We start from the raw sequence: 120,073 nt of genomic DNA on the forward strand, positions 1-120,073 counted from the left end.
GGCTAAGTCCATTTACGAGCCCACCTTCATCCGCCTGGGCTGGGAGCAGGGCAGGGGTCTGAGCAGAATCTGTTCTTAGGGGAGGCAGGAGGGAGCTGCATTGTTTATCCAGAAGGAGAAAGGCCACTGAACTCCAACACAGCATTGAGGGAGACTTGGCCCGGGTGACTCGAGCCCAGAATCGAGATGTGTGCGGTTGAAGCCACAAGGAGGCCCACGGCTCAATATCAGGAAGAACTTTTTAACCTTGAGAACCACTCTGTCTGAAAAGGGCACCAGCTCCCTCCTTGGGCAGTGAGCCCCCTGGCCCGGGAGGCAGTGGGGAGAAAGCCAGAGAGATCTGAACTGGAAGATCTCTGCGGGCCCTTTGAAGTCTGAGATTGCACATTCCCGCAGCCCCAGGCGGCCGATACTCTGGCAGCTTTCTGTTTATTTAGGGAGGTGATCGGCTGCAGAAGCTGCAACAGACTGTCAGCAAGCGGTTTACCTTCCCGGGCAGACAGAAAAGCGGGCGGCCTAGCAGGCGGGCGAGGCTGTGCTATCACCACAGGTGTCACCAGGGCCCCTGAGAGGCTGAGTCCCGGGCCCGCGTGAGCTGCGGGTGTGCCAGGCCGGTGGCCCTGGGGCGCGGGGTGCCCAGGGGTGCGGGGTGCGGGGAGGAGAAGAGGAGGGTCAGCCCAGGCGCTGTCAAGTCAGAGCACCAAGAGAACACCAAGTCTTTATTACACCAATTCCTATGAAACAGCTCCAGGAAAAAACCCACACGGAGGAGAAGAAACAGAACTAACAAAGTCACACACATGGACTGGGGCTCCCCTCTACTGCACGGGGGTCTGTGGGGGATCGGCAGGGGGCCAAAGGGCAACCGCACTTCCGCGGGATGGGGAGGTGGCCAGGGTCCCCCCCGGGCACTGTGGGGGGCACGCCAGGCCCTCTTTATGTCAGGGTGACTCGTGGCCATCCAGCCCCAGCGGGCCTGGCGTCTCTTCTCAACATCTCAACACTGTGCGGCCGGCAGGCTCCCCGCTCCAGCTGGAGCCTCTGACCCACCCAGGCTTCCCCCAGGTCAGCGCACCCCCATCTCCAGGCGGGGGGTGGCCGCAGAGGCGGGGCTGACTGCCCCCCAGCCCTCCCGCTGGCAGTGGTTGGTGCTGGCTCAGGTCCGTAGGTCCCTTGTTCTCCTCCTGGCCATTCACCTTCTCGCTCTTGGCAAGGGGCACCCAGCACGCCCTTCTGGCCCGGGGCTGCAGGCCGGCTGGCAGCCTCTTCTTCACGCCCCCCAGCCCCACACCTTCCCGGGGTTACCGAAGAACTGACCGCTGCCCACCTGGCGGCAGCAGAACTTCTAGTCCAGATGAGAGGTCAGTGCCGCTGGAGAGGGGCTGCAGGATCCCATCCAGAACCGGCTTTTTGTCTTCTGCCAGACTGAAGACCGCCCGCCCCCCTCCCCCGCTAGAATCCTCCAGCTCCAGGGTGGCCTGTTTCCCCACCCCTCTGAGGACCCTTGCCAGCCCCCAACGGAGGCAGCAAGGAGCCCATGCAGAGCGGGCGGCAGACACGGCTCTGCAGGGCCCATCACCCCTCAGACGGGGCTCCAGAGACCGCCCAGGGCTCTCTGGAGGGGTGGAGTGGAGGGGTGCGGGCCAGCGCCCCTGGGGGAAGCTGAAAGGCAGGAGGCCACGGGAAGGAAGGGCCCAAGGTGCCCAGAGGGAGCTGGAATGAGGGCGGGGGTCAGGCCATGTCTGTGGTTCCTCCTGCAGGACAGGAGGGAGGCAGGAGCTCCACCTCAGGCCAAGAAGACTCTGGTAGGATCATCCTCCCCTTTTGGGTATCCCCACCTTGCCTGCTTTCTGTTCGGTGTTTTTTTTTTTTTTTTTTCCTTTTTTTTTAACAGAAGAGGGGTTAGAGCCTGCATTTCCATCCATTCCCCTTAGAACAGCCCGCTCACACAAGGCGCTGTGGTTGGCTCTTGCCTCCACCCTCCTCCCTTCCTGCAATCACAGCGGGCAACTTGGAAGTTCTGAGTCCCTTGGAAAGTGGCAGTGGCTGGGCTGGACTGTGGCCAGAGGATCACCGGGCCTCAGAACTCAAGCACCATCTGTCCGACGGCAGCTGGGATGCCTCCGCCGGTCCGATCGTCCCCAGCAAGGAGGAACTGCTGGTATCTGGTGGGAAAGAGGGATGGGAGAGGTCTTTTTCAATGGAGGCCCGTGGTCTTCCCTCATCACTAGTTCCTGGAGAGAGTGTCTGGGGCAGAAGCTTCTAAACACAGGGGCCCTCTCCTTCCCCCAAGGGACTCTGTATCAGCCTTGGAACTCGGCCTGGGGTCACAGGTGCCAATCCAAGGTCCTAGAAGCATCCCAACGTGCAAACCAGGGGGGCCTCCTGCTGCTAGAGGTGGAGTGGGGGTCTGGAACGCTTGGTGGATGTGAAGCTTCTGTCTGTGGAGGGCTGAGGACCGAGCCGGTACCTGACCTCTTTTGTGACCAGACGCAGCGGAACTCACTCAGTAGAACTACACGGAACTACACCCAGGGCGCTTGGAGGGGCAGAAAAGCAAAATGGGGCCGGAACTTGGTAGAACCCCACACCAAGCCGAGGAGCCTTCACGCAGAAGACCCTTTCAGAGGGCGAGCAAGAGACGGGGGACTCAAGAGGCATCCTGGTGATGGCTGAGAGAGCAGGGGCAGGGAAGAGCCCACAGCCCTGAGCCAGGTGATGAGAGTCTGCAGGGCAGTGATGAGAAGGATAGAGAAGAGAAGTGAAGGGGGGCGTCAGGAGGAGGGGACTGTCTGGCTTCAGTGAGCGGACACCCAGGGCCAGGAAGACCGTGGTGGGCACAGCGGGGGCTGAGGGACAGATCTGGAGAACCAACATGGAGAGCCAGGCTTTGGAGCCAACCGCACACAAGTGTGGTCGTCAAAGAGGCTGGTGGCGCAGCTGGGGGGAGTGGGGGGTAGGGCGACTTTGAGGAGGGTCAAGGGCAGAGCTGCCAGGAAAGCCGGGGGCCCAAAGGCGCACAGAGAAGCAACAGCAGAGAGAACGGGGGCCCAGGATTGCTGGGGCCGCAGGAAGCCGCGGGGAGACAATGGGCGCAGCGTGCAGAAGACAGCGCCAGGGCCGGACCGTCAGAGGCCCTCGAGCAGGCAGGTGACGGCGAGCCAATCTGGGGGGGGCAGCCAACCCAGCATGGGCAAAGGAGAGTGCGGTTTCTCTCAGGTTGGGTGGCTCACAGCATATTGAGGACTCCTGGCTTTTAAGATGGGAAGCAGGGGGATGTAGGCTTGAGCATGGAGCTAGAAAGGGAAAAGGTGGACCATTCAGGAGAGAAATAAGTGATGAGCAAGCTCCTGTCAGGGGGTGGCTTTGGGCCAACGGGAAGGATGGACGTGGCAGTAACATTGTGTGGGAGGGGGGTCCTTCCCCTGGCTGGGTTTGTTTATTTTTCCAGCATTCCAGATGACAGGGACATGCGGCTGCAGTAACATGGGTGAGGAAAGCCTCAGAGCACAGCAGGGGTGTGAAGGTGCCTGATGGGAGGGTGTAGTGGCAAGTCAACTGGACGTGAAGGCCAGAGGCCCAGGCCAAGGACAGAGGGCTCCGTACTGTCCCTGGCTGCATCCCCCACACTCTGGGACCAGCACAGCAACCGGGGCAGGGTGGACAGGCAGCCTCATGGTGGGGGAGGTGCTGGAGGAGGCACCGGGTCCACGAACCCTAGGGGAGGTGTCGGCATCTCCTGGTCCCTCCCCGGGGACGGTCCTGGGGGAGGCGTTGGACGGTCCTGGGGGAGGCGTTGGCATCCCCTGGTCCTCCCCCAGGGATGGCCCTGGGGGAGGCGTCCACATCCCCTGGTCCTTCCCCATCCTGGGGGAGGTGTCGGCATTCCCTGGTCCTCCCCTGGGACTGGTCCTGCGGGAGGCGTTGGCATCCCCTGGTCCTTCCCAGGGATGGAGCTGGGGGAGGTGCCGGCATCCCCTGGTCCCGCCCCAGGGATGGCCCTGGGGGAGGCATCCCCTGGTCCTTCCCCTCCTGGGGGAGGTGTCAGCATCCCCTGGTCCTGGGATGCACAGGAAAAGAGGAGGAAAACCAGACTGCAGGCCCAGGGCTCCAGCCAGAGACAGGGCTGCCTTGAGAGGGGCCATGTCCTCATCGCCTCCACCACTGAAGCCCAAGCCGGCAGAGGAGAGGCGGTGTGGACCCAGCCGGGGTGAAGCCGTCTCCGCTTTTCCCACACTGTTCTTAGCATGCTCTGTGTGTCCTGGACTTTCTTCTCAACTATTCAAGGTCAAAGCTGGTTTTTCTTTTCCTGTTCCTAGCATCTGGCACAGGCAGGTGTGCTTATCTTTTGTCAAATGAATAAATAATGGAGAAAACGCAAACCACGAGCTCCCCAGTCACAACACCACGGGGAAGAACTGGGCCTGCAGCATCTAGTTGCCTGAGCCCGCCACCCCCACCCCGGGGAGATGGCAGGCAGTCCCGGGCAGGGCGGCCCCGGGCCTTACCTCCTACTGCCCTTCCTTAAGGGCTTCCTCCACCGTGGGCACCTCCTGTCGCCTCCCCCGGAAGTCTTCATCTGAAACGCAGAGGAAAGGACCTCAGCCTCCCCACTGCACAGCCTCGCTCAGGCGCAGCCCCCAGGCTGGGGAAGACGGCTGACCCTGCTCTCTCCACCGCGGTGGCTGAAGCACACGCTGCCCCCTCGGGGCCTGGGCAGAGGCCACGGGTGTGGGGTCAGGACCCCTGGCTGCTGCTCTGCCTCCATCTCTGAGCTCTGAGAACTTGGGCGAGTTTTTCCCTCAGTTTCTTCATCTAGAAAATGTCCAGATGACCTGCAAGGCCCTTCTGGCCCTTGTTTCTGGATGTCTCCTGACCACCGAAGGGCCCTTCTGCTCTGGTTCACCAGAACCAGGGCTCAGCTGTGGGTCCAGGGAGGTCTGAGGCAGCATCTTCTGGCCCACATGCCATTGGGAGGGACTGAGCGGAGGTTGAAAGGCCTCTGGGCCCCAACACCGAAACTGCCCAGAGCACGGTTCTCAAGGCGAGGTCCCTCCATGTAGTTGGGCTTGTCTGTCCCCTCACACCCCAGAGAATATTCCCCAGAAGCATCACCCAGCTTTTTGTGCTCCAGGTAAAGATCTAGGTGATGTGGCTGGGCCCCCTTTCAGAAGTGAAAGGAAAGGAGAGGCAATGGGGACCAAGTTCAGTGCAGTCGCTCAGTCATGTCCGACTCTTTGCGACCCCATGGACTGCAGCACGCCAGGCCTCCCTGTCCATCACCAATTGCCGGAGTTTACTCAAACTCATGCCCATCGAGTCAGTGATGCCATCCAACCATCTCATCCTCTGTCGTCCACTTCTCCTCCCGCCTTCAATCTTTCCCAGCATCAGGGTCTTTTCCAATAAGTCAGTTCTTCACATCAGGTGGCCAAAGTGTTGGAGTTTCAGCTTCAGTATCAGTCCTTCCAATGAACACCCAGGACTAATTTCCTTTAGGATGGACTGATTGGATCGCCTTACAGTCCAAGGGACTCTCAAGAGTCTTCTCCAACACCACAGTTCAAAAGCATCAATTCTTTGGCGCTCAGCTTTCTTCACAGTCCAACTCTCACATCCATACATGACCACTGGAAAAACCATAGCCTTGACCAGACGGACCTTTGTTGGCAAAGTAATGTCTCTGCTTTTTAATATGCTATCTAGGTTGGTCATAACTTTCCTTCCAAGGAGTAAGCGTCTTTTAATTTCATGGCTGCAGTCATCATCTGCAGTGATTTTGGAGCCCAAAAAAATAAAGTCTGACACTGTTTCCACTGTTTCCCCATCTATTTCCCATGAAGTGATGGGACCAGATGCCATGATATTAGTTTTCTGAATGTTGAGCTTTAAGCCAATTTTTTCACTCTCCTCTTTCACTTTCACCAAGAGGGTCTTTAGTTCTTCTTTACTTTCTGCCATAGGGTGGTGTCATCTGCATATCTGAGGTTATTGATATTTCTCCCGGCAATCTTGATTCCAGCTTATGCTTCCTCCACCCCAGCGTTTCTCATGATGTACTCTGCATATAAGTTAAATACGCAGGGTGACAATACACAGTTCCCGATTTGGAACCAGTCTGTTGTTCCATGTCCAGTTCTAACTGTTGCTTCTTGACCTGCATACAAGTTTCTCAGGAGGCAGGCCAGATGGTCTGGTATTCCCATCTCTTTCAGAATTTTCCAGTTTGTTGTGATCCACACAGTCAAAGGCTTTGGTATAGTCAATAAAGTGGGACCAAGTTGGGGGGACCGATTTCTTTGGGTCACCTGCCCACCAACCCTGATATGTGTCCCATAGTTGGGAGTGCCTGCTCTAACAGGCTGGGTTCACCTGTGAAACAGCCAGGCCCTACTCTTGGAGGACTACCCATCATGGCAACTCAAAGCTCCAGCCTCCCTGCCCTCTCCACCTTACCACAAGCATGGCCCTCCATGTCATCCAGGAGATTGGCTGTTGATGCCGCAGCCCCCAGCCTGCCGGGCCGTTCAGGAAAACTGTCCCAGGGATCGGTGGGCACTGCCTCGGGGCTCCCAGGCCTCCCCACTCCCTGGCCCTGGCCTTCTACCTCCCAGCCAGAGCTCAGGAGGCCTCCCTCACACCAGCCTTATCCCCTGCCAACGCCCCAGTACCTCCACAGGCTCCTTTTCTGGGGGTCAGCTGAGTAGCCAGGCTCTGACTCTCTCACCCGGCTCCCAATTCTGGGGACAACTTTCTTTCTGTTCTCCTTTGGCTGCTCTGGTGGCTCAGAGGGTAAGGAGTCTGCCTGCAATGCGGGAGACCTGGGTTTGATCCCTGGGTTGGGAAGATCCCTGGAGAAGGGAATGACCGCCCACTCCAGTATTCTGGCCTGGGAAATCCCATGGACGGAGGAGCCTGGTGGGCTACAGTCCATGGGGTCGGAAAGAGTCAGACACGACTGAGTGACTTCACTGCTTCGCTTCATTGGTTGCTCAGCATCTAACATCCTGGACCCTGTCTGATAAGCATGGGTGGGAACCTGGGTAAAATTGTGGAAGGCCATATTTTTACTGGAGGAACCAAGACTGAGAAGGCAGGGCCAACACCTGTGAAATGAGGAGGTGGGAAGGTCCATGGAGCAATTCAACTTAAGAAATCAGGGAAAGGTTTGCTGATTTCGATGGAAGAACCAAGTTTTCTCCCAAAATGACCCCAGAAAAAAAGTTAAAAAGTGGTAGGACAACTTCTGAACCCACAGTGGGTTGATACTGGCCTGCTCCCCATGCCAGGGGGTGGGGGTGAAATGGCGCCCAGAGATGAGGCTGCCCATGGAGACGGCAGGGGGGCGAGGGAGGGCCCAGCCCCACTCCCGGGGAGGGCGCAGCCCGAGGGAGCACAGCTCGGGGCTTCAGTGCCCTTCGCGTCCACCGCCGCCGCCACCCAGCACCAGGCTGCAAAAGGATACGACTGATGCTTCAGCAAGTGTTTCCTCTTTGACTTCCTCATCTTGGTCTTCTCCGAGAAGGCCCTGGCCAGCTCAAACAGCTTCCTCCGGGTGGCTGGGGACAAAGAGACCTGTGAGCCGGCAGCCCTGGCAGGCTGGTGGGGGAGTTACTGCAGGTCAGGGCCCGCCGCCCACAGCGGAGATCCGGGTGTGCCTCCTGGCCCCGCTGGGACAGCCAGCCACGCATCTGGGCTTTCTCTCCGGCCACCTCCCCGTCTCCCGCCTCCACCTCCAGAGCTGGCTCTGGGATTTCCATGACTAATCCGAGACCCTCTCTGAAATGGGGCCTGAGGGCCTGGCAGCCTCATTCACGCGTGGCTGTGTGTCTGTCGGACAGAGGGGGACAGGAAGGTGTGCCCGGGCTGGCAGAACTCCGTGGGACGAGGCCACTGGCCCAGCGGGCCTCCCACCCACGGAAAGTGGACTGAGCTTGGCCTCCCCACTCGGTTGGCCCTGGCCAAGCAGTCACCTCAAAGCACAGAGAATGTGAACTCTAAAGTGGGGTGGGGTGGGTGGGGGGGTGGTCCCAGTAAAATCTTATTTTTCTGCAGACAGCTGGCTCAAGAGGATTTAAAACTTAATTTGTATCCAGACTCAGCTGCACAGGGAAGTGAGGCAGGGAAGCGGAGGGAGCCAGTCAGTGATTAAAATGTCACTTTGGTTCACCAAGAATCAGTGGGCATTAAAAATGCCAGGTGGCTCCCCCCCCTCCCAGGAAGCCACAGGCCTGTTTGGGAACAGCTGGGGCGTGGGCCAGACTCACATTTTCCCATGTGTTTCAACTTGTCCCTGAATAAGGCATCTTCAGACACAGCAGGGTTGGCGTCACTGTTTCCTGGAAGGGGGAAGACATCTCTGAGGGCCAGCTGGAGAGGGACAGTGCCCTGGTCGAGGCCCGAGGCAGTGGGTCAGGACTGTCTCCCCAGCACAGGGGCTCGGCCCCACCCTTCCAGGTGAGGAGGGGCGCACAGGCTTCCTCCCTAACCCGGAGGGAGCTGCAGGCAGGGAGTCCCACTAGGCTTCAACGAGCACTTGCTTCCTTCCTCATCCAAGTCTCACTTTCCCCTTTCCTGTAAAAACTATGTGCGGAGGGCTGGCTCTCAACCATCTGCTCCTCTGACCACTTTGTGTCCCGTGAAGGCTCTTTGGGAGCTTGAAATCAGCTGTGACTGGAGTGTTCACACCATGGAAGCTACCAGATGCCAGGCACTGGGGCTTCCCCCGCACCCCTATAGGCTGTTGAAAGTTCACCCGCATACGGCTGGCTGGCCTGTGTCCTGACGCGGTGTGAGAATTAACACAGCAACAGAAGCAGGCTCGGGGCACACAGCAGGCACCCGCATGGGTATGCCCTTCTCCCCCAGCCAGGGTCCACTCTCCATAACTCCCCCAGACACAGAGTTTCTGACTCATTAGACCATAAGCAGGAACGAGAATAGGGCGAGTCCCTAAGTCAGAACCCAGCCTGCCAGTCGGAGACTCCCAAATCACTCAGCACCCACCTGGGCCCCTCACTGCCCTCCTAAGGCCCCCACGCTAATCCCGAGTCACCTTGTCCACTAAGTCCCTGTGAGTCATTCTGATCCATCTCAGCCATCCTGGTGTCTATGGTTAATTCGGGATCAAGGACACGTGGCTGCCGTTAAACTCCCCGCTGCACATCTGGTGGGGTCTAAGCTCCCAGCCTGTTGCTTATGAATCAGTTCCATGGGATTTTCTCTCTCCAGGCTGGGATCAACTGAGTTCCCCCTCCTTCTGCCCCCCTCCTCTCCTCCCCTACTCAATGAAAGATCTGTTTGGAGCAAAAGTTATACATTCTTCCTCTGAGGCGGGAGGCTTGTGTGTGTGTGGCGGGCACCAGCTGACCAGGGGCCAGTGTACATACACACACAGAATCCAGATGTTGAGAGTGGAACCAGGGCCCTCGAGGGGTCCCCAGTTCCAGCTCCACCCCCATCTGTGCAGCCCAGTAGCCTGCCGTCCACCCCGGGCCCTCCTTCAGCTGCTTGGGCAATTCTTGCTTCTCACCATCTTGTATATGAAACTTTCAAAATTCTCTTTCTGCAATACTAAGGCAGGGCCTGGCCTGGGAGGGTTGATATTCCCCAGCTACTGAATGAATGAATGAACCTTCCCCAGATGGATCCTCCCTGTCCCCCAGCGTGTGTTTGCTATAATTAACAAGTGTGTCCTCAGCTTTGCTGGTTCGGGCTCCCTGTTTCTTGGAGGCATCTCCTGCACTCCCCATAAGACCATAAGCTCCCCCGGGGCAGTGCCCTGGTCTCTGAGTCCCCTGCCACCCCCAGCACCCCATGGGACATTATGTGGTATGCTGTGTCCCCTTCTTGCCCAGGCTCCAAGCGCCTCTAAGGAGCAGAGCCAGTCTGCGGGCCGGCCCCAGGTGAGGGCTCCAGCAGCCGCTGGGTTGGCGGGAACCAGGGCTGCCAAGCGGAGGGCCCGTCTCACCGCTCGGGGTGTATGATGATGGGGCAGAACCATCCTCTGCAGCCTGTTCCCCACCCTCTCTCCAAACTCCAAATATGCAGACACCTGGCGGCGTGAGCCCCCTACACCCTCCAGGCCTCTCTCTCGGGAAGGCAAGGTTACCTGGGACAGGAGAGGGAAAGTCAAAGTCATTTCCCACGGCCACGCTGCTGGATGTAGACTTCTGGGACTCGTATTTCAGTCGATCTGGAAAAGGCCCACAGTCTGGTCAGGGGAGCTAGCTCCCACCCAGGGGCCACATGAGCTGAGAGGTGGTTGGAGGCCAAACCCTGAGAATCTCACACACACACACACACACACACACACACACACACACACACACACACACACGTGCACACGCGACACCTATGGGCTCTCAAAGACCCAGAACTCTCAAAGACACAGAAAGCACTGCCCTGACAACTGCCTGGAATGTCAGAATGTCAAAATTAAAAGGCCCCTGAGAAATTGGATCGTCCAGCCCTTCATCTAAAAGGAAAGGCCTGGAGACTCCCAGCATCTTTACTGCAGAGCTGGGACCAGCCTTGGGCTCCTCTGTCTCAGGCCAGACTTTCCCTGCACGCCATGCTCCTGACCGAAACACACTGCCAGTCACACACACATGTACACACGAACCCCTCTCTCACAGGCCCCTCACTGTACCCCACCCCAAACCTTCCCACTCTAAAGGGGGAAGGCAGCCAGGCTCGGGGGAGTAGGATCCTTGGCCCAGAGATAAACCCTCCAGAAAAGTGAAAAAGTGAAAGTGAAGTCGCTCAGTCCTGTTTAACTCTTTACGACCCTGTGGACTGTAGCCCGCCAGGCTCCTCTGTCCATGGGATTCTCCAGGCAAGAGTACTGGAGTGGGTTGCCATTTCCTTCTCCAAAACCCTCCAGAGGCCCTGTCTAATGTCCTCTGCTCAGGGAGGCATGCACCCTGGCACCCACATACCCAGACCCTCTACTTCTGAAGCTCCAGTCACACAGGGCAGACACCAGCGCCTGGCACAGGGCAGAAGTCAGGGGGGGCAAGCAGGGGCAGAGCTCAGAGGGCGCCCCTCTCTCCCACTAAGCCCCAGAGTGGGGGAGGGCTGGCTGGTGACTCAGGTCCCTGTGAGCAGACCTCTGCTTCCCAGGTGGCGCTAGAGGTAAAGAACCTGCCCGCCAGTGCAGGAGACATAAGAGATGCAGGTTCCATCACTGGGTCGGGAAGATGCCCTGGAGACGGGCAATGGCAACCCACTCCAGAATTCTTGCCTGGAGAATCCCATGGACAGAGGAGCCTGGTGGGCTACAGTCTCTGAGGTCGCAAAGGGTCAGACATGACTGAGTGACTAACACTTTCACACTTTCACCAGGACAACTCAGACCTCCAGCTCAGAGCCCCAGGCTAAAGCCGACATCACCCCGCCTTGGCCCAGAGCACCCGCCCCAGGGCACCACCTCTCTCCAGGGCGAGCAGGAAGTCACGGTTGCGCTGCAGCTCCTTCATGAACTCCTCGTTCTGCAAGAAGAGCGCAATCCTCTCGTCCTCCAGGTACTGCTTCCAGCGGCTCTCCTGGTCCCTGGGCTCAGGCCCCACCGCGGGGGGCAGGCTGCCTTCTGTGCTCGCGAGCTTGGAGCCCCTGGAGGTGGCCTGAGGAGGGGAGCAAGCATGTGGATCACCTACTCATAAGGGCGTGCACTGCGCCAACACCCATGCGCACCGGGGGTACATGTCCTTCTCTTCCAGGATGCTGCGGCCACACCCTGAGGCCAGGACCTCCTCTACCCAGAGCGAGTTGTCAGCCAAGACCCAGCTTAGACCAGAGCCCTCTGTGCTGAGGAAGCATCAGGGGCTTAAGAACTACTCCCCCCTCCCCAGCTTGGCACCTTGGACCTTCCCACCAATGTTCCCTTTGTCAAAACCTGAATAGTCCTAAAGAGTGATCTTCAAATGGCTCAGGGTCCCCATACTCATACTTTCCTTGTCCTGTCTCAGAGGAGATCGCTTGCAAGGGCCAGCCTCTGGGGAGAAGCACCCTGGCCCTTTCCCAGGGGAAGGAACGAAGGAAGGTGCTCTGCCTTTCTGCCACTGAATGACCTCCCCCCCGCCCCCGCCTCCCTCCTGCCAGCCAAGGGTGATGCGGGCTGCCAGAGCATCCTGAGTGGAAGGGAACACCATACAGGCCCCGACAGGGAAGCAGGCTTTTGGTTCAGTCTTCCTTCCCTACCATCCCAGGGCAGCTCCACCTGGGCTGAAACGTCAGGGGGTGTCAGGGACTGGTGCGCACACAGACACTGCACAGGCTGGGGGCAGGGGGCCCCGTTACCTGTATGCTGTCCAGCTGCTGGGGCAGGATTCGGAGAAAGTCTTCAGGGAGGTTGCCCAACAGTGGGGGGTTCCAGTTCCGGTAGCGGCTCTGGCTGGAAGGGGACACGGAGCCCAGCACGTCGATGCTGCAGGGCGACAGGTGAGGATGAGGAGGGAACAGTCAGGCCCACACATGGGGGTCCAGGCCCATCACACCAGGATCCTGCTCAGAATGGCACCCGTGTGCCCAAGCTTCCCACCGCCTCCAGCACTGGCTGACCCCTCGCCTCTGGGCCTGGACGCCTACTGTGCCAGTCACTGCTTCCAGCCACCCAATGTCTGCAAGGTCTCTGGGCCTAGGGGCTTCCCCAGAGGTCCAGGGGCTAAGACTTCACCTTCCAATGCAAGGGGTGCAGGTTCGATCCCTCGTCAGGGAGGTAAGATGCCACATGTGTCTTGGCCTAACAAACGAAAGGTCTCTGGGCCTAGAGAGGTCTGCGTTTGCGGAGCTCACGTTGGGTGTTGTGGATGTAGACACGGATGCAGGGGTCACAGCCCTTCAGCATTCTGTCTCTAGCATCCAGCATGACACGAGCTCCTGGGTGCTGAGTGATAGGTGTGCTCCCGGTGAACAGACACCCAGCGCGGCCAACAGCCCGGCCCTCCCCAGCGTCGGTTTGCTGAGATCAGGGGACACAGGGACACCAGGGTCCCTAGAGGGCAAGCAGACCCAGGCTCCAGACCTGGTGGGTGGTCCCGGGGGAATCCGTGTCCCCTGTGGGGCTGTCCCCTCATCTGCAAACCGCTGCCCCCCTGCCCAGGTTCATGGGAGCCCCTCGTGAGGCTGCCTTGAACAGCAAGCTGGAAAGGCGCGCGGAGGGTGGGACCAGCAGGGGCTGCTCTCCTGGCCGCGGGCAGAGTCCACAGCGGGAGGGGGGATAGGAAGGGGGCCGTGGGCACGTGCGCGCCCTGACCCCCGGCCTCCCGCCCCGCCGTCCGCCCTCCGGGCCTGAGGGCAGCCTGGGGCCGGGCCAGGAGCTCCCCACAGCTCCCCGGCGGCCTGCAGCGTGGCAACCGCAGAACACGTGTTCTGCTGAATCAGGGAAATGACACACGGGGAAGGCAGGCGAGCGCCGGGGGCGGTGGGGGCCGCTCTCGCGGGGCCGGCTTTGATTTGGTCTCCAGCTCCAGGAATCCCGCCCGCCCACTCACTGGAGGGGAGCTTTTCCGGGCTGCCACTGACGATGGAAATAACTTCCTTTCCTTTTCTATTTTGGGCGGGTGGCCTGGCGGCCCAGGGGGAAGGGCGGGGGTGGCAGCAGACAGGATAACAAGCTGCTAAGTGCGTGGTGGGAGCGCAGCTCCAGACGGCAGCCAGGGAACCCCGGGCCCCTCTGCTGTACAGACACAGGAATGTTCCAGAGGGGCGGGGCGGGGGGGCTGCATCACAGCCGGAGACTCCGAATCTGGGCGCGTTTCCTGCTTCATCACTTCTGCGCCTCCCGACAGAGTTGGCAACTTCATTTTGCTCCAAGGGCCAGACCACCCCTCAGCCCACCCCACCCCACCCCCCTACTCCTCGGCACCCTAGAGAAATCGCCTCCAGCCTCACCACCCTTCCTGTGGTCTCAGAGTCTTCACTGGGACATGGGTGCCCACCCCAACTCAACCACACCCACAGTCACCCAGGTAAGCCCTGGAGAGCACCCCAGAGTTTCCGCTGGCCCCCTGTAGCCATTTGTTACTGAGCACCCAAGTGGGGAGGGGGACAAGGAGCTGGAGGCTGAGGGTCCCTCGATGCTGGGCCCACAGCCCTGGAGGAGGGGGCTGGCTGAGCCCCCTGCCCTGGCTCAGGCTGAGATGAGGTCAGCTCACAGCTGCAAGAGCCCGGGCCGGGGGAGGGGGGCGGGGGGCCGGAGCACAGGCGGCCCAGGCACCTCCATTGTGGTCGGAAAGGAATGTCAGAAATGAGCTGAGAGGCAAATAAAAACTTCCAAGGCTGTAATTTCAACAGAAGAACAGCAGGTGGCCTGTGAGGAGGGGTGTTGGGGCTTCAGAGCCAGTCTTTCATTCAGGAGAAAGAGGCAAGGACAGGCTGGGGGAAGAAAAGGAGAGGGAAGGCTGGGAAGGCTCTTCTGGCCCAGAGTTTCTGCCTCTGTACCCAGAACTAGAACTCCAAGTGCCAACAGACTCAGACCCCCAGGCTTACCCAAAGAATATCAGAGCCCAGGATTTCAGTGACAAGCCTTCCAAGCAAGACTTTTGGTAAAGGCAAGGAGGCCCAGGTGGGGCCAGGCCTGTCCCCGGGCACACAGATCCTCCTGGTGAAACCTGGGCCCCGGGGTCCCAGCACTCCAGGCATGCTCCCTGCCTCTCTGCACCCCAGCAGCTCCCAAACCCTGCTCCACCTTTGGTCTCAAAGACAGTCCAGGTAGCAGAAAGGAGCCAGGCCATTCCTGCCCCGCCCCCTCAACTCAACTCTGATGGTCCCCAGCAGCCAGAAGGAGATGCTTAAAACACTAACATGATCCCGCCACCCTCCTTCTTGAACCCCTGGGTGCAGGATAAGGTCAGAGCTCCTTGGAGGACCCAGGCGGGCTTCCACTGTCTGCCGGCCTCAGTCTCACCAGGCCTTTTCACACTTCCTGGAGTTCTCTCGGATGGTGCCCCGTCTCCTGCCTCCAGGCCTTTCTTTGTGTGTGCTGTTGCCTTTGCCTGGAATGCCCTCCTGTTCCGCTTTGGCAGATTGCAGCTTGGACCTCAGCTCCTCTGCTGCCTTCCCTGGGCTGCCCTGTCTGCTCCCACCCCCAGACTGCGATCTCCCTGGGAGGTCAGGGTAGCAGGGTCCTCGCCTCTATATCACACACAGCTCAGCACCTGTCCACTTCAGATGGCTCCTAAAAGCTAGAAATGCATGTCCTGGGTGGAGAGACTGCATGAGGCCCTGGGGGCGGGGGTGGGGGTGGGAATCTGGGCCATCTGGGCCTAGCAGGGCCAGCAGAGCAACGCGGCAGGTGTTCAGAGGTGGGGCCTGCCTCTTCTGAACACCAGCCTCTGGGGGCAGCCTTAACCCTGGTCTCAGTGTTCACCGGCAGAGCTGACCTCAGAGGGCCACTGTGCAGCCAGGTGGGGCGTCGGCTGACACGTCTGGTTCATACCTGGGCCCGTGCTAAGTGTCTCACACACAGCATCTCATTCAACCCTCACCAGAGTGCTGAGACAGGGATGAGTGTTCCCATTTCACAGATGAGGCAAATGGAGCCCAGAGAGGGCAAGCAGCGAGCCAAAGGCACCTCAAGAATCAGGAGTTAGACGGCTGAGGGAGGGGGAGGTGGGGAGAACATGGTCTCGTCTGACTCCACAGCTCACAGGCTCTCTTCCCTGGATCCACCCCCAGCCCAGCAAAGCCTTCCTGTCCAGGTCAGGCCCCTGAACTTCAGGCAAGGGCAGTAGCTCATCCAAAGTCACAGGGTGTGAGTGAGGCTTCCAGAGCCTTGGTCTAGTGCGGAGGTCACTTTGTCCCCCACTGGGGCTCCTATCACCAGGCTGCATGACCTCTGCCCTCCTCCACCGATGATACCCGGGGAGGGAGAGAAGGATGCTGCTAGGATATCCATGCCAGTTTACAGTGGGATGCTGTCTCTGATGGGCTAAGTTTTCCCTTCTGAAAAACAGGTAGAACTATTCTGCCTAATAGAAACTGAACTATTTTTTTTTTTTTTTTTGCAAAAGCATCTTGGAATATTAAAAAAAATGTCAAAGGAAAATCATTTAGCCCTGGGCATCGTGACCCATCCTGGGCTGCAAGTCCTACCAAGATTTTACCCAGACTATCCACTTATGCCTCCCTCATTACAGCCTCAGCTCTGCTTCTGTCCCTGACTTCAAACAATGCTCCCCACTCCCAACAACTTCACAGGCCACTATCCGCTCCCTGAGCTACAATCACAGAGGTTTTTCTCATTAGGGGATGACAGGACACAGCAGGGGATGGCGTTTATTGGCTCTGGAGTCAGAATGACCTGGGTTCAGGTTCCAGCTCTGTGGTCTTAGGGAAGTTCTGAAACCTCTCTGGGGCTCAGTTTCCTCATCTATAAAATAGGGATGACACCAGTGCCTACCTCACAAGTTGTTAGATGGTTTGAAAGCTGTGGTATAGGTAAAGAACCTTGCCATTTTCTGGCATTTGAAGGGGGCTTAATAATGGGAGTTGTTATTGTTAGCTATGCCTGTATGACCACAGAGTTTTCCACTACTACTGCCTGGGACTCCCAGGATCCCCAGAAGGCAAGATCCATCGGAGCAAGTCTCCTGTCCTATCATGTCCCCCCTCCCCTCCCCATCCCAGGCCTCAGTCATTCTCAGGATGAGCAGCTCCAGGACAAAGAGAGGCCTGGGCTCCAACAGCCACCTCAAACGCCTGCTATTGTTGTGTAGTCGCTAAGTCATATCCAACTCTACAACCCCATGGGCTGCAGCCCGCCAGGCTCCTCTGTCCATGGGATTCTCCAGGCAAGAATACTGGAGTGTGTTGCCATTTCCTTCTTCAGGGGATCTTCCCGACCCAGGGATCGAACCCGAGTCTTCTGCATTGGCAGGCGAATTCTTTACCATCTGAGCCACCAGGGAAAGTGTGTTAGTCGGTCAGTCATGTCCGACTCTTTGTGACCCCGTGGTCTGCAGGCTGCCAGGCTCCTCTGTCCATGGGATTTCCCAGGCAAGGATACCAGAAGCCCCACCTCAAGCGCAGAGTCCAGAAATACAAGCACTTCAGAGACCAGCTTCATTTTAAACTTCTAAATTAGAGAGTCCCTGACTTGGAAAAAGTCTCCAGGCACCTAGCAGTCTACTGTCTGCTTCCAATTATCAAATTACCCTAGAAAAAGAGACTTACTTGTTCCTACTGCTTAAAAATCCCCACAATCTCCCTAGAACCTCAAATATCCACTTCATTGATTACTGATGACTGGGAGTGAGCACTGTGTTGCAGAGGATTCTGAGGTTCCGTGTTACCTGAGCCAGCAAGAGCATGGTGATCAATTAGTGATGTCTGCCATGGGCACAGGAGGGGAAGCGTCAGTACACCTTCTAGGTGTCTGTCATCCCCACTCTGCATCTCCCTCAACTATAAACTCCCAGAAAGTGAAGGCTGAGCCTTGTTTAACTCTGTGTCCTGCCCGGTGTTCAGCATAGCACCTAGCCCAGAGTACGAATTCAGTGGATGTCTGTTCTTGGAATCCTTAGAGCTTGAAAATTCTCCTTGAGTTCTAGCTAAAATGTGTTTTGCTGCAGTAGAAGCCTGTTCCGGGTGGAATACGGAGGGACCCGGCCAAGCTGCCCTCTGGGCTTGTAGTACTCAATCCCAACCCCGGTCCTCCTGCCCCTTGCCTTGCACTCTGGGAGGAGATTCTTACCGGGGAGGTGGAGTGGGGGGAGCCAGTGGGTAAGGCCTGTCCAACACGTGCATGTGGTAGGCAGGTGGGGAATACACAGGCGGGGGCTCCTCGTCAGAGCTATCGGGTTCCAAGGTCCTCTCCAAAATCTGCATCAGAGACAAGAAAGAAAGAAATATTAACAACCCTTCCTTGAACTGAAATAACATGTAGACAAAACATCAAGCGTGGGCAAGGATGTGTAGTCAGGGAATTCCGCTACTGCTGGTGGGAGTGGAAAGTGATACAACCACCGCTCTGCAGAACTGTCTGGCTTCCTGCACTGGCACTCAGCACATAGGCTACCTCTGAGCCCACGATTCCAACACACACAGCAGACGTGAACGCACATGTCCCCAGAGGAATGCTCAGAGCCATCCAAGTAAGGTTCAAAACCAGGCAAAACAACTTCACAGGGATTGCAGCTGGAGCAGTGTGACCTCTGGGGATGGGGAGGCTGAGAAGGGGCATTCCAGGCTCTGCTGATGCTTCCTGATCCTGGTGCTGATGAAACTTCACTGAGCTGCCTGCTTGGGCCTTGTGAACTCTTCTGTTCATGTGTTACTTTTGGTAAATAGCTTTAACATCATTCCTATCCTCTCTCAAAGAATTTCCCCAGCGATTAACTCACCTTGAGCCCAAACAACTTGGCAGAGTAGGATATGGATCATCACCCCCGTTTTACAGATGAGGAAACTGAGGCACAGGCTGACTGATGAACACGGCAAAAGCCACACACTGTTTCTAGAACTGAGTCTCTAACTTGGATGTGGTGTCTACAGCAGGAGTCTCTCCTTTGGACACAATGCCGGCACACCCAGGTTGGATTCTCAGGGCAGAGAGCTGCAAAGTGAGGGCCCAGGCCCTTCATCACGGATTCCTCTCCTCATCCAGGAACCAGAGAAAGGGGGCAAGCGAGGCCAAAGGCTGGGCAAAGGCCAGGCTCCTGCTGTACGGGCTGATCTGAACCCTTCTCCAGAGGAGCCTGGAGCCAGAGGAAGGCCTAGATGTCCCCGCCCCAACCCCTCCCCAGCTCTGCGCCTATCTCACCTCCAAGACCAAAGGACACACGAAGGGCTCGGAGCCTGTCAACTGGCCCCAAATCGGAATCCCAAGTGAGTCTGCAGAAGTCACCACTAAGACGCCTCTGCACGCCCCTGGCCTCTCCCAGCCACTCTCGGGCACCCGGTCTCAACAGGGATACCACGGCGGGCGGGAGGCTGGGTGAGCGAGCATGCATGCACACATACACACACTGCCTCATGTTTTGGGCGGCGTCTGTGCTCACCACCATACCACCATCGCACACACACTGCCACGCTTCGTACACACCCAGCCAGCCTGACCCAAGGAGGCCTCCTACTCTGGAATGCACTAACGTTCTTTCCTTTGAGGCGGAAAGTATTTAAACAGATGCTTTTGCAGGAAAAAAAAAAAGACGGTAGCTGCCTTTCAGGCCACTGCTCTCCTTACCCCGAATTTCCACAAGAAAAGGAGAGCGAGCGAGAGCACCATAAGATCCAGTCCTGGTCCCTGGCAGACCACGGCTCTAAGGGACGGGGCTCCAAGCTGGGGCCGCCAGCCAACCCCACCGCCGCCCCTCGGTGGCCAGCCTGGCCTGGCCCCACTGAAGCCGGTCTGAGTCAGACGGGTGAGGAGGGGCGAGTTCCGTAAGACTGTTCCCAGAGGGAAGCTGCTGGGGGTCCCTCTGACTGAGGCCTGCCGCAGTTGCCCCTTGGGCCGCCGCACAGGAGGGGGCGGTGAGGTCTCTCTCCTCAGCCGCTCCTGCCCCTGAGCGCGGCCTCCGGGGGCTCCAAGAACCAGATGCCCATTAGAGGCTCCCGGAGCAGGATGAAGCCAGAAGGCAGAAAGCAGGCCAGGCACACTCCGGAAAGGCTGACCCCCAGTCTTCGGGGAGAAGTAACCCCAGTCGTGCTTCTGGCCTCCCCCTTCCCCTGCAATGCCACGAGAGCCACAGTGAGGTTGTCCTTCTGGCTCTAAAGGTGCTGAAGTTTCTGGTTCCCTGGCCTCCCGGCTTAGCCCCGTGTGGGTGATGGATGCCTGCCAGGTGCTCTGGGGGCCAAGGTCCAGGCCATTTATCTGACGGGAGACATTTCTCTGTGGCGAGGATACCCCTCAGGCCAGCCCACCATTCATCAGCCCCCAGAGAGGGGGCTTTTTCCAGTCAGCAGTTATTGTCAGCCCAGCTGCTGCTCATAAATTTTCTGCAGCACTTTCCGCTGGCTCAGGAACCGCCTGCCGACGGGCCCACGCAGAGCTCCAAAGATGAGGGCTGGGGAAACAGCCAAGGGGGCTGCTGAGAAGGGGCTCCATCTGGAAAGCCAGATACTTAGAAAAACAGAAGCACACATAGCGCAGGCCTATCGAGGGCATCAGGGGACTTTTACAGAGGGTCACGGGGCTGTGGGTGCTGTGAACAAGGGGGGGAAACACTATCCTACCTGCCAGACTGTCAGGACAAATGAGACTGTGGAAGGGGTCAGTGTTTGCAGAGAACTTTCCTTCCAGCTCAGAATTAAAAGGCGGTATCTGCAAACACACACACACACACACACATACCCCTCCTCTTCGCAAACAGGATCCACTGGCTGATCCAGGCAGAGCCAAGGTGTGGTCTCCCAGGAAAAGAGACTAAAGAAAGCTGTGCAAAGACAGCAGCCACATTTACTCATTCGACAAACACTCCCCAGCGCCTGCTTTGTACAATGACTGTCCTGGGTGCTGCAGGTGACACAGGGATGAGCCAGATGTCACTGCCCCCAGAGCTGCTCCTCCACCCAGAGAGAGAACACCCAGGCAGCACCCCGATAGGAGGAAGAGCGAGGGGGCTTTGCCCAGCAGGATGACTCTGATTAATGGAGAACGGCCACATGCAGGTCTGTGTTCAGAAGAACTCTGAGGCCACATCAGGGTCTAGGTTTCTCACTGTAAACGGGATAATAATAATGCCACCTCATGAAGTGTGTGAAGGTTTGAAGTGATGATACATCTAAAGCATATAGGATGATGCCTGGCCCAGGCTGGGACTCAGTGAAGAGCAGAGCTGAATCTATTCTGCTGGGTCGTCCTGTCTTATCCATGGCTACACATGCCAGGTTCCCCTGCAGGCAGTGACCCTCTTCTCAAAGACTCCGGGTGCCCCTTCTGGGCCCAGGACTGCAGGTCCTACCAAGGATGGGAGGCCAGATGTGAACTCTTGGAGGGGTCACGGAGGCCTGGCCACACCCAGCAGGTGGGCCGAGGCGGTGGGTGGGTCCCTTCTCCCCCAGCCACCTCCCTGGAGAAAGGAAACAACTGCTTGAGTATCCCTCATGCCTCCGGCAAAGGAACTGAGCTCGCAGGTCTGATGTGTCACCCATCTCCCGTGGTTCCTGCTGCTCTAGAACATCCTCCCTTCTTTGTCAGCTGCAAGGCCTCCTGCTCTCTGCTCACTCGAGGAGACTGACAGAGGCCCTGCCGCCAGCTCCTAAGGGTTCCTGCTCTGTTCCGCCTCTGCACAAGCTGTTCGCTCTGTCTGCACACCGTTGCCTCTTCTTCACCCCTCCTCTGGGCAGCCATCTCTTCCTCTCTGCTTCCTCCATTCTCCCCATCTTAGCACTCACTCCTGTGGACTGCCCCTGCTGGACACCTGCCTCTAGTCCTCCCGGGACCGTGAACTCTGATGAGGGCGGAGACTCTGCGCTGGCCTAAGTGGATACCCCAAGACTCCAATGGCAACCCACTCCAGTGTTCTTGCCTGGAGAATCCTGTGGACAGAGGAGCCTGGAGGGTTGCTGTCCATAGGGTCGAACGGAGTCGGACATAACTGAAGCGACTTAGTGTGCACGCGTGCACTGGAGGAGGAAATGGCAACCCACTCCAGTGTTCTTGCCTGGAGAATCCCAGGGACCAAAGAGCCTGGGGGCTGCCGTCTATCGGGTCACACAGAGTCGGACATGACTGACGCGACTTAGCAGCAGCAAGACTCCAAACATACAGACCAGATAGCACCAGCCTGGAGAGGGGATTTGGTATTTTGGGGTGGGACCCACGTGTCTACATTTTGAACAATCTCCTTGACTCTGATGACCCCTGACCCAGGGGCTAGCAAGTGCCTGGCACAGCTCTGAGAAGGTGCTGCCTGATTTTTGCCCGGAAACCAAGGCCACTGGGCTGGCTTGGGTACCAGTTTCCAGAGGTGGAACCCAGACAGGAGTATAACTCAAGTCCTCTAAGAGGTTCAAACTAGTTGCTGGAGCTCCTGCTGAAGGATCGATGGGGGCCGTGCCCCTACCTCGGGGGGTATGCTGTCCTCCGAGTCGGAGCTGTCCTCGTAGACGCCGCCCCCGCCCGCCTCCAGGTTCATCTGCAGCAGCTGGTCGATGGTGGCGTCCACGGCGCCGCTGTTGGCGCGCAGCACGCACTCGATGATGTCGTAGTCCATGTTGGGGAACATGGTGGTGAAGTCGTCCATGGCCTGGTTAAACTCGAGGCGGCGCACCTGGCGGGCCGGCCGGCTGTTGTTGAGCTCCTGCGAGGCGGCCGCGCCAGCCCCGGCCCCGCGAGCGCCCGCCGCGCTCCCGCCGCCCCCGCCGCCGCTGCTCCGGCGGAACAGGCTGGTCATCTTGCCGAGTCGCTGGGGGAGAATGTTTCCCGCCGGCGCCGACCCCCTTCCCCCGGGTCCCTGCGCCGTGGCTGCTCGGAAGCTCAGGCCCGCGCCGGGCGGGGTCCCCGGGTCAGAAGACTGGGGCGCGGCATCCGTAGGGGGCTGGCGGCTCGGTCATCCACACCCGGGGAGCATCCTGGGGCCGGCTCCACGGACCATCCCACCTGAAACCGAGAGAGACAGAGTCAGGGGGAACGCGACCCACTCCAGCTCGGGGTGGTAAACAAGGGGGTTAGGGCGATTCCCCACCCCAGGGCCACGCCCTCGGGAGAACTGCTTCTTTCTGCTTTCTACCTGTGGTAGTTACACAGCTGTAGCTCTTTCCCAATTAACAAGGGCTTAGGTGGCTCAGACGGTAAAGCGTCTGCCCACAATGTGGGAGACCTGGGTTCAATCCCTGGGTCGGGAAGACCTCCTGGAGAAGGAAATGGTAACCCACTCCAGTACTCTTGCCTGGAAAATCCCATGGATGGAGGAACCTGGTAGGCTACATTCCATGGGGTCACAAAGAGTCGGACACAACTGAGCGACTTCACTTCACTCACATCCTACATATTTTCCTGCCGGTTAACTCATGACACCACTATGAGGTGGGTGCTTAGATCCCCCTTATGCAGATGGGAAAACTGAGGCACAGACCTGAGAAAGTGGAGACGGTGGGGATTTGAACCCAGGACTGTGGCCCCTGAGGGGCTTCCCTGGTGGTAAAGAATCTGCCTGCAATGCCAGAGACGGGGGTTCAATCCCTGGGTTGGAAAGATCCCCTAGAGAAGGGAATGGCAACCCACTCCAGAATTCTTGCCTGGAGAATCCCATGGACAGAGCTACAGTCCGTGGGGTCGCAAAGGGTCGGACGTGACTGAGTGACTCACACTTTTACTTCTTCCTGCGGCCCCTCAGCCACTGGTCTCCACTGTTACGCACACTCCCCAGCCCTTGCGGGGATGTGACTGGGGCACGTGGCGGTGCCCCGCTCTGGTCTCCAGCCCCATCCAGTCTCTACTTGCCTCACCTCCCACCCTCAGGGCCCGACCATCGCACCTCCCGTTTTGCACAGACCTCCTTGAAACTTGCGGCAGAACACTGTGCAGCCCACTCAGAACCAGGGTGTCAATCACTACCAAGGTCACATTTCTGTTAGTGCCGTCAACTAAGTGTTGAATGTGTCTAAAACCATCAAGTTCTGACTTTTCTTAGGCTTATCCCAGGATGTACGGTAATTTTGCTAATTGTAGAAAAGTGCCAGCTTTATTTTAAGGGACTGTTACATCAAAGGATATTCCTAAGACTTCTCTAATGTTAGGTCATCATCCTAACAGCTGATAGATAAATGCCAGTGTGAGCAAAACAGTGCGAGGCTCTTCCTTGCCATGATCTCGACAGTTAATTGATGATGGAAAGAAAATTAGAACAGAGGGTGTGAAAGGGGCAGTGGAAGTGCCCTCCCTCACCCCAAGGTCAGAAGACCCATCCCTGCCACTGGCACCTTCTTTAGGTCAGTCCTCTCACAGGTAAAATGAGATCATACGGTCCCCTTAGCCCTTCCAGTGCCCCCGTGCTGAGATTTTTATGTCCTTCAGATCTCCACCTCCTCCGAGGGATGTGGAAATTGTCTGGGTCTCCTGTTCTGGGACTTGCTGGGTGGGTGTCTGCCTAGTCCCAGGGAAGCGGGCTGTGTTCAAATCTAGAAGCACATGGGCCCCAGGCAGCCTCCGGACACTGATGTTACAGAACTATCATCGCCTCCCACCCACAGAGAAAACCAGTTAACACTCTATATCTGGGCTTCCCCGGTGGCTCAGCGGTAAAGAATGTGGGTTCAATCCCTGGGTTGGGAAGATCCCCTGGAGGAGGGCATGGCAACCCACTCCAGTGTTTTTGCCTGGAAAATTCCATGGACAGAGGATCCTGGTGGGCTACAGTCCACGGCCCGCAAAGAGTCGGACACGACTGAGGCCACTGAGAACAGCACAGCACACACCTACATCTAGATCCTTTTCTCCACGCGTGTCCTACCATATGCATGAACTCACTTTACTCAAATGTGATCAAACCGTAAATTCTACTATGCAACTTATGTTTTTTTCCACTTAATAATTGATTGTAGCCATCTCCTTATGTCAGAACACAGAGATCTACTTCATGATTTTTAATGCCTGAGTAGGAGTCTGATGACTGAGTTAAGTATGATTTATTATCCAGCCTCCTCCACCCCACTTCTTGCCTAGATGAGCGAGTCACAGATCAGAGAGGCCAAAGCCATCTCACGAGGAAGTGCAGAGGCATGACCTCAAATGGCCAGTCCAAGAAATCTGTTATGAGAACGAACACAGGAAGGCAGCCAAGTATGACGTGGCCTCCCACGGCCAGCTTCGGACACTCCGGTGCCCCACAGCCACGCCTCCCATCACCCCGACACACTGGAAGGTCAGGGGACGCTGCCAAAACGTCCTCCAAAGTGGGGCTCCACCCTGGTGGCTGTCTGTCCTGGGTTCTGGAAACGTGCCCTGAGGCTTTCAACGAGGGCCCGAGGGCCAGGAGGCCCCAGAAGCCAGTGCCCCGGGGGCCAGGGTGGCAGACCAGGACTGCCAGTCTGCTGTCTGGTGTCATCACACATAGGGTCAGTGCCTGGTGCTAATGCCTCTGGAGCAAAGCCACCTTCAGCCTCCCCCTCGAGTAATTTGCAAGAGAGATTGAGGGACCCAGTTCTCACGCTGCCAAAAGGCAGTACCTTGGAGAAAGAGGCCAGGACCTGATCCACCCCGACAGAGGAAGAAGGGAGATGACGGGGACCACGTTTTCCCCATCAGCAGCCCTCCTGACAGGTTGCTCAGCCTCTGGGCTGCAGTGTTGGGAAGCCCCCATGAGGCATTCTCACCCTCCTACTATTTAAGTGCCCCGATTCAGCCCCAGGCTGCACCTCTCCTCTCTGCCACTCCAGCGGCGGGACCTCGTCCATGCACCCTGTCCTCTCTATGCCCAGGACCTCACCTATACGAGTGGGGCTTCAGTGAGAATTAACAGGATGATCCCGAGCACGCTGCCTGGAAAGTGGTTAGCTGCGTGACTCGTTGCTACTGCCCCAGAAGGCTGGCACAGAGCCAGGAGTGGTTGGCATCCCAGCCAAGTGATCCCGGAGCCGATGGGCTAGGGGCTTCGAGGGGAGCCTTCCCCTGCATCTGGGTATCAACCCCCAGAATTCTGTCAGCCCTCAGGAAGGCGATCCCGATCCTCACAGCCCTGGGGGAGGCTGGGCTTCCCTGAGCAGCTGTAGACCCCACAGTCCCAGCAGCCACTTCCATTTACCCCCGGTGTAAAGCCTTGAAAAAGAGCATTTTTGTGTGTCTGCCCTGACATGTAAACAAGCCGACAACTCTAAGCCAGCCCCATAGGCTGCTCCACATTACAGATGAAGAGAGGAGACCCAAGACCAGAGGAGATGCCCAAGACATAGTGCGAGAAGTGGCAAAGCCTCAGCTTTTCCATCAAGGGGTGTTTCTGTGGATGAGGAGAAGGTGGCTCCGAAACAGTAATGGAAAACACAGGGAAACAGGATGAGATGTGCAGAAATGCCATTTTCACAGGATTCTGCAAGGACCCATCGACTTCCCAAACCAGGATGCCTTTAATTAACACAGGCGAGGATGTGAGAGCTCCCGCTTCTCAGGGCACCACCACCCGCCCCCCGCCCCTCACTGAGCTCAAATGCAGAAGCTGAGGTCAGGACTGGGGCTTGGCCAGCATGGCTGGGAGCAAGGAGAAGGGCTGTCCTCGGGTCAGAGTCATCCATGCCAGGCTGCCGTCCGCAACCAGCACAGCTGAAATGAAAAGCCACTTAAAACACATGGAAAAATTAAGGCAGGAGACAGGGTCACAAGCTCAGGCCAGTGCTTTCAGGTGTAATCTTTTACAACTCCAGAGACAGATGTTATCATCCCCGTTTCACAGCTATGGAAACCAATTCAGAGAAGTCAGGTATATTGCACAAAACCACACAGCCAGCATGTAAAGAGGCCAAAATTAGGCACTCATGTCCCAAGAGCCCAAAACGCCAAGTCAGGCTTGCAAGTCTAAGAGCCCCAGAGCCTCAGAAAGGCTCAGGAGACTAGGCCCAGCCAGACTACCGTTCCACACAGGAAAGGGGACCCAGACAGCTCTGGGGGTGGGTGCAGGGAGGGGGTCTGCTGGCTCCACCCCAGAACCAGCTCCGTGACCTTGAGGAAATCACTCCTCCACCTCTCTGAATCTTGGCTACAGGGAAACAGAGGGCGATAACTCCTGACTGCTGAAAAAGGAAGTGAATCAAACCTGCCGAGCCCGTTAGACACCTTGGAGGCATGCTCAAAAGATCACCTGAACTCACAGCTTGTGAGCAACCTGGGGACTCGGAGGCAGAACCCCACACCTGTCCTCCCCCAGGCCCTGGGGAGCCAGGCCGTCCAACCTCCCCAGAGAGGAACCCAGGCCTGGCAGGGGCGGCAGGCAGCCAAGCTTCCCTCCAAGCGTGTGCAGACAGCCAAGGCCTGAGTCACTCCAGGCCTGGCCCAGGGAGGTGGGCCAGCCGCCCGAGAGTCATTCTCCCGACTTCCCCCAAGGTCATCCCAGCGAGTCTCCTGCAGGGCCAGGTAGGGCCCACGTGGGGAAGGGGAGAGTCCAGGAGCCAGAATCCCAGTCCCAGTTCTGCCTGGTCCTGGAAAAGCTGTGTGAGTTTGAGAAATCACTTCACTTCTCTAAACCTCGGCTTCCTCCTGTCAAAGTTGAGATAACACCTATGTGGAAGGGGTGCTTGTGATAGAGCTTACACAGGTAACTGAACATAGGGAGCACCTGACAAGACAGGATGATGTGACCTCCGGCCCAGGTCATGGCCCTTTTCCAGAGCTACAATTACACCTTGAGTGATCTTATCTAGTCCCACATCATTAAATACCATCTACATGCCAAATTGGAAAGTCCCTGATGCTGGGAAAGATTGAGGGCAGAAGGAGAAGAGGGCGTCAGAGGATGAGATGGCATCACCAATGCAATGGACGTGAACTTGGGCAAACTCCGAGAGACGGTGGGGGACAGGGAGGCCTGGCCTGCTGCGGTGCACAGGGTCGCAAAGAGTCGGACACGGCTGAGCGATTAAACATCGACAACACGCTGAATGCTGCCTCCCAGATTTCTCTTGCCGTGACGTCTCCCAGGAACACACCCTTCACCCCCACACCTGCATGGCCGACCTGCTGCCTCCACACGGATGTCCAACAGCAGCTCCAACATAACTTATCAGGCGGCCAGTAAAGACGGGACGGAAAGAGGTTGGGAGTGCAGCACCTGTGGGTTCTCGTCCCGCCTTCCTCCCCCAGCTCATCGCAATGGTGGGGACGGGGTGCTTTCTTCATTTCCAAAGCCCGTTCTCCACGTTTTCATTTAGCGCTCACAGCAAACCTGTCACTTACACAGGGTGTGCAGTACTGCCCCACCTCACAGACGAAGCGACCAAGGCCAGGACATCCCCAAGATGCAGTTCAGGTACCTGCGCCCCCACCACTTGGCCTGAGGGCCTCCTCCCTGGCACACCAGGCTGATGGCAGGCTGGTCTTTCCAAGCCAACGACAGCTCCAGAGGGCAGGAGGTCGACCCCCCTCCAAGACCTGAATCGAAATTCTACTGCCTTCTGGGAGGGCCAGGACTCAACCCCAAAAGGTGGCGCTTAGCACAGGAGGCCTCGGGAGGAGGTGCAGAGCTGGGAGGCCGGAGGCCCCGGGGCCAGTGCTGTTCTGCATCACCCCCCACTCCCACGCCCCCCACTGATTCTTCTGTCGTTCTGGAGCGACTACCCGAGGCCGGCAGTGTCCCTGCACGCCCCCAGCTCTCCTCTCTGAAAACCCCCAGGGCCGAGGGACAGGCCAGATCTTGTGATCTGTCTGAGCTGCTGTGATCGCAGCCGTCAGAGGGACGCGCTGTCCCTTCTTGCCTAACAAGCTCTGGGCCCAGCCCAGCGGCACAGCCGTGCCAGGCCACTAGGTGGGGTCCGAGGGCTCAGGCCAGAGCTGCTCGCAAGAAAGGGAACGCAGAGTGGCTTCTCCCCAGGGACCAGGCCACCCGCCCACTCCCTCATGATTAAAGGGGATGGGAGCCCCCCGCCGCCCCAGGGGTCTCAGAATACAAGACAGGGAGGGTTTCAGGCTAATTTATTCTCAAGGTGGGAAACAGAAGGCACACATGCCACTCACTCCTACCCGGCATCCGTGGCAGACATCACTAATCCATTGAGGCATTGTCCTCTGCAACCCGCACGGCCTCAGAAGCCTGTTCAACCCGGCGCTCTGGACAAGCCACCACCGAGTGATTAGAACTGGCACGCAAGGTACACCCTGCTTGCCAGCTGTTCCATTTCCCGTATGAGAAGACCAGGCCCAGGCTTATTTTGTCTCATTAGGAATCCAGGCTGCAAAGGCCAGCAGGGCCAGAATGAGGTCATATGACCCCTGGGATGCTGGTCCTGGGGGAACCTCAAGTGGGTGACGGCTGCGTTCAGGGAGAGACCGCCGGGCCTGGGGTATCTGTCTCCCTGTGCAATTGTCACCTCGGACGTGGCGGGGGCAGGGTGCAGGGAAGTCTGCCCGAGCTTCTTGGCTTCTGAGCTGGAGAGGCCCCAAAGGGGGAGAAAGGAAGGGGGGGAACAAGAGACAGAGAGAGGCTGTCAGGGGCTGTGTGTGTGAGTATCCGAGTATGTGTGAGTGTCCGAGAGTGTGTGTGTGTGTGTGTGCGTGTGAGTGCCCGGCGCAGGGCGGGGGGTGGCGGCCCCGACAGAGGCGCCTTGTCCTCCGCCCCGTACAGTCTTGTTTTCTTCCCAAGCTATTAATGTCACTGCAGCTTCAAAAGCCGGGTGACCTTTAAATGCCGAGCCTCCTGCTCCCGCCCAAGGCGCGGAAACAGCTTAATGGAAACTCAAACGGCCCCAGCTGCTGGGCCCGCAACAAAGCCAGCCTCTTTCCCGAGCCGAGCCGCGCGGAGTTGCTGGGGAGCCACACCTGTGCCCGCTCCCGGGGGAGGGGGTGTCAGGAAGGGGCAGGGGGGACCCTCGGGCACAGTCATCGGGAAACAGCGGCCTGGCTGGACCTGAGCGGAAGAGGTGCGGGAAGACAGGGAGAGACAGTTCTGCCACGCCTGGCTGTGTGGCCTCGGGTTAGCCACTCACCTGTCTGGGCCATCCCCACCATTCAGTCCAATCTAAGGCTGGGGCAGGAAAAAAATAATCTGCCTCCCCCCAAAATATCTTTTAAAAATCTATAGGAGGGGCTTCCCTGGTGGTCCAGTGGTTAAGAGTCTGCCTTGAAATGCAGGGGACACCAGTTCCATTCCTGGTCTGGGAAGATCCTACATGCCAAGGGGCCACTAAGCCGGTGGGCCACAACTACTTAAACGTGCGCACCCAGAGCCTGTGCTCCGAAACCAAGGGAATTCAGGAGAAGCCTGGGTACCACCGTGAGCAGCGGCCAGGCGGCTGCAAGTAGAGAAAGCCCGTGCACGGCAGCGAAGACCCGAAACAGCCAAAAATAACTAACCAAATAAATAAAATTTTAAAAAATCTATGGAAGAAAAAAAAATGAGGGTGAGACGTTTCGAAGACTTTAATAAAGTCCCTCCCCTATGAAAGGATTGGCCCCAGAGCCTCAGTTCTAAGGACACCGTTGTTCATGTTTGTTTCTGAGGCCCAAACATTGGGCTTGGCCACTGTCAAAGGGCCAAGAAGTCAACTCTGCCTTCCAGATGAAAAGATTCAAGACGAAGCCCACCCACCCCGGGCATGAGTGACCTGTCGTTTGCATGGCTCATCTTGGTAGAATGATGGTGGTAATAGCAACGATGATAACACAGCACTTACCCCCTGCTTCTTTATGCACCAACCACTATTCCAAGTGCCTTATGCAAGCTAATGCCTTTTCATCCCCGCTATAGCCCTGAAAGGTACATGCTACCAATGCTACTTCTACTTTATAGAGAGAAAAGTGAGGCACAGAGGAGTTGAGGAACTTGCTTAAGGTCACACAGCCGAGTGGCCAAAATGGCCTGTGAACCCAGGAGATCTGACTCCAGATCTGACAGTCTCACACAGTCAGGCCTGACCGCCCTCTGTATCTGCAGAGCCGCGCACAAGGCCAGGCCCCCCGGCAAGAACTCAGCAACTGTGAGCGGAGTGGAGTCCTCACGGGGTAGAGCTGCCCCTGGCACTGTCCCAGTGTCCAGGGAAGAAGGGAGGAAGGACTCTGCAGGCAAAGCTTACCAGAGGAGAGGGAACCACAGCAATTTCCTTACATAAACCTTTTTTCCACTCTGCCAAGGTTGTCCGTTGCCTGGGCAACCAAATGCTTTCCATCTCCACCTGAACTGGTTGGGACTATTTCCATAACAGTCCCTCTCTCCATCAACAAACACCATCAGCTCAGCCAAGACACTCAACCCAGGTGCCGAGGAGGAGAGGAGATCCGCCCTCAGTGGACAGAGGGGAGGCTGCTCCCCGGGGCCCCACCTAGGGGTTGCAGCCTTGGGGAGCCCCTCTGGGCTGGCAGGAACGTGTCTGTGCCTGGGACCAAGTGCAGCGGCCCAAGCTCGGAGTAAGGGGAGCTGGCAGCCAGCTCAGGTGCAAGGCAGTGAGGCTGGGCTGGCTCCAGGCGTGAGCTCATGCTGGCCCGGGGCCAGCTCTTCGGGAAAGAGGGGCCAGCTGCCCCTCCCCGGGCCTCCCCTTCAGGCAGGAGGAGGCCCCTCTACAGGCTGGGCCTGCAAGGGCTGGGGCTGAGCCCCGAGGTCTGGGCAGGAACGAGAGATGCCTCTGGGCCCCTGGGATAGGTGATCGGTCAGTGATGCCACACAATTCAGGATCTGCACGTGCCAAGGAGCCAAGAGTAGGGAGAGGTGTTCAGAGCAGCGGAGGGCCCTCCTCCCCACACTCCCACACACTTCACACCCCTCCCCCACTGATCCATGAATTCCATTTCTATGGGATCCGCGTAACATATTTAATGGCTTCCCTCGTAGCTCAGTCGGTAAAGAACCTGCCTGCAATGCAGGAGACCCGGGTTTGATTCCTGGGTCAGGAAGATCCCCTGAAGAAGGAAATGGCAACCCACTCCAGTATTCTTGCCTGGAGAATTCCCCTGGACAGAGGAGCCCAGCAGGCTACAGTCCATGGAGTCACAAGAGTCGGACACAGTTTATTGACTAAACCACCACCACCACCATACAATGGTAAACAAAAGTGAGGTATCTCTGTGCCCAAGACCTACTGCTTAGGGGAACAATGCAAGGCTCAGAACAGGAAGTGTATCCTCTGTCCTCTACTGCCTTATGGTATGTGTACGTCTATACACGGGCTTCCCAGGCGGCACTAGTGGTAAAGAAAGTGTTAGTCGCTCAGTCACATCTGACTCTTTGTGACCCCAAGGACTGTAGCCCACCAGGCTCCTCTGTCCATGGGATTCTCCGGGCAAGAATACTGCAGTGGGTTCCCATTTCCTTCTCCAGGGGATCTTCCTAACTTAGGGATAGAACTTGGGTCTCCTGCATTGCAGGCAGACCCTTAACCATCTAAGCCACCCTGCCTGCAATGCAGGAGACCCAGGTTTCATCCCGGGGTCAGGAAGATCCCCTGGAGGAGGGCATGGCTACCCACTTCAGTATTCTTGCCCAGAGAATCCCATGGACAGAGGAGCCTGGCGGGCTACAGTGTCGCAAAGAGTCCGACACGACTCAAGTGACTTAGCACACAAGCATGTCTGTACATATGGAGAGGGTGAGGGAGTGGGCTCCAAAAGAAATTCTTAAGAAATCGCTAACATGGGTTTTCACTGGGGAGAATTAGGTCACAAGAGACAGATCAAGGAAACTTTTGCTGTAAACCCTTTGGTATGTTTTAAATTTTTATTCATGCTCATTGATTTAAAAATAAAATAGGCAGAGGGTTTCCCTGGTGGCTCCGTGTTGAAGAGTCCGCCTGCCGACACGGGGGACACGAGTTTGATCCCTGGTCTGTCCAGGAGGATCCCACATCCGTGGGACAACTAGGCGCATGCTTCGTAACTGCTGAGCCAGCACTCTAGAGCCCCAGAGCCGCAACTGCTGAGCGCAGGCACCACAATTACTAAGGCCCGTGCGCCCAGAGCCCACGCTCTGCAACAAGAGAAGCCACTGCAAGGAGAAGCCAACGCACTGCAACCAGAGTCGCCCCCACTAGCCGCAACTAGAGAAGGCCTGCACGCAGAAATGAAGACCCAGCACAGCCATAAATAATAGATAAGTAAAATAAGCAAATAAAGAATATCAAAGTGATGGCACTGCAGTGATTTTCTCTGTTCCTTTTTCACATACATGTTGTCTACAATGGATATGACTTACTTTTTAATAACAGTTATAGTAAATATCTGTGCATGCTTACTATTGCCATTTTCTAAGCACGTGGCATGCACGATCTTATCAAAGTCCCACAGTAAAGCAATTATTATACTCATCTTACAGATAAGCTGAGACTGTATGTGCTGTGTCCGACTCTTTGCAACCCCATGGACTGTGGCCCACCAGGCTCCTCTGTCCATGGGATTCTCCAGGCAAGAATCCTGGAGTGGGTTGCCATGCCCTCCTCCAGGGGATCTTCCCAACCCAGGGATCGAATTGCCATCTTCTACATCTCCTGTACTGGCAGGCAAGGTCTTTACCACTAGCGCTACCTGGGAAGCCCAAATGAAGACTGCTGAAGACTAGGCGAGTTTAAATAACTTATGTGGGGTCAGAGTCAGTGACAGAGCCAAAATGTGAATCCAAACAATCCGTCCCCAGAGTCCACGCTCTTCTGAACCCCTGCCTTACACTGTTCTCTGATTTTAAAAAACTAAACCAAACAAACAGTGAATGATGATAGGAAAAAGTCTTAAGAAAAAAGCAAACCGCAGAGCCTCCAGGGATTTAAAACTTTTGTAATCCTTCACATCCCAACCCAGTCCTTCCTGCCCGGACTTTCTGGGCAAGCCCCCCCAGTCCTGCCTCAGTGGGAACCAGGCTGCTCCCACATGCTCCCCTGAACCCCGCTTCCAGGTAAGGGTGCCGCCCACCTCCTGGTGGAGCTGCGGGGAGCCCAACGGTTCCCTCCGGGGCAAGGTCATGGCTGATGCCGCAGTCGTTTCAGAGGTCAGACCGCAGTGTGGGCCCCCTTCCCCGGGGGCAGCACAGGGCAGGGTCTAGCCAGGAAGCTCCTGGTGGAGGGAAAACCACACACTGGCTTTTACCGGCGTTGAGTCTGGGGTAAGAGTGCAGCGGTTCAGGGTGAGCCTCACCTCGGGCCGAGCCCAGCTTCCACCCCGGTCCCCACTGCCTGGGTGGGCGGGACTGCTCTGAGCGCATGTCCTCGCGTGTGTACCCCCTGACCCTGTGGGACATCACGTGCGCTCATTCTCGGGGCACATAAGAGGGTCTGTTTCCAGAGCCTGGCCTTGGAGTCAGACCCCGGGTCGCGATCCTGAACCCGGTCCTGATTGTGGGGGCAGGGGAGCGTGCAGCAGAAGGCGCTGCTCAGGGCTGGGGTGCTCCGGGAGCCCTGTGTGGGGCCTCCCACTGCTGCTGGGGCGGGCGGGTCCTATGCCCCCTGCAGAGGGCCTGGGCTGGACAGCGGGAGCGCAGGCCCCCCAAACCAGGCCCTTCTCAGAAGTGCGCCTCCGGCAGCCAAGGAATGCAGGCCCAGGGCAGGGGAGCAGAGGCCTGGGGAGGGCCCGGCTTCAAAAGAGCAGGCGGCAGCTGCAGGGGGAGGGCCATGGCCCCCTCGGCGGGCGGCAGACACCATCAGAAATTCCAGCGGCCCAGGCAGCAGATGGGATTGTTTAGAGCCATTACCGGACCAGCTCCTCTCCCAGCCGCAGGCGACCCCCTCCCCTCGCTCCCACCCGCCTCGGCGGGGCACCCAGAGGCCAGCTGCCGGCCGTCCCTGACCCACGCTGCTCCATGCCACGTACCCGCAGGCCCACACATGCCCTCCGGAGACGCCAGGGTTAGGAAGGCAGGAGGAAAGGCCATGTTCTCCCTGCCAGATGGCATGTGTGTGTGCTGCCCAAGGTCCAAGCTCAGTGGCCACAGAGCTGGGATCTGAACCCAGATCGTGGCCTCCTGGGTCAGCACTCTCCCCCTGTGTGTGTGTGCACCCAGCACACAAACACACAGCTCACACGCCTGAGTGTGCTGCACACACCAGCTCCCGCAAAGCATTCACTGGTGGGAGGGTGCCACAACCGTGGGGCCACACTCCTTTAGGTTTCCCCGAACTCTCCCCGCAGCCCAGCACACCATCCGCTCCTCTCTTCGCCCAACTCGGAAGCTGTGTTTTTCCAGCTACGCTGTCCTAGACACACGTACACGGTAAGGTGCCCTGAGCGCACGCACCCTCAGCCTTCCCACGGCCCCACCCTGCAAGCCCCTCCCTCCCCCAGGCTGACAGCGGGGCCAGATGAGGCCCTCCTCTCTTCCCCAACAATGCCCAGCACGGCTTGCACGGCATCAGGTGCACCGATGGTGAGGGGGAGGTCGGGCTGACCTGCTCGGCAGCAAATCTGCCCAGAACAAGACAGGGAAGTGGCACGCCCCGGCCGAGGCAGCGGCTTCCTGGTTCCCTGCAGGACCAGCTCCTGGAAGGGAGTCCAGGCGTGGACCTCAGCCCGCTGGGGCTGGGAGCTCTGGCCCTCGCACAAGCAGGGGCAGGGGTCACAGAACCAGCCTTCTTTGCCTCAGAGGGCCTCAGTCTCCATTTTCAGAAAATGGAGAGAAGCAAGACCCTATTCAGTCTGACCTCACCCATCACTGAAACCTCCCAGAGATGCAAGGACATGAGTGGGAGTGGGGGGCGGGAGAGGGGTGCCAGAGAAAGGCACCCCCATGCTAGGTACCACTATGACGGCTGCTCTGCAGAAGGGGGTGGCTGCATCCTGGGGACCCTGGGGCTGGAAGGACCTGTCCCCTTTCTGAAGCTGCAGAATTAGAATGCCTGTCCTCAGAGGAAATCCCCAGCAGAAGCCCATTCTATGAAGACATTAGGCAGAGGCCTGCCCTGCCTCCCTCCCCCAGCAGTTAGTAAAGAGGGAGCCTGACATTGGCCGGGTGCTGGGCTGGGCTTCCGTGCCTCACGCTAATCCTCACAGTAATCCAGTCCTGCAGATCATTACCTTCTACCACGATCAGAGCCAGTGTGCAGACAGGGACAAGGAGGTGCGTGTGACCGAAAGGCTGCCCAGGACCGCACCACATCCAGATGGCATGCCCTTACAGGAGAGAGAGCGTGAGCCTGTCACGTCTTTTGACACACCAGTTACTTGCTACCAGCTTTCAAGCCTGGGTTTACCCAGAGCTGTGTGCATCTCCACCTGTTCCCTGCACTGCTGCTGACCTGCTCACACGGCTCTGGGAAACGCAAAGGTACTTCTCTATCAGTCTAAGAAGCAAATGCTCTTTGCTTTAGAGCAATGTATCTCAGAGGATGGCGGAGACCACCTTCACCAGAGCCTTCTGAGCGGTTTGCGAAGAACACATATTCTCCACCTCACTATTAAATCAGAATTTCTGGGGGGACAGCCTGGGAATCTGCATATTCATAGGATCCCCAGATCATTCTAATGACCAGGAGAGTGTGAGGACCACTCCCTTACAGTTTGGAGCCCTGGAGTCTGATCTCAGTTCCATCACAAACCAACCAAGTGACCTTGCTTTCAGATTCCCGTCTGAAAAATGGGCATGGATCTCCAAGATCCCTTTCATTCTTGGCATCCTCCGTGTCTGCCCTGAGTCTCCAGATGGTCCACAGCTGTTTGAGCTGAGTTTCATGGACTGTTCAGTCCCTGGAGCCACCAATGTACACTGCAAGCACACATTAAAAAGAATTCCTGTCTGGCTGATTTAGGGAGATCTGCAAAAGCACCTTACTTATCTCTGGCTCCAAGCCCTAAACAAATGGCTTTTGGATTATCCAGTGCCACCTCCCTACTCTCCTGAATATCTATTTTCTTCATTCCAGCCTGAGTCAAGCAGGATTCTGTAAACATTAGGTCCGCACACCTGGGCTTGATCAACAGTCGTCAAACAACGGCTCTGCCAAATTGCCCCACAAGCCCAAACTCGCAGCCGCTCTGTCCCTCCCGAGGAGCTGACAGCCAGGGATGTGTGGACCCCTTCTCCCAGCAGAGGATGGGCGTGAGGGCTGGGTGGGAGAGAGGCCGTAGCCAGAATGGCCCCAGCCTACAAGTGGGTTGCGTGTCAGCCAGACTTTAACGGGTGCGAGGCAACAGTGGGGCAGCAAGTCCAGCCGTCGCTGGGACCTTTCAAAAGCAGCTGGACATCCCCTAGTCCTGTGGCGCCTCGATGCGCACTGTGGAAACACCACGCAGTATTCAGCCAGTGCTCAAGCACTGCTGGCTGCTGGCAAACATAACTGACTCATCCTTCGAGGTTTATCAATCCTTGACAGAGGCGCCACAGGGGTTATCAGACCAGCAGCCCACAGACACGGGATGATTTCAGATTCAAGCAACCTCTGTGGAGGGGGAGCCCGTGTGCGTGTGCAAACCAGAGAGGAAAGATTGACAGGAAAGGCAAGAGTGAAAAGCCGGCTTGCCCAGTGGGAAACATCTGTGAACTGTAGCCCACGACTGCTGATCCCAGCCCTTAAAAATAGATCATTCTCTCACTCTGAATGTGCTGACTGCCCCCAAACGATGGTGTTTTCCGTGTGCATGGCACTTGACGGTTTCCAGGGCTGGGAGAGCCCTCTCCATTCGGCTAGGCTCTAGGCTGGACCTGTGCTCGAGAGCAGGGGTTTACCTGGCACTGTGCTGGGCACTCCACCTCCACCACATCCTCGCCGCAGCCTGACGAGGTAGGCTATCCTGCGGATAACCTGCCCGAGCCCCACAGCCGGGAAGTGGCGGGCTCCGGATGCTACCCCAGAGCCCAGATCCCCAAGCACTCACTACACTGTCACCCCACTTGTAACGGGGAGCCTCTGATCTCTGCACGGGGCAAAGGGGGAAACTGGGGCTCCAGAAGGAATGTGGCGTCACCCTGCAGCAAGAGAGAATCGCTACGTGCACTGGCCGCGAGCGGGAAGACAGGAAACAAGGGGGTGGCCCGCAGCTCGGAGCGGAGCGGGCATGGCCTGCCTGCCACAGGCGTCCCCTCCCGCAGGGGTTGAGGGCCGGCTCCCACACCCAGCAGGGCCCCCCTGTGTGGCTCTGGGCTCTTCAAATTGGGTTTCCATCCCAACCACCCTGGGCAGCAGTGAGTGAGTCAGGCCCCGGCAGGAGGAAGTGGCCACGCTTGAAAATCATTAACATGCAGGGCTGAGCTCTGGGCCTTTGTTCTTGAGCAAGGACTGTAGCATTTCACTTTCAGGAAGGAGCGGGGAGGGTGGGGCAGGCTCAGAATTGCACAACCAGAAGCACAGGCTCAGACGCACAGAGGTCCCACGTGGAAAGTTGGCTGAGATGGCCCGGCCCCTGTGGAAAAGTACAAGTCGACCCACGGCCCTCAGACACGGTGGGTCCACACAGAGAGCACAGGCTCACTCATTCCCTCGGCTTTTTCAATCAGAGAGGACTTCCAGCAGGGGTGAAAGTGCTAGCTGCCCAGTCGTGTCTGACTCTTTGTGGCCCCATGGACTGCAGCCCGCCAGGCTCCTCTGTCCATGGGATTCTCCAGGCAAGAATACTGGAGTGGGTTGCCATGCCCTCCTCCAGGGGATCTTCCCGACCCAGGGATCGAATCCTGGTCTCCTGCACTGCCCGCAGGTTCTTTACCATCTGAGCCACCAGGGAAGCCGTCCATCCAGCAGGGGTACATCGGGGCTTCTAAGGCCGGGAGGACGCAGACAGGCAGCAGAGGGGAAGGTGCGGATCTCGGGCCTCTGACCCCAGCACAGCAGGAACCCCAGGTCAGAAGGGGACAACTCTCCCCACATCCGGCTTGGAGGGGCAGCCCCAGCTCGGGGAGACCACCAACCTATACATCCCTCTTCCAAAACACAGCATCCCTCCTCCAACCACGTGAGCGTCTCCCAGAATCCAGGAAAGCACAGCAAACAGCCCTCCAGGGCGCCCCCCACCATGAATATCCAGGTAAATGTTTCGAGGTGGCAGCTCTTCCCTGCAAGAGTCACATCTCCGCCACCAGCAGAGTGGGAAAGGCAGAGAAGCGAATTAGTTAACTCTGGGACAGGGAGGATGAAGGCTGGGGAGGAGAGAGGAAGAGAGGAAAGTCCGTCGACAGGGAGAAATCTGTCTTTAAAAAGTTAACACAACACAGGGAACTCCCCAGTGGTCCAGTGGTTAGGATGCTGTGCTTTCACTGCTGGGGGCGCAGGTTCAATCCCTGGCTGGGGAACTAAGATCCTTCAAGCTGAGCGCGCGCGCCCCACCCCACCCCACCCCACCCCCCCCCGCAAAAATGTAATACAAGTAAGAATAAAACGGCTTTCAGTGAGCCTCAGCGTCCTTGGAAAAGGAAAACGGCTTTCAGTGAGCCCTGGGGTCCTTGGAAAAGAACCATTCATCCCTAGATCCTGAGGAACAGACCCCTGCTCCCCTCCCTACCTTGCAGGGGTCAGTCAGAGGCTAAGGATTTACCCTGCTCCCCTCCTGCACCTCATTAGAACTTAACCTCCAGGCCCTCAAGGAAATTGGTAGAAATGAGACCCTTGTCCTTTGTCAATTAGAAAGAAAACAGCCCTCTGGGGAGATGGCCCTCCTCTGGGGGGCCCTCTCGTGCTCTTAGACAACCCCTGTTCCCTTGGGGGTGGCAGAGAGAATTGGAAAGGAGCCGGCTTGTTTAGGGAAGCCGCCTGCTCCCTGAAGTCTGGCAGGGGCAGGCCACCCACCAGGTCCAGCTCACCCCCCTCAAAGCCCGCCTGTTTGGAAAGGGCTTTCGGGGACAGGAAGCAATAAACAGAGTCAAGCGGCCAAGATGCAGGGGCTGATGATGCAGTTTATGGATTTTCCAGGCCTCTTTGTACTCTCCCACCAGCTGCCTGGGGCTCTGCAGGAAAAGGTGCTGGCAAAAGGCAAGCTGGTCGTTGGCTTGAATGGTGGCCTCTTGTCGGGCCTCGGCTGGGCCCTGCCAAGTGTGGGAGGGGACTGCATGCCTTGATGGCCCCGCAGGCTCCTCCTCGGGGCCCCAAAGAGAAACCCCGCCCACCCCATGTTACTAGAGCCCGGACAAACATGCACAAGTCACTTTCATGCAGCTCACTTCTCTGCCCAGTTCTAAGTTACTTCCTCACTTCAGAGGAGGCTGACTCCCGGAATTCCCAGAGGGGAGGACGTGCCTGGCCAAGCTGCAGCTCGAGAAGGGCAGGTGGGTGGCCCTCCTTCACCAAGCAGCTTGCAGCTCAGCTCTTTTAGCTGCCTCCAGTGTAGAGCAACTGAGGGAAAGCCAAGACTGATGGGGAAGGTGATTTGGGGTGGCACAGCCTTCCCAGTGCCAAGGTCAGCGTGCATCTCCCATCTGGTAAGGCAGTTGCCCATGTGTGCAAAGCTGTGAGTGCAGAGGGTTTGTGGGATACCCAGGAACCGAACACGACACAGGTGCCTCTGAAGAACGGAGAGGCGGGCAGCAGAGACCTTCAGGGCCAGAGGACACGAAAAAACCAAGCGGCAGGGCCAGGTGTCCCCTGTAGTAATTTTGTCGAAATGTCAGAGTGTATGCTTGTATATTTGAAATGCACAGGGAGGCCACCGAGTGAATACATGCCCAGCACTAAGGAGCAGTTGTCTAAGAGGTAGGGTTGCACGAGGGGTTTGCTGATTACTTCATGCATCTCTGCATCCTTTGAAGTTTTTTTTTTTTTAACAAACATGCATTGTTTTTATAGTTAAAAATTAAGAATTTTTTTTGTTTCATTTTTTAAAAACACTTCATTTATTTTCGGCGGTGCTGGGTCTTCACTGCTGCACACGGGCCTTCTCCAGCTGCAGCGAACAGGGGCCACGCTCTAGATGCAGCGCCTGTGTTTCTCACAGCAGTGGCATCTCTTACCACAGAGAACGGACTCTAGGGGCATGGCCTCAGTGGCTGTGGCTCATGGGCATGTGGGATCTTCCTGGGCCAGGGATCGAACCCATGTCCCCTGCACTGGCACATAGACTCTCAAGCACTGGACCACCAGGGAAGTCCCCCAAATTAAGAATTTTTTTTAAAGATACGTTGCAACATAGAATGTACAGCTGCTGCAGAAAACAGTTTGGTAGCTCCTCGAGAAGTTAAACCCAGAATTATCATACGATCTAGCAGTTCTATTCCCAGGTATACTCCCCAAAGAACTGAAAGCAGAGATTCAGGTATCTGAACACCAGTGTTGATAGCAACATTATTCACAACACCCCAAAGGCAGAAACAACCCAGGTGTCCATCACCAGATGAATGGATGAACGAAATATAGACTATACTTACAGAACCATGGAACTCAGCCACAAAAAGGCATGAAATTCTGATAGATGCTATAACATGGGTGAACCCTGAAAACATGCTAATATAAGCCAGACACAAAAGGACAAACGCTGTATGATTCCACTTTATGAGGTACCTAGAATAGGCAAATTCCTGGAGACAGAAACCAGAAGAGTTTCCCAGGAGCTGAGGAAGCAGGGGAATGGAGAGATACCATTTAATGGGCACAGAGTTTCTGTTTGGGATGATGATCAAGTTCTAGAAATGGACAATGGTGAGGACTACACAATACTGTCCAGATACTGAGTGCTACCGAACTGCCACTTGAAGATAGTTAAAATGGTTAATTTTATGTCATGTGCATTTTACTGCAATGACAATAAGTAAAGATGCAAATCAGGCAGGACGAGGCACAGGGTTGCAGAAGAGACTGTGAGTCACCAGGCAGAAGGGGGCACTCTTCGGGCTGTGCAGAGAGGGCCGCCAGCCCAGGAAATCCTGCCTGCACAGAGGGGCTCTGTCCCCATCTGCATGGCGTGGGTCAGGGAACAATGACAGCCCTGTTGATGGGGACTGTTCACTGGTCTCCAGAGTCACACATGCCACAGGGCTGGGGGTGGCGGAGAGGTGGCCACGCAGGGATGCTCCGGGGGACATTTGGGACAGTCGAGTTATGACACTAGGAAACAGCTATTAGCAAAGGCCAGTGTGCCAGCATATGCCTTGGGTAGAAGGAGCGGGGTAGGGGGCTGGGGAGGGTGGAGAGAGCTGACTGACCTGCACTGCAGGGCAGAGGGTGAGAGGACGAGCAGAAGTCTGTCCTGAGGGCGCTCTGGCAGGCAGAAACCACTCCATTCATTCACTCCACAGACATCACAGGGCACGCTAGGAGGTGGGAAACTGGGGGCAAAGCGGGGATAAGGGGACCAGCTCAGCTGGTTAAGACCCCGATGCAGCTTCACTCCTTGCTCAGAAAATATACCCATATATAAAACTCCAGAGAGACAGTAAAAGACAGGGAAGCCTGGCACGCAGGGGGTCGCAGAGTCGGCCACAACTTAGCAACTGAACAGCAACTAAACAAGAAATTAAAAGCTGTTCCTCATCCCTACCTTCTGAACAAAGACAAAAGATCCCTCTTACTTGAGCTGTTCGGAACAGGAAATAAGATCAAAACTGCCCGCGTGGGCTGCCACCTCCACCCTGCCCCCTGCCACCGGTGGCTCACAGGAGAGCGTCTGCCAGCTGCCAGGCGTCCACCCACACCGAGTTCTTTCTTCCCAAAAGGGAGGGGCAGAGGGGAGCACGGGCAGCCGGGGTGGGAGACCAGGGTCCGCAGCCTCTGACCACTGAATCCAGACTCAGGTGCATGGTTCCTGAGGTCTCACCCCACTTACTTCCAGGTGTACGAGGACATAGAGAAGTCGCATGTGGGGACATTTATGGTCAATGGCAGCTCTGCCTCACTTCAGATAAGACTATTTAACCCGCAGACTTTGCTATAAAAAGATACTGCCTCCAGGGCCTTCCTGAAATGTGTCACGTGTGCATACATGCGCAGAGACGAAAGGGGAGCCAGAGGTTCTGAGACACCTTGGCCTGGCCACTTAGAGCCTTCTCAGACACCCCCTCCTTCCAGAACTGTACTGCCTAAGAAGGGAGCCACTAGTCACCGTGTGGCAAGATAAATTTACATTATTTAATATTAAATAAATAAGGGACTTCCCTGGTGGTCCAGTGACTAAGACTCCACATTCCCAATGCAGGAGGCCCCAGTTTGATCCCTGATCAGGGAACTGGAGCCCACAATGCTGCAAGTAAGAGTTCATGTGATGCAACTAACTCAGGATTTGCATGGCGCAAGTGAAAAGATCCCACGTGCTACAACTAAGACCCAATGCGGGCACATAAATAAGTAAATAAGAAGTAAGTTAATTACTTAAAATTCAGTTCCTCAATCACACTACCACGTTTCAAGTGTTGAACGGCCATCATGTGGAACAGCACACACATTAGAACATTTCCAACATCACAGAAGTTCTATCAGACAGTGCTGTTCCAAAGCCTAAGAGGAGCATGAAGCCCTGGTGTCCTGTAACTGGGGGACTTCGTTAACAATCATCTAGGGAGAACAAGGACTGTGAACAATTGATTTCCCAATGGAAAAGCCCTTCCACCTCCTTCTGGGAAGGGCAGGTAAGTGCAAAGACCCCCTTTTCCTGGGCAGGCAGAGCTAGGGTGAGCACTAGTCCCTCTCCCCACTGGTGGCCATGGCCTCATCCAAGATCAAAGCTTTGGCCCGGTTCCCATGGTAAGATCTGACGCCAAGGCAGGGAGAAGCAGGAGTCCAGCAAGGAGACCAAGTCTGGAGTCAGCACCTTCAGGATCCTGGGCTCTCCAGGACAGAGGGGGGCACTTAGCATTGGCAGGGCTTATCCACTGGCCCCTCTTCTGTGTGTGCCCCGTGGAGGCCCTGGCACTGCCTCTTTGGGCTTCTTCAGAGCAATGAGAAGGAATCAGAGGCAGGGGGTATGGATGTGCGAGTGGGACTATAAAAAAAGCTGAGTGCCGAAGAATTGATGCTTTTGAACTGTCGTGTTGGAGAAGACTCTTGAGAGTCCCTTGGACTGCAAGGAGATCCAACCAGTCCATCCCAAAGGAGATCGGTCCTGGGTGTTCATTGGAAGGACTGATGCTGAAGCTGAAACTCCAATACTTTGAACCACCTGACGTGAAGAACTGACTCACTGAAAAAGACCCTGATGCTGGGAAAGATTGAAGGCAGGAGAAGAAGGGGGTGACAGAGGATGAAATGGTTGGATGGCATTACCGAATCAACGGAGCTGAGTTTGAGCAAGCTCAGGGAGTTCGTGATGGACAGGGAGGTCTAGCATGCTGCAGTCCATGGGGTCGCAAAGAGTCAGACAGGACTAAGTGACTGAACTGAACTGAGGCAGGGGGTATGTATGTGGTAAGGGGAGAGGGAGGGATGGTGCTTATTAAAAGGAAAAAACATCCTTTCCAGGAACCCAAAAGGCGAGGCCAAGGAAATGAACAGAAAGGGATTCTGAAAACAGAGTCTGGGGGCTAGAGCCTGTCTCTCTGCACTAACCAGACAGAGAGAAAGGGGTCCAGGCACCCCCCACCACTGCACATGATGATGGAAAATGGTTGAGATATCTTCACTTCTGACTAACCAATCTCCTCAAAAATGTCCCCATTTGAGTCAAAGGGGCATCACCGTTATCTCCCCAGGCTATTTCAGCTTTGGCCCCGAAAGTAAAACAAAATGAGCTGTCGATCTGCAGGTTTTCCTGCAAGCTGCAGACTGGGGGCTGGGGCTGGGAGGCGGGTAAGAAGGCAACCCCTGCAGAGTGGGAACAGGCAGACAGGAAGCCCAAGGGAGGACCTGTGAACAGGGTTCTGGAACAAGCTCTGCCACGCAGATTCTTGAGCGAGTTCCTTTTTCCTTTCAACCTTTAAAAAAATAAAACAGAGGACTTTCCTGGTGGTCCGGTGGTTAGGAGTCTGTCCGCCCATGCAGGGGGACACGGGCTCAACCCCTGGTCTGGCAGGATCCCACACGATGCAGGGCAGCTTAAGGCCTGCGCCACAACTACTGAAGCTTGCGTGGCCTCAAGCCCCTGCTCTGCAACAAGCCAAGCCACCGTGATGAAAAGTCGCACACTACGGCCAACAGCAGCCCCTGCTCACCGCAGCTAGAGAAAGCCCGTGCAGCGCTGGAGACCCAGCACAGCCAAAAATAAACAAAGAATCAAACAGATACAGAGAACTGCACAGAATGCATATAAGTCTGATGAAGTCACATGGCAAACACCTTACAACCATTCATGTCAAGAAACGAAACTCTGCCAGCCGCTCCAACGCCCTCTCTGCGGCCTACAAGCGGCCTGTGTGGTAATCACCTTCTTGCATTTCTTGACCCTCAAAAGTACATGCCTGGACACTATACTTAAGTCCTGCACATTGTCTTTAAAGTCTATTTTAATCTACAGGTTTCCCCTTCATCCCTTCTTTCCCTGTAATTTATGAGTTGACGAACCCAGGCTGCGTAACTGCAGACGTCCCCACTATCTGAAGTTCATGGAGCAAGCTTCCTTTCCTCCCTGAGCCACAGTTACTGCTTCCTTACCAGCACCGCCCTGCTCATCTTCTGGCCCTCCTCTCACAATAGAGAGAGACGGCCTCAGAGAACATCAGGAAATGCTGATGATATTTTGTTAAAGGATGCAGGATGCAAACTGATATATAGGGTATGTCTTCAGCTACGTAAAGGCAAGATGTGTAGGAAAAAGGAGCAGAGGGAAATATGCCCATATATCAATAGTCATCCTGGTTGGTAGTGAAATTCTGTGCCCCCCGTTTCTTTCTTCAGTTCAATTCAGTTCAGTCACTCAGTCGTGTCTGACTCTGTGACCCTGTGGACTGCAGCATGCCAGCCCTCCCTGTCCATCACCAACTCCCGGAGTTTACTCAAACTCATGTCCATTGAGTCGGTGATGCCATCCAACCATGTCATCCTCTGTCGTCCCCTTCTCCTCCTGCCCTCAATCTTTCCCAGCATCAGGGTCTTTTCCAATGAGTCAGCTCTTCACATCAGGTAGCCAAAGTATTGGAGTTTCAGCTTCAGCATCAGTCCTATAAATGGATATTCAGGACTAATCTCCTTTGGGATGGACTGGTTAGATCTCTTTGCTTTCCAAGGGACTCTCAAGAGTCTTCTCCAGCACCACAGTTCAAAAGCATCAATTCTTCGGCACTCAACCTTCTATATGGTCCAACTCTCACATCCATACATGACCAATGGAAAAACCATAGCTTTGACTAGATGGACCACTGTTGGCAAAGTAATGTCTCTGTTTCTTTCTTACATTTCCATAATTAGCATATAACAAGGGTGATAGGAGACAGATCACTTTGAAACATTTTAAAGAAAAGAGTGCTTTGAAAGTGTGGCATGAGATCAGATGTGTCACCGGGCTTGCCCACTTTCCCTTCATGGGACCACCTGGCTCTGCTCTCTGCTCCCAGAGCCACCACCAACCCAGCTGGGACCCTGAGCATCCCAAGCCTGCCTCCCTTGATGCCTCCTGCCTTCTCTGCCCATCTCCTTCCTGTCTTCTCTCTGCGCCACTAACAGAAGAACTCATCTAAAACACGCCAGGTCACTTCCCAGCTCCTCAGTCTCTCTCTCTCTTTCTTTGTTCCTGCATCAGCTGTCACCACAGTCGGTGAGCATCGGGGTCACCTCCAGGGCTTGTCAGCACACACTGGGTTCTACCCGCCATGCAACAGCCTCAGGGACCGCAGAGCAGCCGTCTGCGCCTCTCCTCTGTCCTCACAAACAAGGCCTGTCCAGCTTTCAAGACCCGGCTCAGGGTCCTCTTTGCCAGGAGGTGGTCTCTGGAAACTTCAGCCAATGTTGATTGATCCCTCTGGGCTCTTCCAGGTCAGCCCTAGCACTCAAAGTCGTCTGGAAGAGGGGAGAGAGCCCTGAGTGGCTGTAATGATGGGCAAGGTGGCCCTTCATCATTTGCTGTCTCCCTCCATCAGCCCAGCTCCTCAGGGCAGACTTGGGGAGGGACTTCCCAGGATCCGGTGCCACCCAGGGGGTGTTCTGCATGTGCCAGGAGAACTAGGTCTGCTTCATTCACAGGCACCCCAGTGACCTTCATGCACAGGCAGCTAATTATTCCCTCATTCATTCACTGTCAGGCAAAACACACTGAGTGAGGACCTACTGTACGCCAGGATACACACGATTAAAAAAAAAAATCGCTTTTCGTCAAAAAGGCTAAGAATGACAACAGTGTGAGTCATAACAGAAAGAGCTCTGTGAGGAGCGCTTCCAACTGCAGCCCCGGAGACGGCGGCGCAGACCACCTCAGCCTGAGAGGCAGGCGTCGGTGCTGCCGGGAAACACGCAGGTGTGGATGCGCCCTTGTGCAGCCGTGGGGAAGGCTTGGCTGCCTGTCACAGGCTCCACTGTCCCCCAGCTAAGCCGCCCTGGAGTCAGGGCGAGGATTTATGGCAGATATTGTTAGGAGAACAGATGTCCAGGCAGGCGGGCAGAGCAACTGGGAACAATGGTCGTGACTGTGCCAGCCTGAACCCCGCTGGAGGGAGGCAAGAAGACCCTGCGGTGTCTGAGGCACTACGTGCCTGAGGAGCAGGCGCCCAGCCTGTTTCTCCAAACACTTGGGGCTCTGGGCCCTTAGGCCCTCTGCCCAGGGGGACACGCTGCAGGCTGAAGACACTGTGGACTGTAGGGCAGGTTCTGGCTTCTCTATAACCTTGGACAACGTTTCCTTCTTTGTGTCCCAGTTTCACTATCTAATAACACCTTTTTAAACAGTGGTAAAGCTAAGACTCCACGCTCCCAATGCAGAGGGGCCGGATGTGACCCCTAGTCAGGGAACTAGATCTTACATGCTGCCACAACTAAGAGAAAGCACAGCCAAGTAACTAAGTAAATTAGTAAATTTTACTTAACTAATTTTAATTAACTAATTTAATTAAATAACCTTAAGAATTTTTTTTTCCTTTTGCGTCTTCCCTGTAGCTCAAACAGTAAAGAATCTGCCTGCAAGGCAGGAGACCCAGGTTCAATCCCTGGATCAGGAAGATCCTCTGGAGAAGGGAATGGCAACCCAACCCAGCCTTCTTGCCTGGAGAATTCCTATGGACAGAGGAGCCTGGAAGGCTACAGTCCATGGGGTCACAAAGAGTCAGACATGACTGAGCAACTAACACCACTACTACTAAGAAAAATTTTTTTAAAGTAGCAAAGCCAAAAAACAAGATGATAGAGATCCCTGTTGGAAAAATAAAAGGAGAGATTAAAAACAAACAATAACAATGCCACTCTGTAAAAGTAAGAGGATGTGCACGGAGATAGGGCAGGGACGATCCATCATGGATGCCTGGGGGCGGAACCCTGGATGTACTCCGGCGGGCATCCCTGGCGACTGGATTCTCAGGTGGGGGAGGGCAGCAGAATGTCGGGGAGCTTCTGAAAGGCAGAGGTCCCGGGCCCTCTACTGACTAGTGGCACACAGTCCTTGTCCACCAAACCTCCAGCAAGTCAGAGAGGCTTGAGGTATTCTGAACCACTCACAGTTAGGAGACACAAGCCCAGAGGTGGGGACAAATCATTCTCTGAAAGAGGAGGAGGGGAGGGAACTCGGCCCTAGAGCAAACCCCAAGGGAGCCAAGAAGGACTGTCAAAAGTGAAGTACCCTTCCTTTCTGCCCCCCACTCTCGAGGTCTGGTTCTGGAGAGGAGATAACCCCCTCCTTCCACAGGCTGACTGGTCCTTCGGCACCTGCTGTTTCAGCCACGCGGGCCCGAGTGCTGGGCCGCTCCTTCGTCTGGCCACCACACTGTCCCAGCACACTTCCTTAGTCCCGCGCACTTAACGCCTCGGCCCTAACAGACTCATCCTGCTCAACTGCAATTTTAGGATTCAGAACACAGGCCTCCTTCTCCAGGAAGCCTTCCCAGATGCACTCCGTGGCTCACTCCCACGTGGCCTGGGCCTGTTAGGTTCTCGCTGCACCATTAAGATGGCAGCACTAGTTACATGATATCACAGTTACCAATGTGCCCCCTAGAGCCTTGGTGGCTCAGATGGTAAAGAATCTGCTGGCAATGCAGGAGACCTGTGTTTGATCCCTGGGTCGGGAAGATCCCCTGGAGAAAGGAATGGCAGGCCACTCCAGTACTCTTGCCTGGAGAATCCCATGGACAGAGGAACCTGGGGGGGGGGGGGGTACAGTCCATAGGGTCACAAAGAGTCGGACACGACTGAGTGACTAAGCTTTCACTTTCACTGTGCCCACTGGTGGCCCTAACAGAGCAGGCTTCTCTTGGTTTCACTCAGCTCTCTGCCCCCAATACCTAGTTCAGTGCCCAGCATAACGCAGGCAGCAATACGTACAGGCAAACCTCATTTCACTGCCCTTCACTTTATTTCACTTCACAGATACTGAGGTTTGTTTCTTTTTTACAAATTGAAGGTTGTGTCAACCCTACAATGAGCAGGTCTATTGGCACCATTTCTCCAACAGCATTTGTTCATTTGTGTCTCTGTCACATTTTGGTAATTCTCACCATATTTCAAGCTTTTCCATTATTATTATGTTCGTGACAGTGATTAGTGATCTTTGATGTTACTACTCTGGCTGAATGCTCAGATGATGGTCAGCATTTTTTTCTGCACTAAAATACTTTTTAATTAAGGCATGTACATTGTTTTTTTTTTAAAGACATAATGCTATCATGCACTTAATAGACCACAGTATAATGTAAACATAATTTTTATATGTACTGGGAAACCAAAACACGTGTGAGTCACTTTGCCGCAATATTCGCTTTACCATGGCGGTCTGGAAGTGAACCTACAACATCTCTGAGGTCTGCCTGTATATTTATGCAGGTCGGGAGAAAGGGAGGGGAGGAAATTTAAAGTCAAACAATGGAAATTTTTTCAAAACGCTCGGGAAATTAGAGCAAATATTTTCTTAAGCACTGCCTATGTGCCACAGAGAAACCTAAGGCCCAAGGAGGAAGGGGTGTCCACAGGGGCAGAGTTGGGTCAGAACCCAGGCAGCACGGCTCCTCCTCTCAACCCTCTGCTACGATACCGATGCTTCAAAGCAAAGACAGAGTAAAATCTGGGGGGAAAAAGAGCTCCCTCTGCAGTCCTTGCTCCTGGGTGTAGGGGTTCACAGCAACCCCACACGTCACCCTTTGGACAAAGCACAGTTCGAGGCTGCTGTCCACAGAAGCAGGGGCAGTTTATGCTGAAGGTCTCTCAGTGAGGTGCCAGGGACCCTTGTGCAGCCTCTGGGAGAGCCTGGGAGTCAGCGGTCCCAGCTGGGAACTCTAGGAGGTTTAGTATCGGCAACAAGGCCAGTGCCACCCAGGGCCTCTATGTACCTGCCCCCGTGGCCCCTCTGGGCCCAGAGACAGGCTAGTCCAGAATATGGCTCAGCGGCCCAGGGGGCTTCACTCAGGGGAAGCTGTGGAGAAAAGCAAGAACTCTGGGTGGCTTCCAAGTGGGCAGGAACGGACTTCCCTGGCGGTCCAGTAGTTAGGACTCTGTGCTTCAACTGCCGGGGGCTCAGGTTCAATCCCTGGTCAAGAAACTGCCGGGGGCTCAGGTTCAATCCCTGGTCAAGAAACTAAGATCCACCCACATGCTTCAGGCACAGCCAAAAAAAAAAAAAAAAGGTAGGCAGGAAAGAAAATGTATTAGAATCAACTAGAGTGACTGAAAACAAACCGTTCGCCAGGCATTGCGGAGGTGCGTGCCCGCAGGATTTAATTTTCACACCCACCCAGTGAGGCGGCTGCTAGTCTCCTTGTCTTACCAACAGGACACCTGGCCCTTGTTCTGCCGGAATGCACGTGAGTGAGGCGGTAACCCTGCCAGATTGGGGGTGTTTGGCTGAGGCTGAGTGGGAACGTAAGGGTCTCTGGGTAAAGCGGCAAGGATACTTGCTCTTTGTTCTCTTTCTTCAAGACAGAACAAATAAAATGGGACTTAGACTCCAGAAGAAACTTTTTTGACTGTAAAGAGGGGTTAGAAAGACCACTTCCTGGGAGAGGCCCCTGAATGGTGCTTCGTTCCAGCAAGCGCCTTTCTGCCGGCAGGAGACCGGACCGGCTGGCCTCCGTCACCACGAGGCCACTGGCGTACTCGGAGGTCTCCTCAGACAACTTGGCTCTAGCTCCAGTCTCAAGGGAGGCTCTTGGACAACGTAAATCTGAGAATAAACTCATCCTTTGTGGGACTTCCCTGGTGGCCCAGTGGCTAAGACTCCGAACTCCCAATGCAGGGGGCCCAGGGTTCGATCCCTGGTCAGAGAACTAGACCCCACATGCCACAACTAAGACTCGGCACAGTCAAATAAATAAATATTTTTTTCAAAAAACCCTTTGCCAAATTTAACAAACAGATTGGGTAGAGAGTTCTGATACTGAAATGCAGTGTGGAGCTGGCGGTTTTAGTCAGTGAGTATAAAGTTGGCGTGAGCGTGGTACTGATTGATAGAAGCCTCCTGTTTCGCCTGCTGGATAACACAGTTCATCAAGCCAGCAGTGACCGAGATGACCATGGGAGTGTGGTAGGCAACTGGCTCAGGAAGCCCCATCCTGTGTGGGCACGCCCACTGGGAGGTCTCCGAGGACACAGAGCTGATCTCTTGTTCCCAGGTTGCTCAGGCCAACGCTTTTGCCTCGGCCTGGAACAGAAGTCTCCCCTGGTAGGTCATGATTAGTCTGGAATGCAGGACACCCTGGGCGGGGCTGGGGGTGCTGGATCACACAGAGGATGTTCCGTCTAGTCTAGAGAGAGGTTCCTGATTCTGAAGTTTCATGTCAAACTACACAACTTACTGGTTCGACTCAAACACAGAATTTACTATTCACCATCGAACAATCATATGACAGTGATTTTGCAGTTTACCCAGATGTGGGGCTTCCTTAAGGGGTCCCAGGACCAAAGGGGCTCAAAACCTCTCCACCCTCTCGAGAGAAACCACGGCCTGGAAAGGTTGAAGGCCTCACCCCAAGTTCCTGCCAGCAGGAGCGGCTCTCCCACCAGCCTCCTGTTCCCAGTGGCCAGCAGCCATCTCTGTGAGTCGGGGGGAGCCGAGATGGGGGTGCTGAGTGTCCATAAACCACAGCGCACATGCTCCACCCGGGACCTCGTGACTCTCATGGCGCCACCACACAGGTCAGACCAGGTAGGGGTCTGACCCCATCGTCCCTGGGGGAGGAGCCCCAACTCCAGGAGCTCCAGGCTGCTGGAAGTCCTCTTGCCTCGCCCCCACCTTTCCCTTTGATCCCAAAGAAGGTGGAGAGCAAAGAAAAATCCCCAGTTGGCATCGATTTGCCCAAAGCAAGGGGAACACAAAGGCTGTGCCTGTTTCCATGGAGACGCGATCAGTGAAGCAAAGGAACAAAACAGCAAGAAACACAAACCGTCACCACCTTCCGCGCCCGCGTGATCGATGTCGGTGGGCCAGAGCCCTGACAGGAAGACACTGGAAGAAAGAAGGGTAATCAGAAGATCAGCAGCCAAACCCAGAGCCCTTTCAGCTGCTGCGAGGGACGCGCAGCACCCCACCCCGCCCGCCCCCGAGCCTACAAATTAGCCTGGCCCACACTCTTGAGAAAGACCCTCAACAAAAAAAAAAATCCCAACCAAAGTCCAAAGTGAGTCATTATTCACTTTACAAAAGGATTCTTTGCTTGACAAAGAGACTCCTTGAAAGGGCCAGATCCCAAGGTGCCCAGGAGCTTTGCTTTGTTTCAGTATTTACTCCTCTGGGGCGGAGGAGAGGCTAACTTCCAGCTGAAAGTCAGTTTAGACAAGATGACAAAATTCCTGCGGGGAAGGCACAGAGGGGTGGAGTCGACTCTGCTTCTAAAACATTTGCCGGGAGAGGCCCTCGGGAAATCCAACCAGGGCAGCTTTCAAACAGAAGGCTTGAGAGCCTGCGGCCCGTCCCCCAGAGAGGGCCCAGCGGAGGCGGCCGGGCAGCAAGGTTTCCAACGGGTGCCCACAGGGTGGACGCCAGGGCCCTCAGGCTGCAGGGAAAGCGGGGAGCAATCTGGGGCGGCCTTTTCCCCTGGGGGAGCAAGAAGGCAGGAGGCCAGCAGGGAGTTCAGCAGGTGGCAGGGCCCGCTCTGCCCTTTATCGGCTGACACCTGCCAAGCGCCTCCGTGCGTGTGGTGCCATCCCAGGGAGGGGCGCCCTGCCCTCGGAGAGTCTCAACCAGGCCTTCACGCCACCCCGTCTTTTGCTCAATTCCTCCGAGGAACAAGTGTAACCACGGCAAGACTATCTCCTGAGCGTGCTCACTAGCCATTGTCTCCTGTATCCCCTCAACCAGCCCACGAGAGAGACACTGTCGTTGCCCATTCAGCCATGTGGAGATAGGCACAGAGAGGTATGTAACTTGGTCACACAGCTAGTAAGTGACTAAGCCAAGATTTAAACAGAGGTCTGCCCATCTTCAAGGTCTCTGAAGGCTAAATGCCTGCCGCATCAGCCCATCTCACAGACAAAGATGCCGAGGAGGCGAGAAGGCAAGTGAGTTGCCCTAAGGCAGGGGACGAGCTCAGAGGACCAGCCCTCCTGACGCACCCAAGGCTGGTTTGCTTTGTGATGGCTCCCCTGGGATGGCAGCCAGCTTTTCTGGTGGGGTATGTGGACTGCTCTGGGGCCATGAAATCACTCAGCAGGACCAGGCTTCAGTGTACCTCTCTGCCACTCATCACTGTAGCGTCAGTGCCCCCGCTAGCTAACTGCAAGGAACTGGGAAGAAACACGGGCCAAGGGCCAGGGTTGTCACCAGGGAGACCCTGGGAGGTTCGGGCTCAGTCCCCGCTCCACCAAAGATTCCCAAAGAGCCACAGGCTTTGAAGTGAGCAATGTAATGTTCACAGAGCCACGACCCAGGGCAGCCTCTCCAGGAGAGGCATCTGGTCAACGGTCTGCCCACCAAGGTACATCTGGGAAGTTTAACTTCCTGATGTGGTAAGGCCTTCAGGGAATCAATTTCCAGAACCTCCACGTCCCCGTGGTGTCTGTCCGTATCAATGTGCTGGGAACCATCTGAGCCCACAAGTTCTCTCGAGGTGGCCCTCCTCAAGACTTCCCCAAAGAAAGGCCCATCCCCACAGCCATGCCAGCTTTGCCCTGGCACTTTGACCTGACAGGAGCCATCAAACAAAGGGACAACTCAAGAATGCGGCAATCCTGGAAGGAGTCTCCTGAGGATGGACACTGAGAAGGGTGCTGGCCTTATCTTACCAAGATCGACTCTACCATGCATACCCATCCGGTTATTCCAGGATTAGAATTAGGAAGCAAGGAAGCCGACACAGGGATGCCTGCTTAACACATTTATTTGAATCAAACAATGGAGTCAGACGTTTTCTAACACAAAGCACGATTTGGCACATCGTCTAACAGCAAGATCTGGCCTTGCGAATTAAGAGCTACAGCAGACATTTTCCACAACCTTGTGAACTGAATTTGCCATTCTAGGCTTTCATGAACTTATATTTGAAGAATATGACATACAATAAGCCTGGAAATACACTCTATTTAAAAAGTTATGAGAAAAAAATGCTTATGTGAATTTTTAAGTGTACAGGGCTTCCCAGGGGGTACAGAGGTAAAAGAATCCGCCTCCCAATGAAGGAAACGTAAGAGACTCGGGTTCAATCCCTGGGTCTGGAAGATCCCCTAAAGTAGGAAATGGCAACCCACTCCAGGACTCCTACCTGGAAAATTCCAAGGGCAGAGGGGCGTGGCGGGCTACAGCCCATGGAGTCACAAAGAGTCGGACACGACTGAGCTACTGAACACACACACACAAGGGGATACAGTTTTTTTGTTTTTATTTTTTTGACAGCTGTGAGAGCAAAAACAGTTTTAAGCCTGTGTCTTTCCTTCCCTGGAGCCATACTCAGAGGCTATAACTTCCACACCACCCACTGGGCCATGAGTGTAATAGATTCTCAAGAGAAGGTAGCTGCAAGGGACATGGCAAGCATTAGACCTAAAACCTGGGTGTAAGTTTATTTCTGCTACTTCTTAGCTCTGTGGATCTGGTTAAGTTAACACACACTCCCTGAGATAAAGTCACCCATAAGCTCATGGGAATAATACCATAAGAGACATATTAAAAATCCTGATATGGTGATAATGATAATATTAAATGAATAACCAGACATGCACTACACAAATAGCCCTAAATAGTAGCCAACCAGCAAGTGTTCTCTGTTTGGCTTGGACAATTTTAGGGTCTTTGTCTCCAGATGATACTAATAACTGATATTTACTGAGCATTCACTGTGTGCCAGGCACTGGACTAGGTGTTTCACAGGTCCTGGTTCATTTCGTTTTCATACCAGTCTTATGGGTAGAGCGTCCTTCTCATCCCCCCCGTTTACAAGCACAGAAAGCTTACATACTTGCCAAGCTCAGCTACCATTTAGGGTCCAATGTGTGTGCATGCTCAGTCGCTTCAGTTGTGTCTGACTCCTTGTGAACCTGTGGACTGTAGCCTGCCAGGCTCCTCTGTCCATTGGATTCTTAAGGCAAGAATACTGCAGGGGGTTGCCACGTCTCTCTCCTGTGACTCCTGCATTGCAAGTGGATTCTTTACCCCTGAACTACCAGGAAAGCCCTTAAGGTCCAACGATAGTGAAAGAAGAAGCGAAAGTGTTAGTCACTCAGTTGTGTCTGACCCTTTGCGACTCCATAGACTATAGCCTGCCAGGCTTGTCTGTCCAGAGAATTCTTTAGGCAATATTGGAGTGGGTACACACTCCCTTCTCCAGGGGATATTCCCAACCCAGAGATCAAACCTGAATCTCCTGCACTGCAGGCAGACTCGATCATCTGAGCTACCAGGGAAGCCCACAAGGATCAGTGGGTCTGTTCAATTCTACAGCATGTGCTGTAAACTCACCGTTCTCAAAGGGTGGTCTCCAACTGGCAGTGTCTGCACCAACCGAGACCTTCCGAGAAACGCAGGATCCCAGCCCCTACTCCACAACCTACTAAATCAGAATCTGCGTTCTAGCAAAATCTATGCATGATTCCTACCCCATGCACATCCAAGCTAGAGACACACTGCTCTAAACCACCAGCCCAGCTGACTTACATCCTGGTTTTATCTTGCTGAAGGTAATGTTAGAATATTTGCTTTCTCCACATGCACACACACACAGCTGGCAATTAAAGCCGGCAAGATAGTTAGGGATTACAATAATCCATCAGTATCACATGCCAAAGAATTGATGCTTTTGAACTGTGGTGTTGAAGAAGACTCTTGAGAGTCACTTGGACAGCAAGGAGATCCAACCAGTCCATCCTAAAGGAAATCAGTCCTGAATATTCATTGGAAGGACTGATGCTGAAGCTGAAACTCCAATACTGTGGCCACCTGATGCGAAGGGCTGACTCACTGGAAAAGACACTGATGCTGGGAAAGATTGAAGGCAGGAGGAGAAGGAGACAACAGAGGATGAGATGGTTGGATGGCATCACCGACTCAACAGACATGAATTTAAGCAAGCTCCAGGACTTGGTGATAGACAGGGAGGCCCGGCATGCTGCAGTCCATGGGGTCACAAAGAGTCGGACACAACTGAGTGACTGAACTGGACTGAACATATGCAAAATGCATGTTTTAAAAAGGGTTAGGAGGACTCATATCAAAGTATCATCAGCAGTTACCTCTGAGAAGTGGTGTGAGATGGGGAGAAGAGGTGGTCAAAGCGGGACCATTTGAATTATTTGAAATTTTTAATGAAAGGAATGGAGTTGTATATTGGTTACATAATTTTTTTAAAAGCATGTTTTAAAACACCCTCCAGGGGACTTCCCTGGCAGCCCAGTGGTTAAGGCTTCACCTTCCAATAGGTTCAAACTCTGGTTGGGGAGCTGGGCTCCCACATGCCTCATAGCCAAAAAAATAAAGAAATATAACAAAAAACACACTCCAGATCACTGGAAATTGATAGTATTTCATGAGCTATGTCTACAGGAGGCAACTGATGGTCCTCTGGAAGGCCAGGAAGGGGGACCCGAGGGAAGTGTGATGGAGGAAAAGGAGTGCTAGACTTGGAATCAAAAGACCTGGATTCAAGGCCAGGCTGTGCCCTGAATTTACCTTAGAACCTCAGGGGCCTCACTTGGCATCTCTGGGCCCGTGATTTCCCTGCATAAATGGGGGTCCCGCTCACACCCTTCTAGGCTCACAGAGTGGCTGCAGGGACCAATCATGCATCAAAATGCACCAGAGGCCCATGTGAAGGGCAGGGTGCTGTGTTTCTTGAAAGGAAAAGCCAGGAAAGAAAGCAGTGAAACCGTCCCCCTCACTCATTCCATTCCCCAAACACAGACAGTCCATGACTTTATAAGGAAGACATACACAGTAACCTGGATTTAGAGTCCATGGGAGCCCCAGGCTGATTTTCAAATCCTTATTCGAACTTAAAAGTTAGGTTTGGATGAGGTTCAAAACACAAAAAGAAAGGGCTGTTTCTCATTCTCTCTGCTCCGCGCCAGGTTTCTCTGCAGACTCGGGACTGGGGAGGCGGTGTCAGGGTTCCTCCTGGGTCACGGACGCTCCACTCTGCCAGGCAATCCATGCCTTTCCAGCATGGCCCCAGCAAGGCCCCCCAGCCGCTCGAGAGCCCAGAGTTTGGCTCTCTCTGGTCGATGCCTTGGTTTCCCCACTTTTGTCTTAGAACTCAGCTTTGCAGAACTGGAAAGAGCAGCGAGTCCCCCCTGGGGGAGGAGGGGTGGAGTTTGGGTCCACAGGGATGAAGAGACTTGCTCCGACCCGCACAGCTAGCTTAAAATAAATAAGGGGGGTCAGGTTCTCTATGACCTTTGGCAATATGTCCTTTTCCTTAAGATTTTCCCATCATTCCTTTGCAACATGTCTGTCACTGACCTCACCCCCAATCCCTCACTCTAAGAGGTTCACAAATATGAAGACTAAAAGCTGGTGTGCTTTTCCTCAAACTGAACAATCCTAAAACCACACAGTCTGAAGGTCCCATTGAAACTGAGAAAGAAAAGAATCCTCGGCCAGATTTTCCAAGAACCAGGCCCTTCAAAACCATTATGAGCTTCAGTTACCGTGAAGTCACAGCAAAAGAAGCCTCCAGGCAGACAGTTCCAGCCACAATACTTACATGACCTAAGGCACCTAACTTTACCTCTCTGACCCTCAGTTTTCTCAAAGCCTCAGGTTTGGGAAGAAGATTCCAGATAAGAATAAAGCCTTTCATGTGGAGTAGGAGCTCAATACATAGCAACTCTTAGTATTACTGTCATGATCCTCTCATTCAGAACCACCCATCCCAAAGACAAGGTTCTGTCTACATTAGTTCTCCACTCTAGCTGCATATCAGAATCACCTAGGAAGTTTTGAGGTTTGTCTGTTTTTTTTCTTTTTTAAAAATGCCAATGCCTAGATCTTATCCTCAGTGATTCTGACTCAGTGGTCTGGACTAGAACCTAGGGAATCAGTTCCTTTTTTACAGATTTCCAGGTGATTCCAGTATGCACCTGTGCTTCTCAACCTTTAACGTGCACACGAATCTCCTAAGGATCTTGCTAAAATGCAAGTTCCAACTCAGTAGAGGTTTGGTCTGAGGCCTGAAGATTCTGCATTCCCATCTAGCCCCCCTGGTGATGCGGGTGCTACTGGGTCATGGCCTCAGGAGGAATGGCGCTCAAAACTCAAGGTCTTGGGCAGATGGCTGGAAAGTTGATAAGATTCTTCTCGGGAAGTCTCAAAGGCAAGCTCTGTCTAGCCAGGCTAGAGCTCACGGCCTCCTGAAAGCAGACAGCCACCTAAATGGCCTCAGACTGGGGCACAAGGACTCAGAACCAGAGGCTGTCCCCAGATGACTCTCTCTTTGGCCTCATGCTGTTGTTTTTCTTGGCGGTGGGAGGTGGGGCAAGGAGGGGGGATGATCGAGCAAGAGCCTGCAGACAAGTGTGGCCGCAAAGACACTCAATTGTGACACCACACCCTGCATTCACTTGGAGTTGCCTTCTCAACACCGTTCCAGGGGAAAAGCAAAAGGAAAGGGTCCTAGTTACCTTCACTCAGATTAGTGGGGTGAAGGAGAGCAGGGCCTGACTTGGCAGGACGTCCCATCCAGAAGCAGCTGAAAACAATCGCAGCTCTGCTGGGCCAGCCTCCTCTGATCAGCCAAACAGGAAAGCTTCCTGCCTGGAGCTGGCGAGGTAAGTGCACAGTTGAAGGGACTCCAGGGAAACATGAACAGGGTAGGGACTGGGCAGACAAGTCCCTCTGGCTTTGAGGTTGGCATAGTTTGTGACCCTGAACAACATCGTCAAAATGACACTGACTAGTCGCCAACTACATGCCAGAGAATTTTACAGAAATACTCCAATTTGATCCTCCCATCAACTTGGCAAGTCAGGCATCACTGCTGTCATTGTACAGATGAGGAAACTGAGGCTCAGTGGATACGTGACAATGGAACTTACAGAGGCCAGAGCCAGGACTGGAAGCCAAGCTCAAAACTCTTAAATCTCTTGATGCCTCAACTTAACCTCTTCACAAGAAAGGGGAAAGGGTATAAATCAACAGAACTGAAAGGCTGATGTTTATTAGCATTATAATTATTATTCGTCATTATCCTCATCAGAAGTCTAGTTAAGAGATACTGGGAGAAAAGGCTGGTGACTGTCCGACGTTCAGGTGGCTAAGACCGGGCCCCTGCAGTCTCCAGGCCCTCCGGGGCAGGGTGCACAGCACCTGATGACACCAGGGTGAGCACAGACCTTCAGAAGGCCCTGGCTACGGCACAGAGCAAGTGTCCAAAAAGCCAACGGCTCAAGGAAGGAGCCTGAGCTGGGCCCCAGCTGCCTGCTCCTAGCTCCTGGGCCACCACGCCAGGCCCAAGGCTGGAAATGAAACTCAACTGATGGGCCTTGAGAGCCAGCCTGAACCTGTACCCCAGCCTCACCTCTGCATAAACCACAGAAGGTTCCTGAGACAGACACAGCCTGTTCGAACGAGTGCCCCATTTCAAGGGCTCTGGCACCGCGGGCTAAAGGGGCCATGCTGGGAGCCTCCATCCCACGGGGCCCCAGGCCCCTCCCGCCAGCACCCTGGCAACTCTGGATTAATGTTACGCCCATACAACCCCAACAATGGCTCCTGATCGTCATGCTCCACAAAGTTCTGAGGCTTCAAGAGGAGCTAGGAGTCGGGGTGGTCAACAATAGGGAATACACAAGGAAGCAACGGTATAGTCACTGAAAATAATTTAAAACCACACCATGTCATTAAAAATGCTCATTCTACAGTATCACATGAAAAAGCTACATACAAAGCTTTTCAAGTATGTAATCAGTAAGATTACAATTAATTTCAAGAAGCCATACATGTTTAAAAAAAAAAAAGAGCAGAGGGAAATATAATCAAATGTTATCGGTGTGTGCATGCCAAGTCGCTTCAGTCGTGGCTGACTCTTTGTGACCCAATGGGCTGTCGCCCGCCAGGCTCCTCTGTCCATGGGGATTCTCTAGGCAAAAATACTGGAGTAGGTTGCCATGACCTCCTCTTCCCCACCCAGGGATTGAACATGCATCTCTTATGTCTCCTGCATTGGCAGGCACGTTCTCTGCCACTGGCGCCACTGGGAAGCCCAAATTGGTGGCAATATTTAAATTATCAGAACGATCTCTGTTGGAAATTAAGCATCCCCCCCCCCTTTTATTTTTGAATGAGAATACAAACTACACAGGGGTAAGCAGAACACTTTTTTTTTTTAAGTTGAAGCACAGTTGATTTATGAGAGGAGCAGATTCTGACTGAAGTCCATGTGTCTGAGGGGTCAGGATGAAGCCGTTCTGGGATGGCACAGCCCCAGGTGAGCAGCCCACAGCAATGAGACAGCACGGGTGTGGCTGCAGCCCGAGGCCCCGGGGCATCGGTGCTCATGTGTGGCCCCCAGGCCAGTGGGGCACCCTTCCCAGGGCGCTTAATTCTCCAGTGTGTATATGTGTGTGTTAGTCACTCAGTCGTGCCCGACTGCTCATGACCCCATAGACAGCAGCCCACCAGGCTCCTCTGTCCATGGGATTCTCCAGGCAAGAATACTGGAGTGGGTTGCCATTTCCTTCTCCAGGGGATCTTCCCCAGACAGGGACTGAACCTGGGTCTCCTGCATTGCGGGCAGATTCTTTACCATCTGAGCCATCAGGAAAGCCAGAGAATGTAACAAAAAGCCCATTCGCCCTCAAAGTGCTCTAAAGGATTCTGGTGAAAGATGCCTACTGAAACCATCCAGGCAGGTGCCCTGCCCCAGGCGAGGGGGCAGAAGACGGTTGCCACCGAGGCCTCCAGGGTCCCTTGGAGACTGCTGGCAGATGAGGATTCCTGACTGTGCCACAAAGCCCGTCAGCCTAAGTGTGTAAGAGGGACGAGCTTTACCATGAGGCTCAGAAGCCTCCTGGGAAGGCTGGCGGGAGGCAGAACAGCAGGTCCTTGAGCCCTGCGAAAATGTGAAGGAGGAAAGGGGTTTAAAGCGAAGGAAGGCACCAGCTGTCGTCAAAACAACACTAATTACAGGGGCTGCGCCGCCTGCAGCAGGCTGGGCTCTGCGAGCAAGGTTCCTCCCCAGGGGGCCAGGCGGTCACCCAGCTGCCCAGGCTCCAGGCCCGGCCTGAGGCTGGGGCTGCAGGCCGGTCACCAGCTGGGCAGGGAGGCCCGGGTCGAGAAAGCAGCCCACACAGGTCCTGCTGACCGAGAAGTCTCCAGGGTCACAGGGTCGGGTGCTTGTGCTGGGGGCCAGGACTGGGAGACACCAGAAAGGGGACAGGACTAGGGAAGCGCCTTCTCTGGAGAGTTTAAAGAATTAAGCACCTGGAATAATTGCGACAGTGAAATAGGAGAAAAGTGACGTCCTTGTCCCTTGAAGCTGAGGAGGAGACAGAGGAAGAGGAGAGATCAGAAATGCTGCTTCTCTGGGGCCCCTTACTCACAGCTCATGGCATGGAGCTCAAGTTCACCATCACTGACGGGGCCCCCTGGATGTCCTCTGCTGCCGGCATTTGAGACTGGAGACCCTGGGCTGGAGTGAGAAAGGCCCACCCTCAGGAAGCCAAGGAGGTAGGAAGGGCCTGAGTGTCAGACCAGGGTTTTGTCCCTGTTCTGTGACTTCCTAGCTGTCGGGCTGGTAACAAGCCCCTTCCTTCCCCTAAATTAGGTGTAAGCGGTACCCAGCCTTGCTGCTGCATCAACATGTGTGTTGATTCATGAAAAACGTTTCTGTGATGATATTCCTAAAACTATCATATTCTAAACCAACGGAAGGTATCTTATGACTAGTGGAGCATCATTATAAAGTGGGGACATTATGGAGACTTCCCTGGTGGTCCAGGGGCTCAGACTATGTGCTCCCAACGCAGGGGGCACGAATTCAACCCCTGGTCAGGGAACTGGATCCCATACACCACAACTACAGGATCGCGTGTGCTGCAACTAAAACCCAGCACAGCTAAATAAATAAATAAATAAAATATTATAAAAAATAAATCAATAAAGTGGGGGCATTATGGGGACTTCCCTGGTGGTCCAGTGGCTAAGACTCTGTGCTCCCAATGCAGGGGGCACGAATTCAACCCCTGGTCAGGGAACTGCATCCCATACACCACAACTACAGGATCTCGTGTGTTGCAACTAAGACCCAGCATAGCTAAACAAACAAATATTATAAAAAATAAATCAATAAAGTGGGGGCATTTTGCTCCCCTCTCATGACAACAAGCAAATGAGAAGCAAAAACAGACAGATTAATCTTTTTTTTTTCAAACCCTTCACCCACACAGTCTAAAATCAGGACTGGATAGGAACATAGGATGGGGCTTCTGAACCAGAGGGGAGAGAGAGGGATACACAAAACCAGTGAGACCAGGGAAAAAGGAAGAAGGTTAGAAAGCACATGCCGGTCTCCTGGGAATGAGCCCCGCGTCCCTGGGAAAGAGGCCGAGATGAAAGGGAGGAGCAGCTGGGGAAAAACAGGCCATGAGAACAGGACGCGATTGTTCTCGGGGGACAGGCAGGGCAGCCATCCCTGCTTTGTGCGTTAATGCAATTAAGGCCCAGTGGGCGGGGGCCCGTGGTTTGGAATCCCTTAGCTCCAGCCGATCTCGATCTCGGGGGCAGCCTGAGTGTGGGGCTGGAGCTAGAGGCGGCTCGGCTCAAAGGGGGCAGCGGCCCGGGCAGCCAGGAGTGAAGCCCTCCTTCCAGGAGACGGGCACGTCCCTCCTCCCTCAGCACTGTCCCGGGAGTTCCCTGAAGCCCAGCCACAGCCCTGACCCCAGTTAACACTCCCAATAATTGCTGGGGCTGCAGACAGCCTGAAAGCCCAGGGAGCAAGAGAGTCAGAGTTAATTAAGGAAGGAGAAAAAGTCTGCGTCTTCATTCTCCCTTCCCTCCTCCCTGCTCCTCTGGGTCTGGCATCTAGTTTCAAGGAAGCTCGTGAGGCAGGGCCCTTGAGCCCGGAGCCAAAACCAACAACGGCACATGGAAATTATTGAATGGGAGCAGCTGGGCCAACAGGGCTTCTAGGAGCCTCACTCCAAAGCTGTCCAGCTCTCCAAATTTCCCAGAGGTGTGTTGAGGAGCCACTCCCCACCCATCCCAAGGAAAACCTCATGGTCTCAGTCCAAATACTGTTTGCTCTCAAACAAGGATGGCACAAGTTCTTGCCACCAAGGGGGGATTCCTCCAGGGAGCAGTGGGCCACTCTGTAGGCCAAACACTAATTACACAACAGAGACATCTGCCAAACACTCCCTCATCTAGTTTCACAACTACCCAGTGAGGTAAGTGCTATTCTTGTCCTGACTTCACAGATGGGGAAACTGAGGCTTAGAGGAGATAATGAACTTACCCAAGCTCAGCAAGGCAGCAAGCAGCAGAGGCATGTTTCAGACTCCGGCACTCTGACTCCAAAACCTGCCTCTTGAATATTCTAGTACATGAGAAACGAGCCTTGTGGGGCTTCTTAGCCAAGGGTCCTTGAGGTTTCCACGAGGTCCATGAACCTCCCTCCAAGGACATCAAATGCACAATTAAATGTGTTTGGGTGTGAGTGCACTTTTCAGGGTAAAGGTGGGTGTCAAACTTCTCTTTAGATTATAAAAGGGGTCTGGAACCCAAAAAGAGGCTAACAAATGTGGGCCAATGAGGTGATACCCCAATCAATGATTTGCTAAGTTGACTCCAAGACACAGATCTTTTAAGGTGAGTCCTCTGCTTTTTCACTTCACTTCCTTACATGCTAATGAAACAGCCAAGAGGGAAGCTGCATTTCTCCAGAAACAGAGGATGCACTGGCAGTTTAGAATTAGGCAACTTAGCACTGAAAATCCCCTTGGCCTGCTTGGGAGACAGTATCCAAGAGACACACTGTGGGGAGGAGAGGGAAAGGTGAGCAGATGGCCCTGCGGATGAAAGGGATTTCCTACCTAGCATTTTTTTTACTTCTTTCAGTCACTGAAAAACAAGTTTCAGCATTGTCCCAATTCTTGCTTGAATTCACATAGCAGAAAATACATTACCAGCAGTCCCAGACTATCAGAAATTCACAGGGGGAAGAAAGTTTCTGTTCCAAACGAACTTGCTACACATGTAAAGACCATTGTCTGTCTAGTCATAAAAACAATGGTACCCAAGGGCTTTCCTGGTGGTCCCGTGGCTAAGACTCCACACTCCCAATGCAGGGGCCCCAGGTTCCATTCTTGGTCTGGGAACTAGATCCCACATGCCACAACTAAAAAAGATTCTGCATACCACAACTAATGGCCCAGCACAGCCAAATAAAATAAATATTTTAAAAACCAATGTTACCCCTTAACTGGGGCCACTGTCTTCATTTTCAGATGCTCCAAGACAGCAATCACTAACAATGGTGCTGTTGCCCACATTTGATAGCCAATATTATCAAGCATAAGCTCCCCTGATAGCTCAGCTGGTAAAGAAACCACCTGCAATGCAGGAGACCCCGGTTCAATTCCTGGGTGGAAAGATCCCCTGGAGAAAGGATAGGCTACCCACTCCAGTATTCTCGGGCTTCCCTGGTGGCTCAGTCGGTAAAGAATCTGCCTGCAATGCAGGAGTCCTGGGTTCAATCTCTGGTTTGGGAACACTCCCTTGAGGAAGAGATGGCAACCCACTCCAGTATTCTTTACTTCCCTAGTGGCTCAGACGGAAAGAATCCACCTGCAGGGCGGGAGACCTGGGTTTGATCCCTGGGTTGAGAAGATTCCCTGGAGGAGGGCATGGCAACCCACTCCAGTATTCTTGCCTGGAGAATCCCCATGAACAGAGGAGCCTGGCGGGCTACAGTCCATGGGATCAAAGAGTCAGACACGACTGAGCGACTAAGCACAGCACAGCACATTATCAAGTATGCCTTCCATGCTTCACCCACGCTTTCTTATTTAATCCTAACTCCAACCCTATGAGGCACGGGCATTATTATCTCTCACTTACAGATGACAAAATTAAGACTCAGAGGGGTTAAACAGCTGCCCAAGAACACACAGCGAGGAAGTGACAGAACCAGGATTCAAGTCTGTCTGACCCTGAAGATGGGACCCTAGACCAAGATCACTGAAAGCAGATCTGCAGACCAAACTGTTAGTTGTAGGTCCTTGGGGAGGTAAGTACAGGGAGAGTAAAGAAGGCTTTAGAGAAGTTCCAGCAATTTGATATTGTTACACACTCAAGCATGTGACGGCAGACTTGTCTCTCTGAATACAGACCAGCCCTGACTTGTGATGGCCGTGCTCATTGGGCCACATATCCGTCCCCAGATGAACAAAATAAACCACCGGTCCTTCACCTCAGAGTTTGAGAAACACTGTCCTAAAGCCCTCTGCAAACACAGCACCTATGCTGCTCAAAAGAGGCCACTTCCCCAGATGCCCCCTCAGCAGAACAGTCTTCTCGCAGGGCACTCCTCAGGCTTTTACATTCCCACAAATCACCCGGGCATCTTGTTAAAATGCAGACTGACGTGGGCAGTTCAAGTGGGGCCCAAGACTCTCCATTTCTAACCAGGCAGCATGGGTACTGCTGGTCTGGGGACCTGACATCAAGGAACAAGATTCTAACCGCACATCACTCAGGAGCAGATAAGACGGTACTGGGAGCTCCGCTGGACAAAGCCAGCCGGAACCCAGCAACGGGCCCAAGAACAGGCCCACTTCCTGGGGCTGGCTGTGAGAGGGCAGGACACCCTGCATGGGACTGGGCTTCTATCACAGGCAACACTTTCCCCACCCTAGCCTGAGCCTGGACACCAGGGACCCTTTTCTCCTGAGCTGCAGAAACAAGGCCTCAAAGGCAGAGAAAAGCAGCTCTGAAGCATTTGCTACCTATAACCAGAGCAGAGAAGAGGAGGTATTCTGATTAAACTGTGCTTCCTGGGGCTTCCCTGGTGACTCAGTGGTAAAGAATCCTCATGCCGACGTAGGAGGCATGCATTAGATCCCTAGACCAGGATGATCCCACATTCCAAGGAGCAACGAAGGCCACACCTACTGAGCCTGTGCTCTAGGGCCTGGAGACGGCAACTACTGAGCCTGCGTGCAAGTACTGAAGTCTGTATTCTGCCAGGGCTGGTGCTCCACAGCAAGTGGAGCCACCACAGTGAGAAGCTTCCCTGTACAGGAATGTACGGGAACAGCAATGTATGGCAACCAGAGCAGAGCCCACACAGCAACTGAGACCTAGCACAGCCCGGAAATAAACACACAAATTCACAGATTCTGGAAAAGAACATTTCAGGCTTTTTCAGAGAAGTCTATCTCTCTTTGAGGTGCTCTTCCTGTCTTTAAAAAAAAAAGAAATTGTGGATTATCAATTCAATGAAAGACAACAGGTCAGCAATACAAGAGAACACACACACACTTTATACATATAGCAATGTGGGTGAATTTCAAGGATATCACGTTAAGCAAAAGAAGCTCACACACACACACACACACACACACAGAGACAGAGACAACTGTGCTTCCTGCTTTGGCTCTGCTCGTTCCACCCTGTGGCTGGATCTCAGACAGTGAGGCCCTGGGAGGATCACCACACATGCACTTTTGGGTCACCCTCAGAGGGCAGAAATGCTTTAGTGGCCACTCCAAAGGGAAATGGTTCCCACTTGCTTCAGGTTACCTGTCCTATTCCCTGGAAATTCCTGACTGTAGAGACTGTCCTCCTTATTACCACTCTGTCTCTCCTAATTCAACTATGGCCCAAGGCGTACTTATTAAGGAGGCAATTCACAATAAAAGGTTCAGAGCTCCCACTCTTTAGGGATTCACTCTTTCATTCAAAAATACATTTGGACCAACTGCCACGAGCCTTGTCCCATGATGGGCTCGACCGACAAGGGCCACTTCCTCACCCTTTTCTAAGAGGTATGGAATAAATGACCAACGAGGCCACGAAGCCATTAACTCAGGCAAAGGGCACTGCCTGTTCCTGGAGCCAGAAGGAAGGTGAGCTCCTGCGCAGTAGCTTTCCCTCATGCAGTCCCAGGGTGGGGCTGGGTCCTTGAGGCTGAATGTACCTGACAACAGCTCCTTCACCTCCCTCACAACAGGGCCTGAGGGTTACTGACACACACAGTAAACACAGCTAGAGGGGCTCGATGTCTGAACCAAAAGTGTCTGGACAAGACACAACCCACACTGGGGAGAATCAGGCTGAAAAACCAACTCCGGATCTCAGCTGACTCTCTGAAACCACGAACCGCTTTCTTCTTTGCAAACCCAAACCACACTCTCCTACCTCCAAACCCTGCTGTGTGCTACTTCCCTACAAGGTGCTCTCACTCCTGTCAGTACTTGGGACAGCCAAAAACATCTCTAGACACTGCCAATGTCTCCCAGGGGGACAAAACCATCCCCGATTGTGAACACTGCACTGGGGGAATGGCCTGAAACCCTGGCTGTGCATAACACCTAGGGAGCTTCTGACTCACCAGTGCCTGGGCCCACCTCACACACATTCTAATTCTGGTCTAAGATTCTACAAGTAAACAAGAATGTCTGTCACTTTACAGGCCCTCCTTTAATGTGCTGGTTGGTTCATCCATAGACTTGAATTTCTCCAGAAACATGAACTACATTTTTTTTTCCCTCTCTCCACCAAGCTTCAGACAATGCTCCGTGCAGCACCTATTTCATGCTAATCAGAAGAGTTTGGAAAGTTCTTGAGCCCTCTCCACCCCCACTAGATGAAGAAGCCACTGCAGGTAACACCATCTCCCCCAGATTCAATTGTATATGACAAGAATAATCTATTAACACAATCTTCCAGGTTTCACAAGGAGAAGGGGACGGAGGCAGGGGCCCATGAGAGTCCAGCCACCTGACTTTGGTCTCGGTGCCCAACCTCTGAAGGAGCCCCCCTGCATGCTGTCGCTCGGGTATGAGGACCCTTTGCTAAACAGCCAGGATGCCCGCCTATGTGTACTCAAGTTTATTGGCCCCTCTCCACCTTTCTTGGCCAGAATGGAAGGCATGAGGCCAAGGCACAGCCGCAACAGTAGAAGATCCAGTCTACCTGACAACGCTGTTTCCCTCGGGCTGATCATGACTTGGAATTAAACTCAGGCCCAGAATTAGCTTTTTTCTGAGACCCAAAGGCAAGAATCTTTCCCCACACCTTGCTTCAAGGGTTTCCCAGGAGGATCTGGAGAACTGATTGACAGTGGCCTGACCAGTGTTGACGGGATGCAGTCAAGTTCATGTCCTGCCTCCCAAACTCCCCACACCCGAGGCTACCCCTGCAGGCCACCTCTTCAGAGAAAGCCGAAGAGGGATAAGGTGTCAAGGAAGATCTGGTTCTTAACCCCTAGCAGCCCGAAGTGGAAATGCATTCGTCACTCACAAGGTGCTTAGAGAGCAGACATGCCATCCTTCCCAATTTTTATACTTGGGTTTCCCTGGTAGCTCAGTTGGTAAAGAATCTGCCGGCAATGCAGGAAACTGGGATTAGATCCCTGGGTGGGGAAGATCCCCTGGAGAAGGGAATAGCAAGCCATCCAGTATTCTTGCCTGCGGAATTCCATGGACAGAGGAGCCTTTCGGGCTACAGTCCAGGGGGTCACAAAGAGTCCTATACAGCTAAGGGACTAACACTTTCACTTTCAACACTAAAGACTAAACAAAGGGTGGGAAATCCCAGGGGCCAAGCTTCCCCCCTAAACAGCAAAGGCTATTCAAGCTCTCAAGATCAGATTTGTCACTAAAATTCACTAGCTAATACATAAGCATGTAAATTGCCATGTGGTTAGGTTACATCTAATGAGTGACTTAGTATTTTCTCTGATATTTTCTCCTTTGATATTCACTGCCAAAAGGATGAGAGAGTCTTAAAGAGCTGCTTCAGGTGGCACTGGCTAGCTTGCTAAAATCTGTCTAGGGCACCAGACTCTTCCATTGTAGGAGGCCAGCAAGATAGTGATTCCCATCCCCCCGCCAAGCTTCCTTACCTCCTCTCAGTTACACACAGAAACACAGACACAAACACACAGACACACACACTGTCGCCTGGAGACCGAACACATCCTCCTGCTGAGGTTTCTCTTCATTCTCCAGAAGGAGCTGTGGAAACCGGGGCCTCCAGGAAACCAGCGGGGGAGGGAGAGGGCCGCAGAACGGCACTTCCTCCGCCGCAGGCCGCCCCCTCCGCGCGGCCCCTCCCTGCCCGGGCCTGGAGAGCCCGCCGCGGGCGCTGAAGGGCCCCCACCCCCCACCGAGAACAAGGCGGCCTTTGAAAGCCCGCGCTGCCGCGGCCTGCCGGGTTGCCATGGCCACGGCCCTCCCGGCGGCGGAGGCGGCACGGTGCCCGGACACCCGCCCCGACCCTCCCCGCGGCCCCGCCCGTCTCCTGCGCCCCTCAGCCGCCGGAAGCGCGACGCTCCTCCAGTCAGAAGACGCGGTCCTGAGGGGGCGAAAGCGGCGACACCTCCCCTGCCTCCCTGCGGCCCTGCCTCCTCGCTCAGCCGTGCGCTCTCGGGCCGCGGGCCGCGCTGCGTGCCCCTCACAGTCGCCGCGCCGGGACCCGCGGCCGCGGCCGGGCGGCGTAGGGACGCAGCCTGAGGGCGCAGGCTGGGCCCTCGTTTCCCGGCCCCCGCGTCCCGAGGAGCCAGCCGGGCGTCTGAATAATTCAGCCCTCAAACTGTCCTGTGGTCTGGGGGGGTTTCTTCATTTATTTTTTTGAAGAGACCTTCAAAATTTTTTTAAGAGGTGAAACTGCCGTTTCACCACGGGAAGCAGTTTAATCCTCAACCTGGCTCTGGTTTGAGACCCAAGACCTCCCAAGACTGCAGGGAAGAGGCCGCTGAACTTTCGGAACCCAGCCGACCGCCTGTCCAGAAGCGGCTCCGAGGGGCGGGAGCCGGCACAGGTCTCCAGGGAGGAACTGGATTATCCGAAAGCCCCGAGCGCCAGCCCCGTAGACTGCCTCTAGTGGTGGGTCCCCAGGCCCCTCCAGCGTGCCACCCTCCCTCCCCGCGCCCCACCCACCCCCTGAAAGCCTCGTGCTCACTCTAAGAGTATTGAGCACACAGTGTTACCACACTGGCCACGGGTCCCTGGCATCCGGCAGCTTTGACTTCCCTTAACCATACTAGCTGATATTTTACCGAGCTTTCATTTCATATAACTGGCACAATAACCTTATGAGGTAGGTACTATGAGGTAGGTACCTGTCACAAGTAAGGACACAGACTGGAGGAGGTTAGGAAATGTCCCCGGGTCATACAGCTAGCAAGTGAATGGTGAGGATCCAGACCCAACCGTCTCATTCCAAACTTCGTGCCTTAATCCCCATGTTTCATGGATACAGCATCTTCAAAGAGCAGAACTAACTCAGCCCAGGGAAGGTGACATGACTTGCTCATAGTCAGCCCACTGGGATCGTGTCAGACAAGGACTAAGCCATAATCTGGACTAACATCATTTCCACAATCGCAGTTTCAACTACAGAGGTGAAAACACACTCAAAGTACTCCTTCTTTTACAATGTTATGGTCTAATGGCCTATAAATGTAGCTTGACCCAGGCAATGTACCATGCTAGTCCTGTCCATTTCCTTCAGTCTCTGCTCCATGACTTTCCAACAAACAGCTCCCCTGCCTCCAACAAAACTTAAATTCTCTCTCACAGCAATATAATCTCTCCCACCCCTCTTCAGGGCAGTGCAATCTCCAAGATTTCTAACCCATCACCCTGCCAGCTCATATTTATGCAGCACTTTATATTAATAGTTCTCAAAGCTCTCTTACAGACATCCAGTCAGCTCAACAACCCTTGAACCAGGTAAGCATCAGCACCTTTTTTGAGGACTGCCTCCACCCACATTCACAGGGGAAAGGGCCCAAGCCAGGTGGTACTATATGACCATGTGCTCCTGGCCATCACTGATTGGACCAGCAGGAGACAACTGACAGTAAGGGACCAATCAGATTCTTCTCTCAGGAATCTGAATCAAAGGTCTAAAATACAATCCAGTCTGATGTTTCTAGAAGGAAAATGGATATATCAGGGGGCTGAGAACCCGTGATATCTAGCATACATCCACAGAAGCAGCGGCATCCTGCAGTTCCAGGCACTTCGGAGGCCAGCAGTATTTCCTGCCCTTGATTCTTACATTCTCCTTGGCTTCAAATAGCTCAAGTTGGTTTCTGTTACTTGGAATCAGTAGAGTCTGAACTAACAGATGGGTTGGATAATTATCCTCCTTTTGCAGATGAGGAAAGAGGCTCACAAAGGTGGAGTGACTAAATGATTATCACAAGATTAAATGTAATAAAGGAGAGGTTAAAATTCCTGCCATGTGACTCCCCTTCGGCCATCTCTTGCCTCCTTCCCTGGATTAAAGAAAGTGGCAGGTGTTCCCTTCTTGTTAGTGTTTTTTAAAAAATATGACAACTGATGATAAGTGATGAGGCTGTAGGCACTCTAATGGATTAAAACCAGAGATAAGAAATACAGGCAGCACTCGCTCTCTGTGATGGCCCACACTCTGTCTGTGGAGTGCTCGTCTCTCTGAACAAATTCCCTTCTTGCTGCTGCTGCCGCTGCTGCGTCACTTCAATCGTGTCCGATTCTGTGTGACCCCATAGACGTCAGCCCACCAGGCTCCCCCGTCCCTGGGATTCTCCAGGCAAGACCACTGGAGTGGGTTGCCATTTCCTTCTCCAATGAGTGAAAGTGAAAGTGAAGTCGCTCAGTCCTGTCCGACTCTTAGTGACCCCATGGACTGCAGCCCACCAGGCTCCTCCGTCCATGGGATTTTCCAGGCAAGAGTACTGGAGTGGGATGCCATTGCCTTCTCCAAATTCCCTTCTTACCTATCAAAACAAAAATCAAAAACAAAATCCTCTCCTTTGAAACCATGAAGACAACCCTTTACCCCTCTACACTTCCCACCCTCCTTTACAGTTAGGTTGGAGCCATGTGAGAAGTTCTGACCAATTAAATGTGCATAGAAGTAATAGGTGTCAGTTCCTTGGTCAGTGAGTCAGTTCAGCCGCTCAGTCGTGTCCGACTCTTTGTGACCCCATGAATCGCAGCTCACCAGGCCTCCCTGTCCATCACCAACTCCCAGAGTTTACTCAAACTCATGTCCATCGAGTCAGTGATGCCATCCTGCCATCTCATCCTCTGTCATCCCCTTCTGCCCCCAATCACTCCCAGCATCAGGGTCTTTTCCAATGAGTCAGCTCTTTGCATGAAGTGGCCAAAGTACTGGAGTTTCAGCTTCAGCATCAGTCCTTCCAATGAACACCCAGGACTGATCTCCTTTAGGATGGACTGGTTGGATCTCCTTGCAGTCCAGGGGACTCTCAAGAGTCTTCTCCAACACCACAGTTCAAAAGCATCCATTCTTTGGCGCTCAGCCTTCTTCACAGTTCAACTCTCACATCCATACATGACCACTGGGAAAACCATAGCCTTGACTAGACGGACCTTTGTTGGTAAGGCAGTTAAAAGTCGGGCTGGGGAACTGTGATGGTCCCATATTTCAGATGATGTGACTACCAGATGAGGGGAGGACTGTCTAACCGACGTCAGACTTCCCATGAGTGCAAATGAAACACAGTTTGTGTCAAGCCACCACAATGTCAGAGTCTGACTAGTACTGCAGCATAGTCCAGCTACTCTCCCAAATGAAACACATAGAACATTCAACTGGGACTCTTCAGCACCTTTCTCTGGTCTGCAGGATGCTATAATTGTCTAACATTCATTTGTTCAACAAATGTTCCTAGAGCCCCAAGACTAGACGCTGTACAGCCAAAAGCACAGCAGTAAAAAAAAAGACCCAATTTCTCTCTTCGAGATGGCCCCTACCTGGTGACCCACAGACCAGACTTTGTGACTAAAAGGAGCAGTTCTGCAGGCATGAAGGCAGGACCTCCCCCTGGGCCACTGGCTAAACTGCGCCCCAAGAAAAGGTGAACAGCCAGAAGGCAAAGACAGTTTGTCCCAGCGACTCCATGAGGGTGGCAGCCAAGACTGATTCCACACCAGGTTTTCACACCCTGGGCTCTACCAGCTGCCCCCCTGCCAGCCACATGGACACATACAACTGCCTCCCTTGCCCTGGGCACAGAAGAGACAGGAGAAGGCATCGGGGAGGAGCCATCAACGGAGCAGGTGGCTGGTAGAAAAACAGGAGCAATAAAAGACACAGCTCATTTGCCCTCACCCTCCTCTGCAGCCGGAATATCTCCTCTGGAATTACCCCCCTGCGTAATTTATTCTAGCCCCAGAAGTCCCCAACACCTGAGCTTTCTTCCCCCCGTCCCTTGTAATTGAGGGCCAACCAGAGAAATGACTCTGACTCTTTGTGTCAAAAGCTAGATGAGAAGAGCAGTGAGGCAGAGAGAGCCATCACATACAGTTTTGTGGGCTGTTCACTACACAGAGGGGCCACCCGTAGGGGCAGATGGGGCTGGATCCAGCCTGTGCTTGGCTTACTACGTTGTGAACCCTAGAGAAAGAGTCCTTTCTTCTAATTCACACAAAGGTATCTGCTGTATGCTGCGACCCCAGAAGCACTGCAGCAGGGGCTTCTCCACAAGGAGTGAAGAAGTTTGGTGATGGGTCCATGGGAATGTATTGTACTAGCTTCTCTAAGTTTGGGTATATTTGAAAATTTTTATAATAAACTGTAAAACAAACAAAAAAACACATCCCACACAGTAAGTGGCTATTACTTGGACAGGTTAGTTAGCCCTCAGCTTCAGTTCCCCCATCTAAAAAGACAATAACCCCTGGCGTATAGGTTTGCTACAGGACTAAATTAAATAACTGAAGTGAATTGCTTGACATGAGTAAATCCTCTTACACATGGGAGCAGTGTAAGAACAGTAGGTACTGGGACTTCTGCCTTGCAATGCAGGGGACGTGGGTTGGATCCCTGGTCCAAGAAGATTCCACATGTCTTGGAGGAACTAAGGCCATGCCCCATAACTAGAGAGTCAGTGCACTGCAAGAAAAGATCCTGCAAGCCACAGCTAGGACCCAACACAGCCAAATACCTGTTTTCTTTTCTTTTTTTTTTTAAGTATCTTCTGCTGATGGCTGGGGCAGGAAGGAAAATGAGGCAAAACCGGGGCAGTGAGGTCTTGTGGAGAAACACAACCACTCTGGGTAAAGTGTGCCATGAGGTCAAAGGAAGTCTGAAAACACAACCACCCTGTCACGGATCATCCCTAAACTGGGTGGCTGGTCTGAGGGAGTCTTCCAGCAATCCCTCCCTCCCAAGGGGACTTCGCCTTCCTCTGGGGACCCCAGACTCAGCTCACAATCCAAAGGAGAGTCCACAGAAAGGTCACGGAGAGGAGGTCTGAGAAGGCTGTGCCCCCCAGCTCCTTCACAAACTCAGAGACAAACAGGGTGACTCCAGGACCTGGAAGGTTCCTTTCTTAGTTCTAGAAGAAAACAAGAGGTCCCCCAAAATGTACCAGGGAACCAGGTACTAACACGGGGAGGGCCCCGCCCCACCCCCTTCATCAGGTGGAGTCGGAGTAGCCATTCATATCCCTACAGATCTAAACTTACGTTTGCATTGTCCAGTTGTATGGGATGAATTTTTACATTAACATCCTCAAAATTATCACTGCTATGTATGAATTTCACCAGTGGTTTGCCATTTAAAAATGCGTGAGTGTACACTCAGTCACTGACTCTTTGCAACCCCATGGACTGTAGCCCGCCAGGCTCCTCTGTCCACGGGAATTCTCCAGGCAAGAATATTGGCGTGGGTTGCCGTTTCCTCCTCCGGGGATTTTCCTGACCCAGGGATCGAAACCAAGTCTCCCGCATTGGCAGGTGGATTCTTTATTACTAAGCCACCTGGGAAGCCCCACTGAAAACTGACGCACACCCAGCCCCCAGTCCACTTCTCTCTTAAGGCCTAGTCCTTCCCCAGAGCCTCTCAGGGCTGGAGAGGGCTGGAGGTGGCAGTGGCACAAAGCCGGCAGCCCTTCCCAAAGCCCCTGGGGGCCCCCACCCTTGGCTCGAGCCACCAAGACCCTTGTGTCGGCCCAGCTCTGCCCTGGGAGACCCACACAGAAGGCCTCTGGTTTCCGTCAGATAACATCGCACTCACTCGCACCCTCTCTCTTTTCCAAGATGAAAGCTAATAGGATGATTCTTATTAAGAAAACTCATGAGAAGAAAGTCACCCAAGCTCTCAATTCTCTCTCCTTTGAGCACAAGCCACTCCATGGGTCACCCCCATAGACGTTTCACAGAAATACAATAACAAAGAAGAATTTCCACTAACAAGTCCATCCTTCACCTTGCCTTTCATGACTCAAAGAGTTTGCTATCTGTATCCACAGCAGTTTTCTAAGTTTCTGAAGCTGTCACAGCTGAGGGCTGGAAGGGAGAGACAGGCTTCCAAATAAAATGTGATAGGAGAGCAAAGACACACATGGCCCTTAAATCCACAGCACAGCCCTTCACGGCAGAGAGCAAAAAGCCACTGAGAAATGTCCTTCTCTATCTCTGCCGGCGCTCTCCGGCTCTGTCCCAAACTTAGAAACAGCTGTTTCCCTATAACTCCAAAAAAAGCTCTCATATGCTCTGTCTCCTCATTCTTTCCAACACTGTGATCTGTACACTTAATCTACCTCCAGGCTCAGCTTATCCCTCCCTCGGCTCGTCAAATAACAAGAGGAACAGTGGAAGAGTAAGAAGTACTACACGACAACAAAGTCATTTTAGAAACACTGTCTACAGAGTCAGCAGCCTGGCTTTCAGGGTTGAGATCCCAGTTCCTCAGTTTCCTGACTGTGTGCCCTTGGGCATGTTGACTTGGCCCTCTGAGTCTCCAGCCCCTCATCTGGAAAGTGGTAAATACTACTATACACATAGCGGGCTGAGTAAATAAATGTATCCTCTTAAAATGTACAGAGAGGTGACTGGCATGCTATAAGTAGGTAACCAAAATGTAATTATTGTTAGACCATCACAGCCAACTAATGCAATGCATGCATGCATGCTCAGTTGCTTTAGTCATTCCAACTCTATGCGACCCTATGGACTGTAGCCCACCAGGCCCCTCTGTCCTTGGGGATTCGCCAGGCAAGAATACTGGTGTGGGTTGCCATGCCCTTCTCCAGGGGATCTTCCCAACCCAGGGATCGAACCTGTGTCTCTTATGTCTCCTGTCATTGGCAAGCAGGTTCTTTACCACTAGTGCCACCTGGGAAGCCCCATCCAGTGCAATCTAGTGCAACAGGTACTATTATTACCAGCTCTAGTTAACAGATGTGTTCAAAAGCCATTTGTTGTTGTGAGTACAATAACAGATTAAACTGAAGAAAAGTACAAACTAAGAAATTAAGTGATCTGCTCAGAATGACAGTCCATACACAGCAGAGCTCAGACTGGATTTCTCATCTTGGACCCTGAATGACACTCATAGACTTCACGCTCTAACAAGGCTCTCTCCCTCAGGCATGGAAATTTGAGAAGTCCCATGGATCAGCATCAAAAACAGATTTCAATTCTGTAAGCCCCAGAGAGTGGCAATATCTCAAGGGAATGTTGCAGGATTTGCCAAACAAAATTAATTTCCATTTGTTTTCATATTCCAATAAAATATACCAAAGCGGCCTTATACCACCCCATCAAAAGTGTCAAAAGACCCCTCAAGGCCAAGGATGACACCCTCCTCAACAATATTTCAGGCTCCCTTGGGAGGCTCCCAGGCTGTCAACAATTTGCAAAAAAAAGGTCAGTGCAAATCATTTGGGAAGGCATTGTGCTGGCCTGGCCTAAGACATGTGGACTTCTGCCAAGCCCATAGTTTTTAAAAACACGCACTGTCTTCACCCTTGATAAACAGCAGCCAGGCTACAGAAATATTTCCATTACACCCAGAAGCCTGCTTGCCATCACAACTCATTGAAATGGATGTTTCCAATTTGAGGAGAGTTCAACAAAAACATCGAAGAACCCACCCTGACCTTTCCAGCAGAGGTAACCATTCTGGCATTTAGGAAACCTCTAAACACTATAAAGGGTGTTTATGGACACAGATTATTTGGTAAACACATGCCCTCATGCCCACAGTCTAATATATCTAACACATGGATTGAGCCCATTTCTTCCAGCTCTTTTATGAATGTTTGTGCATTAGATTTCTACACAAGTACTTTCACTAATGCTGTTTGTGTGTTTCAAGACTGTGATGAAATCATTGTATGGCCATGCTGGAGAAAACTAGTATTGTAAAGAGTTTAGCACTGTAGCCCGGGCTCTAACCAACCAGCCACTGATGATGATATGATTTCATGAAATGAGGATAATAACAAATGTTAGCAGTAGCTAACATTTATTGAGAACTTACGATTTGCCAAGCACTGTGCTAAGGCTTAATGAGTATTTGATCCTCACTAGCAACAATTAGGGGGTATTATTACTCCCATCATATGGTTCAGGAAACTAAGACTCAGAGAGATTGAGTTAACTTGCCCCAAGAACAGAGCAGCAACTAGCAAAGGTGGATTCAAACACAGGCAGTCTGACTCAAGAGTTTTTAACCACATACTATAGTTCTTTTTTAAGGTGGTTAATGACCCAGGACTACAAATTCCTCTAGGAGCAGTCTGGATGATCTTCAAAATCCTTCCTGGCTGTAAAATTCAATGCTTCTCTCTTTTAGAAATAAAATGAATTTATGACTTGGAGGAATAAAATGCAATGGTGCTGTAACACTGCTCGGGTGAGATGAAACATCTGTGTCTGCCGCACCCAGAGCCAGTCAGGGGAGGGAAAGCGCTGATTTTCTGAGATAATGATGCCCTGTGAAACCGCCAGACTGGCCGCAAACCGTCTCAAGGAGAAACGACAGCTTGAAGACAGAATCTTAGAGGATGCGCCAACTCGCAAAAGTCTGCAAGTTCTCAACTATCATCTCTCAAACCTTCATTTGTCTTTTTTTTTTTTTTAAAGGAAACTCAAATGCAAGAGGACGCAAGTTGTAAGGATACGGTATAAGATGTGGGGGGGGGGGTGGGGTGGCGGAGGTTGTGGCATCCTGACTCCTGGCTTTCCTCCTAGCTTGGCACCTGCTCATGCAAAACCCACTCCATCCTGGTAATCTGTGTTTTACAGCTTCCCTACGACCTCGCAGCCCTGGCTCAGAAGTCCTGTAACTGCGGGGTTTTGCCCTACACACACCTGCTGATACCGTCCTAGGCTGCTGCCCAGTCCATAGACACAGAGATGCTCAATGGCTGCCTCCCCTGACTGTATCTCTGATTCATCTTCCTCCGCTCCCTGCTCTGCGCAGGAGTTCCCTGCCCGCCCACCTTGCCACTCGGGACAGCCAATGGTGAGGCTCTCCCAGCAGCCTCCTCCTCCTCTCGCTGGCTCTAGCTCACGCTCTCTCTCTCAGCTCCTGGTACAGCCTGAAACCGAAACTAATCTCAGACCTGAACAAAGTGAAATCATTTCCTAAGCCTGATCACCCTACATGACCGCAGAGGATCTTCTCCTCATCAGAGCTCCAGATTTAGCGCGCTGGTTGCGGGAAAATAAAGAGCTGGGCAGGTGCCTCCTAGAACTCAATGCTTCCTTAATGAACAGATAAGAAGAAGCAAGAGACCCGCCATAGTGTTTTCTTCTGCTGCTTTTCTTTAATTTGCACAAGTCCATTGAAATTCACCCCATGAAGTAAACTTCACCACTCAGTATTCTAAACTCATTGCCCAGCACTGGCTCCTGTTTGGCTCCTCCTCAATCAGATTCTCTTCTGAGAGCAAGCCTTGTTCCTTTGGCGATCTCTGTAGCCATCTTGCTGAATGCAGCTTAGAGAACTAGACCACATGCTTTTCCTAAATTTGAAATATGCAGCCTTTACTTTCAGCCTGGGAACAACAACAAACTACAACACACAAAAAAGGCAAGTCAACATCAATGAACATAATGTCCGCCCTTTCAAAAGAATTATGCACATTGAGAAAAATCCCAAACTGTTTTGTTTGTCACGCTTGCCCCCAGCACACTTTTGGGCGCCTCTCTCTGTTGCTGGGGACATCGTGTAATGATTCAGTTGCTGGCTTAAGCAAAACAGAACTGAAAAGGTAAATGCACTGGCCAACAAGTGTTTGGTAAAAGAGGAATAACTTTTGGATTGTCTGCTGTTTACTCTTCATTCAACGAAGTTTACTGAAGGCCCTATAGGTATGCCCAGGTCTCTTCTAGGTGCTGGGCCAGGAGGGTGAATAGTTAGAGTGACAGTCACTCAGTCGTGTCTGACTCTGTGCGAATCCATAGTCTGCAGCCCACCAGGCTCCTCTATCCATGGGATTCTCCAGGCAAGAATACTGAAGTGAATAAGATGACCACTAGCTCCCACTGGGCCATTTTCAGAACATTTTTTGAGTAGGAGCTGAAGCTTTTCTCTAGTGCCAACAGCCAGACAGTCAACTACTTGCGGGTTTCCTGCAGCCCTCTTCACAAGGCATGGACTCCATCCGGCAGGGCTGTGGGGTGCCCCCAGAGTGCACACCCCCCCCCCCCCGACAGGGATCAACACAGGGCAGCACCCAGCTGTGGGCAGATGTGGTTTGTGTCTTGGCTCATTAATGAATGAATGACCCACTTAAGGAGACAGACATTCTTCAGTCACTTTAACAGGAAAATGAGGGGTTAGGCCAGATCTGAGCAACATTCTAGCTCAAAAATTCCAGCTCGTTTTCCCCTCCCTTTGCTGAGCTGACACAGATCTCGAGGGGCCTCTACTTCATCTTCCTGTCTCCAGATGAAACCTCTTAAACCACAAAGACAAATGGAACTTGCTCCCATTTCTAAAGACCTTCGGGGATGGCCATTCCCCTCCGCTCCTGTGAGTCACTTGTCCTCATATCCTATCTGGAGTGCTGTCCTCAGATCTTACTTAAGTCCTTCCTCTGCAGTTTACATTCATTCGCCGCTGGTCCTGCTTCTAAGTATGGAGAGACAAGAGTGAATCACTGTGTTCTGAGCAATAGCGCTGACAAGATTTTTATTTTTTCTTCAGCATGTTCGCTCAGGCAATAGAGGAGGTGACTATTAAAAACCACAAAGGTACCAAGGGAGCCAACTAAAGCAAGGGTGCTGCAGGATCCAGAAAATTCGATTCTACTGAGGAGTTCACAGAATGGGAGAGCGATATATACCCTGGCCAGATCAAAAGGCTAGGGGCAGCAGCCCCTTTAACCCTCACTCAGCTCAAGTGCCCCCTCCCGCAGGAAGCCCTCCCTGCCCAGTTCCTCCTCTGGCTGCCAAAGCATCTGCCTCTTCAGCACTCACTTCAGTGCAGCGTTCGCCATGGCAACTGAAGTTCTAGGCTGACATATTTGTTCTCCCAGCTAGACTATAGGCATCTCTCAGGCAGGGGCATGTCTCAGTGAACTTTGTATTCGGGCTCCGGTTCCAGGAGGGTGTCTGGCACTCAGCCAGTGGTTCTCAGTAGCCGGTGCTAGGCTGAACCCTCAGCACATCCCAGCGATGCTTGAATGTTGCACCGTCAGCCCTTCACTCGGAGCACGTCACCCCTCCAATCCCACCACCCCACCATCCCCACCTCTCAGCCCTCAGCTCAGTAGGTGTCTCTCTCAGACTTTCTCTAAAGATGTAAGCTCTGTAACCAAGCCTCTTAGGTTCAAATCCTGGCTCTGCCACTCTCCAACCATGCAATCTTGGACATGGTATTTAACCTCCTTATGTCTCCATTTCTTTACTGAAATACAGATTTAACCTTTCACAGGATCTTGTGAGGATTAAATGTTGCATGAGAAGCACTTGGAAAAGGGTCTGACCCACAGTGAGTGTTCAGTGAAGCTGGAATTATTATGTCCCAAGCCTATGGCTTCATAGAAATCCCGACCTGCTTCTACTCTTGACTGTCATCGAGCCTACCCACCCCCCACTAGACCCCCTTCCTCCAGAAGCAATGTTAACAGTAATCTAAAAAGCCAGTCAACCCTCTTTACTGATTATGGTCCTCCCCCCCACCCCACCTTCACCAGTTTAGAAGGCAAATTTTCCAAAGAAAAGGGAGGAGAGTTAGTTCCACAGCAGGGCTACGAATGCTGAGTCATTCTGCCCCCAATGATACTTCTCTGTCATCACCCTTGACGCTTCAGGCTCATCTCCCCACCGTGTGTTCCCCTCTGCTCAAAATTTAAACCTCACCCCACTCCATCCCACATCTCCAAAAGCCAGCCTCAGCCTCTACAGTTTTTACCAAAGATCTTCCTTAATAATAAGAAGCCTCGGAATGTTAGCAAGTGCAGAAATAAGAAGAATGATAATAATAGTTTCCACTCTAAAAGAGAACTTGCTCTTTGTCTGGCAGAGTATCTCCTTTCATTTTTTTCTAAAGCTGAGAAACTGAAGCACCTACAAAGTCATAGAGTAAGATGGAGAGCTGGGAGTGCAACGGGAAAAATGTACTTAACTTCAGATCCTACACGCTAAACCATGAAGCCATGCTAGAAATGGACACAGAGTGGCCAGATTGTCTTTGGGAGTGGAAGTTAGAGAGATTTGGAGCCTTTTAATCCCACCAATCATTCCTTAGTGCATTTCACAATTTATGAAAAGGGAGTTTATGTTGACAGGCATTGTTACCGTATTTGTCATTTATGACCTGTTTTAAAGATAAGAGCGATAGCTGGATTATTCGGAATCTATTATATTGTTCAGACACATCAGAGAGGCCTACTGGGAGGCTGAAAGCAGAGGACATCAGAGAACGGAGTGAGCCAACATAACCAGCATCCTCACCAATCCATGGATGCCGTGATGGAGAAGGCAGACAAGTCCTGGCCCCTGAGGAACAGGCACCTCTAGTCACCACCTCGGGACCCTTACACCCCGCCTACAAGACAACTGTCAAGTCCCAAATTAGGGACCGCCCGCTGGACCAGAGCAACCCAGGTCCTTTGCGGTTCTCACTTCCTGAAAGCAGAACAGAGACTTCACCTCCTTCCAGGGCACCTTGCATAGTCAAAGCATAGCACCTTGCTCCCAAGGCTCTAAAACACTCCAGCCTATCCGGCTTATTGCCAGGACCGGGGGAAATCTATCAAGGCAAAGTATAGACAGGAAACCCTGAAGGAAGAAACAAATCTGAGCGCTACTATCTGCTCAACACTGTGTCTGTTAGTCAAAGAAAAATCTCCATGAACTATCATTGTCTGGGGCCACTGGGACCTGAGAAGGGCTTCTCAATACCAAGCAGAGAAGTCACAGATGGCAGACCCTGCTAAAGGCTCTTCCAGATCCCCAACAAGGGTGATGCCACCAACACTTGGGCAGCAGCCCAGGGCCCAGTGAGCTTTGGTTAAGAAAGAAAAGGCAAGTCTGGTCCCCTTGTGGACACACTGGCGATGGTGACAGCCATTCCTTCTGGCTTGCTCCCTCTTCTTTAGTCCATAAGGATCTAAGGAACCCAGCATGAGTTTGAGCAAACTCTGGGATATAGTGAAGGACAGGGAAGCCTGGCGTACATTTTGTACATGGGGTCACAGAGTTGGACCTGACTTGGTGACTGAACAACAAGGAACCTAAAATACCTCAATTCTAGCCTTAAACAACTCTGCGCAAAGACCTCCTCAAAAGGAGAAATGTCCTGGGACTTCCCTGGAGGTCCAGTGGTTAAGACACCATGGGGCATGGGGTGGATCCCTGGTCAGGGAACTAGGATCCCACATGCTGAGCGGCTCAACCAAAAAGTTGGGGGGCGGGGGAGGAGAAGCGTATTTCACACTCACCCTCTCCACTGAAGCACATTCCACCACCTCAACACCGCTGCCCCAAGAATGAGCTGGGACTCTTAAGAGCACCCGACTCCTGTTTTCTTGTGACACCATCCCTCATCCTAACCCCCTGGTGCTGTGCTTAGTCGGCCAGTCGTGTCTGACTCCTTGTGACCCCAGGGACTGTAGCCTGCCAGGCTTCACTGTCCAAACGATTCTCCAGGCAAGAGTACTGGCGTGGGTTGCCATTTCCTCCTCCAGGGGATCTTCCCAACCCCAGGGATCAAACCCAGATCTCCTGCATTGCAGGCAGACTCCTTACCATCTGAGCCATCAGGGAAGTCAAAGTGAAAATTGCCCAGTCGTGTCCGACTCTGCGACCCCATGGACGATATAGTCCATGGAATTCTCCAAGCCAGAATACTGGAGTGGGTTGCCATTTCCTCCTCCAGGGGATCTTCCTAACCCAGGGATCAAAGGCAGGTCTCCCGCATTGCAGGCAGATTCTTTACCAGTTGAGCCACCAGGGAAGCTCCTAATCCCTATATTTACCTCTAATTCAACAGCTCTGTGGCATTGGACTAGTTAGTGCCCAGAGCCTTCTCACCACAAAGGCAACAAAATCAGCCCCAGGAGAATGGCCACCCCATTGGCCCCCATTCTCTGGCTCACTGTCCGGAGCTGGGATCCGGTTCAGAGTTTCCAGGTCTCCATGGCCACAAGCCCAAAGTTGCATCGGCAGGTCATGAGAAAAGCCCTCTTGAGAGATCTATCTGCTCTTCACACCCTGGGACTATTCACTGACTCAACACAAAAGAGGGAACTGTTCTGAACCACCTAGGCTGAACCACAGATTGGCGATCTTAACAGGGGTCCCAGTTCCAAGGGGCACAGTGATCCTCTGATCCTGCATACAAAATGTGACCCTGAACACTTGCCTGTGTCAGAGGGAGGGAGGGGGGAGTTAGAGCTTTCACCAGATCCTCAAAGGGGCCATGACCCCTACCTCTGGCTAGGGGTCACCCCCCTAGAACTCACCCACCCCACCCCTGCTGCCTGCCATACTATCATCCCTGGGTCATGCTAGTTGCCCAAGGTCTTTCTCCTATCTAAGGATGTGTCCAGGCCTGAGGCCCCACTCCTGGTCCCTGGCCTCCTGCTCCTTCCAGCTGCAGAAGGTGGACTGGGGCAGGGGTGGGGTGAGTTCAAAGCCAACCCTCCCCCACATACCCTGCAGCTTCCCTGAGCCAGGTTTCTCTCTCCATCCCAGCGATACCATCCTCCATGCAAACAGAGGTCCCAAAGACCTCATCTGCCAACAGCAGAGAGGGCCCCATTTCACACTTGATTCCTTGCCGCCAAATCTCATGGTGAGAGGACTCCCTCTCTGAGAACTCCTGGCGGCCCTCACCTCCTTCAGGCACACCTGGCCAGCTCCACCCAGGCTGGCAAGACGAGCATGCGTGGCAAGGAAAAGGAACCAGAGGCTCAGGCACCACTCCGAGTCCTTTCTCCTGGACCTGAGCGCTCAGGGCGCTCAGGATGCCCAGCCAACCGGAGGGCTTACTCCCGGTGCTCAGCAAGCTCCTGCCTGAGCGGTAGGAGAGGAGGGAGGTGGTCCTGTCTGCTAGGTCACCGCTAGGACAACTGAAAAATTCCCAGTCGCTCCCCCTCACCCTCCAATCTCACCGAAAGGAAGAAAATCTAAAAGCTTCCTCCGCTGACATCAGATTCCTCTCCAGGAATTTCCTTTCAGTGTAAATTTCTTGGAACGAAAACTTCTTTCAAGGGGAAAAGAAACGGGCAAGCCCGCGCTAGGTGTAAAACGAACAATGCAAGCCGCAAACGGAGAGGAAAGGATAAATTAGCGCCAACACCACCCCCCTAGAGCTAAGAGCCCGGGGCACCGGGAGCCGGAGGGGCGGGGGCCGAGGGGCGGGGACGGCGCCCGGTGAACTTTCCCTGGCCGAGCCGCGGGAGATGCAGCTCCCGGGGGACCGGGTGGGACCAGAGAAAGCGAAGCCGACCTCGGCGGGGGCAGGAAGCGCACCTCCCCTTTTCCTAAAAGGCGCTCAGGCCCCGGCAGGCGCCCCCCGCCACCGCCCCGCCGCCCCCTGCCAGCCGTCGCCAAGCAGCCGGCTCCCCCCAGCCCGGGCCGAGCGGGGAGGGGCGCCCACACAAAAGGGGCAGCGACTGGGGAAGGGGCTCCGTGCGGCGCCGGCTCGCCGAGGCCTGGCCCGCCTTGCCCGCGCCGCCCGCCCGCCCGCCGGCGACCACCCGCCTCCCCGCGCGCTCCCCTCCCGGCCCCCGGGGTCCCCGCGCGCCCCGCGCGCCCGCGGCCCGGGAGGCGGCGGCGGCGGCCCGGGAAGGACGCGGAGCCAGACCCGCCGCGCGAGGCTGGGGCGGCGCAGGCTCCCGGCGGCCGCCCCGGGAATCAAACTCGCGCCCGCCCGACCCTCGCGGCGTCGTCTCGGCGAGCGGGCCCGGAAGGTGGGGCCGAGGCGCGCGCGGGCCGGGCGGCGCCGGCGGGGCGAAGGGGGTCTTACCGAGCAGCCGCGCGCGTCCGCTACCCGCGGGCCGGAGGGGCCGGAGGGGCCGGGGGCTGGGGGCGGGGCGCGGCCCCGCGGCGGCGGCGGCGGCGGCGGCGGGCTCGGCGCGGCGGCGCGGCCGGGGCGCGGGAGGCGGGGAAAGCGAGGCGCGGCCGGCTTCCTAGCGGCAGGCGGCGCGAAATGCAGCTGTCCCTGCGCGGCCGCCGCGAGGCCACAAGTGGGGCCGCGCGGGGAGGAGCGGGCCTGCGGGCGGGGCGCCGGCCGGGCCGCGGCCCCCAGACCCTCTCCGCGGCCGGCCCCTCAGAGAGGGGAAGGAAGCGGGGTCGGGGGCCGCCAAGGACGCCAATCGCAGGGGGTGGGGAGGTGGGGGGCTGGAGGGTGGGGGCCGGGCAAAGACGAGGCGGATCCCCGGGGGACCGACCCCCGCGGCAGCCACGAGGACTCCCGGCTGGAGGGCCGGAGGACGCGATCGGGGAGCCTCGGTCCCCCGGGCCGCGCGGGGCGCCTTGCGCCTCCCTGCTCTGGGAGCGGCACCGGGAGGGCACACCCCAGAGAGGGTGGGGCGGGAGACCCAAGCCCTCAGCTGGGGGTGGGGGGGGTCCTAAAAGCAGGGCTGCCCCAGAGGGTGTGGCCGCGCCTCTGGAGCCTGGGACAGCTGAAGTGGAGAGGAGGGCGACCCCCGGGGAGTTAGGGTTCAGGAGAGGAAACAAAAGGTGGAGATCAGAGGAGATCCAGAAATCAAAGTTATTACCCATTCACACCATCGGATACCACTTGCCATCTCCCCACCTCCTCCCCAGCATACCAGGTCACCTCAGGGGCGTCTGAACTTTGAAAAGATCTCCTAGGGAAGAACTTTAATAAATAGGGAATCAGCTTTGGCTTTCTTTTTCCACGTGTTTTTAGTTTCAGATCCCAATTAGGGGATGGGGGAGGGCGGGTCAAGTGCCAAGCATCCTGCTGTGAAGAGGCGCTTCCTAAGGAAGGGATCTGTAACCCATGAAGGGCCAGTTCCAGTTCTGCCCGCCCCCCGCCCCCGGGCAGCTTGCCAAGGACCCGCACCCTCCTCCTGGACAAGCCTGCCTTAGAGACCCACTTGCCCGTCTGGGTACAGATCTTAGAGAACGGCACCACCCCCCACCCCCGCAACCAGGGCTTGCAGTCCCCTAGCCTGCTGAGACAATCGGTGCTAGCCACAGAGACATCCGAAGGTAAAAACCACAAACCAGAGTGCACCAGACACCCATGTGTCTCCATCATTTGCTTGTCGGGGGTGTTTCTTCAGCAGGTTGGGGACCTGGGAGAGGGAGAAACCTCAGAACCGCACCTTCTGGGGAGGCCCGGTTTGACTAGCCTGTCGAGTTGAGCTTGGGGCCCAGGTTCCCAGACTCCTCTGAGGACCTCCTCTCTTCCACCCACCTCTCCCCAGGCCCTTTCACTCCGTGGTTTATTCAGTTTTGGGGGCCCCTCAAACTCCTAGAGTTGTTCCCTAGACCCCAGGTTAAAGATTCCTTAATCTAGACGGAATGACCCACACCTCTGTCATGACTCCTGTCTCCTTTCCCAAATGCTCCCCACCAGATTATATTACACTTGCCCAGGGCGCAGTTCATCTGCCACTTTTCTGCTTACTTGTGAGATCCCGCTGCAGTTCCTCTCCCTGTCGCCTTGGCATTTTGGAGCTGGGAAAATGCATTTGCAAGCTTGAAGTTTTTGCTGTTAGGCGAGTGCTCACGGAATCTTTTCATATATTATTCATATAGTCATTAGATAAAACTGACCACTGTAATGGTCGCTCCTTCTTGAAGAATGCTTCTTAGGCATTAGTAACATATGCTTCCTTTCGCGGCTCTCTTCCAGGAGGCTTTTTCTCAGACTCCTTCCCTGCCTCTCACACCCCACTGGGTAACCTCCCTCACTCCCACCATTGCCTGTGAGCTGAATGTTCCCCAGGATCCCAGGCCAAACCACCCTCCTGGGCTCGAGCCCCACACACCCAGCTGCCTATGGAGGCTCCCCACCTTTGGAACCCTCGGACACCCCAAATGCAAGGAGGCAAGAGGCCCAGAGCATTTCCTTCCCATCCCCATTCCATCTGGCTTCACAGCTGGAAACCTCAGTCCACAGTGTCCCTTGCCCTGTGATGTATTGGTTATCAAGTCCTGTTCCTTCCTCCTCACTCTCCTGTGCTGTGCTGTCGCTTCAGCTGTGTCCGACTCTTTGTGACACTATGGACTGTAACCCACCAGGCTTCTCTGTCCATGGGGATTCTCCAAGCAAGAATCCTGGAGAGGGTGGCCATGCCCTCCTCCAGGGGATCTTCCTGACCCAGGGATTGAACCTGGGTCTCCTGCATTGCAGGCGGAGTCTTTAACCCTGTGCCATCCGAGTTACCACTTCACCCACCACCTTCACATCCCCAGGTGCCTCTGGCACTTCCCTTGAACCCTCTTGCTCTGCATAACAGGCTGCCCCCACAGACTCCTGTCCATAGAGCGCATGGTATTGTGGCTGAGCTCAATGAATGAGCTCCTGGGAGGTCATTCGCGTCTTCTGTCTCAGTGCCCACACCTTTCAGCCCAAGGCCTGGCTGGTCCCGTGAGTGTGTAAATATTTGCCAAAAGACTGACTTGGGAAGGGTCATGAGACCGCCTGGTGTGCCCTTAATAAAACCAGGTCTTCCCTTGGCTGGTAACTGTTTGTAAGGCCCCAGGAGCCCTGCCTTCCTATACAGAGACTGTCAGCTTCTCCTCTACAAGGTGATGGCGTGGAGATTATTCTTGTTTAGTCCCTCAGTCATGTCCAACTCTTCTGTGACCCCATAGACTGCAGCCCGCCAGGCTCCTCTGTCCATGGGATTCTCCAGGCAAGGATACTGGAGTGGGTTGCCATGTCTTTCTCCAGGGGATCTTCCTGCCCCAGGGATCAAACCCCCGTGTCCTGCATTGGCAGGCAGGTTCTTTACCACTCAGCCATCAGGGAAACCCCAGGGGTGGAGATTCAGTTCAGTTCAGTTCAGTCGCTCAGTCGTGTCCGACTCTTTGCGACCCCATGAATCGCAGCACACCAGGCCTCCCTGTCCACCACCAACTCCTGGAGTTTACTCAAATTCATGTCCATCGAGTCGGTGATGCCATCCTGCCATCTCATCCTCTGTTGTCCCCTTCTCCTCCTGCCCCCAGTCCCTCCCAGCATCAGGGTCTTTTCCAACAAGTCAACTCTTTGCATGAGGTAGCCAAAGTACTGGAGTTTCAGCTTCAGCATCAGTCCTTCCAATGAACACCCAGGACTGATCTCCTTTAGGATGGACTGGTTGGATCTCCTTGCAGTCCAGGGGACTCTCAAGAGTCTTCTCCAACACCACAGTTCAAAAGCATCAATTTTTCAACGCTCAGCTTTCTTCATAGTCCAACTCACATCCATACATGACCACTGGAAAAACCATAGCCTTGACTAGACAGGCCTTTGTTGGCAAAGTAATGTCTCTACTTTTTAATATGCTGTCTAGGTTGGTCATAACTCACTGGCAGGCAGGTTCTTTACCACTCAGCCACCAGGGAAGCCCCAGGGTGGAGATTAGGTATAGATAAAATGGAACTCTGTGCAACAATTAAAATGATTTTTAAAGACTATTAGATGTGGGGTTGGGAGGTGGGAGGGAGGTTCAAGAGGGAGGGGACATATGCATACCTATGGCTGCTTCATGTTGATGTATGGCATAAACCAACACAATATTGTAAAGCGATTATCCTCTGATTAAAATTTTTTTAAGGAGAAAAAAAGAATATTACATGTCTATGAAACCATTCAAAATATTTTATGCGAAAGGTAGGCTACAAAACAGTATATTCTGAATCCGTGGTGGTTCAGTGGTTAAGACACCATGCTTCCACTGCAGGAGGTGCAGGTTCAATCCCTGGTTGGGGAAGTTCCACATGCCTTGTGGTGCAGCCAAAAAAAAAACAAACAGTATATGCAATGTGAGGCGTTTTTGTTTTTTTTTTTTTAGTTAGTTATAGGTCTAACTATATGACAACATGTTAACAATTATTGGATGAGGGTTTATAGATAACTTTTACTGCATTATGAATATTTTCCCAGATTTTCCAAACTTTCTACATTGAACATACATTCCTTTATAATCATATATATATATATATATATACATATATATATAGCCTTCCAGATCATTACGTGTGGGGATTTCCCTGGTCATCCAGTGGTTAAGAGTCTGTACTTCCATTCCTGGGGCATGGGTTTGATCCCTGGAAGACTCTAGCCAGGGAACTTAAACCCTACAACCCAAGAGGTGCAGACCCTCCCCTGCAAATCATTAGGTATGATTGGAAAGAGGAAAGTGAATATAAGTAGCTTTCCTTCATAATTTTGTCTAACTTAGGCTATTTCAATCCAGTTCCATGACCATTTTTGTTGACTTCCCATATGTCCATACTGAGATCCCAAAGATGGACAATATGTAGCCCCTTTTCACTCCCTCAAATCAAAGGGTAAGATGGATTTGAAGCAGCTAGCAAAATAATACAAGGCAGAGTGTGACACTAAAATTAAGGTGTAAATAGAGGACTCTGAGGCTACCCAGGAAGCAAATGGTTAATTCTCAAGGAGGACCCATCAGAGAAGGCAGATTTGAAGAGCTGGCTTTCGTGCTGTGCCTTGGGAGTTAAAAAAGGTTTTAACTGAGGATAAGGGTGTTCCCATCTGGGGGGCAGAGCATAAGAAGAGGCACAGAGGTGAGGACATTGAGGCATATTTGGATGTGGGTGAATGTCCACGATGGCCAGAGTGTGCGGTAGGTGGTGGGTAGTGTAGCCAGATGAAGCTGGAAAGGTGAGGAGAGTGTGCAGTGGAGGGCTTGGAACACCACACCAAGCAATCTGCAGAGAAGGCACAAGCTTGAACCTAAAAATAGAATATTAACATTCATTTTTATTTTCTTGACAATTCCAAGACTTGAGACGGTGAGGTCCACCAGTCCTGCACCAGACCAGCTGCTGGGAAAAGCCAGCTTGGAGTTAAGCATTTGCTACAAAGCATTCACAGAGGTTAGAGGTTCAATCCCAGCCTGAAGTACCAGATTCCTTCTTCCTCCTGATGTCCCTCTAAACCCCTTAAGTACAGTGTAGCAACTAAGTGCCCAGACCTTCATGCCAGTCAGAGCAGGGTACTAATAAATTCCTGCTGTATCTGTTTACAAACTGGATGACCTTGGGTGAATTACTTAACCTCTCTGAGTTCCTCATCTCTAAAATATCACCTTTCTCCTCACTAGATTAAAAATAATAATAATAAATTTTCTTGAACATTTACAATGTCCGGTCCTGTTTTAAGTACTTTTGCACATTTTAGGTCATTTAGTCTTCAGAAAAACCCCAAGGGGCGGGTGTTATTACCATATCTATTTTACAGATGTGGAAACTGAGACACAGGGAGCTCAGAAGTATTCCCCGGATCCAACAATAAGTAGATCAACGATTAGCCAAGACATGGCCCCAGCCTGTGTCTCTGGAGCCCATGCACTTCACTGTACCCCTGGAGATAATTACAAAAACTAGGGACTTTCCTCATGGTCCAGTGGTTAGGAATCTGCCTTCCAATGCACGAGACCCTGTTTATACTCTGGGAAACCGAGACACAGAGAGATTAAGTAATTTGCCCCAGTTTCTTCACAGAGCCAGGAGAGGAACTCAGGTTGTTTGGCTGCAAAGTCTGTTCCTTGTCACTCAGATACACTTCATGAATGATGACAATTTCACTTATTGTCATGCTTTTCATTCCAAGGGGGCTTCCCTGGTAGCTCAGCTGGTAAAGAATCTGCCTGAGGTGCAGGAGACCTGGGTTCTATCCTGGGGTTGGGAAGATCCCCTGGAGAAGGGAAAGGCTACCCACTCCAGTATTCTGGCCTGGAGAATTCCGTGGACTGTGTAGTCCATGGGGTTGCAGAGTCGGACAAAACAGAGTGACTTTCACTTTCATTCCAAGGAGGCCTGCCTGTGATCAATTTCATCCAGATGTTCAGATCTGATTCTCTCCAGGGATGGAGCTCCATGGAGGATGTTGGGGATGGGGCAGGATGTGTATACCTGGGGGCTTGGGAAGCAGGGCAACAGGCAGAGGAGCCTTTGGGCTTTGCTGTCCTGGGGAGGGCTCCTTTGTGCTTCGGGGAAGGGACCCTTTGGAGCACCAGTAAATGGCCAGGAAAAGGAAGGAGAGGAAGCAGACACTACCACTTTAGCCCCTGCACCGGGCTCTGGGCACTAGAAGAAATGGCAAAAATGTCTTATTCTTCACTGGAAGAGCCTCCCTGGAGCTATACATACCACAGCTAGTACCAGGGTGGTGGGTGGAGGACACTAAGGATCTGAGTGACTCTTTAAAGGAGATTTCACTCACCAGGTGTCTCTTTAAAAAGGAAGACAGAACCCCCTTCCCAAAGCAGGGCTGAGCCCCTCGGGGCAAGAGGACCCTGAGGCTATGGCAAGATGGGTTCCTAGGGTCCAGACCTTTTGCCCAGGTCCTGTGCTTGAGGCTGTAAGGCCTGCTCCTTTTGGGGCAGGGGGAGTAGAGCCTGGGGCTCAGTTCAGCTCCATTCCCCAGGGAACTGCCACATGGTCGTGGCTGGTCAGAGGACCAACGCAGCTGGCGAGAGGGGCACAGTTACCACTGCAGGACTGCTTCACCAGAAAGCAGAACCGAGAGTTCAAGGAGCAGCAGGATGCACTCATTTGTTTACTTATGTAGTCATGGATCCTTCCTTTTTTCAAGAGCCTATAGATATGTATATACACACATATGGGCTTCCCAGGGGGCGCTGGTGGTAAAGAACCCACCTGCCAATGCAGGAGACATAAGAGACACGGGTTCAATCCCTGGGTTGGGAAGAACCCCTGGAGAAGGGCAATGGCAACACACTGCAGTATTCTTGCCTGGAGAATCCCATAGACAGAGGAGCCTGGCGGGCTACAGTCCATGGGGTCACAAAGAGTCGGACACAACTGAAGCGACTTAGCATGCAGGCACATCTACATATATAAATACATACATATATTTATACATTATATGTATATGTATTTTGGGCCCCACTGCATGGCTTGTGGGATCGTAGTTCCTTGACCAGGGATTGAACCCCAGCCACGGCAGTGAAAATGCTGAGTCCTAACCACTGGACTGCCAGGGAATTCCCAACAGCTTATAATTTATTATTATTGCTACTAATATTTATTTTGATGCATAGATTGCTCTGAATTTGGCCATTTGCTGACTTCTGTGTTCTTTTTAAAAAAATATTTAAAAGTGAAATTTGCTCAGTCATGTCTGACTCTTTGTGACCCCAAGGACTATAGTCCATGGAATTCTCCAGGCCAGAATAGTGGGTAGCCTGTCCCTTCCCCAGGGGATCTTCCCAACCCAGAATGCAGGGTCTGTATTGCAGGCAGATTCTTTACCAACTGAGCTATGAGGGAAGCCCCACCCCCAAAAAAAATATCTATTAATTTATATATTTGGATGTACTTGGTTTTAGTTGGGGCAGGTGGGACCTTCAATCTTAGTTTTGACATGTGGGATCTAGTTCCCTAACCAGGGGTCTAACCTGGGCCTCCTGCATTGGGAACGTGGAGTCTTAGCTACTGGACCACCAGGCAAGTCCCTCCTGCATCCATCCCATCTTCTTTGATACATTCGCATCCTGACTTTCTTGCACAGAGATGTTTTCACTGTCACTGTAAAGACTGCATCAGACCATCCATCGGTGCTAAATCTAGGGGGAAGTGTTGAGGAGGAGGAGATTTGAAAGGTCTTAAAGTGTTTCTCCACAGACTTCTTATTAGTTGCGAAAGGAAAAAGAATAATTATACAATGGAGAAACTAGGCAATGCCTTGACTGAGTGATCATCACCTTGGAGGGACAGAGACTTCCATGTGCCTGTAGATATGATATCCCAAGGACACGTTGCCTCGGCAGGATTCCAGCTGAGAATGCATAATATCAGTGTAATCATGGGGAACATCAGACAAACATAAAATGAAGACTGTTCTATTTTTTAAAAGAAAGCAGGGGTCTGTAATGTTTTTTTTAAAAGCCAGCTATAAAAATGGCCTAGGATTAAGGAAATTAAAAAGACAGAGCAACTAAATGCAACACCTGACCCTAAACTAGAGCTTGTCCTAGGAATGAAGATGCTGTCAAGGACATAATCAGATCATAACTGAAATATGGATTGTAGATTAAATAAATGTATTATGTAAGTGTAAATGTATACAATTTCACAGAAGTACCTAGGGCAGGGGGAGGGGTGGGGGAAAAAAAAGAAGCACTTTGGGGTAAGGTTCATGATGTATAAAACCATGGAATGGTTCAGAAAAAAAAAATTGAGAGAGATAGAGCACACTTGTGATTGAGCAAGGGATAAAATGTTAGCAATAGGTGAATCTGGTTAAAGAGTATACAGGTGTCTCTTGTACTGTTTTCACCTTTGCAACTTTTGTAAGCTTGAAATTATTTCCAAATAAAAGTTTTTCAAAACTGTTTGTGTTTTTGCTGCCCAGGCCCTGCAATCAACTTTTTCTCCAGTAGAGCCTGGGGATCAAGAATATCTAAGCACATTTTTTTTAAAAAGTAACCCATATATCGGGAGAAAATATTTGCAAATGATATGACTGATAAGGGATTAGCCTTCAAAACTGACAGTTTATGACACTTAACAGCATCAGAACAAACAGCCCACTCAAAAAATGGGCAGAAGACCTGAATAGACATTTCTCCAAATGGCCAACACGCACATGAAAAGATGTTCAACATTGCTAGTTATTAGAGAAATGCAAATGAAAACTACAATGAGATATCATCTCACACTGGTCAGAATGGCTATAATCAAAAAATTCACAAACATTAAGTTCTGGAGAGGATGTGGAGAGAAGGGAACCTTCTTTCACTGTTGGTGGGAATGTAAATTGGTACAGCTACTATGGAGGTTCCTTAAAAAACTAAAAACAGAGCTGTAAACTAAAAACTAAGAAAAATTAAAACTAAAAATATGACTCTTCAGTCCCACTCCTGGGCATTTATCTGGAGGAAAAACATGATCTGAAAGGATGCAAGCACTCCAGTGTTCATTGCAGTACTGTTTACAACACCAAGACATAAAAGCTACCTAAATTTCCATCAACAGAGGGATGAATAAAGAAGATGTGGTACATATATACAATGGAATATTACTCAGCCATTAAAAGAATGAAATAATACCATTTGCAGCAACACAGTTGGACTTAGAGAATGTCATACTGAGTGAAGTAAGTCAATCAGAGAAGAAGAAATATTGTATGACACCCCTTATATGTGGAATCTAAAAAGAAATTATACAAATGAACTTACAAAACAGAAAGAGAAAAGGACACAGACTTCAAAAAGGAACTTATGCTTGGGGGAGGGGAGGGATAGTTAGGGAGTTTGGGAAGGTCATGTACACGCTTATGTATTCAAAATGGATAACCAATCAGGACCCGTTGTATAGCACATGGAACTCTACTTAATGTTTTGTGCCAGTCTGGATGGGAGGGATGCTTGGGGAATATGTACGGCTGAGTCCCTTTGCTTTTCACCTGAAACCATCAGGGCATTGTGAAAGGGCTATGTGTGCGTGTGTGGTCCATCGCTTTAGTCCTGCCCGACTGCGTCTTTAAGTCGTGCGGCGACTCTAAGGACAGTAGTCCACGGTCTCCCAAGACCATGGGATTCTTCAGGCAAGAATACTGGAGTGGGTTGCTATGCCCTCCTCCAGGGGATCTTCCCAACCCAGGGATCCAACTAGCATCTCCTATGTCATCCTGCCTTGCAGGCGGTTTCTTTACCGCTGAACCACTGGGGAAGCCCGTTAATCGGCTGTATTCAAATACAAAGTAAAAAGTTGAAAAAAACCACCAACAACAAAAATAAATGAGAAGGAAAAGCACCCCTACCATGTGGAACAGCACGACAGAAGGCAGGGAAGTGTGAAGTATAAGTGTAGATGATAGAAAGGGGAAATGGGCCTTCTGAAAACCTAACCCAACAAAACGGCCCCCAGGATAAGCCATAGCCTCCCCCGGGGGAGGCAAACCGCAGCCCCCAGCATCTTCCCGCAAGCCTCTCCCCACTCACCCTCACGTGTGTGATTTAGAAATAGGATACAGCAAGCTGACAGATTCGGCCATCCTTCAAGGGGCCAACGTTATATTGGGAGGCACATCATAGAACTTGATTTTATGTGTTTACATAGAAGGGGGTACAACTTTTGTGCAGAGTGCAGAAAGCGAAGCAGCGTTTTGGAAACTTCCAGCCGGAGTGGAGCAGGGCTCCCTGTGAATGAGCACCCTCCCCCGACCAACCAGAACACAGGCGACGTCAGCCAATCCCGACTCGGCAGTGCCCTGGTCGGGGCGGGGCTGACACGCCCCAGAGTTGTTTGCCTCCGCTCCCCAACCGTCCCGCTCTAACCCTAGTCTACCCCCGGGAGGAAATCGCGGAGACGAGGCCGGCAAAATAGATTTGGCCAAACTGTGGAGGGCATCGTACTTTGGGCACTGCAGTAGTGGACAGACCCAACCCTGCAAAACCCACATTTTCCGCGCGCTCTGCAGGACGCCTCTCAGAGCGCTAGGTCCAGGATGCCTTCAAGAGAGCAGGTGGAGCCGATGAGGACAGGTTCAGGGCCGAGCGAGCAGGTCTGCGAAGGATGTCAGGTTTCTCCCCCACATCCTGCCTGGGTAGGTGGTGGCCCTCCCTTTCCTCTTGGGAAGGAAGGAGGTCAGGCCCGTGCCAGGCTCGCAGCAAGCTATAAGAAGAACTAACTCTTTGTTAGGATGGTTCGGTTGCCTAGGGAAACTGTACAGCCAGCTTCTCTGGATATAGTGAGTGCTGGTAAATGCAATGAGATGGAACGACTTCTCCCGATGCACCGTCCCCAGAGAGGCACACATCCTGACATTTTTCCAGGTCTCCCAGCCTGGTTATTTCCTCGGTGTAACTGGAGCCCTCCCTGCCACATATTCAGCAGGCTTCAGTTAGCAGCAGTTTAGATGTGTCTCCCATCTAACTTTCTCATTCCCTGAGAAGAGGCTACAGTTCCCATGCTGGATGCCAACCCTCAAAATCTCAGCGTCTGAGATGGGGAAGTCATGCAGGAAGGCAGTTGGCTCCTTTGCTCTTTGGGTGAACGCAGTTGGTGCCTCTGAGTGAATTGATGGTGCTGTTACTACATAGGATATAGGACGCCCAGGTGCAGGTGGGGGATATTGAATTTGAGGCTCTTTTCCTCTCTATCAGGCTTTGTACGAAGCACTTTACACGAATTAGATCTTCAAAATCTTTACTATATTGCAACTGTTATCCTCTTTCCTTCACAGCTGAGGAAACTGGGGCCGCAGAGGTTACATCTCTTGCCCAAGGTTACACATTTCCAGCTGGTATAGCCTGGATTTACACCCCAGGCCTGCCAGACCCCAAGCCCCTGCTCTCCACTGCAACCCTGAATTACAGCACCTCCCAAGCTGTCCCTTATGCCAGGCCTTGTCCTGCTCTGACTCTTCTGGGGGCCTCTCTGACCTGTTGCTGCTGTTTCCAGCCTTGGTGTTCGGTGCCTCATGTTTCAGGCTTGCTGAACATTGGGACTTATTGATACGCAAGGTCAAGTCAGCAGCAGGGTGCCATGGTCCCACAAATTCGGAACCAGAGGTTTAGAGAATGTGGCAAAATTTCTAGAATATATAGTCCAACTTTAGAACTAGCCTCCCTTCTGTGGAACTCTGGACTACCTCCACTTTATTTGGATATCTCCCAACTCCTCCGGTTATACTAAGGAGGAATGAATCAAGTGTCTAAATAAAAGTTACAGGGAAGGTTTCCCAGGGAGAAACATTAGATTTGCAGAATATCCAGGGGTTCACGACAGAGCACAGGCATTGGCCGGCTGCTTGTGGGAGGACTTTCTAGGCCTGAGGGACAGAATACACAAAGGTTCTCCTGCTTCGTCTTTCCACAGCGCCACCCTCTCCCCAGTTTTCTTCCTCAGACGTCCTTGACGGCCACAGAGTTTCTGGTGTTGACAAAGTGGCAGGACTTCCCTTGCATGGGGCAGGCCACCCTGGAGTCAAGGCCTGCGCTTCTGGGATGAAGCTCTGGGATTCCAGGAAGGGCGCTCCCTACCTCCTCAGCTGGAAGTGGCTCCTGGGTGCCCACCACAGGAGGAATTCCCTACAAATCATCTGAATCTTGCCTGTCTCTTCAGCTACTGATTTTGTCCTTTTTCTGACTAAGAAGAGCATGTCTTCTTTTCTGCCCCTTGACTGGAGCTGAGGTCAGCACAGCTGGCTTAGCCTCACAGCCTGTCTCGGGGCCCTCTGAGGAATCACATCCAGCCCAAGGCAGATGCATGGAGACAGGAGGAAGGGCAGGGTGGGGGGTACACCACAGGAAGCACAAGGACATTTTCGCCAAAATCTCTCTCTCCTCCCTCCCTGGGCCTCATTCTAACCTCCAGGTTCCCAGTTTCCCTTCTCTCCCTCACCTCATAAGCAAAGCTGATTTCCCTCTGGCTCTGCTGCCACCATTAACAAAGTTAGGAATTTCTTGGCTCGTGAGCAAAGGCCTTGAAGATCCAAGCTCGTTGGAACCTGATCTCTGAGTGGATCTAAGCTGACTCTGTAAGAACTGTGGTGGCTTTGGTGGCCCTCAAGGTTGACCAACACTTAGCTTCCTGTCCCAGCCTCAGAGGCTGGCTCCCCTCTGCATGAGCAGTCTCTGGAACTGACACGTCTGCTCCCAGCCTGGGACCTGGGCGCTGACTGCCAGACAGACTTGCTGCGCAGTCACTAGAAGGACATGTTCCTTCCATTCCCCTTGGTCTTCTCATCCTCTCCAGCAGCTGTGCCAAGTTGCTCACTGGCAGAAGAGGATGGTGTCCTCAAATGTCAATCACTAGCCTACTAATTCTTACCCAGGCTCTTTACAGATGTACTGAGGGGAAAAAATAACATTCAGGTGGAAGGGCTGACACAGCCAAATGCAAGTGGACCTCACTTAGAAAATTCCATAAACAATGTAAACTTATTCGACACTCCACACAATTGTTCCTGCATGGTGGGCAGAAAGGATTCACTCCAGGAAGTGACTTCAAGTTCTACTTTGTTCTCTTCAAAGAGGTATTTAAGGGTTGGGAAGGAGGTGGGATATCAAGTTAAAGATCATCGGGGATGAAAAAAACTCCTGAAGCCATGTTGCAAGTCAGAGGTGATACTGAATCTGAAGTGTGAAAATTCATTCGCTTACCATGACAGGCAAGGTTTTGTAAAGGGAAGAGTACTTGAGCCTCAGGGTCCAGGGCCAAGATATGGGTCAAGTGCCTGTCTTGGGAAGGTGAGAGCTGACGAGCCACCCCTTGGTGGGGTGGTCCAAGCAGAATGCTCACCACACGGAGACCCAAAGCAGAGCCCTAACCCTCCCTCCATTCTTTTCTCCGGAACTACATGGACCTTCGATCGCCTGAAAGTGAGCAGCCAAGAGAAGCTATAGTCCAGATCAGCGCAGAAGCTCAGTCAGCATTCAGCCCTGAACCGTTAACACACTGAGGTCTGGCTCCCTTTTTTACAGGACGGGAGGTGGGGGGGAAGGAGATTACCCAGTAATCTGCCAGGGTCAGATCAGCTCTGGGGAGATTTATAGGCCCAGATGGGGGGACAAATCACCTTCTTTCAGGCTACAGGATGCTTTAAGGAGGAAATGGGAAGAGTGCAGGGCTGAAGGCCAGATTTTATTAGGGCTGGAAGGGGAAAGTTCAATGGTAATTCATGAAAACATTGGACTGTCCTTTAGTCCAATGTTACTTGATACTATAGGGAAAACCTCCTGAATCCAAGTCTCTTCAGAAAGGACCAAACTGCAGGGCTCCCTAAGAGCAGAAACACCTGGACAGTAAGCACTGTTAACTAGCAACTCACTGAAATGACACTTCCCATTCCAAACAAAAGCAAGTAAGAAATTCTTCCTCCAGCTGTTTTCACTGGGTCAATTATCAGAGGAAGTTTGGAAAGCCTCAACTATATACAAAACAGATGTAGGCATCCAAAGCTTTTTATTAAATGGTGTCAGATGCATCTTGATTTGCTGTCTGGTGATACTATCACTTGGGAACGTAGCGTATCTCTCTTAACAGCCTCCTTGGAGGCAGCCACCAGTTTTTCATCTTTGTTTTATGCCCTTTACTGCCTAACAGTGCCTGGCACATTGTTGGCACTCAGGAGACATCTGATGAACCTCGTGCAACACAAATGATTAGGCAACCCAACCTAAAACCCCTTTCAGGTAAAGCAGCTGGATTTAGAGCATAAGAAAAAAAAGTTTTAAAAACCATCTTCTCTGGGTTTACTTTAGGTGGGAAGTAGTTTTCCTGCAGCCAGCCTGGTGCAGTCCCACCCTCTCGGCCAGGGGTCACTAGTCCTTCCCTCTCTCTGCCACCCAGTATCAAGATGTATACACCTGGAGAAGCAGCGCTGCAAAAATTTCTCTATCATGGTGAACTGGTGAAGCTTCTGAGGTATTAAGCAATCCATCATAACATTTGTGACTGGTTAACTTTAATTTGTCAAAATAAACCTGCAGTTTTTGCATGTTAGTAATACAGTGCTGGTATTGACAGGAAAAATCATCCATCTGCTTACATAGAAACCTTTGTTTAGGAGCACACCTTAGGAGGGAAATGGATACAATAAAAGGCAAAATGCAGCCCAAGAAGCGAGCCCTAGAGCATAACAGGCTGGATGTCAGATTTGAGGATTATCTAATACAACTCTTTAGCTGCCAATCTGATAAAGGGGACGCTCTTAACCAGGTTACAACCACAAGAGAAAAACAAACTCTCTGCTTTTTTGTGAGCGATGGCCGTCGTGCCTTCAACACTTGGTTGAATCAGTTCATCAGCATTAAAACTCAATTCCAGTTCCAAGACAGGAGAATTTCACCACAACCTACTTTGGCACCCCCCCCCCCCCCACCATTCCAGTGGCCCACTGCCACCTCCATCCTGCCAACTCTCTCCCTCCCAAAAGAAGACACGACGTGGCTTTATTATTGCAGACAAGCTTAAGTGAATAAAGGATGCATACAAAATAGCATTTTAACTGAAGTCATACAATGAAGTCTCACTCCTGTTTATTATACAATGAATTGATAAAGCAATCATTTCTAGTATATATCTTTTTTTTTTTTAAAAGAACTAATACTTTCAAGGTTCTGACGACCACACTCTAGCCTGGGGGTAGGGTCCACATCTGCCCCCACTGAGGACTGCTCCTTGGACCATTGTGGAGGAAGCCGGGCTGTGTCCATGCTGGAGGACTGGATTGCCTGCTCAGTCAGAGAGAGACGACACGGCCCATTAAGCAGAGCCAGAAAACATGGGCTTCCTCCAAATGTGGCCACTATCTGCCCAATCCAGGCCTCAGCAGGGCCACGCGTGGGCCTTCCCTACACGAGTCCTCCCAGTAGTCCACACACAATGCTCTACATGTTAAAAACAAACCACCTCGGTACTGTGGATAGGACAGTTGTAACAAAGTCATAGCTACATATTTTTCTCTACATTTTGTTTATTGAGACAAACTAATTAAAAGGCACAAACATAGGGCATGTTTACATGGACATTATAACAAACATATACATTAAAAGTGTAGGAATGTGTTGCCTTCCTGCTAAACAGAAAGTTCCTAAGCTTTTATATATACAAAAGTTGTACAATTTAATGTCCTAAAGTACAAAAGATCATTTATAAAATTATTTTACACTAAGTACTATTTATTTTATTTTTTACTACGTAGTTCAACCCCCTCGAACTGTTTTGTATAATGACACACAGATACCTGTCCCTGATGTAGGAAGTCTGCCTCAGACGCAAGGTATTTTGATGCTTGAACTGACACAGTGGGGCATAAATGGAAGTCATCCAGTTTGATAGTCAGTCCTGCAAACATTTTGCAAGATTAACACAACTAATGTCCATTTCTCTTAACTGCAAGATTAAAAAAGGAAAAAAACCAAAAACATATTGCAACTTAAAAAAAAAAAAAATCACAGCGTCTTGGTTTTAGTAACTTAAAAAAAAAACACAATGCTTTAAAAACATTAATGTCTGGCATGATGGTGGAGAGTATCTGTTTCCCTAGCTTTTGGTTTCTACTTTATGTACAGAGATAAAAACATCCTGCTAAGAAATAAAAAGCACATGTCTTAACGTGCACAATCATTGCTGGGTTTCTGTAGGGAGTGCAGACAGCTGTCTCCCTGAAAACCTCACAAAGTTGATACAAGTGTTTTCTCAAAGAAAAAAAAAAGTGATGTCTGTATTTACAAAGTTGAACAAATCTGCACAATACTTGATTAAGAAACGGAAGGAGAAAAAAAAAAAAGATAGACTCTGCTTGTTCTGAAGGGGCATACTACCTAGTTAGTGGTTAGAATAAAAACTGTATACAATTTAATATAAGACATAAACTCTAGTGAGCAACTAACACATCTTTCCCTGTTGAAACATCAACAGGCTCTGATTGGGAGAGAGAGGGGCATATCACATCCCAGTGCCTCCAGCGTCTTCCAATTTAAAGCAAATACATTTTAACTGTTCCGAAGTACTCTGTGACCCCTGAACAGGAGTCCCGCTGGCCTCCGTTTGTTAGGAGTCTGCTTGTCCGCACACCTGACTTCTCCTCTGCCAGTTGCGGCCTTTTCTTACCGAAACACAAGGTATATATTTTGTTTTTGTTTTGTTTTTTAAATTTTTTTAAAAAGTCAACTACAATGCTTATTTCATCAGGATTAGTATGCTGAGCAATATTTACATCTCCAAATATCAGGTCACAATCCCTATTATGTGTTGAAGTTAGAATGATAAATTATCATATGCTTTGCATATCAGAGCTGGTATCACCTTTCCCATAGGGAATGCTGCCTGAAATTAACATATTCCCAAAGGTAAAATGCATATTCTCTGAAATGCATTTTATTATGACAATGCATGTATTTACTCATAAAAACAAACACAGACAATACACTAGCTCACAATCCGTGGATTTAGAACTTCAGGTTAAAATCCGCCATCCACCTTGTTCATATGGGGAGAAGAGCTCTGCTAGTGTTTAGCATAAAATGATTTCTTGGGATTAGAAACAGTAATGCTGTTTTATTTTGAAATGGATTTTGCTTTTTTATGACTGGTTTTAATTCTGATGTTTCATCTTGCCAACTACTATCCTGTTTAAGCAATGCTGTCAGCTAAAAGGAATTTCTGATTAAACTAAAGTGGTCCAATGATAAGTGACGTACATACCCTACTGTGAACAATCCCAGCCAAATTGGAGGAAAATGCTACTACACTATTATTAACTAATAGAATCTCCCAATCTCATGGTTTACTTTTTGCTTTAATAAACTAAAAGTAAGTTGCTGGTAAATATTTACTTTATCCCATATTCTGATTTTATAACACTGTTTACCAAGGTGGTGATGTAGGCAAAGCTTGGGGTAAGAAAGGCATGCTCTCTACAGGTCTCATTGCTATATTGAGAGGGGCAGCTAACGTCATAGGTGTGGGCAGGTTCATTGGAGACGTGATCGTGACAGGGTGTGCTATATTCACTGGGGCAGTGACGGGGGTGGGCAGGTTGACGGGGGTAGTGAGTGTTAAAGGAGAGGTCATGGATAATGGACTGGTTATAGTCACAGGATGCCCTATGTTCATTGGGCTGGTTATGTTAACTGCACTTGAAACATTTACTGGACTCCTCATGCTCATTGCAGCTGCCACTGTGACTGGGTTTGACATAGTCCCAGACGACACAGAGGACGTTATATTGAATGGAGTAGTGAGAGTCACAGGTGTCGTAGCAGCCGTGGAGGTTTGGCACAGGTTAGCAGCTTCTAAAATAAGAAGACAAAAGGGCCTTTAGACTCTAAAAACAGTGAACACAATTGAGTTTCTGAATCAACTTCTTTTAATTAAAAAGGACAAACATTTAATAAGTTAAATTACAGTTTTCTACCCCATGGTCAACTGGAAGGGAGGCTCCTTCTGAGCACAAAATTGGGGGCCAGGAATCCTGGTGTGAGAGCAGTTCTCTTTTCTGACACTGGGCCTTCCACAAGGACTGAGGAAACTGGCTTAGCCTTGGTGCTTTTGGTTTCAAGTTTAGATTTACTTACCTACCTCACAATGATGCTGGAAGATCAGGTAATTTCTGCAAGGCACTCTGCGGGGCAGAGATATCGAGTAGGGCTAAGTATTATCACTACGCTTCATGTGGCTCCTCAGAGTTCTACAGACATTCCAGGGAAGAGCCAAGCACCCACAGGCCAGGCTAGAAGAGCTTGCTTACACAGAGCTGGGCTGATGGTTACACAACAGATAATCAGAAAAATCTTCTTGTAAGGCACACTGTAACTAGCAGAGAGATGTGTGTGCTCTATGCTATGTACTCTAAAGCTTTCTCAGAGGTGAAGCCACATTCTGTTAAGGTTTTAAAAATCCATTAAATAGGGATAGAAAAACAAGCTATTTTAATAATCATCTGTTTATTTCAGTCTCAGACAAATCATTTTAAATAATCCTGTTGTTTCTGCTTACGTTTATTAATGATGTTAAGAACAAGCATCCCTCAGTAGGTTTATGTTCTCCTCCCCTCTCATTTTTTCTGAAACTGACATAATCATCTACTTTACCCCTAGTGTCATTTAACTGTACATATGACAAAACCACCAACCATACCAAAGGGGACTAGTGAGGCGAGCACACCCTGCAGTGAGTTGGGGTATCATGGTCCTTGTTATCAGCAAAGCCTGAGCACTTCTTTTTTTTTTTTTTTTTTTGCCTGAGCACTTCTTAAGGAAAACTTTCCTCTGAGGTGACACCCCCCTATTCCACCCCTCAACCAAAATTCAGCATCATCTGCTGGTGTGTCAGAAAAGAGCAGTAAGAAGACGGATGGGGTGCTGTGACTCGGTTGTCAAAATGGAGAAATGCATTTGAGACTAAAGATAGAGGTCTGCCTGCATGCCACATGTGGTCAAATCATCTCAGGTGGCCCCCTGAGTCAAAGAGCAGCACTCCCTTGATAAGCATGATGTAACCTTGGCACTGCTCCATACTCCTTATCAGGGATTCCCAAAACTGGCTGATGATCAAAATCATTTATCTAGGGAGCACTTATTTGCGGGGGGGGGGGGGGGGAATTGCTCCCCAAGAAGTTCAATCTTGAGATTTAGACGGAACCTGGGAAATCTGTACATCTAAGAAGCTCCTGAAATGATGATCTGATTGTCATCCACGTTTGGCAACTTAATTACCTTGTTTAAACCCAATATTTAAAAGTGACGTGCTGATTCAAGTTCAGGTTTTCAGATCAGGAGTCTCTTCTCCCCAAAATGTGACATTTACTAACATGAACACAGAAGTTTCTAACATCAGTTAGAAACATCAGTTTCTAACATCTAACATCAGTGAATCTCCAAAGAGATTCACATTACAAGTGGGACTATAATACCATTTTGTTTCATGGAGATCAGAAGATGAGCTAAACAACTGAGTCTTATTGTGCAAGCACACTGAAATACAATACCAAACAGAAGAGTGCAGGAAAAAAAGAATGAGGGAGAAAACCAACTCATTTTTGAGGTGATGGTAGCACTGCTAAAAACATTCTCCTCCTATTGTAACCCAGTGAATTTTCACTCCCCCATCCACCATCTCCCTACCTCCCCTACCATATTTTCTTTTTAATCTAGCCCTGTCCTTTTCTGTAACAACCACTCTTACTTCTTTGGGTAAAATCTCCTTCATAATATGCTTTCAACCTACTATACAATTATCATGGCATATACACATATATACATTTTTCTCCCCTATCCGCCATTCTCCACTCCTTCTATCACAAAACATTTTATCAAAATGACAATATTCATTTGGAAGATAGGAGTAACCAGCACCAAGTGGAAAGCCTCTCTGAACTGCTCCCTTCTTTTCCTCCAATGCCAGTGCGTGCACGCTAAGTCGCTTCAGTCGTGTCTGACTCTTTACGACCCCATGGACTGTAGCCTGCCAGGCTCCTCTGTCCATGGGATTCTCCAGGCAAGAATGTCCTCCTCAGGGGATATTCCTGACCCAGGGATTGAACCTGTGTCTTCTACATTACAGGCAGATTCTTTACCTCTGAGCCACCAGGGAAGCCCTCCAATGCCAGCTGATGCATGAAAAAGAATGCTATTCCTTTTATCTTTATCCAAGTACAGGCTGCTCAGAAGGGATCTGAGAGGAAAGGAATAGCTTCACTACATGAAAGCAGAGGATGGAAGAAACTACACAGCAAAGGAATTACAGCAGAGCCTACATGCAGGGGATTCCTCAAGAATTTAAAATAAGACATGACAAGGAAGAGGGAGGGAAAAAAGAATTTAGCAATCTGTCCAGTGGCTGATGATACTCTGACAAAATGATTTAACTGAAATGGCTGCACAACCAAAGCTACAGCTACTAAGTTAAAAAGCTGTGTTGAAAACTGATACTCCAACTGCTTCTTTACAAGATATATATAGAGAAAAACAAACCATTCTCAAAATTTCAGTAACAATTACAGTCAAGTCACTATCAACTGAAGTACATACATGTTAAGCTAATGCCAGCCCTAATGACAGAATGAAAGAGGTTAAGAGTAAGACTGAGAAAAAAGACATTGGCATTACAGAGGCTGAAATATGTAAAAAAAAAAAAAACACACACAATTCAGAAACAACCCTAAAGAGCAGAAAATAGCACAGTTGTAAGAAAATGAACTTATGTACACAGAAGGATAGTTCATCTACCTCTAAGAGTGGGAATATTTTATAAAGAAAAAAAAAAGGAGCCTTTAATGCATGGAGGCTGACATAAAAAGAACATAAAAAGGAACTCTGAGCGTACATAGCAAAGTACCAAATGTGGCTCCAAATTTGTAATGAAAAGTAAATCAAAAGAAAGAACATGATAAGAAGTACTAAGAATTTTTATTTCCTAGGAAAAAGAAAACTATCCAGAAGCTTAGAAGCTTTGCTGCTAATAACTCAACCAGATACTTCCCAGCACAGAGTATCTTCATAAAGTGTTTCCATAAAGCAGGAATCTCTGAGCTGTGGCTATTTTCCTTTGCTACTTGGCATACACTAGATGCAAACACTTTTCTAGCCACGCTGTGGGCACTGGACACCTCATCTTACCTTTCTTTCTTGCTTTGACAGCTTCTTCCCACAGTCTCAATGTCTCTACCTGCTTCCCTGGCCAGCTTGTCACATGCTGCTGCTGCTGCTGCTGCTGCTGCTGCTGCTGCTTCTGGTTGCTGGTCTCTTCACTCATGCACGCTACTCCAAAGACAAACCAGAAACACCAAATTTACCCTGAAAAAGTGTGGGCTACTTTTCCAAAATCCAAAACTTAAGATACCTTGACTCCTCACACCTCTATGATCTTTATCATCTGACCCAATAATTTTTTTACTCTAGTACATCTTTTGTGCTATGTCTCTATTGGTCAAAATAGATACATTAAAAAAAAAAAAATCCAGAAAGCTAGGGAAATCAATATAAAAGAATTCTTTGCTACATTAAAAAGCAAGTATTTTTCAGAACTGAACTTGGGTAATATTAGCATGGAATAATTGAGGCTCATCAAAATATCTAATATACTTAAGTTATTTGATCACAACGATGTACATTAAAAGTAAATTTCTGTAAAATTAACAAAGTTTGACATGCTAGATAATAAACTCAACATACTTACAAAGAAGCAAAAACAAATGACATTAAAACACATTAACATTCTTTCCCATTCACGTTTGGCCAGCTATTTTGAGAATCTCATGTTTCTGCCACATAAAGCACATATATAACAGAATACAGAATTAGGAAAACACTTTCTTCTGGTGGTTAGGGAGATCTTAAAAGAAAAAGCCTCTAAATGCAAGTACTGAATTTTATCCACAGATCCGTGGAATAGTCTATCTTTGGCTCTGAATTTAAGGTAAGCAAAGCATTTAAACATTCCAATGGATATGATAGCCCTTTTCTGTATAGATTTGGGTTTGGAAAGTAAAATTATTTAACACTGCTTTTATCTTTAGGTTACTGAGGACATGTTATTAATGCAATCAGGAGTTAGGAGGCACTTCTACCACAATTCTCACACACTAAAGCTTTCTATTCCAACTCCGAAGGAAGGGAAAACAGCTGCGGGGAAACTGTGCTCCTCTAACATGGGCATTATTAGTAGATGGTGAGGGAGTAAAGGCAAAATCAGTGGAGTGTTCATCAGTGTTGTCTGTATACGTGCATGTTAAGTGTATTTCCAACACTAACATACACTCTCCGCTGATGTGTGCTTGCGTACTTTAGTAACAGCAGGAAACAAGTAAGATGAATATTAATACGGTCCTGAGAACACAAGTGAAAATATCTTCAATATATCATTAAAAAAAACAATCTACACTCCATCAATCTGAACCACCACGAGAACGCGAGCTGGGGCGCCGCTCACTTTTGCTGATGCCCTGCTTGCACGTGTTGCAGTTGATACTCTGGCTCTGCCCATGCGTCTTTAAGTGGCTGGTGATGTACGCTGCGCTCAGGAGCTTCCCGCAGATGTTACAGGACACCTTGCCTTCGTGGCGCACCATGTGTGTCCGCAGTCTGTCTTTGGTGGCAAAGGCAGCAGTGCATGTCTGCATGAGGGAGGAAAACTTTTTTTAAATATAGACTATCCTGTTCTACTCATTTTAAAGTACGTTATATTCTAAGGTATTACCCTATCCAAGTAAGCAAGCAGACTGAATTAGTTGGATTTTAATTGCATGTCTTACCTAAAACTGTACTCATAACAAAACACCTGGTCAATTTTGGACTCTTACATTTCGAGGGAAAGAAAAAAATATCAAACAAGTAGTGAAAAGATGTGAGCTGTAGAGTCAGTCAACCTTGGATTTAAATCCAGCTTCCTAATTCACTAAACAGTGTAATACTCAGCAAGCTAGCTAACCTATCTGAATTTATTTCATCTGTAAAATGAAGGTAATACCTACCTCACAAAATTACTGGTGGATTAAGAGCCTGGCCCACGGCCTCATAGCAGGTATTCACTCAATGACACTAGTCTCCTTCCTCCAACTGGATTTTTCTTAGAATTCAATCATTTACTTAATAAAATCAGTTATTAACAAATTTAACTAAAAGGAGCACAAAAAGACTTTCTGCATAAAAAACAGAATTACTGACACCTAACAGTCATTTCATTAAAATTCTTAAACTTTTCATTACCACAATTTATGTCATTAAAAATGCTCCAATGTGGCAATAGCAGACAAAAATCCAGTAAGTGGTTACATTTGGGAAAACATCCCTATTTTCTTCTATTAGAGTTAAAACAACCTCAACCATCAGCCCAGAAATTAACTTAAAGCCCTTCATTCATTTCAAATACAGTGACCTTTGCAAGACAATACATTTTTTTTTCTTATTACTAAACACTGCTGCCCAAGGAAAAGGAAATGTAGCTTAACAAAAACATTTATTTACATTTTCAAATGATCACGCCTCCCAGAAATAGAAGCTGTCATTTATGTTTTATAAAACTAGAATTCAAGAGGACCACATTTACTTAAGTCAGTGATTTTAAGACTATTCAAGAATGGTGAGATTGGCTCAGACCTTCTGGATAATGTGCATTAAGTGCTACACTAAGGATAAGTCATTTTAACTCTTACTTGGCATTTGAAGGGTCTTTCTGTTGAATGGACATGTTTTACGTGACAGCTTAAGTGGTCAGGCCTGTGAAAGAGAGAGTTTCAACAGAAGATGTAATGGAACACACATAGAGAAATGCTACTTACTGTGATGTTTACATGCTTGGCAGATATGGGTGGGGGGCATTTTAAAGAAAGCTAGCAGAATTACCAACTCCCCCACCCCCCAGTGCAAGCCTCCTTACCTCTCTTACCATAAACAAAAGTCTTAGTCCTTTACTTGTTAATTTTCTCTTCTAGTCAACATCAAATCATACTAGGTCTTGACTCTTTACAGTTACAGAATACCCAAAATTTACTATCACTTGCCAGAGACAACTGCTATTAATATTAACTTTAAACAGCCTTTACAAATGAAAATTAGTGAAATGTTAGTAACCAGAGAGAAATGGAAAAACACGCTCTCTTAAAAGTTTTAAGAGTATCCAAGGTCATCCCAACTTCCAGGATATGTTTCCTTGATTTGTGCAGTTAACCTCAAGACCAGTCACCCAACTGAACCGAAAAGTACTGGTTTTGCAGTGATAAGAAGTGTTGCTGTGCCGAATAAAGGCCTGAGTCCACCAAGGCACTTCTTAAACGAAATAATTAGTTAATCCCTATGTCACACTTGTCAACCACACCAAACTGGAATTAGCCCTGGAGGTATAATACTTTATCTGTCACCAATCTCCTCTAATAAGGCAGGCCTGCACATATCTAGTCTCACATAAACATTCTAGATCTAGAGATTGTACTGATACCATGATAGGAAAAAAAAAAAAACACAAAGAAACAAAGCAAAACGCACTACCTCGAGAAGCCTTTCCCACAAACACTGCAAGTATAGGGTTTGGTGATGCCTCCTTCGTGAGACCTCACGTGGTAAGTCATGCGGTCCTTCCTCTTGAAGCGCTGATTGCAAATAGGACACTCGAAGGGCTTTTCGTCCGAATGGGAGAGCTTGTGCCGGTTGAGGTGGTACACATCTCGGAAGGCCTTCCCACACATCTCACACGCGTGGTTCTTCTTGACAGGCTTACTGGGTTTCTTGACAGACTGGGTCACGGGCATAGCTGTGCTGCTGGCACTGCTGCTGGGGTTGGTGCCCGAGGAAGATGTAGTGACTGTGGACAAGATGCCTGCAATGGTGGAGACCAGCGAAGTTCGGCTGCTGTCCCCAGCGATGGTGGAGATGAGGGGAACCACCGTGGTGGGGGTTTTCTTTGGCCGGGACACCAGCTTGATGCCTGTGTGGCAGGACTCGTGCCGCCTCAGGTGATAGCTGTCCCTGAAAGCTTTACTGCAGTAAGTGCACACAAAGGAAGTTTTGGGCTTTTCTTTCTTAATCCCAATGGCATCCTTTAATGTTTCTGGAGCAGCCTGAGGTTTCTGAGTTATCGGTATTGGAAGCAATGGTTTCTGATCAGGGGGCTCCACAGCAGAGCTCAGAAGGGGCAGCAAACTGTTCTGTGCTGCCTGCTGCTGATGATGGGAGGCTTCATGGGCCTAAAATCAAACATTCACACTTCAGAAACTTGGCCTCTCACAACCACCCTCAAAATACAACATGCTTCAGACAACAGAGACCAGAAGAAACAATCAATGAGCCTGTAAGCTACTCTCTGCAGCAGAGATCCAGCAACTACCTAGCTACTCTCAGAGCTCCCATTACAAAGCACTTAAAATCACTGCACAGACACAAAACTTTTGCAAATAAATTGCTGACAGTGATCTTGCTTTCAAACAGCTGACTAAACTACACACCACCCTGGTTCATAAGGGACATACCAGCTGACGAAACCAGTTTGTGTTAGTCTGCCAGTGCTGAAACCAAGTTTAAATAACTTGTCAAAAAAATTACACTTTAGACTTAAGAGTTTAACAGTACCTTACTGCAGTAATGCACAAGCCACACACTCACACACATATACATACAGACATATTATCATCTACTTGTTTATTTTACCTAGGAAAAGACAGGCACTAGTTCTGGGAATACGTATGCTAGTTGTTAAGTTTACTTTCAAAGTTTTCACTTAATTTTACTAAAAGATTTGGCTGAAATGAAACCTGGAAGGTATCTGTGAAGGCAGCCCCCAGCAGACACCTGTCAGTTGTTTTTTAGTTTATTTCATCTCATCCTTTAGCAACACTAGTTCAAACCCTAAACTCAAACTAGTAAGAGAAAACAAGATATAAATAATTTAAATTCCTTTCATTTTCACCTACTTCTAGTGGTTCTAAGTCCTGTTAAAAGTATTGGGCATTTGCTGTTATAAAGTGCTTTCCACTCCTCCAAAACTGGGGGCTGGACACTGTTTGGAAATTTTCTTTAGCTGCACTGAAACCAACATTTCGTTGTGGATCAGGTTCTTGGTATTTATGAGTAATTAGTCTCTTGGATTTGATTCTTCCGAAATTGTCCATACCTCCATACTGATAAACATTTAGGAAATGATGGGGAAAAAATTCCTGAAATAGTTCTTCCTAATATGTTGTACTTGATCAACATGAATTTTGAAACTCTTGACAGTAACCCTGAGCCCCTGTGCTTGAGTTTTGTAATCCTAAAAGGATACATGCACTCAGAGCTAAGAGTTCCAAATATTTAAAGCATACAACATCTTTGGAAGGGTCCATCCCATCAGCTTAGAGACTCTAGACACCTATTTACCCTTCATACTCTATAATCCCAGGTCCTACAGTTCACTCCATTAAGGAGAAAAAACCATGGAGACAGACAGGACACACTCACTCATTCACACACACACGCACACACAGCTCTTCTGATGAATAAGAACATCTACCACACACAGCCCCATGTTTACTTGATAGCAGCACAATAGTTAACTAAGCCTAGAACCAGACTCCCCTGAATCATCAGGAGATGTTACTGAGTTACCATTTTCAATCTAGTCATTTTGACTGAATCTTCCTTTTGTGCTTACTTATGAGCTCTCTTTTGAGACTTAGTGCTCATACTGAATTACAGTCCACGTTTCATTTAATTTAGGGAGCTCCTACCATTGTCAGGATCTACCCAAGTGACCTCAGTAGACACTTTTATAGAATTTGGACTCTAATCTTACCCCATCTCCAACCTGGCTGTAGGATACCCAAGCTTCCATATAATATATAAAAGGTTAATAGCTGAAGATAGCTCAAGATATACAATTTCAAAGGCTATCAGATCAGATAATAGGAAACGCAAATCTTCTGGACAAAGTTCAGACTTATAGTGTTTAGAGGCATTTTTCAATTCTAAACAACCATTAGTTCGATGGAGTACTAAAAGCACTTACTGCCATTTTACCAATTCAGATGTCTGTGGCAACATAAAGTATTTTTACAGCATTGCTGAAGCTCACTCTCACACGAGGTCACACCAGGTCCCTGCTTCTCGGGTGAAATGCTGTAGAATGCCTTGACCACTACAGGAATCACTCTCTGAGGATTCCTAGGATCCCCACACTTCTACATGAAGCCTTCTAAGAGGGGAACTGGGTTTCCCCAACTTGTTCTCTGGGGGAGAGACAGAGTAAAATAACAACCATGGCCTGCCTTCAGTTAGGTGATTTTTTAAAATATATAACTTCTGGGTAGACTGTTATTTGACTAGCATCATCAAACCAAAATTTATCTCCCATCTCTTTCAATAGCAAGGCTTTTCTTTTCTTTCTTAAAACCCTGCCCAAGCTTTCTTCTGGTGCTGGCAAAACAGAAATGTTACTTCATCACCCAGGGTGGTAGGATATGGCACCATGAAATCTCCAGTGCCAGAGGGTAAAAGATTTTGCACTGAAGAAATTAGCATCAGTGAGTCACATCTTGAATGTCCTGTTAGAGAAGAATCATCCATCAAACATTTTAACAGCTATGGCTTTCACTTTCCACCAGATTATTTGGAAAGCAAGCAGGTATTAAAATTGTTTTAAAATATAAATTCAATAGGATGCTCCAGGAAACAACAAGAGAGTTCGACTCTCCATTTCCCCAGTGAAAATTACTTAAAACTGGAACTGAGTAAGTCTATTCATACCTTTCCAGAGAAAAGACTGAAATATTCTCTTTACCCATTCAACTGTCCTCGGCTCTAAATTATCACTGCACACATTGCCAAGCCCAGGATCAAATATTAGCTTTCACACTTCTCCATCAGGTGGAAAAAAAGATTTTAATAGCTGAAAAAAATTAAATAATATAAAATCTAATTAAAAAGTTGATCAATAAATGCTTGGCATTTGCTTTCCCCAGGAAAAGAATAATAAAAGTATTAGAAAAGATTTTTCAACAGTTTTCCAAAAATCAGTTAGGGGGTTTTCTTTTATATAAAGAACTCTCAATTTTTTCCAATCTCCATTAAGAGAGAGTGCGTTTAATACGGTAAATCTAAATCATTCCTCATGTGAAAAATCACTTCAGTGGCCCATTTATCCCATATTTTAAAATGACCATTTGAAAGCTTTTTCTCAAGAGGGCATTTGCCACCTTCACACCAACCTGGATGCAAGCTGGTTATATATCATTTCTTTTCCAATGCATTTTTAAGTTGGCTTATCTCATTATCAATCTCATCAAAGCACGTTAAAACAATACTAGATCAGAATGAGAAAAAGGCCAAGTTAGTGAATTCCATAATTTTGAGTATGCTCAATTTTAAGAAGCCTGAATATAATACAATTATTTAAAAAGCAAATTACATTCGAAAGAATATATCTTCAAACAATAAACCATCTCTACACAATAGGCAACGTTTAGAATTATCCAGTTCCCTATATTAACTCCACTGGGATGGGTCCAGGGGCTGGGAGGATTCTTTTTGAAAATTCTGCATCCGTTCTTGGTTAGTCACAAAAGGTTTCAAGCACCCAAGCTACTGGTTTGGGATTTCGAGAAGTTATTCAAAGAAGGAAAATAACTCAAAGAGGCGGGAAGAACGCACTTAAAGTGACGAGCTTCCTAGCCTCCAGTTCCGAAGTTTCCCCGTGAGCTCATTACTACTGCCCACCAAGTGCTTCGTTTGCAAACAGAAACGGAGCAGGAAAAAAAAGAAAAAGTTCTCGGTCTTCTAAACAGGGGTCCCCACCTCAAGTGAGCCGACAAGAGGACTGCCAACATATCGGCCACAGTCACCTTCAAGTTTTTTGCAAAAAATGAAGACCAACACCCCACGAATGACTCATCTGGGGGCTTTGTAAGCGGACTTTGTTTGCTCTCTCCACTTGCCGTCTCCCCCACTTGGCTGGAGAAGACGCTCGAGGTGGGACGAGAGAAGCGCGCCCCGGGAGAAGGTGGGGCCTCCGAGTCCTGGCCCCCCCGCACCCCCCTCCCCGGCCGGGGGATTCCCCGGGCTGAATGGGACGGCGGGAGAGCTGGACAGAGGGAGCGGGTGTCAGCTGCCAAGGCTCGGCAGAGGCTTGCGAGAGAAAACACGTAAAGCCAGAGAAAAAGTTTGGGGAGGGGACACACAGTCACAACACCCCCAACTGGGTAAACACGAGGGGGGCGGCGGGAAGGGGGAGTGGCGGGGAGCCCAGGGATACCCGCTATTCGCGGGGACGGGGCGCGGGGGGGGTGTCAGAAAGTCAACACACGCACAAAAAGAGAGGCGGAAAAAACGGAGAGCGAGCGAAAGACAGACCAAGTAGGGGGGACTGAGTGGGACCCGGGGACCCCCTCACCCCACGGCGTGGGCCCCGGCCCGGCGCGCCGCGGCCAAGCGGACCGCGCTCTCCAGCGGCCCGGCGCCCTCCTTTCTCCGGGCCGCGGGCGGTGACAGCGGCCGGCCTCCTCCCTTCCCCTCCGGGGCGGGAGCGAAGGGTGTGTGCGTGTGTGTGCTGGGGGGGCCCGGGGGTCACCCCGAGGCCTGCTTTCTCCCCCGCGCCCCGCGAGGCCGCCTCCTTTCCCCTCAGCAGCCCCGCTCCGCCGGGGCGGGCGGGCGGAAAAACAAAGGGGGATTAAGGCCGGGCCGGAGAGCGGGGCCGGGAGGGAGGGAGGAGGAGCGCCCGCCCGCCCGCCCGCCAGCCCCGGGCCCGGCCCCCCTGTGCCCCCCCGTGCCCCCCCGGGGGGGCCCCAGTACCTGGAACAGGAACGCGGTCCAGTTGGCCTCCATGGCTGCGGCGGCCGACCCCCCTCCTCCCCACTCCCCCCGCTCGGGGCGCCTCCTCAGCCGGAGGAGGCGACAACAAAGCGGCGGCGGCGGCGGCGGCGGCAGCGGCAGCGGCGGCTCCTCAACATGGCAGCGCCGAGCGCGGCCACTTCCGGTAACCTCCGGGACGCACCACCGCCGCGGCGAGCGCGGGCGGGGGGGGAGCCCCGAGCCGGCCGCCGCCGCCCCCGGCGGCCCCGACCCCTCCCGCGCGGCCCCGCGGCCGGCTCTCGGCCTCGGAGCTCAGCCAGTGCCCGCCGGCGGTGGGGTCGGGGCCCCCGCGGCGGGGCCGGGGTGGGGCCGGGGGCGGGGATGGGGCGCGGCGTCCCCCCCCGCGGGGGTGTGTGGTGCTGCGGTCCGCGGCCCAGGCAGCCGGAGCAGGGGGAGCCCGGGAGAGAACATGGAGGACGCCAGGGTCTGGCGCGGCCTCGCTGGGCACGGCCGCGCCGGCGGCGGCGACGCGGGCCCGGCGCCCGGCAGCATCGCGTCCCCGGCAGGCCCTCGGCGGAAGGCGCGGGCTGCGGCGGTTCCGGGGCTCTCCGGTCCCCTTTGCGCAGCATGGCCCCTACCTCCAAGCTGGAGGAAGCCCCTTCGACTTGGAGTGTCTCTCCAGGCTGGTATTTCATCCCAGCGAAAGCTCCGCACTCTTGGCGCGACACGCATCTCTGAGTGGCCTTCCAGCTCAAGCAGGGAATCCCACTGGGGTGCAGCCTCACATCCTCCCTGTGCAGAAGGAAACACTTCCCACGCGCAGAGGTGTCATTACTGGGTTATTCTTGGGTGAAGGGCTGAGCTTTCCCATCCTCCTCCTAACTTCAGATACGATGTGAAATTCTACTTAACACCCCCCTCTCCCGCCGCCCAAAAAAAATTTTTAAAGAGAAAGTATAGACAAATTGTTTTAGTTCTTTAGCACAGTCTGCTTCTTCACACCCCCCGACCCCCCGCCCCAAACAAAAATCGAACTTCTGGTTGGACAGCGTCAGATGTCACTGAGGTGACCCCAGCCTCTGTTTGCAGTTCCAAGCCTTCCGTGTAGGCGTCACTGCTACTGGAGCTTTGTATGATGATGCCCTGAACGTATTCTAACCATTCCTCACATAGAGGTAGCTATTGGGAATAGCAGACAGGCTATTATTAAACAATTGCCTCCAGTCCTGTAAGTCTCCTGTGGCGGGAAATGAGGGGGCAGGCTCTGTCAGTTTTTTTATAAATTCTGGTTTTAAAAAAAAATCCTCAGGTAGTCACATTATTTGAAGACTTAAACATCTTTCATAATTGACTCTCTCTTATCTTAGCCCCTCCATTTATTCCTCTTAAGCCACATTCTAATCAAGGTCACCATCTCCAGTTTCCCCCGTACATACACAATAAAAATAAAACGGTTGTGGAATTTGATTGGTAAAAGAAACTGAAGAGGCACAGTAATCGACAGTCTGTGTTTCTTTTCCATCCACTACACATGCATAGCTGCTGCCCACTCTCCTCTCCTCAGTCACCAGAGTGAAGGGGCTGGCCAACGTCGTCTGACTCCCTACTGGAAGTCTTGGGGACCAATAAGAAGTTCTGTAGTTTCAATCAGTGGCAGAAGCAGGTAACACATCAGGGAACCAGTCAGCCTAGGACAGGAGGGGACAGAAAATGATGAATAGTTTCTGATTACACTCCTCAGCTAAACTGCTACAGTGGCCCTTTATGTCTGCTAAAAAATGTCCATTAGTCTCTTTTGCAAAGAGAAATAAATGGTTCAGGAAGCCTAAGCTTATATATACATATAAGATAAGGAAAGAACCAAGATGTAAACCTAAGAAATTAACTAGGTAAACTAAAACCTTTTGGCTCTGACCTGAGACACTGCACATTCTTTTGTTTTCATTCAGGGAATGCAGGTCTCTGCTTCTTTCCTACTTTAACACATTGACTTCAAGGTCTCTGTAATATATCTCTCCTCAGTGTTTCTCCTCCCCTGTACAGCCTCTCCTACTTTGCTGCCTTTCAAACTGTGGTGAAAATGAAGCTTCAGGATTCTAAGACTAGCACTTGATGAAGACCATTTTTCTAATGACAATGTTGCTGGACTCTCTTGAACTTCTTTCCCCAGAATCTAGAAAACCCTTTTTAGCAGTCCTTCTCAAAAACCTCTGGAGACAGGGTTCCCCACTACTACAAAGTAGACGTCAAGTAAAACTGTCTAGTTCTCATTACTGAAGAGCGGGATTCAGAAGTATCACTTTTCTTGAGGTAAATGGCTCATTTTTCTATCCATGAGATGAAACCAGAATTCCTAATTGCTCCGATTTTTCTTTCCCCTTAAAAAGAAAAATGAACAACCTTTTAAATTCAGATGAAATGTTAAATCTTAGGCTATTTTCCAAAGAAACCACCCAAAAGTTTGGAACGAGTACTCAAAAACAATCAGCTCCAACTGTTTTGAGGAATATAATGAAACTAGGATGATCAAATATTCCATCCTTAGGACAGACAGAATCTTTAACTACAAACAAAATGAACCCCTCTCCTCAAGCCTGCTTCCACAGACCATACTGGGGCCCAATCAAAACAGCAATGTCTAAGGATAATAAATTCATCTTGATTATTGTAAACAACTTTCAGTGAGTGCGTCAGCGGTGTTACCTCCAGATATGATGAATAACTGAAATGTCTGGTGTCTAAGACAAAAAAAAAAAAATACACATGCCTACATCCACCCAAATAAAATTCAGATTCCCTTCCCACCCTGTTCAGGTTCTTTCCCACCTTCTCTGCCCCAGTGTGTACAACCTGTAACTTAATCTTTCAGGGCCTCAATTTCCTCATCTGGAAAATGAGAACAAAGTAAATACCTACCTCACATATAGGACTGTGGATAAAAGAGAAATGTAGACTAAAGGAGAAATGTGTATAAAAAGCTTAGAACATTCCCTGGAATATAACACGTGCTAAGAAGGTATTTTTATTGGTGCTACTTAATGGTTCTAGATGAAGTCTGGGACTGGGAATTCTGCATAAGAGCCCTGAGCCAGTTCTTAACTTTCTCTCAGAGTAACAAGTTTTTCCCTGTGCCCCACCCACCCCTCCCTCAAAGAGCCCCAAGGTAAACAGCCAAAAGGCTAATGACACATGACAAAGGAAGAGACCTATTAAGATTAGCATTTCCAAAGCAACTTTTAGCAAACATTAGAAAGTAACAGGATAGTTCCTTCCCATTTTTAAAAGGACTTTAAAATCGTGTGAGTACATTAAGATTAGATTCAGAAGCTGAGGAATAGAAACCATCTCTGCTATTGTCAATTACTTTTCCCAAGAAAGACTGATCAATAAAGCAAAACCGAGTCAAATCCAAAACTTTTCATAGAGACCATCTACTTAGGAGCAGCTTCAAATTCGCAGTTAAGAACTAATGCTTCATGCAAGAAAGCTGGAACTAACAGATCTACTAGTAAAAATCAAGACTGCAATATTTACCAAAAATATCAGCTAGAGAAATGATACCCTTCATTAACAGCCTCAGTGCAACTGAAGAGAAAGGACACACACTCTACCAGACCAAACCAAAGGTAACAACCACCCCACCAACACCTCCACCCCACACCCCCTCCCACACACACAAGAGAGACACAAAAACAAAAACAACCAAGCCTCTCTGAGAAGAAAGCAGAAGTTAATCCGCCCTTCCCACCTCCCCACACCAAGGGCTTTAAGCCAACTGCCTGTGGCCCATGTGGTCAGAAGTTGGGTTTGTGTTTCAATTCCACCACCTAAAGTGTCATCACTAGTTATTTCTGTCTTAACTGGTAAGGTGAGGAAGGAGAAACAACAAAGACTCCCCCCCCCCCCCCCCAAATACCAATTTAAATCCTTTAACAGCTTGAACATAGTCACGGAGAACAAAGGGACAGGGAATAAATCTACCCATTTCCCTAGCAGACCTACTGGTAGTTGAGAGTCCTGAAATACTCCTTTGTTTCTAAGAAGGGCCATATGCCCCAGATACCCAAAACCTATCCAAAGCCATGGTTAACACATTTATCACCTTCACTCTTCCTGAAGGAAGCTACTACACACCATGCTTAACCTTTCAGTTCCACCCATAAAACATTTGAGTAGAAATACCTTCCATTTTACAACTCCTAAATGGCTGATAGAGGACATACAACAAATAGCAAGCGAAACAGCATAGGACACAAGAAGGAAAGAAACTAAGACAGGTCAAAAATACACCAAGTAAGAAATTTAATACAACTGGAAAACATTGCTCTCAGGCACCAGCATTTCTCCTTTGGACACCTGTTCCTCCCTGCCCTCAGATGCCCCAAGCCCAGGGTGATGGCTGAGCTTGAAAAAAGTTGACAGGTCACGCAAACTTCGTGGGGCTGAACCAAACTAGAAAGCTTAGTTCAGTGACATCATGCTAATAGTCAAAAACATAAATCCTTACATAAGCAGGTACTCTGGTACAAAGGAAAAGCTCTTTCCAGTGGTGTAGCCTCCACCCCAAATATATTCCACTGGTTAAAACAGGGATATAATGACACTACACACATTGTGCTAGTAGTCATCCATCTCCATTACCGAAAAAATGATCCATTTGCAAAAAAATAAAAAATTTTAAAATGGTGCTTGTTAATGGCTGTCCAGAAGCTCTTGAGAAGACTGGGGCAGAGCAAGAACATACATATTGAATAAACGCTCTTTACCCAAATTCCAACAGAAACATCTCAATTTCGTCTTCATCTCAGACTCCATGGTTCAAATAGGATTCTGTTTCTCTTAGGCTTCAAAGAGTTACCATGTTAATACATTGC

At 51.6% G+C, this 120,073-nt stretch overlaps 2 protein-coding genes and 1 non-coding gene across 17 annotated transcripts; 1 reads left to right on the plus strand and 2 right to left on the minus strand.

Moving 5' to 3' along the window:
* Positions 1-687: 687 nt before the first annotated feature.
* CUEDC1 (CUE domain containing 1) lies at positions 688-85,427 on the minus strand. 3 transcript variants are annotated; one of them, XM_043902753.1, is made up of 11 exons: positions 85,280-85,427; positions 22,008-22,543; positions 17,696-17,823; positions 12,301-12,427; positions 11,432-11,624; positions 10,112-10,195; positions 8,268-8,339; positions 7,466-7,559; positions 6,457-6,515; positions 4,509-4,579; positions 688-2,165 (listed from the first exon to the last, which is right to left on the minus strand). In XM_043902753.1, the coding sequence occupies exons 2-10, from the start codon at positions 22,335-22,337 to the stop codon at positions 4,512-4,514; spliced, it is 1,155 nt and encodes a 384-aa protein (XP_043758688.1). In that variant the 5' UTR covers positions 22,338-22,543; positions 85,280-85,427; the 3' UTR covers positions 688-2,165; positions 4,509-4,511. The 3 variants fall into 3 exon arrangements, with proteins under 3 accessions (XP_043758688.1, XP_043758689.1, XP_043758690.1); XM_043902754.1 differs by lacking the exon at positions 85,280-85,427 and adding an exon at positions 84,423-84,589; XM_043902755.1 differs by lacking the exon at positions 85,280-85,427 and adding an exon at positions 51,843-51,904.
* Positions 38,699-38,771, plus strand: TRNAE-UUC. Its single transcript has one exon. It is a non-coding gene; the product is annotated as a tRNA-Glu (tRNA).
* A 14,460-nt stretch (positions 85,428-99,887) lies between the features above and the next one.
* On the minus strand, positions 99,888-116,132 carry VEZF1 (vascular endothelial zinc finger 1). 13 transcript variants are annotated; one of them, XM_043902764.1, is made up of 9 exons: positions 115,200-115,545; positions 113,621-113,715; positions 113,194-113,301; positions 112,423-112,642; positions 109,932-110,626; positions 109,100-109,163; positions 107,878-108,079; positions 106,566-106,709; positions 99,888-103,241 (listed from the first exon to the last, which is right to left on the minus strand). In XM_043902764.1, the coding sequence occupies exons 4-9, from the start codon at positions 112,426-112,428 to the stop codon at positions 102,814-102,816; spliced, it is 1,539 nt and encodes a 512-aa protein (XP_043758699.1). In that variant the 5' UTR covers positions 112,429-112,642; positions 113,194-113,301; positions 113,621-113,715; positions 115,200-115,545; the 3' UTR covers positions 99,888-102,813. The 13 variants fall into 13 exon arrangements, with proteins under 13 accessions (XP_043758699.1, XP_043758701.1, XP_043758700.1 ...); XM_043902766.1 differs by lacking the exon at positions 115,200-115,545 and adding an exon at positions 114,802-115,093; XM_043902765.1 differs by lacking the exon at positions 113,621-113,715.
* Positions 116,133-120,073: the final 3,941 nt, after the last annotated feature.

The sequence above is a fragment of the Cervus elaphus genome, chromosome 5 (assembly GCF_910594005.1).
Source record: "Cervus elaphus chromosome 5, mCerEla1.1, whole genome shotgun sequence".
In the NCBI taxonomy this organism is placed as follows: domain Eukaryota; kingdom Metazoa; phylum Chordata; class Mammalia; order Artiodactyla; family Cervidae; genus Cervus; species Cervus elaphus.

What these genes read in the sequence shown, in the direction of transcription:
- CUEDC1 (XM_043902753.1), bottom strand. Translation starts at nt 22,337, where the DNA reads ATGACCAGCCTGTTCCGCCGGAGCAGCGGCGGCGGGGGCGGCGGGAGC. An exon ending in AGGACAGCATACCCCCCGAG is followed by an intron (nt 17,824 to 22,007) that starts GTAGGGGCACGG and finishes TCTCTGATGCAG; the next exon opens with ATTTTGGAGAGGACCTTGGA. An exon ending in CCTGCTCGCCCTGGAGAGAG is followed by an intron (nt 10,196 to 11,431) that starts GTGGTGCCCTGG and finishes GGCCTTTTCCAG; the next exon opens with ATCGACTGAAATACGAGTCC.
- VEZF1 (XM_043902756.1), bottom strand. Translation starts at nt 115,894, where the DNA reads ATGAAATACCAGCCTGGAGAGACACTCCAAGTCGAAGGGGCTTCCTCC. An exon ending in GGGCTTCCTCCAGCTTGGAG is followed by an intron (nt 110,627 to 115,837) that starts GTAGGGGCCATG and finishes GTTTGATTTTAG; the next exon opens with GCCCATGAAGCCTCCCATCA. An exon ending in TGTCAAAGCAAGAAAGAAAG is followed by an intron (nt 103,242 to 106,565) that starts GTAAGATGAGGT and finishes TTCTTATTTTAG; the next exon opens with AAGCTGCTAACCTGTGCCAA.